The sequence below is a fragment of the Thermobia domestica genome, chromosome 4, assembly GCF_964235325.1.
Source record: "Thermobia domestica chromosome 4, izTheDome1.hap1.1, whole genome shotgun sequence".
Lineage (NCBI taxonomy): Eukaryota > Metazoa > Arthropoda > Insecta > Zygentoma > Lepismatidae > Thermobia > Thermobia domestica.
The window spans coordinates 26625135-26769313 of record NC_137457.1 but is presented as its reverse complement, the minus strand read 5'-3'; the positions used below and the strand labels follow the sequence as shown (position 1 = coordinate 26769313).

At 35.4% G+C, this 144179-nt stretch overlaps 1 protein-coding gene across 1 annotated transcript; it reads left to right on the top strand.

The window, feature by feature from the left end:
- Nucleotides 1-81023: 81023 nt before the first annotated feature.
- Nucleotides 81024-117815, top strand: LOC145683279 (uncharacterized). Its single transcript, XM_081754644.1, has 4 exons — nucleotides 81024-81178; nucleotides 98942-99002; nucleotides 109995-110054; nucleotides 117270-117815. Exons 1-4 carry the CDS (start codon nucleotides 81137-81139, stop codon nucleotides 117761-117763), a joined length of 657 nt encoding a protein of 218 aa, XP_081610770.1. The 5' UTR covers nucleotides 81024-81136; the 3' UTR covers nucleotides 117764-117815.
- Nucleotides 117816-144179: the final 26364 nt, after the last annotated feature.

The following is a 144179-nucleotide window of genomic DNA, read 5'->3' as shown; positions in this document are numbered from 1 at the left end:
TTATTAACTGCATCTTCAGTCGATTTTCCTTTCTTACATCCAAATTGGTTTTCGCTCATTCCTATTTCTTCCCTCAATTCATTTATTCTTGTTACGATTAGTTTATCTAATGTTTCCTATTGTGTTTATTAAATATATTGGTCTACATGATTTGGGGATAGTACGATCCTTATCATTTACTTTTTCGAAATAACCAAAGTTGATTCCTTCCATATTTCCGGTATTCTAAGCTATCCTAACAATTCTTAATAAGCCTAAATCATATGGGCGTTAGTAATACTTTTTAGATCGATTATTGCTTCCGTTCTTGTTTTGTTAACCCTAGAGTTTTTTTTCCTTTTTCAACTTTGATTTACGACTTTCAATCCGTAACATCTACAATCTAGTTTTCAGTACTTGTATTGTTCTTCTTTAATTTGTGTATTACATTTTTCTTCTCAATTCCTTTTGTATCTCATTACTTGTTAAAATATCATCTGGGAAGGTTCTTTTATTAACGATTCTACTGATTCTTTATAATTTTACGTCTGTGTAGCATCTTCTTTTTGTAACAGTGATATTACGGTTGGTGATTTTATCTTTTACATGTCACTTTTGTAGAAATTTTACCACGCATCAGTTATTATTTTGAAATTTACGTAACTTTCTTAACTTCATATTTTATATTTGTATACAGTTCCTGTTTAAACTCTTGTTTTGTACCTCTATATCCTTGGAGTTTCCGTTGTCTCTGCACTACATTAATTGCTCTTCGACATTATTTCCTTAAACGCTTGTATTTACTTTTAAGGTTTTGTAGACTTTCATTCCAGTGATGAATTTATGTTTCTATTTCTTTTTCTCTTGCGTGAATTTGTTTCTTTTGTGGCTGGTATACAGTTTGGCAGTTCATTTGCTCCTTCATTTACGCTGCAATCTTCTTCAGAACTCGATGGCAATTTTAATTTCTGTTTGACTGACAACCAATTTGTTTTGTTAATATTATTATTTATTCTTTTTTCTTGTATGATTCTCTCATGTTCAATTATGTTCTTTTTAGCTATCCGTTCCATAATCCTATTTGAAACCTTTAATCCATAATTTGCCCCTGTATTGTTTGCTATTGTTATATTTATATTTCCACTTCCCCCAGTTGAAGATAACATCTAAACAGACCGAAAAGATGTCTTCCCAAAAGAAACTTTTAGATGATTAATAAGTGCTCAGTGCTTCAATAGAACTTGGCCAAGGTATATTAGCTTTAGTCGTTATCTAATCCTCGAAGCATACCCAAAGTGTATATTTATCTCTTTCACTCTATTAAATTTCTTGTTCCACTTGCTGTTGATGAAAACTCTAAATATATTCGTCTTTAACAGATGTCAAATATCCCAAAGACTAACCTCACCATTTTTGCAACAGTTAAATGGCGAAGATTGTGAGTTTTGTAAGTAATAGCGAAACTTAAATATGAGTTAATCTTAGAATAAAATATAAAGTTAACACAAACTTGATGTTTCCTTTTGGATACATTTGAATGTGAATCAATATTCTGTGTTTCTTTAGCTACACACATTCTATCTTTCTTTACATGTAACTACTCACTGATTCTGTGGCAGGAACTTCTTATGAACATTTCTTGTATTAATGTGATTGTAAATAGATATTCAGTTTCAACTTACAAGCGCAAAATAATTGAACTGTGGATTCTAGAAACTAACCAAATGACATAAAATCATATTCTTCGCAGATCAGATACTTTTCTCTATAAACCGCTTATTGTTTTTGAATTGCTACTAAACAGTATGTTCCGTAGAAACTAAAAACTGAACTCTGTGCACTAAACCATTTAATTTGAACTATGTTAATCACTGAGTTAGGGTCTCTTGAGGTCCTGTCCATGGTTAGACACATTAATAAAATAAATTAAGATATTAATGGCCTGGTCCTCCGATCGAATTAATGATATTCAAATTCTTGAATATTGAACAAAATTATAGCATGTTTCTGCTATTCACTCTTAGGCTTGATGATAATGAGTTGTACTACTGTGAAAATTTGTGTTTGGTGTCCAGGGTGTGCCCATTGATCAGTTTGGTTCACAGCACCTTAAAGCATTTCTCTTCAATAGAGATAGTATAAGGACAGGATTTACTCTTTAAGGTGCTATCAAACCACTTATCTAGTTTGTATTCGAGGCAAATATACTCAACGAAAATATGGCCCAGGACGATGAGTATATAAAGCAAGTGTATTAACCATTCCACCAGTATTGTTCACTCTGGGCCGTACCTGTAGACCCATTCTAGTTTCTACCGGTGATCCATGACGTGACAGTTTGGTTACCAATACTCTGACAAAATTTTTGACAGCGTTGGACATTTTCTATTCGGAGTCAGAATATTGACTAGAATTTTTTAATCAATGTATTGCATATTGGAAGCATGCGTGGAGATTCCATGTGTTGTTCCGTAATAAACATTGACCTAATAGCGTGAATGATTCTCCAAATAATCACCACGCGTAACTTTTCAATTGTGTGATGTTTTATGGGTTATGCTCGTAGAAGAACAACTTGACTTCTATTCTTCTTTCATTAACGTTCTACTGCCCTTGAAGCATGAGTACCGCTCAAATTATATTGCATGATTTATTGCTTCGTTGTCAAAGCTTGAACTATTATTCAAACTATATTCATTCCAGATCTGCATAGTGTGAAGCATGAAGCATAATTTGATGTACATTACCACAAAAGTCGGAGCAGCATAACTCTTAGTATTCAGAAACGGTCACTGAGCATATTTACTTCATAAAAGCCGTTTCTCTGGATATTTACAAGAACATCTTTATGCTGCCCTGTCTTTCTAAACTTTCAAACTATTTTATGTGTAAGTATGGAAAATCTTTCAGAATACCTATGTCTGCACGTCCATTCTTTCGTCCCTCAGATCACAGATATCAGGGTAAAAAACAGACGCGGATCTAGTAGGTTAAAACTGGGGAAGGGGTAGCGAGAACCTAGATTTTGATAGGTGCATTATGAGATTAGTATAGGCTTCAAAAAAAATATATATAAATAATACACAGAGAAAAATTCGTTCTCCGGACAACGGTATATTGTACAAATATACAGTATCCTCTTGCTTACTATAGAAATCAGTACGGAGCATACGTTATTCATATGCTACATAGGCATTGCCCTTAGATGTTACAGCATGCCGTTGCAGGATATCTGACATCTAACAGTTTCCCGTATATCACATGCATATACTTGTGTTACCGTCGTCAGCTATATGTTACATACGTCCATTTGTATGAGACTTTTGACCGCCTACATTGTTTCATACGGAAAGTACATATAGATGGAACACTTCACACAGAAAGTATTATAAAACATGCGTTTTCAGTTATACGTCTGCTGTAAGTTAAGCCCAAAAACTACAGGAATTACGCATGTAAACTATCTTTTTAAGTACGGCACCTACCATTTTTTTCTCAGTGTAGCTTATTTTCCTCACTCAGAAAACTGAGGGCTAGGCCTTGGGCTAGATCCGCCACTTTTAAAAACGATAATAGTTAGCGAGAAACTGTCTTTTTCATTTTCAGTATCAATTCATTGTTCCTAGAACATGTCTTCTTCTTTATTTCTCTGCATAAACTAGAACTTGTATAACCGAAACCATTCCAGTATCAACGTTGATCACTATAGAGAAAAAAAGAACTTCAATAGATACTGACAGGTGATTTTCTGAAAGCGATTCAACGTTCCGAGAGCATATTCTTACCCTTATTCTTACACTAAACCTGGAAGTGATAGCAATTTACTAATACTTCCTTTCCACCACAAGGAAGTCTTCTTTCTTCTTTCACAATGCGTTGCCGTAAGTCATTCAGAATGTGTGCATGGTGTGGTATACTTTGCCAAGAAGTGATAGATTGAGAAATCTTGCAGGCCGTTCGATCATATTTCTTTTCCCAATCCATCGTTGTGAAAAGGTTTTGTGTTTAATGTAAGTATTGTCAAAAATTCAGTCTACAGTGTGGCGGGGCTTCGTCCTGTTGGAGCAAAACGTGATCAAAACTGCATGTGGAGACTGGATAGCAGGAATAATCTATTTACTAAGCATTGCCAATACCTTCTCACCTGTCACATTGCCGTTAGAGGAAAAAGGATTAATAAGTATGTTTCCTATCATCCTATTAAAACCTTCAGTTTCTGTGGATACTAGATATGATGTTTCATCATCCAATGCAGTTTATGTCAATTCACCTGACCGTTCAACGTAAATGTCTTTTCATCATAGAATACAATATCGCTTATGTTAATACTGGTGTCATCGATATTTTGCATCATTACTTTGCAAAATTCATTGCAGTGATGAAAATCATCTATCGTCTGCTCGTGGACTAAACGCACACGGTAAGGTTGAAACTTACTCCTACCTTCGCATTGAAATCCCCTAATAGAATTTTTATATGGTATCGCGGGAGTTGGTCAAATATCCATTCCACTTCTCCGTAAAAACTGTCTTTTATATCGTCATCCTTATCTTCAGTTGGGGCATGTACATTTAAAACAATAATATCACACCACCGTCCCTTAAGAGTAATAAAAGAAAGTCTGTCAGTAACAAATTCAACCCATTTAATTGCTGGTAATACTCGTTTGTGAACGAAAAACCCTGCTCCTAACTGGTGATTTGTATTTCCTTCCCCGTAAAAGAACGTAAAATTTAAGGGATTCACAGATCCATTTCCTTCCCACCTAAATTTCTGAACTCCTACTAGGTCCGTCCTGTATTTCTCTAACTCACTCGTTACGGGTTTTAACGCGCCTGTTCTATAAAGACTTCTAATATTCCATGTTCCAAATCTCATGTCCATTTTCTTTTGCTGAAGTCGCGCCAAGCTATCAGTCTTTGTCCGAGGCTTTTGTGAATATTTCTGAACAAGTGCATTTTTTTTACAGGATGAGGTTGTTAGCCTCACCCAAATTCCCAAGCTCAAGGACCACTCCTAGTCGTCTGTCCGCGACTGCTTATTCAGTATATTCGCAGCTAATCTCTATATCTAGAGGTCTCCTCCTCGATCGATAACTCAGTTTAAAAGAAATTATCATCTAACTACAGTTGGTCAACATTTATTACAATTATTAAGAATTTAAAGACATGCAATTGAACACACATGTAAATGTATCATTCTACATAGAATCTTAGATTACATCAATATGAATTTGATCTTAGGAGTAAGGTGACAGAAAGACAAATAATAATAACATAATTTAAATTTTGATAAAATAAAATGTACATTTTGTAAAAATCTAGTTACATCCTATAATATTTCGTATGAAAGAAAAAATACTTAAGATGATGGTTAAATGAGTCCATATCTCATATGAAAGGAAAGAAAAAAATACTTAAAAGATGATAAAAACGAGTCTCTTTTCGTACTTTCATACGGTCGTTCATATCACACGTTCGTAAGGCACCCTTTTGGTGTCCATGTACTTAACTTCACTTTATTTAAATCTACACACATGAGATCATATTTATAAATCGTGAACAACACATATTCAGTCTGTAGACGTATTTATTTATACATTTTTAACCCATTTTTCCAATTCTCGGGATTAAGAGTCTTCATCCCGGCGAAATTAAGTTACCGCTAATTTTACAGTAATTATGTGATATCTTCAAATAGATAAAAGATAATCGAAATGTGGAACAAGAGCGCCCTAGACAATATTATTTTACTTGAGAAACCGTTATCACGACTCACTTATCTCCTTTCGATTTCGAGCCATTTTGAAAATCGGCATTTATTTTCGCGTTTCTAAACAGCTGAAAACGGAAAGCCACTAGGTGACTTGTGATAATGGTACCTCACGCAAAATAATATTGTCTAGGGCGCTCTTGTTCCACATTTCGATTATCTTTTATCTATTTGAAGATATCACATAATTACTGTAAAATTAGCGGTATCTTAATTTCGCCGGGATGAAGACTCTTAAGGGAACAAAGTTTTTGTCACCAGTTTCACAGTGACTAGGTCACTCTTCTTGTCATTTCATTTATTATCTCGATCATTTACGAGCTTTAAATAACTATCGCTTTGTATCATATTACGTGCACACATTTATAGTTATATTCGCACTATGTATAGAAAAATGAGAATTTTCTAGGTTCAAAGAAATTTCTATTTTGTATCAAAACCACGATTACTGAGGTGGAACATTGTTAATGTTTGATGATTCGTATATGATGGATGAAATTGAAATGTAATTTCACTGCGGTATTCCAGCTTTATGGATATGAGGGTAAATTTAATGATAAGTTAGGGTTACGATGACCTGCCTTAATCCAATGCTACATGCAGATAGTATAATAAAAGACGATTTTGATATTTACATATGTTAATTAACCACGTTACAAAGCTTAAAGAAAGCATCTAATATGCGGCGGTATACTTTAATTTCACATTTTATGTTAGTCGAATTTTAGTCGAACCAAGACCCTTTACACATATTTATCTATATAAATCAACATTATGCATTTTACTTCAATGTCACATTTATATTCAACACGTATTATATCTCATCATACATATATTCAATTATCATTTTATCTTTCAAATCAATTACCCCGATTAATAAAACTCTAAGGTTGCAACACTTCAGATAAGAAAAATCAGATCATATAACGAAATTCGACTAAATAACAGCGCATAATGATAAAAATGTATATTCTCAAACAATTTTAAAAGAGTGGACAATTAAAGTGCAATTCACGCACTATATATAAGATTCTAAAAATGTCAGTAATACTTATGGGCAAAAACGTCTACACAAATGTCAGCTTTATGGTAATCAATGGAAACAAAAGTAGAAATAACGAATAGTACCACGGAGAATTTTAAATAGATAACGATAAAAGCAACGAAAACAAAAATTGAATCGTATACTTAACAATCGCTCGTTATTTGAGGTGGGTCAAGTTGAATGGAAAACGGTCCCTTGATATTTGATATAAAAATTCCTCCACGAATGGTGTATCTCAACATCTCAGTCGGAAATTCATGTCCAAATTATATATGCTAAATGGTTGATATTCGTCAAGTTGGAAACCTGGGGGGGGGGGGGGAAGGTTGAAAAATTAAAAAAAAAATCCTTAAGAAGAGAAATAGCGAGATAGATAGAGGAGAGAAAAGAAAATTAAAATGCACTAGTACACTAAATACTACAAAGATAAATGGTCAAATTTAGACGAAGACAAACCACAGCCAAATATATTTTCATATACCGACACAGGTGGCCTACTAAATATGTAGCATAAGATAAATATCTTCAAGCCCACGAGCTAGTCTCTGTCCTGTGCGAAATTTCCACAAAGACAGTGGCTTTATGGAGACTCCGGCCCTACCGGAAGGTCAGTGTGGTCTTTAATTTAGAATTTCTAAATAAAAAATATCCGACTCCTCAGAAACTGAGAAGAGTTACGAGCAAAGTATGGAAAACTGGAATGAAGTCAATAAATAGAAATATTCTAACAGGGATTTGCCAAAATAATAATAAAAAATGTACTAGTAAGTTGTTTGAAAAACTTACTAGTAGCTCCCAATCCGCAAGATTCGCTACATTTTGAGATGTCATTTAATTTCAATCACTACCTAGTTTAAAACTATGAAAAATGAAAACTGGGAAACTATTCGGAATCATTTGCTACATGACCACTATTGGCATTGTCAAACCAGATTAGTAGTTAGTATGTACGGTTATTATTAAATGTCGAGTCACAAAGTGAAAATACAATCCGTCATTTTCACACGACACACTATCCTCACACAAGATTCTGATGTAATGGCCACTGCACGAAACATTTATTATTATTATATAAATAAAATCAATACTTTGTGGCAAAAAATACAACTGGGCACATATATGCACGGGTGTCCTATTATTTATTCACATTCACTACAATATATATGTTATCATTATCTTTATTCGTTTATGTTTGTTCTCATTAAAAACATACACTCCTTTAAAGACACCTTATTCCATCATTTTGCCCTAGACTGTTCAAAGCAGTCTCATTATGTATATATATTAAAATCAACAAGCAACTACATGAACTATAATACACTGATCAATACGCGAGAATTTGTATGAATTAATACTAGATTCTTTCAGTACAAACCAAAGTATATTTACACTTCACGGCTTTATATTATTTGTATAGGCAATGAGAATTTAATATCATTAACTATTCTCTTAACAAAATGCGATTATATTTTTTAAAATCGACAACAGTGTGATTGTTCACAGAACGTAACGAAGAGAGAGAATTTGAAATTGCAGTCTGACGACAGAATAATGCCATATAGTCAAACTTTGGTTTAAGGATAAATATCAACTAAATAATGTTTCTTCAATTACAGAATTATATTAATGCCCCGGGAGGGACATATTGAAACTATTAAATAAGAGAAAGTTCCTTCCCTGAAGGGAAAGGAACCTCCATGGGAAACACTCAATCCATTTTCGTTGGTAGCTGAGATCAATTTAGATGTAAATTAGAGTCTCTTTGCTAACTTACACTGACATAATGAAAATTAATTCAACCAGAAAGAAACCTACACCTACCGCAATGAAAAAAATACATATACTACTACACATAGAACTATACGTGAACAGGCTATCGTACCCTAAATGAATTCGGAAGGGTAAAAGGGATTAAATCACTTTATCTTAATCTGGGGAGCTCACGACACCAGATTACCAAGGCACTATTGTTTCACTCCTGTCCACAGCAAATTTCTTGATGTAAACATTGGGTCCTTGATTTGAGATTCCGTATCTCACCGATTTTCTGACTGTTTTTGAGTGAAATTTTGCTCAGTTGTCACTCTCAGAAAATTCCCCACTATTTACACCTTAACAAACTTTTTACCTGCTTCTTCAATTCAAAATATAAATTTTCCGAGAGTAACAAATATGCGTTGTCTGGCTTCAAGCTCGTCCCAAGGTAGAATAACTGAAGACGCGCCATAATACTACGGCGTCAGAAATATACTTCCAATCAGAGCACAGAATTTTGTCGACGGAAAATACAAAGCGAATGAGAAATAGTAAAAACTGAACGAAACCGGATTCTGGGAGGATATGGGCATATCAGAACGACGAAGAGGGTTTAAAATATTCTAACTAATCTCAGATTGATAGATAATCTCAGAAATTTCTGTCCAGTTGCTGACCTATGTTTTTGTATCGCATTAAGATGTATAATTTGAATGATCATTCATTTGAAATGCCCATATACAGAGATTATAATGAAATATATAAATAAATTATTCCCCAAAATATAATTCTAACTAGATTATTCCGAAGCGCTCACATTATTTTTTGTTTGAGTAAAGAACAAATGAGTTTAGTTGAATTTCAGTGTATGGTCCCTTTCAGCAGCGAGGCTATGTGAGACGTGGACCTACTGATTAACGTGGAATCCAAAGCACATGAGCTCCCGCCGGGAATCGAACCCGGGTCTCCCGTGCCAAAGGCGCGTACGCTAACCGCTTAGCCATGGAGGAGCTCTAAGGAACAAATGAATTTAATACATAGACCGAAAATTATATGTTGGAAAATTTTACAGTATGCGGTAGATTCAAAAAGTATTGGGTCTCCCCAAACAAAAATTTCTTTACCTTGACTATAATGGTACATTACAGTTCTCCCCAGCCATTAACAAAATTTTGTTAGAATCACAAAGTTTTGCTAAGTATAATTAATATGCATCAATAGGTGTAACATTAGTATTAACTCATTCACATTTCCACACACTCACACACTTATTTAAGGACAATCTCATGCATTCATTTTGGATCTTAGCCAATAGTTCGGTTTTCGTTTCGGCAGTACAAGGGAATAGGTTGAAATTTTGGAAATTGTGAGTTCCCAGAGTTGCAAAATGAATAGGAGATGAATCAGACATAAAAACAATAATTAATTTTGTTAAAAGAATTTAGTTTGAACTGAGAAATTTAAACCAAGTAACATTATGAAGTTGCGCAGTCTTACATAATCTAAAGGGAGAAATTATTCAGGAGATGTGAGAAATTGTAAGAACACATGGACTTTCTCTTATTCCTTTTTCTTTCCTTTCTGTGAAATTTTTGTTGACCTTTTGAAAATATTATGTGAACCTAATGGAATCGATAGCCCAAATATCGCAATATTCCAAAAACTTTCGTCGTTTCTTCAAGTGTTCACTATTGACGGTGTTCCCGTCACAGGTTGGGAACCAATTTGAAGTCGTCCGATAGTTTGTCATGCACGACACTCTAGCGTTTATCATGGACGGTCCAATCTTTGCATCAGTCATTCCCGAATATTCAACAGGGACTCTGTACGTTACGTCAATTTTATTCGTCTCCCTCCATCCGCGGACCAACTGCACCTGCGACCGAGAATCCAGTATGATGCATTTTGTCTTCAACAGGTGACAACTTCTGTATCTTCTGTATCTGAATTTCGCATAACACAGACTGGCCATTTAGCTAGTTTGAGATATCGTGGTGTCATGATTAGGAGGTCGCGTAGGGACTAGCTGTTGCAAGGGATAGTGATTTGCCATATCCGTTGCATCAGCCAACTTCCGATTTTTTACTTTCCATACAGATTTTCTTTTGACCGTCTATCACTATTACGGATGTGTCACTACCTGGGAGAGACATAGTCTCACAAAAGTTGTCTATCGTCGTTTCCAACCTAATTAGAAACTGGATCCAGTTGGCTAAGAATTGAAGTCAATGGAGGGCTTTGTGAACAAGTTGTTGAAGCTTCATGTTCCATAGGCCATAGAGTTAGTTAGTTAGTAAAAATCTGACATAATCCTTTTCGAAATGTATAACTTTGTGCTAAGTTGGCAACAGCGTTAATATTGTGATATGATTAAAGTTAATTGATAAAGAGCAAATCATATTTTATTAATCTTGATATTAATATTTTGAAAATTTTCATATTTTAAATGGAAATAAAAAACTGAATTCCCAATCTGGTGTTGTTAGGTCGTTCACATGTGTAGAGTATTTAAGGAAGTCTCGTAACAACTCAAAATTATGTCTGGATAAAAATATTCTTTCAATAGGAAATATAACTTATGTTATGCAGCAATGTGTCAAGTCAATAACAAACACTTCCTACTTCGAGTCATGAGGAAATTCTTGAAAATGTAATTGTAAGCGAACAAAATGACTACCGAAACCTAGGAAGAAAAGGTAGGTGGACAAAAGAGTAGTGAACTCGAGAGAGTTTTGAAGTGACCATCACAGAAGAAGGTTCGACTTCTTAAATCTTTACCAATCAAAATCTTGGTGAGTACATACTGGTTACAAATTGATAACACACTTCTATTATTCGACTTTATTAAAAATTTCATTCACATCAAACTCTAACTTCTAATTTAATATGACAGTTATTATTGATTTTGTCATAAGGGCAAAGTACTAGTTTTTGGTAATTATCTGATCTGATATCTCTAGTTTTATTTATCCAATCAAAACTCTCTATCTTAACAAATTATTGCTCCACCTAAAATTAAATGGTTAAGTTTTGTCATGAGAATGCATTGTAAATTGCCCCCATGTCAACATGGTTATTATTACATGTCAGAGTAAGATCATGCCAGAGTTAGCGAAATTGTTGGGAACAGAATTGAAATCTATTCCAGTTAATTCACATTATTCTCTTATTTTGGCTGAGAAAACAAGCGACACAATTCAAATAGCATTCCGTCACTACATCAAATCAACTGGAAATAATTGGGACATCATGTTACCACAAATTGTGTTTGGATTAAATAATTTGAAGAATCAAACAACTAAATATTCAAGTTTCTTTCTGCTTCATGGTTTTGAATCAAAGATTGTTTTTGATCTTCAATTTAATACTCCAATTCAAGAGGAAGAAAATGTCGAACGGATGGAAACGATGCGACTCGCGAGAGATGATGGTTATCAGAATATGTATAAAAGTTACCTCAAGCAATTGGAGAAATTCGAAGACCTCAATGCGCAAACACAATATCACCGTGGACAAAAAGTGCTCATTCAAAATGTGTCAGGACATAAAGGAATGCCAGCTGCCTTTGATTTCCGTTATGACAAGCAAGGTGTGATATCATCACGGTTGCTCAGCTCAAACAAATATCTTGTTGTTTTTAAAAAATGCAAAAGGAGATGATGTCCAAGACGAGATATAAATACGTCAATTAAAGCCACTGCAATCTTCAACAGCAAATGAAAATGCGATCAAAGGACAAGAAGAGACAAACGTCATCCGTGGAAATATGCAACCAGTAAATCACAGCATAATTGTGCAAGAAGAAGTATATATTTAAATTATCAAAATAACTTAAATATCATAATTAGTGAATTTCATGAAAAAATATATTAGAATATTTTTCATTTCATCCCTTTTTCTCCTCTGTAAATACGGCTTAAATTAGGTTATATGTTGGTGTGTCCTACTTGTACTAAATAGTATTCAGTGTGAATGAGCGAGTATAAGGCACTCTCCTAAACCTCAACCAAACCTTAAGTTAAAAGCTGCTAAATCGAGCTGCAGAAATGTAGTTCAAACATTCATTTTGCGAAAATTGAATACGATTTAATACTCTTGTAACATTGTGTTGTTTCTTTTGTCTATCTGTGGGATATTATAGGACGTTGTTCGAATTGGAATTCCCTCCCATCCCCCCGCAAAATAAAAATTTTCGTTGGAGATATTAGCTGAAACTGATACATATATGTTATTTTTTCTGTATTAGTAAAGTACACAACCTATTATTTCCTTTTCTCCTTTTATTTCAAGCAACATGAACGAAATCAGTAGGAAATTGATCATAGCCTGATTTTTTTTTTTTTTTTTTTGCTAGTGTCGATACATACGCAAGTGTGCAGGATTTAACTAAACATTTTCAGTGAACATTGCAGAAATTCGCGTTGCTATTTATAAAATTGGACTTTCGCTTCAACATAATGACCAAATTGAAATTTGAAACAATACGAATTAACCATTGTTCTAATTCACATTTATTTGCGAAATCTTGGATTCAAAATGATACGACATTTTATGACCAACTAACGCATCTCATTTCATGTCATCTCATGTTCTGGGAAGAAAACAACACATTAGCATGTGAGTATAAGCAGAAATGTTCTTTATTTTTCTCAGCTTTTAAATCATGGCTTCTCGCCATATAATTATTACGAAACACAATAGTTAAAGCACGTAGTTAGCAATCTCAAGAATCACGATCAAATTCTCAGTACTGAAAATTTCAAAATTGAAGTCAGATTTTGAAAATCAAATATCTATACAACATGACACTATTTTGGTAATAGAATCGGCTCTTCATGAACTAAATAAGGACACGTTCGAAAAATATTGCAATCATCTGTCGTCTGATGCTTGGTTATTAGCTAAACAAGCTGACGAAGCTTCAAAAGATGAAATCTTACGTATTTTTAGAGATGTACTATCAAATAAATAAACTTTTCGATTTCTAAATTCTATTCATGCTAAAGAACTTATTGCTAACCATTCTTTATTCAAGTATAGCGTGTTTCAAAAAGACAGGTTTATTTTATGCTATTCGAAAACGATTCTTTTAGAGTATAATCCCAACATTCATACGCTATCTGTTTTATTAGACATTCCATTAATTCTCCCACAAAACATAAATCCTCTATACCAAGTAACCAATTTGGGATATTTATCACAAAATCGTATTGTTTCCTTCAAGCTTCCAGAAGACGTATACTTATACCAAAATTCTCTTCACTTAATACAAAAAGATCAGTGCCATTGGATTTCTTTCTTGTTTCTGTGCTGCACTAATCAAACGTCCATCTTACCTAAAGCGAAATGTTTGCCAAATTTATTGTTTCATAACTCTACAGAATCTTGTGAAATGCAAACTAAAGAGACAAATGCTAAGTTTATTTTTAAACATATTCCTTTAGGAATAATTCTCTCCACAAGTGTAAATGATCACCAAATTAAAAGTTACTCGGAAAACCTGTCTATAGCAGTGTTAATGTCAATCATGAAAATGCTTCATTTTTTGTGTACGAAGATTTTGAGTCCATAACAATAGCCGATCAAATTCTTGACTCACGACGTACTTTAAATTTAACTCACAAAATTCTAATGCCTAACATCACTTATCCTCCATTTTCTTTTCACATGGATACTTTTTCAAATAAATTGAAAACTTTAGCGCAGCAAATAGAAAATATAACTGTAAATGCCTACACTCAATCTTTACAAATTTCTAATGACTCAATGTCATTGCTTTTAATGATATCTATTACAAGTGCTGTACTGTTGCCTCTCATTATCACATTTTTATCTATAAAGTTATTTAAAATTAGTAGTAAGTTGTCGAATATAAATATGAAATTACATTCAAATAATGAAGAAACTTTAAATGATTTTAACCAAGTGCAAACACATAATGTATGAAATGTTATACGAAAAATATTATTGTAATATGATTATATAAACCTAGGTTATTCTACTGACGTAATCAAATAATAGTCATAACATGATTTGCAAAGCAAATCCAGACAGATTATTATTTTCTTTGAAAGAAAAGTTCCCGTTTTGAAAATCAATTCTTGCAAAGCGAGACAAAGACATCAAACTGGACAAAAAAAAGTACATCAAAAGGTATTCGCAAAGCGAATTTTTGGAAATGTGTGTACGCATATGAAACAAATATATGTTGTGTCTTATGTGATTATAAATCTATTTATTAAACTCCCATACTAAAATTATATAATATTTTCTTTTATTTTTCCTTTATAGGCAACTAATCAACATGAACTTCGCTATATCCTATATAATTATATTGGTTGTTATTTCTAACTTAATTTTCCTTATGTTAGCTATTTTTATTTATTTTCAATGCAAGCAATCTTCAGAAAATGTTATTCAACAGCCACAGCAGGAAATTAGTTCTATTCAAATCCCATCTTTACCTCAACTAGACCCTGTATATGAGGATATCTACTATGAAAATGAGCAAACTCAAAACATAACTAATTTTTTTTTCAGATAATATTTTCTGCGCATTCATGGTTTAAATTACATAGTTACTTATTCTAACTATACTTCGAATATTTCTCCTTAAGTCGAATTTGTGTCGTGTCAAAACATGTACTCTCAATACCCAAGAGTTTTTGTAATTACAAATCACCAACTATCGACTCTAAAGAATATATTCTAGATGGCTATGTCGACTACACTTATATGCTAATAAATAATCATTCTCTACAATCAAGATGATATTAACGACTTAATTCAACCAACATGCTTTCCATGGACATTTAAATTTCGCCAAGTGCCAACGGAAAAGGACACATCTGGATTCCTGCCATATCAACTGGAAATACGATTAACCAGGAAATACTCGCCTGAATCCCCACTAGTGTAAATTCTTCCCCCCACGTTTATATGTGAAAGTGAACAGTAATAAGTGATTATTTGTGTAATAATATTATTGTATTAATAGTGAAAATGTATAGATAATTATGTTAATATTGTGCTGATTTAGTGATATCAAAACCACACACACACACACACACACACACATATCTATATATATATATATATATATATATATATATATATATATATATATATATATATATATATATATATATAATTTTCCACTGCAGTACGGTTGTAAACTGTTAGTGCAAATTCACATAATACGAAATCAGTGTTTTAAAAAAACGAGCGAATTTTTTTATTTGTATAACGATATAAGGCATACTTACCAATATATCAGCGTATAGATCTTGAAACACATATAATTCATTCCATCACAAAACACAAACAATCTAAAACTGACCTATATTTATGTTTTGCTGTGTGGAGATTTTCTTTACCTGTGACACTGCAAGGACTTTATATTCTTGTGACCGTAATACTAACCTTGTAATATGCAAACGCAATCATAACGACTTCATTTTTATTTTAATATGCTTATCTTGGACTAAGCAGTGTTTTATCACTCATTCATTTCAGCTTGCTGCAAACTGATTTTATTTTAACGAAATGTTTTATACATATATTCAATTTGGTTTATAGTTTCGTGTTGCTTTGATTTCTTATATTTATATCGACATCGGAAATGCCGAATATCCAAGCGGGGAGGAATGTAATATGACTAAAGTTAATTGCTAAAGGGCAAATCACAGTTTATTAATCTTGATATTAATATTTTAAATGGAAATAAAAACTCAATTCCCAGTCTGGTGCTGTTAGGTCGTTCACATATGTAGAGCAATTAAGGAAGTCTCGTAACAACTCAAAATTATGTCTGGATGAAAACATTCTTTCAATAGGAAATATAACTTATGTTATGCAGCAATGGGTCAAGTCAATAACAAACACTTCCTACTTCGAGTCATGAGGAAATTCTTGAAAATGTAACTGTAAGCGGAAAAAAATGACGCTACCGAAACCTAGGAAGAAAAAGTAGGTGGACAAAAGAGTAGTGAACTCGAGAGAGTTTTGAAGTGACCATTACAGAAGAATGTTCGACCTCTCAAATCTTCACCGATCAAAATCTTGGTGAGTACATACTGGTTACAAATTGATAATAAACTTCTATTATCCGACTTTATTACCAATTTCATTCACATCAAAATCTAACTTCTAATTTAATATGATTTTGTCATAAGGGCAGAGCAAGAGTTTTGGGTAATTATCTGATCTGACATTTCCAGTTTTATTTATCAAATCAAAACTCTCTATCTTAACAAATTATTGCTCTACCTAAAACTAAATGGTTAAGTTTCGTCATGAGAATGTATTCTAAATTGCCCCCATGTTAACATGGTTATTATTACATAAGCTATGTGTGGATATAAATTGTGTATGTCGACGTCCGGATTTTGAACCAATAAGTTGGCATACGTTAATATTATGATATTTGCAGTACAGTGCCGGACTTACGTATAAACTAAACCAGCTATAACTTAGGGCCTCACTCTCTTGGGGTCCGCAAAACATAAAGGATAAAACTGGATTTGCATTTTCAAAATAGAAGGGAAACAGTAAGTATGATAAAATCTACATATAGCAACAGTGCTTCGTGTTGTGTAAGTTTTATGATGTAAGTAATGGGCCCCCTTCTACTAGCCTAATTTTTAAAATATCACCAGTTTCATCATTTCTCTATTTAGGACGCCTACATTCATTTGGACATATAAAGGGCCCCATTACCTTGAATAACTTAGGGTCTCACCAAATCTAAATCCAGCTCTGGCAGTGTATCCCACGCTCTGGCAGTGAACTTTCAAAATCCCACTCACTTTCATTAATTGGTTTAAAAATTACAAGTTCGTTACAAGATAAAGGCTCCACCCTGTACGCGTAGTGCATACAACTCGAGAGATATTGCTCGCTTGGAACATGTTCTCCGTGCTGTCCTAAATCATTCCCCTAACTTATATTTATAAAGTTCTAATTTTTAGTTATGTGACTTCTCTCAGGAACCGCCACTGATTCCATTCCTAGAAAACGCTGCTAAGAATGTTCTTGCTATACATAAAATAGTGAAGACTGACAAACTGACAAAGTCCCATAACGATCAATTTAAAAAGTAGAACGAATATTAGTTAGAAGATTTGTGGAGCGGGAAAAATTCTTTACTTACAGTTTAGTTTATCTTGAAAAATGCCAGCAACGAAATTAAGAATAAACATTCCAAAGATCAAACATAAATCGTCACAATTCGTGCCATAATAAAATCGTTGTAACTTTTTCAAATGCCATTGAGATTTTGTCATTGGCGTTTCACGATTTCTTTATGGCCCGATTCACATAATATAAACAATAAAATTTTCTTTCATTTCCTTTCCGAAATAGAAAAATAATAAATTACCACAAAACGTGATGCTACACGTACACGTTTCTTTACAAGAAAGAATACGATTTTTGAAATGCTATTTAAGTAATTGCTTTATTAATTACTAGTTGTTCCCTCACGTTTTCTGCTTGCTCTATAGCGTATGTTAAGATTCTACTTAAGTAAAAAACCTATTTTTCTTAGTTTAGCTACCAATCAACTTCCGGTCAGTATTTGATGTAGAAGGTAAAAACTGGAAGGGGCAGCCATAACCCATACTATGATAGATGTATTATAAGTTTACTATAAACTTTCAAAAATATATAAATAGTTGCTTAACTTATTATTGTCATTTAAAAAAACTGGGGCTAGGCCCCCCGGCCCTGGTCTAGATCCGCCACTGCTTGCGGTTACACAAATATTAATGTCTAAACCTAAATATCATTTCGACCAGGGTTAAAAATAAAAGGAAAAGCGGTAGGACGTCGTTCACCCAGTTCCAAAGAATATTTATGGCGTCCCTCCACTTCCTAAAATAAACACAATTGATAAAGATAGGCACGGGGATCGCGTGATGTCATTCATCCCCGTACCTTGTCAGGTACATTTTTACCCCTGGTTTCGACCTTTGTCTTAATAATAAACAGGAAAATATGTTTATGTTCACCACCATTGCTATTCATTTTCAAATAAATAAGGGGTCTCGGGTTCAAACCCTGCTCCCGCCAAGTGAACTTTGTGGTGGACAAACACCGTATGCGTGGGTTTTCTCGGGTTTCTCCCGTTTCCTCCCACTTTCTTCATTCCACCATTTCATTCATTACTCATTATCACCGTCTCCTTTAGCCTAACCGGCATAACCGTGGGACGTAAAACTCAAAATTTCATTTCATTTTCATTTTCAAATAAATAAATAAATAAATAAATAGAAACGATAGAATTTAATTTGAAATTAAAACGTCATAATAGTTTTAAATCTGCAAGTTGCTTGCAGTTCCGGCCTTCTATTAGCTACTAGCGACAATTATTAGCATTACTATTAATTAGTAGCAGCTAGCGTTACTTACCGACTCAAATGTTTCCCCCAGTGTAACCACCGCTAGTACTTTCGTACTAGACCTAGTAAGTTTTATAAAATTTTAGTGTTCTAGTACGTTCACTAACAAATCTAGTACTTTTGTCCTCTTCTTCTTTCCTCATAAATACATTTGGTAGACAAGAGGAATCTCATGAAAATTTGGCAATGTACGAAAATTTCATTGTCCCTGGTAACTTTTCTCTGACATTTTTTAACAGTGGTGTTTAGAAGAGCGGAAATTGAACGTAAATGTCTCCCCCAACTAATAAATGATCACAGTAAACAATATTTCATATTTGGTGGTCTGTTTAAACAGTACACTATTAAGAAATTAAAACTCGATTTTCCAATAAACCCATTTTATGATATCCGATGTTCTCTGTATTTGTCATACTTGTGTTACTTTAGTGGTTTTACTGTGAGTTCTAATACTACAATTAAGCAGAGATTCTGCCAGAGCTTTTAGTTTGGGGGTATGTGGTTTGCACATTTTGAATCGAATTTTGACTGTAAAAACTTTAATATTGGGGTTCTTTTAAAAAATATGGGGGTCACTACCCCACCCACAGGGGAGTATAAGCTGCCGGAAAACTTCTAATAAGTTATTAATGTCTTAAAATGTCATAAATAGGATGAAACGGGAGCAGATAAAATTTTAGTATTTTTCCCCCAAATTTTGTACTTTTTTTCTGCATAGGTTAGTACCAAATATTTTTGCTGGATGACCACAGTGATTTCCCCTTTACAATAAGGGTTAACACTTAATAATATATTGTTCTGTAAGATTGTCAAGTTAAGAAAGTACATTAAACTTGTACATTCCTATTGGTACTGGCATATTATTAGTAGATTTGCGAATGCGTAAAGAGATTCTATGAAAATGCGTTTTCCACGACTTCAAACTATTACAGTACCACAGTTACAAGAGAAAGAATATTATTAACTAAGCTAAGAATTTTCACTCATCACAACTAAGTTCCCAATGCGTCCTTCGCCTAGAAATGTGAACAGTTCATAGGATTTGTGAACTGAAAAGTCCCTCTATGGAATACTTTTCTGTTTAGAAATTCGAAGTTTAAAGACGAAGCAAGGCAAGAAATGAGAGTTTCAATTGTTATAATAAGAAAACCATATCTCCAAATCCCTTAAGATTAGATACATACAATTTGGTATTTTGATTTTTTTCATTTAAAATAATTAAAAACCCGTTTCAGCGTTTTTTGATTTCTTTTTTTTTTTTTTTTTTAGTTATAAGGGCAGAAAGAAGTGGGAAGGAAAAGAAGGGAGCTTCGCTTTATTTTTGTAGAGGGAGCATCGCTTTATTTTTGTAGAAGGAGCTTCGCTACGGGCTATAGTTTGAAGTACTCACCAACAACCTCCAACAAAAATTGTTGCACATGCCGAGTACGGTATGTGGCCGTAGCGAACCTCCCTCTTCAAAAATTGTTGCGTGAGTACCTTAGGATTTTGAAAACATGGATGTTTTGATAGGGCACATATCAATTCCTAAGTGAAGTCTTGACCCCACTACGGTAGGTCATATAGTATTGGAGCTATGGACCTTTAAAGTTCATTTTTTCGTGTTTTTGGCAACCTATAACTTTGAAAGGAAGCATTTGTGAGCCCAGGTTGGTCTATAGTTTTTGTCTTATTTTAGTGTTAAGAATCACATCCCAAACATTGTCGGTGTTGTTTAGAAACACAATGTATATATGTAAAATGGCATTGTTTTTTATGTTACTGAGCCTTTTCAAATGATTTTTTAACGTAGTATTTTTCTCGTAAGGGAATAGTAAGGGAAAGAGGGAATTCAAAATTTATTGCAAATATAGAGTATGTCAGTAGCCCTTCAAATTAATAAGAGTGAACTCGATACATAAACTCTTATTAAAAATAATTGGACTCATGTCTCCGAGTTTTTAATAATTTTTATTCTATAGGTGATGAGGTAAGGGTGCCGGAGATGTTCTTGGTGACATCCTACGACCCGTGGATCTATGTTGGACAACACCATGTTCATTGATTTCCTCCTTTTTCCTCCCACACTCACATCCCACCAATTACCCCACAATCATTACTTTCCACGAATTATCCACCTTATTCAGCTTTAAAAAGGACATAAAAGTGGGACGTTAAACTATCAATTTTACTTCAAAACTAGAAGAATAAATTTTTGTAGCAGTTAGCTGATAAAACTCCCACACAAAAAAGATAAAAGATCTGTGCAGTGAGCCCCAGGGTATGGATTTCAATGCATTTTGTTACACAGAATCCAACATTCGAAACCCCAGGATCATTGAGTGTCAATTTTTTATGGGCGAAAAATTTGAGCGAGTTTGAATAGGGATGACACACATGTTTCGCCCATAAAAAGAATTGACACTTAATCACCCTGAGGTTTCGAAACTTGGATCCTGTGTAACAAAATACATTAAAATCCATACCCTGGGCTCCGGCGCATAGAACATTTTTCTTTCTAGGGCTGTGAGACTTGTACCTCTGTGTTCAAAACCAATCAAGTTTTTCGCCCATAAAAAGAAATTGACATTTCCACTTGTCCTGGAGTTTCAAAATCTGGATTCTGTATAACAAAATACATTGAATGCATACCCAGGGGTCATCTGCACAGAACTTTTTTGTATGACTGTCTTATGTGGATCCTTCCTATCCAAAATCGCTCACGATTTTTGTCCATAAAAAAGAATCGACACGGTCAATCGTCCTGGAGTTTTGAAATTTGGATTTGTATAACAAAATACAGGGTGATTCAATAGTCCTTGGACACCTGCATGAGTTTGAAAATCGTCGGGAAAAGTAAAAACTGATGATGGGAACAGAGGTTTAATGAGGGGCCGCAACTTTCGGAGTGTACGTCATTCATGGCCGCCATCTTGAAATCTGTCATTTTGGATTCAAGTCAATTTTTTAAATGGAAAGATGGGTGTATTAAAAGTTATTAATGTTCAAAGGTGGGAAATTACCTTGATATTGAATGCTACAACACATGTTCTACGTGTTGTCCATCCCGTGCAATGCACAACTGTAGTCACCGCAACCACTCTGATTGCACACGGAGGAGAATGTCTCCTGAAATTTGGTCACAGGCTTGTTCGATGCGTTCCTCCAGGTGTCTCAAATCACGGATTGTCTCAGCATACACTATCTGCTTAAGATGTCCACATAGATAAAAATCAAGGGGCGTTAAGCCAGGGAATCTGGGCGGCCACTCCACGGGACCACGGCAACCAATCCACTTCCCTGGCAGTTGTTCATCCACCCATTCACGGACACCAAGTCCATAGTATGGAGGGGCTCAATCGTGCTGAAAATAAGATGGGAAAATGCCGTCAGCGTTCAGTGTGGCAGGGAACACAAGGTCCTGCAGTAGCATCAGATACTGTGGTACAGTTTAGGAGTTGTAAATGAAAAATGGCCCAATGATGCGGGTGTCCCATATGCCACACCACACCACCACCTTCGCTGGACTATGTTCTCGACTCGGGTCAACCCAGTTCGGATTTGCGTCACACCAGTATCGACAATTATGCTGATTAACCTTCCCATTCAAAGTGAAATACGCCTCGTCGCTGAACAGTATGCCCTTGGCAAACGTAGGATCCAGTTCGTGTTGTTCAGTAGCCCACATGCAGAACTCCAACCGGCGATCAGGGTCATCCTCGTTCAGTTTATGATGCATGTGCAGCTTGTAAGGATGCCACTGGTTGCCGTGCAATATCCGGACAACGGAGGATTGGGTTATTGCACATGCTATGGACACACGACGGGTACTTCGTTTAGGACTTTACAAACGACGTAACTACCGCCGTTGCAGTTTCCTCATTGGTGGCAGTGTTTGGTCGCCCACTACGTGCCCTATCTTGAACAGAGCCCATCTCCCAGAATGTGGTGATCACGTAAGCCAACGTGCTGTGGGATACCGGTTCTCTGTCTGGGTGCTGTCTGTTGTAGTCAGCTGCTATTGTTCGGTAGCTGCGTTCCCCTGATATAAGGATGATTTCGATCTTCTGTTCACGTGTCAGACCCATTTTATATCACCTGGAACAAAGAGAGAACTGGGTTAGTATCAAGGTAATTTCCCACCTTTGAACATTAATAACTTCTAAACTGTACAAGATAGGAAAAAAACAAAAACAAATTACATCACTAAATTCCTGAGCTCAAGCTAGTGTTGCTTGATGTGTTATACACCCATCTTGCCATTTAAAAAATTGACTTGAATCCAAAATGGCAGATTTCAAGATGGCGGTCATGAATGACATACACTCCGAAAGTTGAGGCCCCTCATTATGCAAAGAACTTTTATTTGTGTGTGTGTGTTTTTTTTAAATATTGTTTCAATTATTCTTGAAAATTACATTACTTTTCGCAAGACAAACTAATATTCTTACCGTAATGGAGCCTGATAAAAACAATTTTGTGTTTCTTTTGTCATCTTATTGTTACACACTGAATTTAAATAAAAGAAAACACAATCAGAATCGAGGTGGTTGTAAAAGCTGTTAATACAAATCACCTGGACTGCAATAAAAAAAAATATTGAAACAACAAACTAAAAGTGATTGTTAAAGAACAAAACTCGTTAGCTCTCAATGTTTTTATAATCAGACTAGGCGAGATTTTTTTTTCTCTTCGTTTGATAAGAAACATATGTCTTTCACTTTACGCTTATTGGAAGAATTTTCGTTTTATTTATTTATTTTTTCTTTCTTTTCTTGTCTGACTCATTTGTGTTACGGATACACAAGAACACGGTCTTCTGTTAGTTTACTATACAAATGAACGTGATATTGTTAAGGTAAGTTTTTTTTCTTTTTAACGTGTTTTTTTTAAATTGTGTTGGTTGTGTTTCCATTCATATCAAACAAACATGAAACAACTGAAGAATCGTCTTGTAACAGGGGCGTATAGTGTATATCCCCGCTGTTACCTGCGGTAACGTTAAAAATATGACAGTTTTCCGTTGTTTTCATAGTCTCTAAATTTCAACATCAACATGGGAAGATGTTTACATATTTTCCTTTTCTTTCTTTCTTTTTTTTTTTTTTAAAAAAAGTTCAGACAGCCTATGCCGCATTCACAATGTGAATGAACACAACATGCCAGCGCCAAATAGGAACATACTGTTGCTGATACCGCAGATTTCAGAGGTAACGTGAACCGCAATAGCGGTCATTCACTCCAGAAGTACCTTGCAGCGTGCCAGCCAAGGCCAAAAACATCCTGTTCGCTCGTATTTGGACTTTTCGGAATGGCCCTTATGTTACCGTTCGGCTGAGTGGATCAGGAAAAAATAGGAACGTTCTCTGTCAAAACAAGGAGAATCTAGAATATCATCAGCATGTTTATTCTACTCGCTCTCCTCTCGCTATAGATGATCGAGCTGGTAGTGATTCTACTATACTGTTTCGTTTGCTTTCCCATTCCAAGGATGGAAACGGCTGTAATTTCCAGATTCGTAAGGTTATATCATTGTCTTATCAGTATACAATTTCAGACAAATATAAGTAGCAGATTTTTCATAGTAATAGCATTGAACACCTGCTACTGTGAGACTGTATATTCCGAAGTGCATTATTTATATGTTAAAATATCGTTTTCGCATGACTTTGTATGTTAATGTGTTACCTTTAAATTTGAATAATATACCCACAGAGAACGAGAGAGAGTATATTCCATAGGCTATTCTAACAAACAAATTTAATATAGGTTTGCTTTGCTTTAAAAAAAAAGTTTCTTAATTGACTGTTAATTTGAGCTATGGGAATTTATTATTATTATTATTATTATTATTATTATTATTATTATTATTATTATTATTATTATTATTATTATTATTAGTAGTAGTAGTAGTAGTAGTAGTAGTAGTAGTAGTAGTAGTAGTAGTAGTAGTAGTACACAGGTTTTATTTCAGTTTAAATAGTAGAAAAAATTAGATGATTGTTGTCTCGTGCCTGAAAGAAATTGTCAGTGTCTGAAGTGTGTCATCAAATATACAGGAATGCCCATCGATGAAGCACATCGTGTTATATGTGAACTGTATCAAGAGGAAGGGAGAATAGTAATGATAATTAGAGTGAAGTAAAGATGTTTCCCGGCGCTCCTTCTAATTCTAATATTTATTAGTATTTAGGATTTATGCTAATCAAGTTGAAAATATTTTGTTTTTAATTTACTATAGAATACTTTCGATTCAGCAAATTTCCAGCTCTAGCCTCTAGCCTACTAGTTGAATTTGCACTTTGATGCAGTTTGATTTGTTGAAAAAGAACTGTGAAATTGTCTTCATCATACCGTAATTTGACTGTCCCAAATTGTTTGATTGTCTGACAAACTTTCAATACGGAAAACTTGTTGCTCAAACATACGATATAGCTTCCGTTATGGTTGATGAGGTAGGAAGCTGCAGCCTCGTGTTAAACTAAGATATACAGAAGTCGAATCTTTTCATTGAGCTGAGCGAAGCGAAGCTCTTATACTCGGGTTAGCCGTTTGGTTGTCCGCGAACTCCTCCTAGACCGTTTGGCCGATCTCAACAAACTTAGCACGCTGATAGAGTATGTCGTGCTGAGTGAGAACATAGGTCGAAATCAAAAATCCGATGTACCATCGAGGAATAATGACCGAAAAACGCTTCCTCCTAGACCGTTTGGCCGATCTCAACCAAACTTAGCACGCTGATAGAGTATGTCGTGCTGAGTGAGAACATAGGTCGAAATCACAAATCCGATGTACCATCGAGGAATAATGACCGAAAAACGCTTCCTCCTAGACCGTTTGGCCGATCTCAACCAAACTTAGCACGCTGATAGAGTATGTCGTGCTGAGTGAGAACATAGGTCGAAATCACAAATCCGATGTACCATCGAGGAATAATGACCGAAAAACGCTTGCATAGACTTAACATGGGGAAAAAGTTTTCACGCGATTTTTTTGTCAACAATTAAAAATGGCATTTATTATTGCATAATGGCCAGGAATGATTACGTAGTTTAAGCTCGCTCAGCTCATTTCATTGCAATCGGGTACATCCATTGCATTCCTAGTTGTTATGCCCATAGGCTTAATTTAGTGTTAGAAAAGTCCGTTGACTGTACAAAAGGGTGTAAGTTTTTTTAAAAAAAACTATGTCGTGACTTGCTTCTTTTTCTTGAAGTCTTCAAAAAGAATAAATGCTTTGGACTATGCAGTCACCAAAAGTATCTCAACAGCCTGACACACAAGATTTAACTATAGAAGTAGGATAAAAGATGTGCTGTATAGCTTTAAAGATGAACTGCTAGGACTCTTTAAATCCATAATGAAAACATCGACGAATGGGATTCTCAGACAAGAGTTCGTGTAGCAAAATTCTATCAAACCGTTCAAAGGTTTGACTTCAATTTATTACTTGAACTTTTTTATGTTATAGGATTAAGATAAGAAATCTTGTTCAATATCTTACAAAAGAAAATTCATGACGCAAGTTACTGCAGAAAGAATAGATATGACTTTGAAGAATATCTAAGATCATTGAGAGACGATTTCAATTATATTTAGTAGAAAATGGAAGAACCTGAAGACCCACACTTTTCAAAGAGATCAAGGTAAATGAAGTAGGATTTGACCCCCCTCCCATAAAAAATCGTTGCCAATACCTGTAGTTTGAAATGGTTCATGCGCTAAAAGAAAAAAAGTACTAGATTTTCTGATATTGAAAAACTAGAGATACTTGCAATATCAACAACCGGTAACAATTGTCAAAGTGTCATGACACACCACTGTCTTGTAAACTTGTATCTTGTTAATTGAAATATATAAATATATATATATATATATATATATATATATATATATATATATATATATATATATATATGTATATAACGACTTTCATGGACGGGATGAAACTGTTATGCATGAATCAAAAACCAAGTACCAAGCCGAGTCACAGTGACGACGTCCTATAATTCAGATGGACAACATTCATGAGTCCTAAACGGCACAATACCTAAACGGCATAAGACCTAAAAATATAGGTACTAGATCCTAAATTTTAGGCCTTGTGGTGTTTAGGTCTTATGCCGTTTAGGTCTTGTACCGCGAAATGATTTTTAGGTCTTGTGCCGTTTAGGACTTGTGCCGCGAAATGATTTTTAAATCTTGTGCTGTTTAGGTCTTGTGCCATTTAGGACTTGTGCCACGTCCCCATTCAAATTTGTTGCAAGCGAAGTAATGTGGTGATAAACTGGCTAAACTGTCAGATTTGATGTTGTATGATGCCAGGTCCAACTCTACCATAAATGTGCAACGCGTGCATTTGCACGGCGCGGCATCATTTGTCATAACTATATTATTTTAAACAAATCTTTCTTGTTGGAAAGAAACTTTATAATGATGGTGGTTAAATTTACTAAAGTAACCTTGTATTTAAATGCTGCATAAGCCATGTTTAGGCTGCATTAGTTTAAGGTTGAATGGACAGTGCTGAAGAAATGGTTAAATAAATACCGGCATGAATTGCTTGATGGTTGTCAAACACAAGAACTAAATTTTCGAACAGTAGCGAACAGTGTTTCCTTTAGAAAAAATGTTCCAGGAGGGCACACAGCATTTGGAGGGGCACATATTATTTTCACCTCTCTCAGTATGATTTATTATTAGATCATAGGCTGGGGACACTAAAGCTCGGGGATCAGTGGCCCCTAAAACATGCCTAGAAGAAACACTGGTAGCAAACACCTGTTTCATTTAGTTAATTATCATAGTTTTGATATGAAAACTATTCTTGTCTTTGTCACAAACAATTTCCTTATCACTGAAGGTGGAAACATTTTTCCTTTTAGTTTTTTATTGTATGTAGAAGGAAAATCACGAAATAAAGATAAAATAGGTAATTGCACTGGAATTTGAAACTGATATATTGAGATAGGAGATTGATATTGAATTCTATAAAAAGAATTTTCATCTTTCCTCTGCAGGTGTGTTTAGTTTATGTTTTACTAAAATAATAGATTATTATTTAAAGAAAAGAAAACAGACACAAGAGATTGTATTTGTAGTGTTTAGGCCTTTCTGAGTGCGAGTGTTCTTTCCCTCCTCCTCGTTATTCATGACGGGGTAGTATACTGAAAATCGTGGCTTTTAATGCTTATTCTTTCTGGAGAAAGGAGGGACGGCGAATGATGTCATTGCACGGGGCGAGAAATTTGCTTAGGGCCGGCCCTGCATAAATGTTCCAGTCGTGCTCCGGAGCTATATAATGTGCATTGTTCTGTTCTTCATAACCATTGTGATCAGTGGCGTATTTTGTTTCTTGAGGGGCTTTGCTAACTTTCGGGGGGTATTTGCCTGGAAATGTGAAAATTCTGTAAGATATTTAATTTACTTTACTATACTAAGTAAGATTTCGGGGGGGGGCTTAAGCCGGGAAGCCAGCCCCTAAATACGCCACTGATTGTGGTACATAAGGACGGCAAAAAGTTAAAACTCGTACTCAACAAGTTAAAATCTTCAACGCAGATGAGCCGGGCGCGATCTCTTCTGAGACGAACCTTGGTAGTCATTTTGGGGTCCCACTTGAATCAGTACTCCTCCCTCGCTCAACTTCAATCCACAAAACAAGCAAATCAAGTTAGAAAAATCTGAAATGACGGAGGAGAGCGAAGTTCGAAGAGCTGTTAGAGAGGGTTCTTAATTAATTTAAGTATACAACATATAGTAAAATGAAATGTCAATAGGAGATGGAATAATAAGATGTATATGGTTTATAGATTATGTGCTTATTGCAGAATCAGGAAGAAAAATGTTAGAAAATTTACGGAAGAACTGCCAATAATATGGGACGAAAACATAAATCATATACAAGAAATGAAATGTAATTTCTAGTTTTGTGTCTAGTAGCATAGACACTGAGAGAGAGAGAGAGAGAGAGATAATGGCCTTGGATTACATCGTTGATTTTGCATTATTGAAGACCTGGGTTCGAAACCCGTTACCACGCTGATTGATCTTTCCTCAGGAGTTGTATCTTCAAAATATATTCCATCTCCCTTCTACAAATCTAACTTAAGCTACCCCCTTAGTAAACTGTTGATACCCTTAGAATATCATTAAAACAGTTGAAAAATTCTTTCGATTTTCAGAAGTAAAGATCCTTGCCCGAGTTTCTAGCAAAATGTCCTAGTTCTGCTTATTTTCCTTTCCTTCATCTCTGACGACCCGATCTGTATCCTTACGTGAGTCTTGGTGACAGAAGTAAATATACACAAAATGCCTATGTAACTGAAATATTGTATATTTATGTATCAACAGAACCACGAAAGTAATGTCCCCAGGGCCGTTTTTAACCTCCCCGGCGTCCTAGGCACTTCAAATTATTACGCACCCCGTTCAGTTATTACCTTACCAGTTTTGGTTTGAGTGGAATTTTCTTTAATTCTCTTACTTTTTTCCCTTTCTTGGTTTTGGTCTTTGGAGAGTCTTTCATTGTGCACCACATATGGACCCGCCGTGTCCCTGACTGGTAACCGGCAGTCGTAAGGAAAGGATAATGGCATGGATTGGTAGTATATTATATATTATAATTGTTGTTTTCATTTTTTTTTTATTCTTTCATCATGTTGATCTTCAGTTTAGCATATTGAGTGACAAGCTAGTAGTTTTAAATAGACGGAGATTGAATTTATAGGTTTCTCTTAAATTATTATAATTAAAAAGTGCACAAGGAATCATTTCCACAGTCTCGACTTTTGTGTCCTAATAGAAAACACGTATTTTTCATAATATTAGTACAGTTAATAGTTGTTTCCACCCGCCCAATTATCCCCAGACAACTGTCCTTAAGTATTCTTATTTATCAATTAATAAAAGTCTCTATTTTCTATTAACTAAAGTAAAATTATACGTATCACATTGACATTAGCCGCCTAAATCTACAGCCCCTAGATCTACAGATCTACAGCCGATTAGCCTGTAGTTTGTTTGTAACCAGTTAGCTCAAGCGTAACGGAAATGTGGTTTTCTGCACCAGCGTATTTTAATTTTTTCTCTTCTGTCGCCCTCCAATTTTTTGCACCCTAGGCACGTGCCTAACGCGCCTAAGCGGACCTGAATGTCCCAAAATATGTTTAAACACGTCTTAGAAATTCTAGACTAATTATACACGTTGTTAAGATGTATTTCCTAGTGCTCAACTCAAAGGTTGATACTGCAGGCATTATCCATAATTGCTATTACTTTACAAGTGAGTTTCGTTGCACGGTCGACTTCGAAACTACGCGAATTCAATACTCGAATTCGAAGTTGTGTATCTACAACTAAAAGTTGCAATAGAGAAGTAAGATGAAAGGTAAAACTTGTTCCTCGAACGCTGAATCCATATCATAATGTCATTACTTTCTATCTGTTACTGTTTTGGCTCTATGGAGCTTAATATTAAAACCGGAAATACTAATTGACGTCTGTTCTTTCCTGTTGCACTAGCTAATGTGCTCTTTGAAATTAAAAATGGAAACTAATATTCTAATTTTATCGAAATCTTTATATTTATCTCATTTACGTGGATTTCTTAGTATTGTGGGGGCCGCGGTGGCTCAGTGGTAGAGAGTTTACCAGTGTTGCAGGGGGTTCCTGATTCGATACTCAGTAAAGTTAGCATGTGATGGTCAATATCATATCCGTGGGCTTTGTCGGATACTTTCATTTCCTGCTACATTCTCATTTCACTAGCTTTTCCATCCTTATTCACTTCCATAATCATCCTCTCCGTAATCAGCCTAATGGGCATAATCGTAGGACGTTAAACTGAAAAAAAATTAATTTCATTTTCCTTAGTTTTTTCCTTGTTAAATTGATCAGGTAAGCCAGAAAAGAAAAAAAATGAAATGAAATGAAATCTATGAGTTTTACGTCCCACCGTTATGCCGGTTAGGCTAAAGGAGAAGGTGATGATGAGTAATGAATGAAATGGTGGAATGAAGAAAGTACTAGGAAACGGGAGAACCCCGAGCAAACCCACGGACACGGTGTTTGTCCACCACAAAGTTCACTCGGCGGGGGCTGGGATCAAACCCGGGACCCCAAGCACCAGCGTTGAACGTTCTACCACAGAGCCACCGCGGCCCCAGCAATCCAGAAAAGAAAAGCGTTATATACCGGGGTTCGATTTGTTAATTTACCATTGGGGGGAGGGATAGGTGGATCACAATGTGTAGTGCATTTGCATATACATTAGGGGCAGTAGGGCTTCAAAGTTGTGAGATGGCCAAAAATGTTTTCTGGAGCCTCCTCTAATCAGAGTAATATTTTATGTTCAGATTCAAAATCTTGCTAAACAAAACATTCAATTAGCAAAAGTAACAAAACAATAACAGAAAATGTAGTAAAGATAGAGTAATACAAAAAGTACGTAAATACAACAAACTAAAGTTTTTTTTAATTAAAAACATTACTTACGTTTTAGTTGAAAAGGCGAGATACATGTGAACATTTTTCGACATTTTTTGCTTTCCCGGTAGGATTGTCTGTAGCACCGTGACACTTCAATTTTATCCATATTGTTGCATATTTTTCGGCATTAAAGAAACCCAAAGGTGGACCATTTATAGATACAAAAGGGGGAGCTTGCTAAGTGTTACAATCTGCATACGATTCCCCAGATCATTCAATGTTTGATTCATAACACTAAACCCACTTCACATTCTGCAGTTGATATCGGTATTACTTCCACAGATTTTTTAAGTTCCTGAACAGCTGGAGGCATGTAAGAAGAATTGTTCTTGTATATACAAACGAAATTCTTTGACTACGAAGGAAACACCATTCATTGACTGTTTCAACAATTTGGAGAATCGAGGGATGGCATCGTCTCCGAAGAACACTAGTTCATTTTGATCAACAGGCCAAGAAGCAGGTTTTAACACTGAAGGATCAACGAAAAAGTCTTTATTTGGAAAACGGGAGTTTATGTTATCTAAAAGGGATTGAAGAAATTTCAATCGAAAAGTGCCAAATTTTGTTTTATCATTAGCAGTAGGCTTAGTGATGGACACTCTTTGAATGTGTTTCTTTGCTCTAATTCATTAAGAGCATTTCTTGATCTCGAGGAATCAACAGTCTTTAACACTCAAATTGATTGATATACTAAATCGATTTCTCGTTGGGCTTCAATTACAGATGCACTTTTGTTCTGCAAATAGAGCGAAAGACCTTTCAAACTTTCAAGAACATCATAGATTAATATAAATTCCCTGATGAATAACCAGCTGGTTAGCTTCTTTACTAAACCCTCGAATTTCGACCTCTCACGCACCAGACGGGATGTATCTTTAGCTACATTTAGTCAAAAGACTGCACAATGGAATGTAACTTTTCCACAGTGACCGCACAGAATTGAATGAAGATGCAATCCAACGTACTCCAAACGGACGACCCAATTTCAGAATATTTGTTGACAGTTCGTCTGATAATAGTTTACGTAGTCTCTGGTTTCTTGGGCTATCAGAAAACACTGAATATAAAGCATCTATAATTGCTTGCATATGATACACATGGGAGACAGATTTAATCATATCTTGTACTGTAAGCTCAAGTTTATGATTCATACAGTGAACCACAATTAAGTCGTTGTTCAACAGCTCACGTAATCTTGTTGCAACTCCAAACTAACAATTCTGCATCACTGTCGCGCCATCTGTTGCTAAGCCAACAAGGTGATCCTTCGAACGTTTTCCATTATGCCATGGTTAGATAAAGTCTCCAACGAGCTTCCTAATATAGCTTCTGCTGTAGTGTTGTCAAGTTCGACAAATTAAAAAAAAATAGACGCAACATCTTCAAACACTAGACGAAAATAAATTATCATACAAGATTTATTATGTGTTGTCGTGCTCTCAACAATTAAAATATTAAATTTTCTCCTGACTCCCCAATAAACTAGACTTTTTTTCATCTCGGAAATAAACATTATCATATTTTTTGCACGCATGATCGGAGTATAACATATTTCGCACGGAAACCCCATTTAATCTATGAAGCTCAACCAAAGAAGAATGTGTCAAAAAAGACAGATTTTCTTTAGTAATCATATATGCAGTACGCATGAGTGCTGCTGCTGTTCTAATTTTTTCTTCATTTTGGAGTTGCCATAGACTCGTGCTTTTTTTTGTATAGATTCCTCAATGTCCTGTTTTTTTTCGATTATCCATTGTTTCTATGCACTTGAGATGGGAAATGCATCTTCCATGATCACCAATTTTGTCATTAAGTTTCTTGGGATTAGTTGCAGAAACACCATCTATAAACGCATTGTCGATACGTACGCATTCCATAATATCTACGTTAAGAGATCGAATTTCACTGCACACGAACAAATAACTAATTTCATTTTGTTTATTGCCAACCACGGTCTGCTCTTCTTCCAATTATTGAAAGCAGATAATTCAACACAACCACCGACATTTGCTCTACTCTAGTTTCCCGACTTTGTGAAAACGATACTATTAGCATCACATTTAGCACGTTTTTCTGCAGGTGGAACTTCTATATCGGTATTCACTTCATCTGAACGTTTTACCTTACCCGATGAAGTGCCTTCATTTGCTGTTGTATTTGACGGTCTCTGTGCCTGTTGCTTCATACTGGGAGCAGAAACTACCAGAATATTGATCGATATAAGTAAGTATTCGGTTTACACCGGTGTAAAATGCACTCCCCGCAAGAACGAACGCACAGCTACCATCAACTCAACACGAGAGAACACTAGAGGGCTCATCCACATCTAACTTGCTGCCAACAACTCTAAAGTCCTGGCCCTGCTTATTTCTTTTCTTTTTCTTTGAAGCCAAATTGAACCTATATAACTCTTCGATTGTTTGAAAATCCAAATTAATCGAAGAGATATATTGTTGTCAATTTAACGCAGGCCCCCTATGTGGCTACGACCGATAGAGGAAAGCATCTATGTTTTCCTGCACCCACCGAGCAATAAAACTTGATGTCCCCACAAGCGCGAATGTATAGTAAATTGAATTTTCTCTGTACTTGTAAGTTTCCGTGTAACGTGGGTTCCTGTCACCACGGCATGGCGCGTCCTCAGGTTGCGGATCGAGGAGAAGGCCTCTAGATATAGAGGTTAGCTGCGAATATACTGAATAAGCAGTCGCGGACAGACGACTAGGAGTGGTCCTTGAGCTTGGGGGTTTGGGTAAGGCTAACACCCTCATCCTGTAAAAAAAGGTACTTGTTCAGAAACATTCACAAAAGCCTCGGACAAGGACTGATAACTTGGCACGACATCAGCAAAAGAAAATGGACATGAGATTTGGAACATGGAATATTAGAAGTCTTTATAGGGCAGGCGCGTTAAAATCTGTAACGAATGAGTTAGAGAAATACAGGATGGACTTAGTAGGAGTTCAGGAAGTTAGGTGGGAAGGAAATGGATCTGAGAATTCCGGAAATTTTACGTTCTTTTACGGGGAAGGAAATAAAAATCACCAGTTAGGAACAGGGTTTTTCGTTCACAAACGAATATTACCAGCAATTAAACGGGTTGAATTTGTTACTGACAGACTTTCTTTTATTACTCTTAAGGGACGGTGGTGTGATATTATTGTTTTAAATGTACGTGCTCCAACTGAAGATAAGGGTGACGATATAAAAGATAGTTTTTACGAAGAAGTGGAACGGATATTTGTGTAACTCCCGCGATACCATATGAAGATTCTATTAGGGGATTTCAATGCGAAGGTAGGACGAGAGGATATTTTCAAACCGATTATAGGGAACGAAAGTTTGCATAAGGAAAGTAATGACAACGGTGTTCGACTCGTGAACTTCGCAACATCCAAAAACCTAATCGTGAAGAGTACAAAATTCCCACATCGCGACGTTCATAAATACACTTGGACATCACCAGACGGGAAAACACATAATCAAATTGATCACGTTTTAGTAGATAGAAGAAGACAATCTAGCATAATTGACGTCCGGTCGTTTAGAGGGGCTGATTGTGACACTGATCACTACCTGGTAGTAGCGATAATACGGGAGAGATTATCGTTGAATAAAGGTAATATTCAATGTCCGAAAACGGAGAGATTTAATTTAAAGAAATTAGAAGAGAGCCAGGTAAGAGAGGAATACCAGATTGAAGTTTCGAATAGATTCGCGGTTTTAGAAGACTCGGAATGTACTAGTGTTGAGGATACTTGGATTGAAATTAGAGATAGTATTAAAAATTCAGCAATAGAAAAATTGGGACACGCGGAAATACGTAGGAACAAACCATGGTTCGACCAAGAATGCATTAAACTAGCAGAGAAGAGAAAACAGGCAAAATTACGGTGGCTACAAAATCCGAATGAAACAACTACACAAAATTTCGCAGATATCAGGCGGGAAATTTCCAAAACTTTTAGAACAAAGAAACGGGATTTTTTGAAAGCTAAAATTAAGGAACTTGAAGATAATAGTAAAAATAAAAATATTCGGGACATGTATAAGGGGATCAGCGAATTTAAGAAAGGCTATCAACCTCGTGCTTATATATTAAAGAAATCTGACGGAACAGTTCTCACCGATACGGATAGCCTCTTAAATAGATGGAAAGATTTCTTTGACGATTTGCTGAACACGCAGCCAAAAACTAATGTGCGTGGAGAAAAGGAGATACACACCGCAGAACCGTATATTCCAGAACCCAATCGAATAGAAGTGGAAGCCCCTATAAAGAAATTGAAGAAACACAAATCTCCGGGTGTAGATGAAATTCCGGCTGAGTTAATTTTAGCTGGAGGCGAAAAATTGTGGAACAAGATACACAAACTCATACTCCTTATCTGGAACAAGGAAGAATTGCCACAAGAGTGGAAAGAATCAATCATTGTTCCAATTCACAAGAAAGGCGACAAAACTGACTGTAATAATTATCGAGGCATTTCTCTTCTGTCAACATCCTATAAAATCCTTTCAAATATTCTGTTAGCAAGATTGACCCCATACGCAGATGAAATTATTGGAGATTATCAGTGCGGATTTAGACGAAATCGATCAACTATCGACCAAATATTTACCATTCGCCAAATACTCGAAAAGAAGTGGGAATACAATACCCCGGTACATCAACTATTTATTGATTTTAGAAAGGCTTACGACTCGGTTAGGAGAGAAACATTATACAACGTTCTTACAGAACTTGGAATACCGAGAAAGCTAATTAGATTAATTAAGATATGTTTAAGTGAATCCCAAAGTAAAGTCCGGGTAGGAAAATTTTTGTCCACGAGCTTCCACGTCGAAAATGGCCTGAAACAAGGAGATGCGTTGTCGCCATTATTATTTAACTTTGTGCTGGAATACGCCATAAGGAAAATCAAAGATAGCAACCAGGGCCTAGAGTTGAACGGCATTCACCAGGTTATGGCATATGCTGATGATGTAAATTTAATAGGGGATGATAGGAGAACAGTAGAAATAAATGCAGAGATCTTATTAAACGCTTGCAGGGACATGGGTTTAGAAGTAAATGCAGAAAAAACTAAATACATGGAAGTGCGTCGGGACCGTAATACGGCAAATTGTGGAGGCGTTAAAATATTAAATAATGCTTTTGATAAAGTAGATACTTTCAAATATTTAGGATCAATATTAACAGACGAAAATCATATTCACGAAGAAATTAAATGTCGACTAAAAGCAGGGAATTCGTGTTACTATTCGGTTCAAAATCTCCTGTCGTCGCGAATTCTGTCGAGGAATTTGAAGCTTAAAATATATAAAACGATAATCATGCCTGTTGTTCTGTATGGTTGTGAAACATGGTCGCTTACTCTGAGGGAAGAAGATAGACTGAAAGTATTTGAGAACAGGATCCTGAGAAGAATATTCGGACCCAAGAGGAACGAGAATGGGGAATGGCGGAAGCTTCATAACGAGGAACTACATAGTTTATACGGTTTACCCAACATTGTTAGGGTCGTCAAGTCTAGGAGGCTTAGGTGGGCAGGTCATGTAGCTAGAATGGAAGAAAGTAGAAACGCTTTCAAAGTCTTGACTGGTAGACCCATAGGAAAACGACCATTAGGAAGACCTAGGCGCAGATGGGAGGACAATATTAAGATGGATCTCGCAGAGATAGGAATACAAAGTAGAAACTGGATGCAATTAGCTAAGGATAGAAGTCAGTGGAGAGCTTTTGTGAACGCGGCACTGAACCTCCGGGTTCCATAGGCCATAGAGTTAGTTAGTTAGTTTACTTGTAAGTTTCCCCATTGGCTTTATTCCTTCTCAACAACCACTCTATTCTATTTATTGATACTGTACTTTCCAGTGTTCTCCCGAGACCAAATTTTCCAGTTCTATTCCTTTATTAGCTATTTTAAGAGAAGACTACTGTAGATAGGCTGTAGGATCCAACATTTCAAACATATGTTGACCGCAAGAGCAATAAACATTTCTTCCTTCTGTAATGTGATGCATGGGTAAAGAGGTAAAAACTCTGGTCCACTTGCGCTTTTGCTAGTACCTGAATTGTTTCTTTCCTTGTCGGCGGAAGAAGAAACGCATTATTGGTTTATTGATGTCCGGTGCTACAAGTTTCAATGGTAAGCTTAAACATCAAATCTCCCGCTTCATCTTTGCTGACAAAGAGGAAGGGGACCTTGCAAATATACTACAGACCTTGAAACAACATGCATCTTTGGTTTTGTTTTCTTGCAAGATTCGCTTAAAACTCCCCAAAAGGGCATTTTATGCGGGTAGCTAGCACAAACAAATACAGCCTCATGTACGGGGAAGAAGAAAAGGGAAGTGAGATAGAAGAAGCGTCATCTAAACTTAGAAAACAGAAGATTCTAACAGTGTGATTTTAAATATTTTCCATGATAAAAGAACTATGCATAGAGAGGGTGAAACCACTATCCCTGGTTAGGACGACATTAGCTAAACCAGAAACCGGTATAATTTTTTCAGGCATCTCCACCTACAAATCGAACACTGTTATGTACACATATGTGAATTATGTTGTTCGCCTCTATTGTATAATTTCCGTGTTATGCAGAATTGTGCATGCAACGAATTGTAACAAACTCTAAGAACTTCTTAGTCCTTATACTGATGAACATATTTCTCTCAAACTGATTTTTTTTTCTTGCACAGGTCGAGATTTTGGATGTGAGGCATCACAGGGAGTACTTTTCCATGTTTTAGTATACCTCTTCCGTGCTATATAAAGTGAAGAATTCCTAGTTTCATTCAGTTCGGTCTCTAGTATAGCCACCCGTAGGTAGCAGACCAGCACCTCAACGTTTCACAGATAAACAGCCGAGTCCACAACGCTAACACTGAACTCAACTTCTATCGTATGAGAAGTAACACTCTCAGCAACCACTTATCCTAATTCTAAGTCTCACTGGACCATCTATCCCCGTACTGAATTCAGTGGACTTCGCGCCTATCTCATTCACCGTATACGAGGGAGGATCATTAACTAAGGTAACAAGGACAATTCTTCCGGAGTTTCGTCTGTTATAGAGGAATGAGTAGTGTGCAGTAATTTTAATACATGTAGTTGGCAACTGTGCAGAGTTTCAGCCACCTCCGGTGGTAGTTGTAGGTAAACGCAAATGGCGACTCGTTTGCAAAACTGGTCTCGTGAAGAAGTCCGCTTAGTTCCTCCTTTTCTACGGCCGTGGTTGAAATTCACTGGCTCAGTTCTTCCTTTTCTACGGCCGTGGCTGAAATTCACTGGCAGCTGGGAGAGGTTTACAGATAGACTGTACTGTCTCGTCAACATGTTGTAGAATAGTGTCAAAAGTTCGCATACAGCCCAGAAGACCACCACGCTGTTGAAGCAGCTTTGCTGGGACATCATCGACCACCCTCTCTACAGCACGGACCTCGCTCCAACCGACTTTCACCGGTTCCCGCACTTGAAGAAACATCTAGGAGACCGTCGCTTGGAAAAAGTGAAATTTTCGTGACAACACGCAAGGACAGGAATTTTACCAGGAGGGAATCTTCGAACTCAGCCCACAATGCGATAAGTGCCTCAACCAGCCAGTGAAGACTATGCCGAAAAATAACCTAATGTATGTACTATCTGTTGGCTCTGTTCGCTGTATAAAATAATATGTATACATTTCGCTGCAGGCTTTGTAACATTACTTTTTGATCACTCCCCGTACATAATTATTTCATAGCACTGACCCCAAAACGTTCTTTTGTTACTTCATCTGGTTTTTCATTGAAAAGGAGAAAGAAAGGCAGTATTTGGTTTAGAGCTTTAAAAAAAATAAGAGAATGGAATTGATTCGACTACAATACGAGTTGACCTTGTGTGAATTAAATCGTTGTTTTTTGCCATAAAAAAAATAATAAGATTCAACGCGTGAGATATGTAATGCCAACTCCTGTTTCTTTGTCGTAGTATAGATTCAGCAAGAAAGAAAAAAGAAAAAGAAAAGAAAAAAGAAAGAAAGAAAGAAAGAAAAGAAAAGAAAAAGAAAAACGAAAAATCCAAACCAGTTACTATATTGGATAATCTGCAGAATGACAATATTTATGTTTATTAATTATAATTTTATTTTTTTCATATTTGTTATTTCATGTCCACGTACAATAGTAAAATATATACATAATAATTTCCTTCGCTTCCGGAAATGCGAAACAAAAATTATAAATTGCAATGAAAAAAATAAATTGGATTCGGAAATTTCTATTAGAAGCAAAATTTTAATATATACCCATTGGCGAAATCCCGGAGGGATAAGGGGGGACATGCTCTCCATTGGGGACTGTCCTTTCCAATAATCCAATTTGAAAAGTGCATTTTTAAGGATAAGTATGATGACTTGAGTCCAACTGCAACAAAGGAAAGTGATACGAAATTGATTTCTCTTCGCTTTTCCATTAAAAAAAAAAAGAATCGTATTCTGTAGTATTTCAAACTGAACTTGCTCTGGTGCGTTTAGTAGTACTCACATCAATCTGTATTAATTCCGCGTCCGCTACTTGGAAGCAAATTGTAAAGGTAAATATATCCCTCCCCTCATGCTATAAAATTGACATACACATATTGTGAACCTCGTGTGCATGCCCTAATGTTTTTTGAGAACTTTTGCTAATCATTGTCGAGTACTGGAGGGTGCTTTCTCTTTCCTTTTTCCATGTGAAATATATACTAGTAAAAAGACATACTGATATGTACCACCACTTCATTTACATTGCCTGATATATAATATACAACAGATTCTTCTCAGAAATCGGATTTATTTACCGTAATGTAAGTCTCATCTACCCCTCTTGTTCCCAGAATAAGTCTCAAATCTGGTCACCTCCCATTGTTAAACAACTCTGCTCCCCTGATCCTCAACAGCATTTTTTCTCAACTTCATTAACATTTTGAACATCGCTTAAAAAAAGATAGTAGGAACGGTCTTGCCCGTCCCCCCAATGTCGAAGACAGATTTGCACCGACTTGCAAAACAACACTGACAAAGTTTGAGAGGTCATTTCTCACACCGAGATAAGATAAAATGTAGACCAACCTAAGGGTACGAATCTTTTCTTTCAGAGATATAAGCTGCCGAAAACATGAAAAAATAACTTTAAAGGTTCATAGCCTCAAAACTACGAATCAAGACTACTTAGGAACTAATATGTGTTCTATCCAAAGCATGCTTCAGAATCGTTCAATACTTCCGCAACAATTTTTATAGAGATACTTGGTGAGTACTTCAAATTATATGCCCGTAATCAAACCGCCTACATAAAAATTGTTGCGTGAGTACCTTAGGATTGTGAAACATGGATATTTGAATAGAGGGCACATACTAGTCCTTAAGTGAAGTCTTCACCCGACTACGGTACATTCTATAGTTTTGAAACTATGGACTTTCAAAGTTCAATTTTTCATGTTTTCAGTAGTCTATAACTCCGAAAGGAAGCATTTGTTCACCCAGGTTGGTCTATGCGTTGTATCTTATCTTGGTGTCAGGAATCACCTCCCAAACATTGTCGGTGTTGTTTTGAAACACACTATATATATACGGTAATTACAACGATTATATATGAAAAAAACAAAACAGTTTACCCCAATGAAATAGTTCTGAGTATGGATCTGGTATGGATTGGCCCACATGCAAGTGGGGCTCCCACCCTCTTGCCCCCCTCTAACGTCGTCACTGTTGTAAAGGGATGTAAAAGGACACAATTTCATCAATGTGTTCTCTTTACATTTGTGTGTGTTGACTCTAGGTTACAAGTATTTTTCCTCCAGTAAGATCGAAGGAACAAGAGAGAATAATGCAGAACGCAATGCTATAAATGTGAATATAAACAATAGGCTTGCCACAACAGCCAGTGATATGCATGGCAAGAAGTGATAAAAACATATTCAATGACGTGCATAATGACAGGAAGATAATTTCACAAATATGACTCTAGCTGGCGCTACTGTACACATTGTGTTGTATTTGTGCCAAGATTAATCATTGTAAGTTTTGTCATTTCTTTAATTGTATTTAAAATGTAGCACTGAATATACATGCAGTAAAATTGTGGTATTAGTAAACACTAGCCTATATTACAATTTAAATAACTCTCAGAAATAATTATAGCAGTTAAGACGCCTAAGCACTGCAAAATTAAAAATACCGCTAAGTTTACAGTAATTATGTAGTAGCTATCTTAAAATAGAAAAAAGATAATCGAAATGTAGAACAAGAGCGCGATACACAATATTATTTTGCTTGAGATACCATTATCACGAGTCAGCTAGTATTTTTCCATTTGCAGCCACTTATAAACGCGAAAATAAATGCCAATTTTCTAAATGGCTGGAAATTGAAAGCAGATAAGTGAGTCGTGATAACGGCATCTCATGTAAAATAATATTGTCTAACGAGCTCTTCTTCCACTTTTCGATTATCTTGTATCTATTTGAAGATATCACATAATTACTGTAAAATTAACGGTATTTTAATTTTGCCATGATGGGAACTCAAAGGTATATATGAAAATTGCACAATTCTTATAATACAAGTTCTAGTCGCACGAATACCAAAGGACATTTATTTTGATTTCTTTTTATTTTATTTTGCGCTAGTTAGCTGTAGTTGATTACGAGCAACTCTTCCTTTCACTCATGCCTTCATTCTAATTAAAATTAGCGATTGAATTTCCGTCTGTTTTCTCGTGCGCTTAAAATATTGACCGCCATGTTCGTACGCCATTTGTTGATTCAGGGAAAATTGTGTTGGTGTCTATGGGAAAACTCCTTAGAACAGGGTTCTTAATTTGTTGGTCGCAAGGATGAGCGGAAGAGATAAATATAATTAAAATCTACTATCGGAAAATATTTTTAAATATTATTTTGAATTTTTCTGATAGAATTTTTCTGATTTTGAATTTTTATACATACTGTTAAGAATAATAAAAAAGTAAGTCTACTAAACATTTTCAACAGGTGTAGAGCTGTTTAAAAATCAATTTAAATGAAAGAGGTACGATATGAAACTAATGAGAACTGCATACTGAAATACAAGAAAATACAAATGCAAGTAAACTTGCATATTGAAATACATGAGATATCTGACCATGGTATGATTTCACTAGTGCTTCAATGTCCGGTTCAATCTTCGTGACGCATGTTATCAAGTCATTTTCAACTGATAAGCAAGCAATTTCTTGTCTTTGTTTTAATGCTTACCATGGAAATTAAACCAAGGGACGATGTAGCAAATAGAATTATTACGTTTAAAACAGCATACAATAAACCAAGACATTTTTCTCTCCTCTTCAGCGAGAACTTGTCCAAGTCTTCGTTACAGAAAACCAGTTGCAAGGACTTGTAGGTTTTAATCCATTTACTTTAACGGAACTTACCCTATCTACTATATACAAGAAACGGATTCTACTATTATAGAAATAAATGGATATCTTGAGATCTCCGCAATAGGTATATTAACCCTTAAGCAGGCGCGTTGGGGTACAACGTACCTCACAGTTAACCTTTATAATGTGGGAGCATTGTTTCTTTAGGATTTCGCAAAATGTCATTGATTCGAAAGTTACAAGAAATTCAATGTAGGTGACATTTTTTTTTTTTTTCATTCGCTCAGCCGCGCTACTGTCAGCCGGTGCCTTGAGCATTCAAAACCGGCGAAGTATCATCATTGCGAATGATTTCTCTTTTGGGTTTATTTATTTCATAATTTTGAAGAACGAAAAGGAAGGGAAAATGACATGAAACTAAAACAATGGATTGGACAAAAATAAAAGATAAAACGAACAAAGAAACAAAAACAAAAATAACTAAACTTAATATTTGCTTAACTCTACTCTCATTTCTAGTCTTGTGAGATTTTTTTTTCTTTGTTTTATTGAGTTTGAGTTTGTTACGTCTGAGTTGTTTTGTATGTCGTATGTTTTGTGTTTTGGTGTTTACCTATTGGTCATCTTCTTTCTTCTTTTCTTCAGGTTTTCACTCTGTATGTTTGGTTTCTCTGGTTTCTGCCTGCATTTCTCTCCTGCGTGTTCTATTTCACATTTGAACTATTTACACTGGCTTTTCACCTGTATATTTTACCTCGTTTCACTATCCTGCATCAACACTACACTACACTCACTACAGATATTGACACTGACTGCTTTTGATGAAATCACTAACCTTCACCAACTAGTACTTACACTATGAAACACACACACTACACTTACTTTTATTTAAATTTTTACATTTTCAAAACGTTTAATTTTCTTATGCTTCTATATATGCGCTTCCTGTTACTTTTGCTTCGATGCTTTAGTGTTCTCAGTTGCGTATCAATGCCAGTTTCCACCCATTTGTGCTGGCTTGAGGTCCAGGGCCCACTCAGAGCACTTAGTGCAGGCCCTGGTCCGTTTTATCCTTCGGCCGGCACGCCCGGGATCGGCCGTCCTATTGGCGAGAGCTGCTCTATGTTTTCTCTCTGAGACACTATCCTCGCTTCACCTCTACTCATGCACTCACGCAACATTCACTCTTGCACCGGAGTTCCTTTCCAAACCGAGAGGCTGGAGGTGCAGCACGCATTCTGGTCCTCGGCGAAAGCACGGTAATCCAGTGCTTGGGTTCCAGGAGTCTTTCCTCCGGTCCGAGAACTTCTTCATACATTCTTCCACTTGCACTCATCCTTCTATTCTTCTTCTGTAAGTTTTTCGTCTTAGTTCGGAGTATTCATTTGTCAAATTTTCCAATTTTTTGCAGTCTTCCTCTACTTCTATTATTTCTTTCAGCGGTTTTTCTCTTATTTGAGTTCTTAGTTCTAAAATTTCTCTAATAATGGACACCACATGACATGATGCTCAGGAGTTCCTTCTTCTCCGCATTCACACATTGGGCTGGGTAGTAACTTGATTCTGTGGAGGTGTTGTTCGTATGGTCCATGGCCTGATAGATAATGAACCAATCCATATGTTGGATTTAAGTGATTTAGGATAGTCTGTCGACGATGCTAGGAAAGATTCTATGTAATCGTTGCGCTCCACTGTATTCCTGCCATTCTTTATCCCATAGTTGTATTATGTTGTCATTAATTTCTTTCTCATCTTTTAGATCCCTGTTAAAAATTTATCTTCTTTTCTTAACCAGTAATTAGTTGCCCTTTGCAATAACACATAGTTCATTGGTTGGATACCAAGGATTATACAGAGTGCGCTATGCGAAGTAGTGTTAAAAGCTCCAGACATTCTGATTAATAGGTTTCTTTGTGGTCTATTGATTTGATTTTTGTAGGTCTTACTTCTTAATAATCTATCAATCCAAACGCTGGATGCGTACGCCATGGTAGCTGACAAAATAGTTTCTTGGTATAGTCTTAGTATTTTTAATGGTAGCCTGTATCTGTTTCTTGCAATAGTGGTCAATTTATTCGCTACACTGTTTCCCCTTTTTACCATATATTTCAAATGTTCATCAAATTTTAGTCTATCGTCTAGCATTATGCCAAGGTATTTTATGCTTTGCGCTCGTTCTACTCCTACTCCATTTAATTTTATAGTTGGATTTCTTTGTAGTTTTGTGCCGAAAATTAGATATTTGGTTTTCTTTGATGATATCCTTAATTTACTCTCCATACTCCATTCTTCAAGTATTTCTGTTATCTTTTTAACTTTTTCTTCTAATTCCCTTCGGCTGTTTCCTGATGTTGTTATTACGACGTCATCGGCGAATGCCACTATTTTATCGACTTCTTGCTTTTTGTTTATTTTTTTCAAGCATGGTTGTAATTCTATGTCCCATAGTAGGGGTCCTAATATTGATCCTTGCGGGCATCCTTTCTCTGTTTTAATTAGTATGTCGCCCTCTTCATTGGGCATTATTATTTTTCTGTTTTCTAGATAGTTTCTTATCAAATTCAGTAAGTATTCTGGCATTTCCAGGTTTTTTTTTTTTTTACATTTTTAATCAAGAGTGGAAACCATATATTATCAAATGCTCCTTCGATGTCAATGAAGAGCGCTAATACATATTTCTTTTCGTATATCTTTTCTTTGATATCATCTAGAAGAGTAATTATGGCGTCTTCTGTTGATTTTCCTACTCTGAATCCAAATTGTAGTTTGTCTTCAGTTACGTTTCTGTATTTTTGAATTCTGTTTAATATTACTCTCTCAAAAATTTTTGATATATATTTTTAATAAGCATATAGGTCTATATGAATTTACTTCGGATGGATCCCTTTCTGGTCCTTTTCAGAGAATAATTAATTTTGATGCTTTCCACGGCTCTGGAATTTCTTGTTTCTTTATTAGTAGGTTGAAAAGCTTCGTTAGGTAGGGGACCCATAAATCTTTAGTCTTCTTGTATATTTCGTTTTTGATGCCATCTATGCCCGAAGATTTCTTGTTTTTAAGTTTTCTAAAGATCTTCTCTATTTCTTCGTTAGTGACTTTGTCCGATTCTGGTACAGTTCCTGTATGTTGTTCACCCATTTTGTTTCTTAGTACTGTGTTTCTTTCTGTGTCGTTATTGTTTTCATCTCTGGAAAAAAATTTGTTCGCTAAAACTTTTAGAGTTTCTTCTCTGTTTGGGGTGTATGATCCATCTAATTTCTTGACTGTATTTAATACTAATGGGTTTATTTTTTGTGTTATGAGTTTGTATGGAACACCCCATGGATCTATTTCAATATTTTTCTTGAGGTAAAGATCCCAACTTCTTTTCTTAGCCTCTAATATTTCTTCCTTATATTTATTCTTTGCGTTTCTATATTTTTCTAATCTTCTTTCCTTTAGTATTGGGTTATAAGTTGCTTGATAACTTTTCCGGGATGACGTTGCAAGTCTTTTTAATCTTTGTAGTTTAGGTGTCCAAAAGTCTTCGTATACTCTTCTTTCTTGACTTTCCGGAGTAGCCTCTTTTAAAGCTTTTTTTTATTGCTTGTTCAATTTCGTTGATTATTTCGGTCAAGTTTTCAACTTCATTTATTTGGGATAGATTTAATTTGTTCTTGAAAGTAATCCAATTTGTCTTAGCTATATTAATTTTTTTTGTTCTTTTGCATTTTTTTCAATTTTCATATCAAATAGTATTATTTCGTGGTTGCTGAGAGTGAGTTTATCTCCAATCTGCCAATTTTCAATCCTACTTGTTATTTCAAATGTTCCGCATGTCACATCAATATGAGAGCTGCCTCTATTCCCTACAAAAGTTGGTCTGTTTCTTATGTTTGAGATTACAATTTTGGATTTATCAATATCATCAAAATTTATAATTAATTGATGTGATATGTACACACGGAAAATAAAATATTTGATAGTTGACAGATTTTCTTTTGCCAATAACTCGGAAAAAATTAATTAATTTTGATTTTATTTATTTAGTCTTATTTTTACATGGCGAAGTTAAGGCTAATCATGCCTTGTCTCCCACTTGACAATGCAGTGATCATGATTAGTAATACAATAATAATAATAAAATATGTATAAAACATTAAGTTAAAGAACATATTAATGTTGATGGATGGTCGGAAACAAGAAATATTAAATCAGAAATAATTATGTAATTATAACGTCAAAAGAAAAACTATTGTCCAGGAACTATTGTATATAAAACAATTCTTCTCAGAGTATAAACACCTCATCCAGTTCCTTGCCAGGTGGTAAAGTGCCAAGGACCGACGAGACGTTACCACGTTGGATAGAAACGGATATGCGCGGTATTAGATAAGATGTGGAGCGAACTTCGCCGGAAACACAAGAAATGTGTCTTCCTACCTATCTAATGAATTCAAGACTTCTTGCACCCCAAGCACCACTGGTTTCAATAGCGATTGGAGTGAAAACAAACTTTTCGAGAAGGTTGTTGTATTTTCTTTGCTTTTCAGCTTCTCTGCGATTAGCAACAACTCCAGCGTTCATTACTGACAGAGGGAGACTTGAATGAGCGTATGTATCAGCGCATGTGAAGTCCCACAATAAACATTTACCTCTCATCCATGGAATCAGTGTCTCCCATCCGGTCGCTTTCCATCCGAACGACAGCAACCAGAAGGTTCCCGTATTGAAGGAAATCCAGCTGTGTTGAGGGCTCGTAGTATTATATCATTTACCGAGGAATGTCGGGCGAATCTACCAGCGCTCTTCATGCATGAAAGGCCATGCAGGCCACGTTGGTTAACCTCATCCCCACAAGCTGGACAGCGATGAGGCTCACAAACTGCTAAACCTAAACGTAAGGCTGCAGCAATTCGAAAGCTTTCATTTGACAAATAAAGGCCTAAAGGCGGAGACGGTATCGTCATCAACCATGCACCCGCTTCGGGAGACGAGGCAGCAAGAAGCCTGGCTTTATCTTCCGGAACAACAACAGATTGTAACAAATAATTATGTAATTGACATGCAATTGGTGTATACCAAGATGACTGATAACACTTTTTGCTAATCTCCGGAAGGCTTGTATCTGCTAAGCTTGCCTACATATTAGAGCCTTTTTGAACTGAACCATCTGGGTCCAAACAATAACCCTGTGGAAGAAGAGCTTCGATTAAGCGCAGAGATCCTTGGTATGACGCTAAGAATGTAGGAATCGCCATATCCACAGCTCGTCGAATACCAAGACCGCCCAAATCAACAGGTAAACATGCTTGTATCCAAGAGTTGTCATTTAAACAGCAGTTCAGAATTGATTCAAGGCCAGTTTTCAGGACAGTATCATATTTTTTTTTCTAAACAAAAAATAATAATTTTGATATTTTTGTTGTTATCCTTGGAATAGTTATAATTTGATAACTTGCCAAAATCGGTACTGCAATAGACTAATTTATTGTCTAGTTATAAGGAAAAGAAATTTTGTCAACTGAAGAATGCTTTCTTTCGTCACTATACTATAACATTAATGTGCATCTAAATAATGCTAAAATCGTACTGCATCAGAAAAGTTCCTCATAATATGTGAATGTAGATAAATTTCATTTAGTCGGCAATACCGAGTATAGAATTACTTATCATAGTTTATATATGATATACTATGACTGTATTGGTAGTTTAAAAATGATTCTGCATGTGATTGCTAACCTACACGAAAATAAACATATGGGGTATAATATATCCCACGCCCCTGCTCACGTTACGGGAATTAACGATTCTAGTTAAGGGCTAAAAATCCCACACAAGCTTATTACATGCCAGAAATTATAAGGGGGATCGCTGCCAAAAGGATGTGAGAAAATGGAGGTCGTGATTAGTGATGTGAGGTGGAAAATTTTCCGCAGAAAATTACAGTTCTAAAAAGAATATCAGTAATCAAGTTACAATTCCTCAGCAATCATAAAATTGGTTGAATTCATGTACAGAAATGTTAAAAAGTGAAAGATCGTTTAAAGAATCTGAAAATTTTCATGGCTCAGACAATTTTCAGTACTATGTAGGAACAAGTTAAACAATTTTTCTTGAATCGAAATATTTTCTGTCTTATATGGAAAAATTGAAGAACTTTTTATGAGTCAAAAAATTTTCATCATTTTGAAGCAAAAAGTAAAACAACTTTTTGTGAATCGGAAAGTTTTATTGCCCTGTAGAAACGAGTGTAAGGAATTTTCATACATCGGAAAATTTTCATCACGATGTAGAAACAAATGGAAAAAACTTTTCATAAGCCGGACAATTTAGGCTATTATATGGCCAGCATATTATGTATAGTGATGTTAGGTGGAAAATGTTCCACTACATTTAACAGCACATTCAGCTACAAAATTGAATTTCTATAGAGTAAAGTTAGTCAGCAACCAATTATAATTTTCCAATTAGCTTTCGGGAACCGGATAATTTTCTAATATTTCAAGTTGGGAAGTAAACTTTTACACAGTGTTTCTCTCTCTGTCTTCATATGCAAGCTCCTTTGTTGCTAAGCGGTTAGCATACGCACCTTTGGCATGGAAGACCTGGCTTCTATTCTCAGCGGGAGCTCGTGTAGTTCGGATTTCACGTTAATCAGTTTGTTCCGTCTTATATAGTGTCGCTGCTGAAAGGGACGTTAAACTCAAAATCAACTCAATTCAACTCCTCTCTCTCTCTCTCTCTCTCTATGTGTGTGTGTGTGTATGAAAAGTGCAGAGAACACATTGAGTTCGTAGAGTACAAATATCCCATTCTATTATTTAAAGTTTCAATTTATTAAAATTCATGAATATTTTCCGATTCATAAAAACATACTCCACTTATTCCTACATCGTTGTTTATCCGTAAAATTTATTGGTAATAAATATTGTCTTAAAAAGTTTCATGAAGTGAAAATATAACAATTCTTCATTTCAAGAATATTTCAAAAACTTCAATGCGTTCTTCCCTCAGAATCCACCTGTGATTTTACAATATTAGATTTCGTCAATTTAATACGCATAAGACGGTTTTCTCATAGCTTTATTACTTTTATAGATTTACATACTCCAACATTTATAAATAAGTAGATATAATATATAGTGCCTACTGTAAATTTTGTACTGCCCAAAATTCGAGTTTAAGTAACTCATGAAAGCAAATACTGACCATTTTCTGGAAATAAACATTTATTAATTCATATATTCATTCAGAAGAGAAAGTGAAATATAACTAATAAGGAAGCTAATATATATACTTGTTCTATCGAATCGTCATTATCTCTAATACATTTTTATACATAACTAGCAGCGTTCACCCCGCTTCGCTGGGGTCACCCCGGAACGCAATAAACTTTGTTACTTAGATAATTTTTACTTTTTCGCTTTCAAGTGATATGATAAAAACCATAGTAGATTGCAGTAAATGTTAACATTATATCGCCTGTCATTTATGTTAACCCGCCGAGTCACATGGTCATGCGGGTTGCATATAAATACGTTTATTTTTACCTATGATGAACTAATAACAAAGGATTTGTACGTATGGACACTTGAATGGTCAATTATCTCAAGACACTGGTAATTAAAAATTAAAGTGATATGATAAAAACCATTTAGGGTCCAAATCCTAACAACCCCCCAAAAATGAAAGAAATTGGTTCAGCCGTATTAGCGTGATGAGTTCACAAAGGATTTGTGCGTTCTCTTTTATATATTATACATAATACATAATAATGGTAGTTTTACAATACAAATATCTGCTCTAAGATGTTGATTATACAAAATTCCAATATTCAAATTATGACTTACGAGTGTTACACACAATAAAATCATTTTCTGAAGATTATGAAGATTATTTTCTGTTACAAAAATAATCTTCATAACGAACTTTTATGTAGTTATTTCACTATATAGGCAGGCCTACATGTGAAAAAGTAGTGGAAGTTTCTGTTTCTGAAATTGATAAATTCACAACGGTTTCTTTTCAATTTCTTGTTACATTTTAAATATTGGAACGGGATATTTGTTCTTTACGAACTCGATGTATGTTCCCTGCACTTTACACACACACACACACACACACACACACACACACACACAGAGAGAGAGAGAGAGAGAGAGAGAGAGAGAGAGAGAGAGAAGCACTGTATATTTTTACTTCCCAACTTGAAGTATTAGAAAATTTTCTGGTTTCCGAAAGATAATTGGAAAATAATAATTTGTTGCTGTCTAACTTTCCTCTACAGGAATTGAATTTTATAGCTGAATGTGCTGTTAAATATAGTGGAAAATTTTCCACCTAACATCACTATACATAATATCCAAAATTGTCGGAATTATGAAAAGTTTTTTCACTTGTTTCTACATCGTGATGAAAATTTTCCGATTCATGAAAATTCCTTTCATTTGTTTCTACAGAGTAATAAAATTTTCGATTCACAAAAAGTTTTATTTTTTGCTTCAAAATGATGAAAATTTTCCGACTCATAAAAAGTTCTTCAATTTTTCCATACAAGACAGAAAATATTTCGATTCATGAAAAATGTTTCATATGTTCTTACATAGTACTGGAAATTGTCTCAGCCATGAAAATTTTCAGATTCTTTAAACGATCTTTCAATTTGTAACATTTCTATACATGAATTCAATCAATTTTATGAATACTGAGGAATTGTTACTTGATCACTGATATTTGTTAAGAACAGAAAATTTTCCGGAAAAATATAGAAGAAAATTTTCTATCTCACATCAGGGCTAAACAACGATGTAGGAATAAGTGGAATATGTTTCTATGAATAGGAAAATTTTCCGTTTCAAAATTTTCCTGAAAATTTTCATCACTGTACAGGACAGACAATTTTTTCGATTCATGAAAAATTGTTTCACTTGTTCCTACATAGTACTGAAAATTGTCTGAGTCATGAAAATTTTCAGACTCTTTGAAGGATCTTTCAATTTTTAACATTTCTATACATGATTTCAATCAATTTCATGAATACTGAGGAATTGCTACTTGATCACTGATATTTGTTAAGAACGGAAAATTCTCCTGTAAAATATAGAAGAAAAATTTCCACCTCATATCATGGCTAAACAACGATGTAGGAATAAGTGGAATATGCTTTTATGAATCGGAAATTTTTCCGGAAAATTTTCATCACTGGTCGTGATTGGAATTAGGTTGAGAACACTGACTTTGAGAAAGATATGATGCAAGTTTTTCAAGTGTCTATGGCGTTGCTAATGAAACAAAGAATTAAAAGAGTAACAGTATTTAAGGTTTCTTTGAAAAGTAAACTATTTGTCTATTTGTTTATAATCAATTATTTGAATATAACCGAATATCAAAAAACAAGGTTATGGTGTACTAATTTTCAGGATTTTACAACAAAATATCTAACATATATCACTGTAGTATTATTCAGTAATAAAGCCAATGTATTCTATTTACTAAATCCCTTGAATATGTAACTAGTGTTACTTCCCTTACTGTTAGGAGTACATCTCAATCAATGTCTATGAGCATACGTGTTCATCCAAGTTTTCAAGTTCTTTTGAAAACTGTAATGTATGCTTTCAAGATCGCTTGAAAGCTGTAATGTGTGCTACGCATATAAGGACACGAAGACAGTAGTCATAGTAATTTTATTTAATGCCTTTACTTAAATGGGCATTATTTGTAGCCTGAGTTCATACACTAAGTAATGTCTTCATGTTTAGATCACCAACAGACCTTAAGAAGCGAAATTTATTCATTCTTAGGAGAAAATTGAACCTTATAGAAACACAAATATTTGATAATAAAATGTTAATTTCTTGTATGTAAGATCGTCGTAGATTGGATAGGAATGCTTTCAGGGGGAAACCCGAAGACATTTTACCGAGAAGAAAACATTTTCTCATGTAAAAATAATCTAAATTCTATGCTGAATTCAATACTTGGATGTCCAAATTCAAGATAATAATCATGTTCTTGAACTTTCTGAGAATCCTTCAGTGTTATTATCGAACTATTTAGCACACTAACAATATTGTATTTTTTTATATGGAAGAGAAAATAACAGTCTGAGATTCTATCCATTTACCAAATTTATTTTTATAAAATATTACAAAATGTCTTTGTATGCACTAATATTACAAAACAATTGTTTTTTCTTTTATAATAAGTAAGGTGAAGGAACCATAAACATAGTTTGTAACTATAGTCACTATTAGAAATAAGTAAACTTGCTTTGCCGAAATGCACATTGATCTTTCCTTCTACTAAACTTGACCAGACAGTTGCATATATAGTCATATATCCATATACCTGATTCACACACATTAAGATCTTCAGTAATAATACACTCGAGAAGGCAAACGGAAAGTTTCTACAAGATACTTTTAAAAATTGTTTATAAACAAGTGAAAAAATACGTAATAACAACATAAAAACAGTTAAAAGTTATTAGTTAGAATAACAAACATATGTGACATCTTCCTTATTCATCTTTTTTCTTCTTTTTTTAAAGATTTCAATTGACTACTTAATTGAAGGACAATTGTTTTATGTTGGTGAAAAACAAAGATACGTAGTATAAAATAACAAAGTAGAAAGATAAGTTTTGTTCAGAAAAAAACGTCCATAAGTGATTAGTTTAATTGTTCAACATTAAGAAGGAATGTTAGCTCTGAAATAACTTAAAATAACACATATTTTTATTTCTTCTTTTATTTAACGTTACCAAGCTTTTCACTTCATTGTTTCACATTTATCAGAAAGATAAAACTTAGTTACCAATTAATTACTGTATGTGTTCCCTCTCTTACATACTACATATACTACTTGTAATATGCTGTATATTTCTATGAACGTCACATATACCCCCAATAGTTACACAAATACTCCTAGCAGTCACCTACACTCTACTAGTATTATGCCTGCAAACATATGTCTGTGTCACACATATCTCTAATAGTCACATAAATACTCCTAAGAGTTATCCAAAGAGTACCTGTAATATGCCTGCAAACATCTATTAGTGTCACAAATATACCTAATATTCAGATGAATATTCCTAATAGTTACCCACGTAGTACTTGTATTATATCTGCAAACTGTATTACATCTGCAAACTTCTATCGGTGTCACATATATCCCTATTAGTCACACAGATATTCCTAGCAGTTACCATCAAATTACTTGTAATACGCCTGCAAACATTTAGCGATGTTACACATACTCCTAATAGTTACATTGATACTCCTAATAGTCACCCACGTAGTACTTGTAATATGCCTGCAAATATCTATCGGTGTCACACATACCGCTAATTCAAATAGATACTCTTAATAGCTACCCATGTAGTGCTTGTATTATGCCTACAAACTTCTATCGGTGTCACATATATCCCTAATAATCACAAGTTATTCCTTTAATTACTACCAAGCTACTTGTAATACACGTGCAAACATTTATAGATGTCACACATATCCCTAACAATAACATAGATACTCTTAGCAGTTACCATCAAACTACCTGTAATATGCCTGCAAACATTTATTGGTGTCATACATACCTCTAATAGTCAGAGCTCCTTCGTGGCTAAGGAGTAAGCGTACGCACCTCTGGCATGGGAGACTCTGGTTCGATTTCCGCGGGAGCTCATGTGGTTCGAATTCCACGTAAGTCAGTAGATCCCGTCTCATATAGCCTCACTGCTAAAAGGGATGTTAAACTCAAAATCAAGTCAACCTTCTAATAGTCACTCAGATACTCCTAACAGTTACCCACATTGTATTTGTATTATGTTTACAAATGTCTATAGCTGTCACACATACCCCTAATAGTCACATACACGTAGATACTCCTAACAGTTACGAACATAGTACTTGTAATATGCATATAAACTTCTATTGGTGTCACATATACCTCTAATAGTCACTAACATATTCCTAAGAGTTACCCCATAAAACAGGTAATATGACTGCAAACTTCTATGTGTGGATCGATGTCACACATACCCCTAACAGTCAGACGGACATTTGCAACAGTTACTCACATAGTGATTGTAATGTGCATATAATCTTTTTGCCGTGTGTGTGTGCGCAAGAGCGACGTTAAGTACTGTATATGTGTAAATGAGGATAGTGGAAAGACACTTCATATGGCAAAAAAAAAAAAAAAAAAAAACATGTATTGTGTGTGGTGCAGTTTTGCGATACTTCTTTGATACTTTGTATATTACCTCCACACAGCTCTAAATGGTAAAACGAACATTTATGTTTAGCAGTAATATACATATGTAAGGTAAGATCACTTACACGTATGAAAGGCAATATATTTTGATCACTTATACAATCCTAATGTATCTATTGAAGCTTTCCTGGTGACGTATTGTGAACAGGTCTTCTCGGGCTAGCAGCCAGGTAAATACTGATATATCTTGCGACGTTTCGATGTTTGACATCGTCCTCATCTTCGGGCGAATATGATACGGCAGAAACAGAAACAGAAAAATCATAAATAAGGACGCCTCTCAGGAAAGCCCGCGTCCTGGACAGTGAGTAAGGCATCAACCAACATTCTACATGCCTCTCCTTCATGCTGTTAGTAGCCTATAGCATCTATCGGTGGGGAGTGTGTGTACCGCGGCCTCTATCTTAGCGGAAGACATTTACACGCGAATCTGTTATTATGTGTAGATAGAAAGAAAGAAGGGTAAACCAGAAGATAGGAAAGCGCGAGAGAAGAGTTATTTTGTTTTGATAGAGGGACAAAAAACCTGGAAGCCAAAAAAAAAAACCCTTGTCGGTCGTGCTGCATGCATAGGCAATTTACATGGCAAAACCACACTGGAAGGGGTGGTGAAAATCCATGTAAATAAGTCTGTAATTGTGTGTTTATAATACAAGTTCTGTCGTTGACTAATATTTAATCTGTTGTCATGTCTGTGTTATCTGTAGTAGGGAAGTGTTTTGTTAGTGGGGACTTTGTTATTTTTTTTCATATGTCATGCAATTCTTCTGCTTCTTCCGTTGCCTCGCCTGGTCGTCTTGATTTGTTAATGAAAAGAAACTTATGTGGCTTTTGTATTAGTGGCTATTGTATATGACTATTACTCAGATTCGTCTATCTCTGCTAATTTTATACATATTTGTACATATATACAGATATTCTGTTACGTATACTCATGTGCTATATATATACATACTTAGGTATATATTGCCATGTGAAATCATGTTGGTTAAGTTTTGTTATATATATCTACTCATATTTTTATATATAAATATACTTAAACAATTGCTCATGCATATAGATTTTTATATTAAACATTTTTTCGTGTTTTTTATATTTTTTTATTTTTATTTATTTATTTTTCATTTTTTTAATTTTTAAGATTTTTTTCTTTTTCTTTTTTCTTTTTTTCCTTTTTTCTTTCTTTATTATATATATACATATATATTTATATTTTATAGACACACGCACATACATTCACACACACGCGCACACACATACATATACATATATATACACACAACCATACATACATACATATGCACAAACCTTCACATATACACACCTTTATACACATTTAACATAAACTTAAGGTCAATACATTTGTATCCTCTGAGTAATAGGAACTTTATTGGTTTAATATTAGGTGTAGTGTTCTCTTGTGTTTGGTGTAGGAGTTTATTGTGTAGGTGCCAAGTGTGTTTATTAAAGTGTTATCAATTTTATTTTTGCTGTTGTAAAAAGTTTTTGCTTGTGTCTTTATTATTTCAGTAATGGGCAAAATGTTCATTCTATATTGTAATGGTGTTAATCTAGTATACCTAGGAGAGTTTGAGATTAATTTTGTGATTTTATTTTGAAATATCTGCAATTTCTTCATGGAATATATACTTCATGTATGTGTGATTAGACTCTTCTGATTGGTAGTTGAAATGGCGGCTTCTGATTGGTGCTTGAAATGGCGGGATATGATTTGGTGTCCATAGCTCATAGCTCCTTTTGTACTTTTGTTCTTGTTGTCAGTGTCCTTTGTTCTGGTCCTTTTCAGGGTCATATTTATATATCTCATAGAGTATCCATTCTGGAGCATGAAGGTGCGAAGATCATTAAGTTCCTCTGTTAAACAATCTTTGTCGGAGATGGGGAATGCTCTATGTGCTAAGGTGTTGAGAACTCGATGATGTTGAGCTTTGTGATGGAAACTGTTTGCATTCACATATAAATCTATATGTGTTGGTTTCCTCTATACTCTATGGCCTAGTCTGCCATCCGATCTTCTGTATACCATGATGTCCAGAAATGGTAGACGGCTTCTTGTTCAACTTCCATTGTGAATTTAATATCCGGATGCTGGTTGTTGAGATGCTGAAGGAATTCCAGTAAGGAGTTGCGTCCATGTGGACAGATGGTAAACGTGTCATCAACATATCTATAGAAATGTGGGTGCAAGTGGTGCTTTCTTCAGTGCTTCATGTTCAAAGTGCTTTATATAAAAATTAGCTACTGCGCATGAGAGTGGAGAACTCAACGGCTTGGAGTTCTCAACACGTTAGCACACATACAGCATTCTCCATTTCCGACAAAGATTATTTAACAGAGGAACTTAATGACCTTCGCACCTTCATACCCCAGAAGGGATACTCTATGAGAAATATAAATATGGCCCTGAAAAGGATCAGAACAAAGGTCATTGACAACAAGAACAGAAGTACAGAAGAAGCTATGAATGAAGAACAGAAGAACATAATCTGCCTCCCATACATCGGATACACTTCTGGAAAATTCAGAAGACTATTCGCCAGGTACAACATTCGGACAATACACAAACCTCCAGTGAAAATAAAAAAGATACTACGACCAACCAAAGACGATCTGGGTCTCCGAACTCCTGGAGTTCACCGCATTTCATGTGAATGTGGTAAGTCATATATTGGACAAACAGGACGAACCTTTGCAGTCAGATGCAAAGCACACAACAATTACATCAGACTAAACCAACCAGAAAAATCCGGACTAGCTGAACATAGCATCAAACAGAAAAATAATATTTTATTCACAGATACCAAAATAATAGCATAATGCTCAAGAGTTTGGGACAGAAGGATAAAAGAAGCTGTTGCATTTACACAAGAAAAAATGAACCTTAACAGAAACACAGAATCCCAACTGAGTCAAACATGGACAACAATTATATCCCGAAATTTCAAGCACAATCAGAAGCCGCCATTTCAACTACCAATCAGAAGAGTCCAATCACACATTCATGAAGTATATATTCCATACACTCTATTGCCGTATCATATTCGTCTGAAGATAAGGACGTTGTCAATTCTCGAAACGTCGCAAGATATAACAGTATTTACCTATCTGCTAGACCGAGAAGACCTGTTCATTATACAATCCTATTGTGAAATCAAGCAATACATTTCTTCCGTAGATTTTACAAATGTATGCCTTGCAACGTTTATGTATATTTAGTTATAGGGCAACAAAACAATAGTCCGGTACCTTATAATAACAAAACTCTTGTGGCCAGACTTGTTTAAACTTGTTTTATTTATGCTGTTAAAGATATAATAAATGAGGAAACTATAGTTGATTGAAATGTACTACTAATTTCTGCGAAATGAATGATAAGTATTAAGAAATACAACATTTAAAAGTAACAAAAATAGTTTAATTAGTTGAAATAATTATCGTGGTAAGTTTCGGTGGATAGTAAAATAATTTTAAAAGAACTGGGACAGCAATATTTAATTACATGTGTGTACTACAACCTTGATTAAATGGGATAGCACCAAACAAGCTTTTTAAGTATCACTCTGCTTTGTGAATGAATGGATTTAATTTGTAATTTTCCCCTCAAAGAAAGTGACCTCGTATACTTATTCTGTACCGTTACGAGTTAATAAAACAGTAATTGCTATAGTGAATATGGGTTGACTTATATCAGAAAATCTATCTTAAAATTGTAAGTCTATTTTTACATTAAATAATTTTTCGTTACACAGAATAGTTTGAAGAATTAATCTCAAAATGTCACACTTGTTGATATTCCTTTTAAGCGTGAATTGATTCTGTATATTGTTCTGCAGGAGGAAATGATGCAGACTTTTGTAACCAATTATAACATTGTTCATATATACAGTAAAATTATGTTTTATTATCAGTCGATTTTGATTTTTTAATTGTCAACAATTTATATTACATGTTTCCCTACTTTTTCTTGACTTAGTGATGGGGTTTATCAGGAATTGTGTGACTTGATTATGGTGGATTGTTTTCAAATCTTATTCATACAAGAAAACATTTTGTTATAACCAAAGTAGCCGATTTACATGTAGGGTGTTTATGATTTATTTTCATTTTATTTACTTGTTTGTTATTGACTTTAATTATACTTTTGTTCCTCGTTATTTTACTCAAAGAATCAGTTATCTTTATTTTCATCAAATAAAAAAATTCGTAATCAATATGGCGTTGGTATACTAATATTTCCACACTGAGCTAATATTTACATTATAAGTTCAATGTGTTTGCTGTTGCACATGTTTTATGTACGAATATGTCACATTTATAATCTTAATGGAAACATAAAATTGAATTATAAAACAGCAGATTTAGGTCATTATGAACAGACTATAAACATAGTACCATATGCAATCCGTAACGTAAGGCGATATATCTTAATTCATTTCTTTTTAAAGTTTAACAAGTCACCGAAGTTAAGAAAGACTATGATGACATGATGGATGACAATAGTGAAATATTCATAGTTGGAGGAGAACCCCGAGAAAACCCACACACACGATGTTTATCCACCGCTTGGCAGAAGCTAGAATCGAACCACGAACCTCGCGTAGAAGAGATTAACGTTCTGCCACTGAGGCACTGTGGCCTTCTGATATATCTTATACGATGCAGTGCATATATATATATATATATATATATATATATATATATATATATATATATATATATATATATATATGCACTGTGGCCATCTTTCTAATCGATACATATTAGAAAGTGGTAGGTTATTTGCTTAAATTTTTCTTTTACGATGAGGTCTTATACCATTATACGATCGTATGACTTGTCATATTAGTCCATTCTCTATTGTAGGACATGGGTACACTAACGCATTTCTATTAAATTTCGAGAGAGGTATATAGGATCGCCCCTTAAAAAGAGAATTGTCAAAAAAATAGTGTTTTTTAAGACTCGAGTATGCATATTTGTAAATTTTGTAGTCCTAGTTATCCCATTCATGGGTAAAAAATTGTCAAAAATATACACAAAATCAATATGTATTGCCAGGTGCTAGTAATGTTGGGAATTTTGTTCTAATTTATCTCTGATGAAGCTTTTTTCCATTACATGGTCTTATGAGTTAGATATAGGTCAATTCTATTTGATAAATGGCAGTTACTTTGAGGCACTTCTGTTAAATTATGTGAGTGTCTGTGTATTGGCCCACCTTAAATTTGGTAATTATTAAAAGTTGGTAAAGGGTCTGTAGAACATAAATACATAAATACATTTCTTTTTTTCTGGATACAAATGCCTTGATGCCCCTCTTAAATTTTGGGAAACTTACATATGGTCCACCCTAAACTTTAGGACTTTTCAAAAGATAAAAATTTATAATTGCTTTCTATGAGTCAAGGTATATACATTTTGTGATTTGGATGGTTCAACCTGTGTCCTTCCATGGATAAAAAGGGCCAAAATTCAAATTTCAAAGTCTCTGATTTAATTTATCACCATAACACTTTGAACCTTAGGGACAACTCATAGCCTAAGATTATTAGTGCAATCTGATTGGTTGGTCCCTGACTCTGATTAACAATGTTGCATTTTGAAAGTTATGGATTGTAGTTTAACGCCATTGGTGGAATGTTATGTTCTGCTCAATCTGATAGGTTGATCACTGCTACAGGTTAGCTTCAAAGTTTGGACTTGAGATGGAAAATTAGGACACGAAACATGATAAACAATTATCAAAACCGATTGATATACACTAACATTTTTCACACTTTGAATCCTAGTTTTTTTCTGTCATGAGTCAAAAGTGGACTTAAAACCCGATAGGTAATTATTGTTATCTATTGATATGCAACGAGAATTTCATACTTGAAGTTTAGCTACAACTCATAGTCTAGGATAGAGGCATACACGGGCCGGAATTTTTAGCTCGGGTCCTGCCCTGAGTTTATAATGTGAGGCCCGACCCGAGTCCGAAATATGTTCCAGCCTTTAGGTCCGAGCCCGGGCCGAGCTCGTGTGATAATTAAATGAGACCGAAATAAGCCCGAATTACAGAAACATAATAATTAACGAAAAATTAAATGTTTATATACAAGTATTGGAGGTTTAATTTTGCAGTTTAAAAGCTTACATGATTTAGGGAGAATAACGAAATACAGGTTATGGTTTACACTTAATAACTACAGTATATGAATTCTCTAAAGAAAATGGTCATTTATATAAATTCCATCTCCTTTATCCTCGGTGCATAATCGTGGTACGCTAACCTAAATATTTTATTAATTTCATTTATATAAATTCTCATGAAATGAAACATGAATTCTCCACATATTAAAAAAAAGTCAATGTGTGCAAATTCTTATCAAATGGGTGTCTACTGAACTCACTCAGATAGTCTTGAAACCAGTCAATGTTGATTGCAGTGCAGAAAAAGAATAGAATCCACACTCTCGCTACTCAAATTACACTGGCAGATAGCTAAACATGTTTATTTCTATTACTTTTAGTTTTCCTCTCCTCTACATAGGTAGCTTTACTCAGAGTTTTAGTGTCGGCGTCTCAAGTTACAAATTCAGATGTGCTTTAGAAAGAACGGTCCGATAAATATCTTTGTGCTGCATATTTACAAAGTTAGGCCCGAGAAACATGGTTGTATATTTAGAAATTTACGGCCCGAGCCGGCCCGAGCCGGCCCGAACCCGAGGTGATCTATGTTTTGTAAACGCGGGCCGGGTCGATCCCAAACCCGTGAGTTCAGCCCAAGCCTGTACAGACCTCTAGTCTAGGGTCACTGGTGGAAAGTTATTCTTGGTGTAATCTGATTGGCTGATCATTTTGAATTCACTTCAAGTCACTTGCACCAAGAATAACTTTCCACTAATTGGTCAATTTATCACTAAAACGTTTCCGAATATGAAAAAATAATACACACGGAAAGGGCAAAATAATTATTCGATTGGGATAATGCGTACATATCTTGTATTGCAAGCAAGAACATGATCCCTACTTCTGACAACTGTTAAAGATACTTCCAAATAAGGAAGCTAGAAGAAACTGTCGACCATACGTTACTCGTATGCAACAGAAAACATCCACTGAGTGTTCACTGAATTTCGACTACCTACCTAATACTTGAATCCACCTTTTGCTCAGAGGGCGGCGTGGCATGGATTCTGGTAGTTGATGATATATTTTCACGGGGATCTGACTCAATATAGTTCTGATGACATTCCATAATGAGCCCAAGATGTTGGTGCAGCAATCATGGTGCTAAGAGCTCGTTCTGCAATATTCACTGAATTTTCTACAGGATTAAGTTCCGGTAACTTGGGGGCCAATTCATTCGCTGCAGCTCCGTAGAATGTTCATTAAACTAAGCAAGTAGAGTTAGAGTCCTGGATTGATTGCATCGTTCATTGTCGTCCTGGAAAGTGCTGCCTTCGTGTGGGTAGAAGTGTTGCACTGTAGAGTGTACGTGATTCTCTAACACTTGCAGGTACACAACGAATGTCTCGCTGTGCTGCATACACACCGGTCCCAGTCCATGCTAACAGAAGCATCCCCAAACCATACAGCCACCTTCATCTGTCTGTAAGTACGCACTTTTCCAACCATCCAAGCTCCAATTAGTGTGTTTCTGTACCCAAGCACGACCAAGTCAGCTGTGACGAGTTGTAAGGAGTGGGTGACGACTGTATCGTTTGCTGTGGAGCTGCATGCCTGGCAGTGTACGCAGTATAGTTGCGTGTGATACGGGTGTCGTGTATCCACCATTGTATTGGTCATTTCATTCCCGGACACTTATAGTTAGTTTGGTTGCCACAAGCTGTTCGACGCGACACTCGCCTCAAACTTTCGTACGTACCTGTAGTTCCGTCTCTTGGAGACGGTTTCCACATTTTCTCCCCACTCCTTGTACATTCTCATTACACAGCAACGGGCGCATCCGACATATATTGCTGTCTGGGTTATTGGCGCACCTATTGCTCGCGTGCTCACAGTCACGTCCGATTAAAATGCGTGTAAATCTTTCCCACCTTCCATTATACCAATGTGCTATCTGCAAACATGTAGCCTAGAGTGTGTTCTTTCTCGGCAATACTACAATACTCCCAATCGGAATGTTAATATAACTAGCTCAGCTGCTGGTCACATTTTCGTATGTATAGGGTGTTCGCAATTCATAAGCACTCAGTGTAGATGTTACTTCCTTTGAAGTGTTCTGTCAGTGTAGTTACAGAATAACAAGTAAAGTTACTTACCAAGGTAACATCTAAGTTGACAGCTCTCCTCGCTGATTGAGTGGTTAGAGCGTGCACCTTTGATGCATCTCGTAACGGGTTCAATTCCCAGTGAGAGTTCACAATAATAATTTTACAATCATCACTTTTATTAACCATCCACCTCCTTCAGTCTTAGAGGGATAACGTGGAACGCTAAACTAAAAAATATAAATAATTTTCATTTAATTTAACGTTCCAATCCCAGCTTCGTACCGAGAACAACTGTTATCCAGGACGACTAAGTACATATATTTTTGCAATAAGGAAAATATAACTAACTTGATCACTATTCAAGTCTAATGTTTTCACTTAATGACTATGATTCTATTTGTGAACACATCTAACATCGCCCACTATTACAATCTGAACTTAGAACCAGAAAAAAATTGTAGGTGGCGTACTTAAAAAGGTAGGTTGCATTCGTAATTTTTACATTAATTACAGCAAAATTTGAACCTATGTTTGAAATGTCACGTATACTTGCCCCCCTTGGATACCACAATATGGACGCCCTTGGGCATGATGTAACATCTAAGGGCAGTGCCTATATAGCATACGAATAACGTATTCTCCGTACTGATATCTGTAGTAAACAAGAGGATATCGTATATTTGTAGAATATACTGCTGTTCGGAGAACGGATTTTTCTCAGTGTATGACTTAACATGACTTAACAATAGAGCTTGTCCAATAGTGTATATATTGTATGTATTTCTAAATATTGTTTCTAATTACTTCTAAAAGTGCTATGTAAAAGGCACAAGCTATTACGAAGAAGAAGAAGAAGAAATATATGAATTAAATATTTGTATTATATAGCGATTATTCTTGTTTTTGTTGCTATGACAACTTGTTTAACTGGTTGATATGGTAATGTAGAAATATATAGAACGAAGAACCATATTGTTATAATTGGATGTATATTATTTTAATGTGGCAAAATAAGGTATATGTGGATATAATCTAAAAGTGCATAATTGTGGTGCAATTCATTTGTAATCACGTGGGCTTTATAAGTATAGTTATATCCCTTCAGGTGAGATGAGTAACTTGTTTGATATGTGTCATTGCATTGAATTACAAGGAAATGGTCAATCTTGCTTTCTAGTTCACTCGAATGTTAGAATATGACATGTCCTTATGTTCGCCCGAACTGGTTCAGGTCTATATTGTTTTAAAGGACATAGAAAATATAAAATTAGCTCGTTTTGTAAATACTAACGTGTAGATTGAACATTGAATCACACTGTCTGTATGTATATAAGGTGTGTTGAAAAAGCATCGAACCTTTGGTTGGTAAAACGACATTTATTGATTTGGAAATCCGAAACAGTGATCTTCTTGATAGTATTCTCACAAGCAACGTACAGAACAAGGCAGGATCAGATCCAACTCAAACTTCTCCCAGAGGACACATAATAGAAAATAAGAAAAAATGCCAAGTTGGAGCTGCCCCCAACACCAAAGATATGCTCTGCTACATAACGCACCACGCGACAATATGATATAAGATAAACATCGCTAGACACCCATTTATGTCGAAAACGGAAAGGATGGGCAGCACCAGAATGATATCAAGATATTTTATATGCTATAACACTGACTTGGCGGTCATCTTGAAAGCCGCGATCTTGGATATAGCGTAAGGTATTGAAATGAGAAACAGGGTGTATGATATATCAATGTAAGATAAAATGCAAAAGGAAGACCAATTATGTAACCGCGAAAAGCATATGTGTAATGGTATGAACGGGACGAAGTGTAGAAGACTCGAGCAAAACAAACGTGTATTCGAAGGACAGAATAATTGGACAAGACCCCACGAGAATGCTACGCGACAAGTAACTGCAACAGTGTCTGTGCATGAAAGTGCATGTGCCTTGACAGATTATACCTTTCGAGGATATTAGAATTCTGTTTAGAACAGTGAAAACCACAGTTGCAACCCGTTATATGAGCGCTCGTTTGGAGACTACATAAACTACAAAGGACTATCTCTTATGGAACAACAATTCGGCAAATATCTCCGGAGTGTAAGAGATATCATCTTCGATTGGTGATCAAAAGCACGACCTACCTTTGATTGAAGCCCACTCCTGGACAACGTTTTGTACATTTCTTGTTCTCGTTTCTTGCTGTTTCGTGTGAACAAGGGACATTTCTAGCCCCGTTTGTTTAAACAACGCTATCTGAAACAGTGTGTACCAAAGAGAAAACCCAGCCATGTTCTAGCTTACATTTCTTTACGAGTGTTTCGTTTCCTTTGCGTGGTTTACTACACTGTTTCGCAACTGTCCCAAACAGTCACGATATCAGGGAAAGGCAGCGTTTTGCATTGACTCGATGAATTCCATGAGTTGTTGCAGTCTCCCACTCAAGCACTCGTACCGCAGGTTGCAACTGTGGTTTTCACTGTTCCAAACGGAATCCTAATATCCTCGTAAGTCATAATCTGTCCAGGCGGATGCCCTTCCATGCACAGACTCTGTCGCGTGAAAATATCGTTGGGTCTTGCCCTATTATTCTGTCCTTCGATAACACGTTTGTTTTGCCCGAGTCTTCCACACTTCGTCCCATCCACACCATTACACATATGGTTTTAACGGTTTCATCATTTGTTTTCCTTTTGCATTTTACCTTATATTGATATATAACATACCCCGCTTCTGATTTCAATACTTTACGCTATATCCAAGATCGCGGCTTTCAAGATGACCGCCAAGTCAGTGTTATAACATATCAAATATCTTGATATCATTCTGGTGCTGCCCATCCTTTCCGTTTTCCACATAAATGGGTATCTAGCAATGTTTTCCTTATATTGTAGCGTGGTGCGTTATGTTGCGGAGTATATCTCCGGTGTTTCTGGATGGGGGCAGCTCTAATTTAGCATTTTTCTTCTTTTCTATTATGTGTCTCCTGGGCGAAGTTTGAGTTGGATCTGATGCTGCCTTGTTCTGTACGTTGCTTGTCAGTGGTAATGCACACACTACTTCCAGCGCTCTCTCCATCCGTGAAATCACTTGTAGAACGCAGTGTTTTGAACGATGAGCAACCGTACCGTCACATTCCGCATGATACCTTCTCTTGATTCAAATCGGGTCACTTTTATTGGCATCTTCAGCTTGGAAAATATTCAAAAGTCATACGGTGTCATGCCGGGTGAGTACGAAGTCTGGCGACACAGAGAAATGTTGCTTTGGGGGATGAAAGCAGCCTGAATCAAATTTCGCGGACACTCTCTTCATGTCAAAATTCTCGTTTGAAATTAACTGTACTGATCCCACTGAATGGTTTCCGTTCGAGCATCGCCAAGGTTTAGCAAAATTTGATGCAATATGGCTCCTATTTTCTGTCAACAACATAAATCCGACGATCGCTCACTACACGTCTTCACTCGTTGGCTGACAGCCAGAGACTGATTCTTTCTGTGGGCGGGAAAAAATTGCGACTGCGCATGAATGTCCCCTCGACACTGAAAAAGTTTTCATTGGTTTACGAGGGAAAAAAATAAGATTGGGTACTTACGTAAAGTGTTCCGATGCTCTACTGACACGTTGCTATTTACACACCAGTTCATCGTATATCTTTATTTGCTTTTAAAAAATGCAGAGGAATGGAAGTGTTAACAAGGAAGCATTGAGTAATAGAATTTTAAAGATTAAGAGTTGTGTTAACTTAAACAATAACATGGTTTTATTTAAGCAGATAACTTGACATAGAGGCGCTGTGAATAATTTTGTTGTAATCCTTTTACCAGTATATCATTTTATTCTCATTCTGAATATAAAGAAGACATAAAAACAGAACAATGATTGGCTAACGTAAACAGAATCGGTCAACCTCGTTAGTTCCTAATGGATTTATTTGCAACGGGAAAGAACTACATATCTTTCATACCGCCTTTACTTTTCATTGTGTCCAATTCTACAACAGTAGTGTAGGGCGGGAGGTATTCTGAAAATTTCCAAAGAAATTCATCCATAATTAACAAGTTTTAAATGAATGAAAAAATATTAGATTGTTTGAAAGCATAATACTTTATCTGACATCCAGTGCAACCACTCTGCAATAAGGGTCACAGGAGGGATGCTACGTGTACAAAACTAAGTACAACCGAAGTCAATGTCAATGATTAAATTCAACTCAAGATATCAAACAAATTAAACACTCTACTGTATATTAAAAAGAACCATGGTTGTAAGAAAGATTTTTTTTAATACAGGGTGATTCTTTGTAGGGTTTACAAGTTCAACCAGTTATAATCCTTTATTGAAACCACATACAGACTTGGTTTATATGATATTATACTGCAAAACACTTCAAGTTTGACTCACGTAGTGAGTGGTTGCGGAGTTGACCACAAGGGGCGCCACCGGTCAGTTGCTGGAAACGGAGACTTTTACTGGTGCGAAAGGGGCTAAATGCGTGATTTAGTTTGAAGAAACGAAGTCAACAACGAGTGTACAGCGTAAGTTTCGCATACAATGTGGTAAGGAACTATCCAGCAGATCAACAGTGTAGCAATGGCACCAGACATTTGTATTAATAGGTTGTTTTGAGCGACAGACAAACTCCAGGGTGCTCACACGTGACTGACGATGTGACGGAAGCAGTTAGAAAAAGTTTGTCCGCAGATCTTGAAAATCCAAACAACGTGCATAACAAGAAACTGGTATCCCTCAGACCACTGTTCGGTGTGTATTGCGCAGACGTTTGTCCATGAAGACAAACAGACTACCCTTGGTTTAGGCACTGATTGTGAGTGAAGCGGATAAGCATACCCGACATGAATTCTGTGTTACCATGTTGGATCGTATTAGTGGCGATGAGTCACTCCTGAACTCATTAGTGGCATGACTCAGGACAACCAGACTGAGGACAGTTGGAGGAGCGCATTGTTCGTGATTTATCATCTGCTTCATTATTTTCCGTAGATAAATGAGTTACAATATATAGTTGCAAATTATATATAATATGTACTATTGGTATCAAATATGGTACTCTACAAATTTCCTTATCCATACAGTAGCAAACTGCAATGTTGTCTACAAACAGTACAACAGGTTGTGGATAATAACATAAAATAGCAAAGGCAGCCAGAAACTCCATAACAAAGAGGGGGAGAGGACGAAGCCCTGTCACTGAAAAATAATATTACCTGATCATTTACTACGGCAAGAGATGTAGGAGAAGCATCAGAGTAGCATTTTACAAAGGTAACACATGGGACCCAAATAGGAGCTGGTTTGGAGTACACATTATGACAAATTGAATACATATAATTAAACAAGTTATAAATCAATACTGCATAAGCCACTGAATATGACAGCAAGGTAACTGGCCACCCCCGCACTATCTATCCCGCTAGAACTTGGCTCTGGAGCTGAGTAGTGATGGCCCTGGTGTCTACTCTTCAGACCATCACTACTCAGCTCCAAACCATGGCCCAAACACAACAGCAAATTCTTAACCAGCACCAACAACAATTTCAGGGAGCCTCCTTTGATGTCGACGCCGCTGTGCAATATTTACACTCACGTATGGACAAGAGATACTGCAGAAGTGCGACACATCTCTATCGCCTATCCTTTTATGGCCCAGTTTAGTGCTCTCGATAAAGAGTTCTTTATTGAATGTATTCGCCTTTAGTGCATAGCTCTCCAGTTCGATTGGCGCACCGAAGACGCCAACGCCAACAGCACTTCTATTCCCAGCCTTGTCGTTCAGCATCCTCCGCAGCACTTTCGGACCACGACGCAGACGACGGCCAAGAAAAAGAAGACTGCGGGTGGCGGCGATGCGACCAAACCCGAACCCAGCAAGTGATGTTATTGATTTCTGGAATCCTCGTCCAGGAGAGGGAGCACCGGCCAATCCGCTTGATGATTGCAACAAAATTTGCTGGGGGTACACCCCAATACTTTATTTTTACTTCCTCGTGAGGCCTCAAAGAGACTAGAGGAAATCCCAATAGGTTCAATGCGGTTATACAGCTGCAATATGTGTTGGATGTAGGTTAGATTGAGTTTAATATCAAAAAGGACGTTTCTGCTATAACATTTATTTTAACAAAAACTCTATATGAATTTAACAACAAGAGAAATAATAAACGATGATAACAATAATTATGAAAAACCCCTAAATCAAATATCATCAGAAACGTTCGTCTTTCGATGCAATCCTGTCCTTACATTTTAATGAACATCGGAGTATAATAATTAAGTCCCAACTTAATTTAGCAAGAATTAATTGTCCAAAAAGAGAATTTAATATCAATTTCTTAATTTCAATGAATACGCAAAACATTAGCCCATATCACCATAAATAATAAGGCATCCCCAATCAAACTAAGCATCCAAATCAACTACATCGGAAAGAAAAAAAAGGGGAAAAAATACAAAAATATAATAGAAGAAAGAATGATTAAAGATTACTCATTATCCCATGCCAATATGGACTATTACAATAATAACTTACGATACCATAATACTCCTGTTCTGGAAGACTACACCGAAAGGCACGGAATAGAACACTTTCCTTATTACATTTTAAAGCACAATTTTACAGTTCTATTCACTCGAAGTTCAGGCTTTCAAATGCACCTGACTCAAGGTTGAGTTCTCTCACATCGGTTCTGCGAGTTCCCAAATTTGCCACTAGATGTCACTATGTCTTTGATGCGTATAGAAAGAGTCTATCACTGCCTACCTCTAGCGACTAAACTGGTAACTACTTAATCCACTTTCTTATATCAATCTAAATGCTCACAATCTTAAAGTCCCTTTTTTTTCAATTCCGTTACAAAATTCCCCCACAAGGGTGTATAAATAATTTAACAGACAACAAGGTAATTGAAAAAAAATGATCTGTCTCTGTTGAAATCAGGCATGCCAAAATCGGAAGGATCAACTCACCATGTCCACTCACTTTCCAAAACAAAGATCTTACTTGAATATGGGCCCACTTAATTCCGGAATATTCAGAGTTCCATGGAGTTCTAATCCTTTCCATAACGAGGATGAAAATGTGACAGCCATCTCGAGGATCCAGAGTATTTACCAAATGCAACTGATGACGAAGAAAAGAAAGTCTCTACCATTTCTGACGATGTATTCTCAAGGACATGAACAGGCATGGACAAGTACACACATCCTGCAGGATTGAACAAAACAAACACAGTATACAAACATAATAAAAATGTCTCTAACATTTAACATGTTTATCTACATATTTACAATATTTAAGGTTATTACATGTGTTTCCGGCAAGCTATACTTTCATGAATAATATTTAATTACTTATGAATAGAAATTTTAAATGCAATTTTACAATTTACATTTAAATTCTTTCAATTTTACAGATTATGAAGCTCTAGGAGGATAGTACTTTTTATATGCATTACATTCCTTTTTATAACAATGTCAGGGTTCTCAATAGATTTTAACAAAACAGTGTTTTTGGTCGGATAGCAAAGTATCTGGAATGGGCCATCATAATTCTGACTTAGTTTCGGCATAATTTTCTGCTCGATCGAAGCTTTTAACATACGCTTCACTAAGACAGAATCACCCACAGCAAATGTCACCGGAATATGGCGTTTCTTATAGGCGGATTCTTTCCGACGCCAAGCTTTTTCAATATTTTGGGCTATCCTCTGACTCATCTCTTCCTTATCTTGTGCATTATCCAATACACCAAGATCTATGATCCATCTAACATCAAGAGGATTCCACATTATTCTCCCAAGATATAATTCACCAGGAGTTTTACGAGTTTCTGAATTCTCTGACGAGTTCAAAGTATATTGCACTTTGTAAATGTGATCAGCCCATTTAGTTTGGTTTTGATTTATGTACGCCTTCAATATCAACTTTATATTTTTATTTTGTCTTTCCGTGAAGTTACAAGAAGGCGAATAGGGAGCTGTACAAATATCTTGTATGCCCAAACTAAACAAATATTGGCGGAACTGATCAGATCTAAAGTAACTCGCATTATCGTGCAATAATCGAGCTGGATATCCGTACATATAAAATATCTTATCCAACTTGACACATATAATCTTAGAAGTTATCTTTCTAAGTGGTTCAATAATAACGAACCTTGAAAAGGCATCCGTGACAACTAGCAGATATTTATATCCATGACTAGGTAACCAAGGACCCATTACGTCAATATGCAAGCAAGCATTGGGTTTAGTTTCTTTTTTCGAAAAATACGTACCATAAAGAGGAATATTTCGATCTTTTATCCGCTGGCAGATATCACAGCGTTGAATAAATTGAGCAATATCTTGATACAAATTGCCCCAAGTAAAGCGGCTTGCAATTTTAGCGGTGGTCTTGGCCCGACCACCATGACCACCCCCGACGATTTGATCATGGAAGAATTTAATGATACTCTCTTTCATACTGTCAGGAATTACAGCCCGAAGTCCCCCATATACCTTGCCATTCGTCCTTTTTAACAAAATATTATTTTGGATAAGATATGGTTCTACTGTATGTTTATTTTCTATAGATTGGATTATACCTTTCAGCTTTGGATCCATCCTTTGCAGTTCTCCTAAAGGTTTATTAAAAAGAGGCAATTTCCAAAAATTTATAAAAGATAAATGAACATTTTGATCGTTAACAGTATTAATCTCAACAATATCATCGCCCGGAGGCTCGAAATCAACAAAACTATACATACGACTGATATAATCAGCCAAAAAGTTCTTTTTACTCCTAAGATGTATTATATTGAAATTATATTTACTTATCTTTTCTATCATAGACCCGTATTTCCTTTGTCTTTTATGATTTTTCAAAATCCATGTCAAGCTGGCATTGTCACAAAATACTGTAAATTTATTATGATGCCGATACATATCAAACTTGTCTAAACAGTAAATTAAAGATTTCATCTCAAGTTCGAAGATATTCTTCGACCAATCAGTTGTTGGTATTACCTTACTAGCAAACATCACCGGTCTTAATAACCCTTGATCATCATACTGACTAAGGACTCCACTATAACATCGACAAGATGAATCGACATGTACTATAAATGGACTTGAAAAATCCGGGACTTTCAAAATGACATGATTTATTATAGCTTCCTTGATTTGATCTAAGATTTCATCTTCCTCTTTACCCCACTTAAATGTATTTTTGGGACTCTTAAGTTCGTATAAAGGCCCTAACAGTTCTCCATAATCTTTCAAGAATCTCAAATAATATGAGAGAAAACCCAACAGTTTCGCTAATGCCCTACGATTTTTAGGCCTGGGAAGTTTTTTAATAACCTTCGCTCTTTCTTTGTCGATATACATATTTCCTTCAGAAAATTCATAACCAAGAAATTTTATTTTACGTTTGCACAAACGAGTTTTATGAGGGGAAATGGTTACACCATTCTCTCGAAGTCTTTGCAAAACTTTTTCCAGAATCTCGTTATGTTTTTCAATACTATCAGCATGAACTATTATGTCATCGACAAATATGTCTAAATATTCTCCTTCCAGGTCCCTAAACATTCTATGCATTAAGCTAGACAATACAAAGCCTGAGGTAACTAATCCCATTGGTATCTTGCGAAACTGAAGTAATCTAGTTGGGGTGGCAAAAGCTGTTATTGGTCGAGAGCTAGGATGAAGTTCTATTTGATAATAGCTAAATTTTACCTCAAAACAGCTAAAATAACGATGTCTCCCAATGTTAGCTATGATAGATTCTGCGTGGGGACTCGGAAATCCTGTCATTAACACACGCTTGTTGATTTCTGAGAAGTTGACTACTAACCTCGGCGATTTATCTTTATTTGAAATCATGAAACATGGAGAAATAAATGGCGAACTTTTAATCTCTTCAACAACCCCTTTTTCTATTAAAGAATCGATAAATTTATCCATATCTTTCAATTTATGTTTGGGAACAGGATAAGGCTGTGTAATACACGGTGTAGTATCAGTTAATATTATCTTATGTTGATAATCCTTTATCATACCTAAATCATCGGTGATGACATCTTTAAATTCATTAAACAATTTTTCAACATAAGGTATTAAATTTGGAGAAATGATATCAACAGAGAAATCAACATTACCTTTTCCATTTTCTTCCAACTCATTGGGAGAATTCTGGAATTCTGATCTGGTGGGATTGTCAACACTGACCCCAGCTGGAACTTCTTCCACAAACTGGACCTCTCTGGAAAAATCCCTCGACTCCATCTGCCTAGATGAAGAACGTCGTGGTATATGAACGTTTGTCTCAACATTGGTTCGGCTAGAACTCCCCCTTCTCCACCTAGATCTGGCCCGCCGACGCTGACCGGAAACCATCTCTCTGCTCTCACCCGATGTTATTTGGCCTTGGGACGATCGATTAGGACCACCACCATTGCTCTCCACACCTGAAGTTGAACGATCTATCTGCAAAATTGACTGTGAATAGTTACTAGTTAAAGGGGGTTTAAATGATTGATCAGGTAAATCAATGTCACTACGCATCACTGGAAATCGACGATCACTCATTTGGACTGATCCCTCAGGATGTTCTGACCTCTGTGTTATAGGCGACTGAGTATTAACACCACTACCGAACTCCGCCACTGACGGTTGACACCACAAACCATGACTGCTCATCTCCACTGAAGACTCATGACCACTACGTACCGCAGACGGACGCTGACCTCGATGAATAGTTGACTGTCGTCTAAAATTCCTGGATGGTACTACTTTTGTCTGATGAGAGACATCTAGATTACGCTCCGCCTCTGAAACTCCAAGATCTCTTGACGTCATGGATGGATGGTGACTACTCTGATGAACAGACGGGCATCTATTTCCCACATCACACGATGTTGTTGATGGACGGGATGAATTGATAACAAAAGTCCCTTGACGAAAACGCCCCGCTGATTCACGACGATTACCAATATTTCCAGCTGACCTCTGAAAACCTCTTCCTCTACACGCTGCCGCTGAGGAGCTACGCTGCATAGATATAGAACGCGATCCAGGTCTAATACCATTACTCTCATTTCCACTATACTCCAATCGTTGATCGTTTTCAACTTGACAACCTCGTCCAGTAGAAGATGAACAACCTACCTGGTCCGGGCATTGCATATCTGCACCAGGAAAGCAATGTATAGAGTTCTGAAGTGAAGCGGTCGTATTACATACTCTAGGACAACATCCGGTATTACTATTCTGTCTATTAACCCCACTACTACTTACACTAGAATGTTTTAATTTTGTAGGATAATCAACAAATACATCCGAATGATGAGAATCATGTTGATTAAATTCAGTCAATTTAACTTCTTTGTTGAGTTTCTCAAAAAATAAAGTTTTATTTCGAATGTCAATATGAGCAAAATTTTCGTTTAAAAACGAAATTCCCAATAATAATTTCAAACTAGGGTGATCAATAATTCCGAACCAAGCACTAAAACAAGAATTGTTCACGAAAAATCTTAGTTCAACCATTTCTTCGATGTTTACAGACTCATTGTCCAAAACAGTTACTGAATACTTTACAGGTTTAACTTTAGGTCGACATTTCATACTTATTTCCTCAAAAACTGTTCGTTCACATAAATTCAGAGTTGAGCCTGTATCAATAACAGCCGGGTAAGGCGTTCGACAGATGGAAACCATCATTTGTAAAAGATGATATTGTTTCTCATTTTCATTGTTCAAATACATAGAGTCTCCCCGAATGTTACTACCTTTATACGGACATCGATTCCAAGCATGATTACTACTACCACATACATTGCAGACCAATCCTGCCCCAAAATTTCTAACGCGATTTTGTTTCGTAAGGTTACGTACTACTGTATTCGAAATATATTGATTTTTTACTTTTTTCTGATAATCCAAGGCATATCGCCTATTCATCTCATAACTTTCCGCAAATTCTAAAAATTCATGAACAGTATTAGGCAAACCAGTTAACAATAATAAATCCCGAATCTCAGGTTTGATTAAGTTTGAGACCGTATGACAGAATTCTACATCTGACATTTCTATATTCAATAGTTGCAACACTGATATTTTTTCACGAAGAAAATTTTGAAGGGATTCATGCTCTTTCATAACTCTAAACATCTTACTATTATAAAATTCCGTACGAACTAAAGGTGAGATAAATTTTTCCAAAATACATTCAGAAATATACTTCCAATCAGTCGTTATATTAAGTAAACGCTGCATCTCTTCAAACATTTGATTCTTACATTTACTTAAACTAGCTACTAAAACTGCTTCGGAAGGTGCAACCTTCATTTCGATCATTTTGTTTACCTTCAACAAGAACTGACATAAAAGAATACCACTATTTTCATTCACAAGAGGTAGTTCGCTAATTTGCATCTCAATAGATTTATAAATGCTTTCTGAGAATATTTTTGTGAAATTACATGTGATAGGTGGTTTATTCAACCCACGGTAAGGACGTACTTGTGGCACCGCACAGCCAGCGAAGTCCAACAAATCAGAAACATCCCGATTCTGGGGGGCCCCCCTGGCTCCTGCGGTGGACACATCGTCAATTTGCACCAGAGAACCAACGGGAACCTCGTTACCCCCTGGTGGATTACACACAGGAGACCAACCTGTGAACTCTCTTCCAAAACGAGCAGCAAAATTCATGATTCTGATTTTTTTTAATATAATTTCTAATTGATAGGCCGAAAATGGTCATAAACTTCCCCCGTACAACACACTAAATTTATTAATTCTATAACACAGTAGAACCATTTACATATACTACGTATATCGGAACAAATATTCCTTACAACAGATTTTCTCAAAGCCAAATATTCGTATTATTTCCAATGCTGAAACGATTTTTGTTTGTTCTTTTTTTTCTCAGCAAGTAAGGGAATGAAACATACACGTACTCTTTTCTTTCAACCGACCACATACAAATAAATATAATGGGACATCGAACCAAGTACCACAAATCAGGACTCGAACCGTAATGCACTAACCACTCCTACCTTCTGGGATCGAACCAGCGCTATCTTGATCCGAACCAATATTCAAATATTTTACCGGGACACAAACCAACACAAATAATAATATCGGGACACGATCCAACACAGCAATAACCGGCATTTGAAAGCCTGAACCTTGCAACAAAATTTGCTGGGGGTACACCCCAATACTTTATTTTTACTTCCTCGTGAGGCCTCAAAGAGACTAGAGGAAATCCCAATAGGTTCAATGCGGTTATACAGCTGCAATATGTGTTGGATGTAGGTTAGATTGAGTTTAATATCAAAAAGGACGTTTCTGCTATAACATTTATTTTAACAAAAACTCTATATGAATTTAACAACAAGAGAAATAATAAACGATGATAACAATAATTATGAAAAACCCCTAAATCAAATATCATCAGAAACGTTCGTCTTTCGATGCAATCCTGTCCTTACATTTTAATGAACATCGGAGTATAATAATTAAGTCCCAACTTAATTTAGCAAGAATTAATTGTCCAAAAAGAGAATTTAATATCAATTTCTTAATTTCAATGAATACGCAAAACATTAGCCCATATCACCATAAATAATAAGGCATCCCCAATCAAACTAAGCATCCAAATCAACTACATCGGAAAGAAAAAAAAGGGGAAAAAATACAAAAATATAATAGAAGAAAGAATGATTAAAGATTACTCATTATCCCATGCCAATATGGACTATTACAATAATAACTTACGATACCATAATACTCCTGTTCTGGAAGACTACACCGAAAGGCACGGAATAGAACACTTTCCTTATTACATTTTAAAGCACAATTTTACAGTTCTATTCACTCGAAGTTCAGGCTTTCAAATGCACCTGACTCAAGGTTGAGTTCTCTCACATCGGTTCTGCGAGTTCCCAAATTTGCCACTAGATGTCACTATGTCTTTGATGCGTATAGAAAGAGTCTATCACTGCCTACCTCTAGCGACTAAACTGGTAACTACTTAATCCACTTTCTTATATCAATCTAAATGCTCACAATCTTAAAGTCCTTTTTTTTTCAATTCCGTTACATGATCTACCTGATCAACCCTGGGAAATCCATGACCCTTTGGCAGATCTTATTGTCCAGCTTGACCTGCAACTTGAAGACGTCCGATGGCCACCAGAAGACCCTCGAGTTTATATCTCTATACAGCCCAGGAAAGGAAAATTGACACCCACCGTGATCTGCGTATTCGCGAGCTCTGGTGGGTTCTCCCAGATGATTGGGACTTTTGGCGAGAACTTATTGAAATACTTAGTGGAGTGCCTCCTAATCCCTGTGACGACGACCAAGGCTCTTCTCCCGAAGAGGACTAATCTTAGGACAACCAGACTGACACCTCCTTTATAAGTGAAGAAGACACAGACCCGCTCGAGAGTGAAAGTATGTTGCTAACATATAATCCCATTCGTGTGATACCTAGTGACATATTCTTTGACGTTCCTGAAACTTTTTGTTGTGTACCTGAAGTTACGCATCAACCTCCTCTCCAGGGACCCAAGCAGTTTTGTCGTACCTCTCCTCACTATTTACCAGTTTTCGAAGCACTTGAAGATGCTGGTATTATTAAAGAATCCATTCTGGTCTGTAATACTGTTAAAATTCTTTGCATTTCTAAAGGCGCAGGTGTTCGTGTTATTTATGATTGCAGTCAGTGGACAAAAGTTTACAAATCTGTTTCCCATATTAGCTTGCCTTAAGTAACTGACATTGCCTCTTTAGCGACACCCGATGATTACATGCTTAAGATTGATTTAGCCCAAGGCTTTTATCATGTAAGTCTTTCTTTATATACTCGTTCCTTGTTTGGTATAAAATGTTGCGATAAGTTGTATCGTTTTGTTCGCCTACCCATGGGATGGGCTCTTAGCCCCTTAATAATGCAACGTTTTGTAACGCTGGAATTATAAAAACATGTTGGACATTTAGTGAGATTCCTAGTGTGCAATGACAATATCCTGCTACTAGGCTCTGTTCCTGATCTTAACGCAGCTTTAGTTATTTTAGCAAAAACCACTTGGGCTATTAATGTGGAAAAATCTGTGTTGGCGCCAGTCAAGACTTTGACCTTTTTAGGATTTCAAGTGAATTTTAATACCAAGTCACTCACTATTGACGGCAAATATCTTAAAATTGTTTCTTCCTGTCCATGATCTCTTTTAGTGAAATCTAAGCGTGCTAGACAAGTTCTAGCGGGATACATTGTGGTAGTCAGCGCCACCACATCGTCCCAGGCTTCTGACACGTCTCTGGATGGTTCCCAGTTTTCTCGCCAGGTGGCAACGCAGGATCCGGGCAAGGGGGCTGTATACATCAGAGTGAGGAGAGCCTTCTTCTTCACGTGGGACCCGAGAAGAGAACATCAACAGTGGCAGCAGTGGAAGGGTCGGAACCCGTACAAAAGGGGCACCGGAGACCAGGCTCTGGAAGATGAAGTGCATGGAGTGAAACCAAGTGCGACGAGAATTATAGACTCAGATATTTTTTGTGAAGTTCAATGGACAGCTGGATGTCATGATAAGTATCCTATCTACCTTAGTATACCTGCACAGTCTGTATCCGATACTCATAAATATTTTTATAAAATATATAGGAAATATTTAAACCTTGATTCTCATTTAAAAAAATAATATTGGATACCACCTCACCACTCCACGCACCATCTGCGCAACTAAGGAATATTCACCCTTACATTTGCTCGAGCGTAAATGCGACGGTGACAACATAGTGTGGGTGTCGCCAGTTACCTCGTTGTCATATTCAGTGGCTTATGCAGTATTGATTCGTAAGTTGTTTAATTATGTGTATTCAATTTATCATAATGTGTACTCCAAACCAGCTCCTAATTGGGGTCCATGTGTTACCTTTGTAAAATGCTATTCTGACGCTACTCCTACATCTCTTGCCGTAGTAAGTGATCAGGGTAATTTTATATTTTTAGTGGACAGAACTTTGTCCTCTTCCCATCTTTGTTATGGAGTTTCTGGCGGCAGCCTTTGCCATTTTATATTATCCACAACCTGGTGAACTTTTTGTAGACAACGTTGCAGTTTGCTACTGTATGCGTGAGAAAATTTGTAGAGTACCATATTTGATACCAATAGCACACAATTTGCAATACAATTTGCAACTATATATTGTAACTCATGTATCTACGCAAAAATAGTAAAGCAGGTGAGGAATCACGTGCGATGCGCTTGATCCTCCAACGGCCCTCAGCCAATCAGGAGCCACCACCTGGTGACCAGGGATATAAAACCTGGGAACCAGGTGGGGGAAGCTCAGTTCACGAGGTTAGAGGGTAGTTGGCGGAGCGAGTTCTGCGCGCGTGGGGATCTCGATTGATGTAAGCACTAAAGTACATACTTATATTTCTGTTCACAACATTTGAGGCTGCTCGTTATAAAAATCTATTGTCGTCTCGTTATCGAGGAGGTGGGAGATGCGAGCATTGTACTCTCTATTGAGCAACACTAAAAATATTTCACATTACTACTTACATTTCTCATGGCTTTCGCTTTCCAACCTAAGCAATCCATGATTTCTGAACAAGTTAAAACGAGGTTAACGAGCGAGCCATTTATTAAACTCTACTCGACTCGAGAAAATTACCTTGAACTGGACTCGAATTCTAGTTGGGTCGAGTTTTAGCTCGAGTCGTGGCCATCCGTAGTTCCAGTGAACGCTGCTTCGCGACTTGTACAGAAGGCGAAACAGAGGTTTACGAAATTTCGTGTCCTTCCCCTCCGAGATTTCGGAGGCAACTGAGGAAACACTCTCTTTGTACTTGACTCACACCACCATCTAATAGAGAAAATAGAGCGATTTGCAACTTATAGTTGCTTCACAATAAAGTGCATAATGTTACTTTCGGGAGATACCTTGTTTATATATTCTTGTTTGTAATTTCCTAACAGAGACACGCACTTTTTACGCATGGGCTATTTATAAACAATTATAAGACGTAAACGGTATTTTGAACAAGAAATTATAGAAATTTTAAAAATATATTATAAACTTTTCTTGCTCAACGATATAAAATGTAATTAAAAAATCTTATTTTTATAATTTATTTTAGAGAACTATCTAAAAGTTATTAACATATCCAGTGTAGTAAGTTCGAAATCAATACATAAATATGTCAACATACGTGTGAACATAATTATAAAATAGAAATATCTTTTTTAATTTATTATCAATAAAAACAAAATTTCACAACAATATAGCAAGGTCTTTTGTATACGTTTATGGTTTTCTTGCATATTTGTTGTTTGTTGTCATAAAATTTTTAAAAATATATAAAAATACCATTAAGAAATTTATTAGAATTTTATTTTTATTTTCTCTTCAGTTGAGCGTAAGTTTATTTATTTTTTTTAAATCAATAGATAAAATGACATTTATCATTTAATTAAAAGAAAGAATGGAAGTAAGTTTGACTAGCAATACAAAAACATTTTATTAAAATAACTTAAATTTTTCAGTTAGTATTACTATAAATGTTACAAAGAATGTGATGGCATCGTATTTTAAATTTGTTAATTATTGCAATTACAAATTAAATATTAGTATGAGATATATAAAAAATATTTTATTACGAATAGCATTGTTTACCGCAGGTGAAATTGAAAACAATGATGTCGTCGCCTCAATCTTCTAATGCTTGTGCCATCACACCGACAAGGATTGAACCTTGGATCAATGAGTTATCAATACAAGAGTTCAACAATAGCAGACGATGAGGATAATTTTATGTGTGCTTGTATCGCTAATAAGTCAGGTTAGTATTGACTTTATTTTTTTTTATACAGTTAATACTTACGAAGCCAAAAATATTGTAATAAAACAGTTGAAATCTAACACAGATGAATGTTTTCACAATTATTATCACTTTAGAATGTTATTTCAACACCAAGGATCCAGTGTTGTAATTCACACAGGCCAGTATTCCCAGCATGACTACTACTTTAGCTTGTTATCTCAACACCAAGGATCCAGTGTTGTGATTCCCAAAGGCCAGTATTCCCAGCATGACTACTACCTTAGCTTATTTCAACACCAAGGATCCAGTGTTGTAATTCACACAGGCCAGTATTTCCAGAATTAATATCACTTTAGCATGCTATTTCCACCCTTATGGTCCGATTTCGCATATAAACAGACCTAGTGTTACTAGTTTGAAACAGAACTGGTGTTGAGTATGTGAGAATAGCAAAGCAGGGGTACAACTGACTAGGGGAATGAACGAAGGAACAAGGAAATTGGAATCGAGTAACTTTGATTTTTCTATATATCTTATAAAGCCTTTCAACGTACAACTTGGGGGTCGCGGTGGCTCAGTGGTAGAGCGTTCATCTCCGATGCTTGGGGTCCCTGGTTCAATCTCAGCTCGCGCCGTGTGGACTTTGTGGTGCACAAACACCGTGCTCGTGGGTTTTCTCGGGGTTCTTCCGTTTCCTCCCACTTTCTTCATTCCACCATTTTACTCATCTCTCATCATCACTTTGTCCTTTAACTTAACCGGCATAACCGTAGGACATAAAACTTAAAGATTTCATTTCATTTTTTCAACGTACAACTTATATTCCCGTCACACAGCACCACTCATTCTACTCCAGTTTAGCCAGCTTGATTATTTTATATATATGGTTTCGGTATCTAAAAATCCATCCTGGTCAAGGTACGATCCAAGATACTTAAATTTTAAGGTTAACAGTAACTGTAGCTGTAGGAAACCTCCGTCTTCTTTATTGAGTCCCATATGCTCTGTCTTTGTTCTACGATCCGATAATATTTAAATTTCGAGGTAAACAATATAATTTCTCTTTGCAGGCGTACGACGCTCCCCTCTTTTGTTGATCGCCGTAAGTCCTATGTTCGTTCCATGATCCAAGATATTTAAATTTCGAGATAAATAATAGCCTACCTCTTTGTAGCCATAGAAAGCTTCCGTCTTCCTTCTTGAGTGCCACATATTCTGTTTCTGTGCTACTTATCTTCAAATCTCTCTCTCTCTCCTCTAACACCCTTCTTCATTTTCTACTGTCTTTTCTGCCTTATCTTTGGGCGTACTGAATATAACAGCATACTCCATGGTGTTCTACTTCAGTGTTTCTTCCAGACATGTTTTTGGCGAGCACTGCTTCCCGGAGATCTGAGAGTGCTCCCCGGGACGAAACCAAAATAATAGTCTATAGTATAATAATAAAATAGTACCAGAAGTCCCCCTCCCCCGAATTCTACGTGTGCTCCCCCGGAACACTTTTTTCTGAAACAAGGACTGCTGTACTTTATACCTTCTTCGCCAGCACAATCCATTACAAAATTGGACAAATATGGGCTGACAGCTGTTCCCTGAGAAGACCAACTTCCACAAAGAAACCTTCTGTCATACCCACACTACTTTTTACTTAGGTCTATGCTCCCTCCTGCATATTCCGTACCATCATTATTATGCTTCAGAAACATCATCCTGTTTCATGAATCGCCATAGCTTTTGTCTGGACTTCGCCATAAGCCTTCTTCAAATCTATAAGAACGGGGTGTAACTCTGCTTGCATTTCCCTATATCTCATGATCTTTCTCTAAGTTCTGAAAATTCAATCCCTCCGTTATCAAACACTGATTATTTTCACTTTTCAACGATAATCTCTCTCTTGTAATCCTGCTACCTAATAGTATCAACCTCAGTTTCTTTACACGACCGACTATCAACTACACTAGCCAGTAAAACGTGATCAGTTTGATTGTGTGTTGACCCATGTGGTAAGATCCAAGTGTATTTAATGATGCTCCAATGTGAGAATTTTGTTCTCTTCATGATAAAGTTTTCGGATATTGCAAAGTTCGCGAGTTAAGCCTATTATCGTGACTTTTATTCCTCACGTGTCTAATATGTTTGAAACTTCCCTCACGTCACACCTTTACATTCAAAACCTTTAATAGAACTTTCAGATACTATCGCGTAGATGATAAAATACAAGTTATACTTCTTCGTAAAGAGTGTTATTTATATCGTGATCCTTATCTTCTATTGGGGCATGTACACCCAGCCACAAAAGTATCTCCCACACTAAGTGCTCTAATTCCCTTACTTGGGATCCAGGTAATTTGCAGTTGTGAGAACTCCTAGACAGATGCAACCCAACTTACACGTAACTTTTCTTGGCACTGATAGCAGTTGGTAGACCTGATCCAGGTGTTTATGCAGCTAAAATTGTAAAGTAGGTGACTAACGAAACACTTCTCCATTCTAAGATGAATATCCATGGTTCAGATCGTGTTTTCCAAAGAACACCATATATTTATCTTAATATTGCTGTGTATGTAATGTATTATTTCTTTATATACTGTATGTTTAGATAAATAAAAATACTGACCACGCATGAGAAAAATGAAATCTTTAAGTTTTACGTCCCACGGTTATGCCGGTTAGGCTAAAGGAGACGGTGATTATGAGAGATGAGTGAAGTGGTGGAATGAAGAAAGTGGGAGGAAACGGGAGAACCACGAGAAAACCCACGAGCACGGTGTTTGTCCCCCACAAAGTCCACACTGCGCGAGCTGGGATCGAACCAGCGACCCCAAACACCGGAGGTGAACGCTCTACCACTGAGCCACCGCGCTCTCCTGACCACGCATGAATCAGAAAATGCTTGAAAGTAGCTGAACATATCAAATCTAGAACAACTGCTGGAAATAAGTAAGTAAATGATTGCCTTCATTGAGAGACCTTCCCCAATTCTCCTCATTCCAACATTTTTTCTTTCTCGAGGGGCGATCTTTCTGTCATGAGTATGTATTGAAATTGAAACATTTGAAAAAGTTTCCTGCGGGGCTTGTAACCCGTTCCTCCTCCTCCTCCTATTCTTATTCTTATTCTTATTCTTATTCTTCTTTTTCTTCTTCTTCTTCTTCTTCTTATTATTATTATTATTACTTTCACTATGGATACGTATAGTAAAACGGCAAGCTTATTTTATTAAAAAAATTGTTATGAAATTTTAAAAATTCTTAGGCAAGGTTTGAACCCACGCCAAAAACTATTTTCATCACTAGAACGTTGCCCTAGAACACTTTTTTAAAAAGTTAACTGACTCACCGAACGTGCCTCAGAAACTTGAACTACTTATTACTAATTTTACTTGCTTTTCTCATTTTAACTTGCTTTTCCAATGACCTAGAACGACAGGGACACGAACACAGAAACATCGAGGACAGTTAAAATCACAAAGGCTCTCCCACCGGGAATCGAACCCTGGACCCCGTACACTGAGAGGCGCACGTGCTAGCCACTAGACCAGCGGAGAGGGCACTAAAACACTCTGCCACGAGAGCCGACAGCAGTTGGCCATAATTTCCGCTACATGTAGGTCATGACCGTAGATGTCCTATCTGTATCGGCCAGTAAGATCAGAGAATATCTGAAATACTTGGAATCTCCCGCATACCAAGATCTGCAGGGTCGTTAGTTACGCCTCTAGACCCGTTCCATACACGACAAATTAATTAAGGGGACAATATTGACAAATCTGACAATAATATACGAATATATATATATATTATTTCTAGTGAAACCTAATAGTAGACATTTTTTTACTGAAATGGGCCTACGACTCATTATTATTTTATTTATATTTAGTGTGTTGTCCTGTTTATGTAATGTAGTGAACCTGTTTGATGCTTCACTTCATTTTAGTATCGTATATGGAGTAAGACACTTCTGTCTTAAAATGGGAACTGCCGGGAACTTCCCTGCGTGCGCAGTGGCCCCCACAAGTTACGGCCGTCGTCTCATTTTTTCTTAATTGGAAGGTATTATTTATGTAATTGATTTTTTAATTCTGTTATTCCTTTATTATTATTATTATTATTATTATTATTATTATTATTATTATTATTATTATTAGTAGTAGTAGTAGTAGTAGTAGTAGTAGTAGTAGTAGTATTAGTATTATTATTATTGCAAAGTCGAGACTTGGCTACATATTTTATATTTTATAATTTTCAGATTGGGTAAGATTTTGTTGAATAATCAACACACTCCAATTTAGGGGGTTTGGAGGAGGGAAATATTATCCTGTTGTTTTTCATGTATTTACTTCCACGCTACACCAAGCCCGGATACTACATTTCACCTTTCTATATCTACGGGAAGTACCCTAAAAGAGGTTGTGACGATCATAAGAGAATAAGTCAATAAGTGACGAGATCAATGAACTTTGAGTATTAACACATTTAAAGTATCAGGTTGTCAGAAAACTCATGACGTATTTCGGTAAAATATGACAAATGATGGTTTGTTGATATACTAGAGTTATTCGGATCATGCAATAGTTTGTCATAAATAGCTAAGATGTTGAGCCCTTTTGTGTAGTAATATTGCTCTTTGTTTGATTTGGTTTTACAGATTTTATCAGAGATGGAGAGGGTCAATGAAAACTTGACCAACCACTCACCGCTAGCCACTCTGATCCATGATCCACCACCCACCTTGGCCCACTCTGATCTACTACCCACCATGACCCACTCCGACCACCACCAACCATGAACCACTGAACCACCAAAACACATCTTCATCAACTCAGACACCTGACACATGATCAACGTCCTCTTTTCTACCGACTAAAGAGTTTCTAATTGTAATAAAACCAGAGTTTATACTTGAAATTATACCCCATGACGTACACGTCGCCAACACCTAGTGGCCCACTTGCGGGTAAACGTCGATCGTCAATATCGAAAGGATTCGAAGGATTGCCGCTAGTGTCCCACTGCCGGCAGAGTTTCGCCAAGTCAAAACAGATATCTTGCGTCGGGGTGTTGAAGTTACCACGGCGTAGCAGCGAGGACATCGTTTTGGTCTGGGCTCCTTCGATTCGTCGCGAAGGGACCAACACAAATTATCGCTAGTCATGTGCATGTGGTTATTGTTATATATTGTTTCTTCCTGACGAATTGTTCCTAAAGTGAGCTCCGACGGTCAAAAATAACCTCTGCCTCAACATCATAAATTGAAAAATCTTGAGTGCGATAATTGTATGAATTTAGATTGCAACTGTCGTCGATCATTAGAAAGTGAGTATGGGAAAACTATGAAATAAAGTAAATAGACACGTGTCACTTTGTTATAAAATTACAGGGCGAACGCATTTTATCTTATCCCAAATAGTTATCGTCTCATATATATGGTTAAAAGAGCACTCTAATTGACCAAATTAAAAAGAACTATCCCTTTACAAGCGACGTCTCGTTCATTGGTCCCGTGGCGAAGTCGAAAGAACACCCGACCAGTAATCATAAGGTTGGCGGTTCGAGCCCCTCCGGGGTAACTTTTGGTACATTTTTAGTGTTTTTAGACACCTTAATGTAAACAAATCACATATTTGACGATTTAACATATTTTTGGGGAATAAGTTTGTGGTTCATTGGAGTTTTGTCGCGTCAGTAGATGCTATCTACAATGCAGTGAGCAGAGAGGGTCGGTGGCTCAGAGTGCGTTATAGTGAGTGGTGGGTCACAGTAGGTCACGATGGATGATAGGCCTTAGTGGGTCAGATGCTGTTGACTCACTGACCCACTCAAAAAACTCGATCATTTTGACCCACTCCAACTCTGGATTTGACACCACACAGAAAATGAAAGACCAAAAATTACATGTTCAACCTATTTTATTGTTTTACTTCAGGCAAGGAAAGAACGCGCGAACACTGTTAGTGATTTTTACTGTCTTCAATTTTTCTGTGTTTTGTCCCTACTCTTAAAGAATTAGTGAAAAAACTGTAAAAGTAAGTAAAACTCGTCAAAAAAGGAAACAAGGTACTCAGGAAGGTTCGTTAAATTAATTAACTTCAAAAAATAATCCAGTGCCCTTAAACACGAGATTCAAATCAAAATAAGTGAGGTCCCGAGGCGAGAGCATAAGGCAGCACCTCCGTACCTATGAGTTATCAATTTAAAGTTGACTTTTCTGGACTATTCTTCCTGCATAATACTTTACTACTTTATCATCGAAGTTTCAGCATTATTACACTGGAATCGTAAAAGTGTGTAATTACTGAATTCACTGCAGTTCCATTTTTCTTCTCTCAGAACAGTGATGTCTTAGAGTAGTGCCTTAAGCGTTAGTTTCATAATGTTGGCGACGCGAGTTCGATTCCGGCTGTGGAATTCAGGATTTTTTTTACAATCTACAAAATTCATACTTCTGATATATACTAACATGCAAAATATTAAATTTCTCTGGGTCTGAAAGTAGTGACAACTTCCTTTACATGTGAAATGCCAACAACACAAAATTACGTCATCCTTAACAACCTTGTAACTGTCTGGCAAGTAACTTGTTTAGACAAGAATTGATGAACACAACACGTCCTTATTGCTGTAGTATGGGCCAAAAATGAGTTCAAAGGAATTGTTCCTAGCTGTGCACAACTTGCAAATAGTGATTGAACATACAATGAGGATCGCTAGTCACGAGAATGATCCTATCTAAGATGTTACCTCACCTTTCTACTTAGAAGGAGGGCGAAACAAAATGCATTACTGTTATCAGCTAACAAATCTTTATATTCCATTTCATGCTGTCATAAAATGATAATTCTATCTGTAAATCCATAAACGTAATAATATTATTGCGTTCATGTTTAAACCTAAGAAACATCTGAAATACTCTATATCTTTTCTGTTGCTATGAATACCTTCGACTATGTTACTTTTTTCTTTCCATTATAATAATAATAATAATAATAATAATAATAATAATAATAATAATAATAATAATAATAATAATAATAATAAAGGAATAACATAATTACAATACCAATTTCTTAAACATTATCTTCCCATTCAGAAAAGTTTCTAATTACCACGACGGAATTTGAACCCAAGTAGCTGCAATGGGAGTTTCCTGCTTTCTTATATTTTTTAAACAAGTGACCCCTACCGGAGTATTGTTCGGTTCCGAGTTCCAAATATTAATAATATTTATTGAATTTCATACCACCTCCTTAAATATATAAATACCTTTTTCTGGTCCACTATAATATTTTTTTATTCAAATAAAACAGCTATGCTTTGATCGTATTAAAAAAATTCCATAGGAGGCCTCTAGCTTCGGTATGTACAATTTTACAGTTTTTTCATACAATATTTACCCCTCCTTCTCATCTTCCTTCTTATTATTTTACTCCTCCTCTTCCTCCTTAACCATCTAGTACTATTGCACTGTGTACAAATCATTTTAGACATTTACAACAGAAGAATCACTTGCAATTAGTTTTTTTACAATCGTAAACATTGTAACCATAAGCCATTGAAACATAGTTCTATCAATGCTAGATTGTTTTTTCAATTGTAAAAAACACTTTGTATTTTTAATCACTTTGAATTCTAATCACAACAATGTTTTCAACTAAAAACTTTTTAAAATCTTTTTCTAAGAATATTTTTATCAGTTGTTTAATAAAATCATCATTATTAATCGCATGTTCATAAATATTGAAAAATTGTTGTAGCTTGTTAAATGTTTTTCAATGCGTCTTCTGAAATTCTCGCAAAACTTCATCCTGTATTTCAATATCGGTGATAATGCTTATTACAGCAAAATTATCTTTATGAATAATAATAATTTCATGATTGATAACTTGTTTATATCCTTTTGAACATCCATTGCACAGTAATAAGCTTCTTCTCTTAGGCTGCCAGAAATGGAACGTGTTTATTAAACATTGAATGGGTATATCATTTTCATGACAATGAAAAATGAGTACATTTTGACCGTACATTTTCTTATCTTTTATTCACCAAAACGTCCAAAAAGCAGAAGCAGAAACAGTTTTTAACGCTTATTTTTTCTTTTCTTTTTATTTTTTATTTGCATGTATATACACGAAAAGAAAGAAGAAATTTCCTCAGCGACTAGAACTAAAATGGAGGAATGACTAGAAACGAGGAATGAGGAAACGATTAATGACTAGAATACATACTAATTTCTTCCTTTTAACGGCGGTATTTATATAGTTTTAACTGACCTCATCACAACATTGAGCAAGTTTCAGCTGGTCCTTTATATTAAACGACCACTTAAAAACAGTTTTTTTTTTCAACAGGTCCCTGCATCCATTAGATTTATTTCTTTTTATTCGCGGGTTTAAAATGTAATCTTACGTTTTCTTTTATGAATTTACTTTTTTCTAAAATCTGCACTACTGCACCATTTTAAAAAAGCAATACTGTTCCTTGATGATATGAATTTCACCACTATAACAACGTTATACCACATTGCCAAACCTCATAGGATAAAATCATTTGCAATTTTTATATACTTCAAAACACTTTAACAATGAGTATTCCTTGGCATATGATACAACATATATGCCGAGCATCGTATCGATGTGAAATACCAAATAATTCGTACGATCGCATACATTTTAATACTTTCGGAACCTTTTATCAGTTCACGCTTTTTAAATATTTTCGGACATTTTTTTTACAACGATTGTTATTATAAATAACACGAAAGAATACAAAAGTTCATTTTTTTAATAAAAAGGAAATAAACCGAAAGCAGAGCTTGTACAAGCGAATCAGCAAAATTGAAAGCGATCCGTAAAAAGGAGGGAAATAATTTTAATGAAAACGAAAGATTAAACAGATACGAACTATTACAAAAGCTATGCTTCCTATGGAAGCGTGCAAAAACATTAAGAGAGAAGACAAATAAAAGTTTTTTATTAAAAAATAATGATCACTCATTTTGTACTTTTCTCTTTTGTAGTTTCCGTTTTATTACATTTTATCTAACTAACTCTATGGTTTATGGAAGCTGGAGGTTCAATGCCACGTTCACAAAACCTCTCCACTAACTTTTATCCTTAGCCAACTGGATCCGGTTTCTACTTTGTATTCCTATGTCTGCAAAATTCATCTTAATATTGTCGTCTGACATAGGTCATCCTAATGGTCTATTTCCTCTTTTACCGGTTAAAATTTTGAAAGAGTTTCTACTTTTTCCATTCTAGCTACATGACCTGCTTACCTAACCCTCCTACAGTTGATGATCCTAACAATGCTAGCTATATAATTTCCGCCATTTCCGTTCGTCTTGGGACTGATTATTCGTTTCAGATTCAAAGTAAGAACACTCATACAAACAGGACACATGATTATCGTTTTTTTATATATTTTAAGCTTCAAATGTTTGAAAATTTTAGACAACAAGAGATTGTAAACTGAATAATAACATGAATTCCATGCTTTTAGTCAACATCTAATTTTTCGTGAACCATTCTTAACTGTTCTTAACAGTCATTTTCTTACTTTGAGCATATCTAATTCAGGTTTTGATTATCACACATTTTAAGAAATATAATAATAATGTTTACTGGTATATCATAGTTGAACTTCGTGCTTTTACTGTATATATACATACCACTCGTAGGTTCACAAGTATTTATGCCTTTGCTAAAACCATTTTTGTTTTCAGGTTCAATTCATTTACACTTGATAAATTTGCAAATATTGTCTAACCTTTATTCACAAATTATTTTCTCATTAGATCAGCATATCTAATATATGCTTAAATGGAATCCATCCGAAATTAATTACCGGTAAGGACACTTTGTGAAAAACCAAAAATTGTAAAACGTATTTTTAGACCAACCATTCCAAGTAAGATTTCTCCCGGGTTTTTATCTGTTACACCATGTAAATGTGGGTGTGCTAAGTTCCAGAGAGGTTCCTTCCTTCCTTTTCCTCCCCCCTAAGTTCCCTTTTCGTTTTTCCTGGATTGTATACTCGCCAAGAGACGGTCCAAACATGGCCAACGTTCAAACAATCAAAATCCGAAATAATCTTAGATGACAAAAAACTCAAATTCCTAACAAAAATATCTTAGTAAACTCTGTTAAATTATTAAGTTTACCACCTACCTCATAATTCCTTACCTGTACGAGAATTTGTTAATTTTTACGGATAAGGTCTGTTTTTCTGAACAAAGAACATCTATTTATTGAAATATCTTTATATGTATAAGTATATATGTATATAGATAATGGGCAATACATTTCCAATGTGTAGGTCTTTGACTCGATCCTCAACACACAGTCATTGTTCCTTTATTTTATTTATTTATTTATTCTCTATACTAGTTAAAAAGTTAAAATTTGCAGTTCAAGTATAACTTCTCTGTGAGAGCTTTTTCAAGCCTTTTAGCTAGCCGACACGCGATAGCTTTAGCTATATTACATACAATATGCAATAATCATAACTTTTGTAGTGCTTACCCAACAACAATATACTTTTTACCTACAACACCGTGTTTTAAAACGAACGTTTAAAGTTAGAAAGTACACAAATTTTGAAATTGTTCCTAATAGTTTTTCAAAAGAATTGTTCAAAAAATCTATCAACATGTTAGGTATTGGTCATTATTACTTGTATATTTTATGGATCAGTTCAGTAGCAATTTTAACTACTTCGTTTTTCTAGTTATTCTCCTAAGTGCACATATCATTTACGAAGTTGTAAATGAATCATTTCTTGCAGTTTGCTGGCTCGATTCATCAAAAGCTCATTTTATGTATTGTATCGTTTTGTTATACGAAGTCGTTATTATTATTTATTAGATCGGTTTCTGTGAAACCTCAGAACAATTGCCGATTGTGAATGAATAAAATTTAAAAATTGTGAGATATCAAATTGTTGCTGAGAAAAATTCAAATTTGTGGGTGCATTGAGTCAGTGATACCTTTATGTATCTGTTTTGAATTTTATTCATTTTGTCAGCATCATCCGTCTTTCTTTCTATCGCTCTCTCTCTGTCTGTCTTTCTTTCTTTCTTTCTTAGCTCAAAGAGTATATTCAATTTGACTATCGAACAAAGCTGTATAGTACTGCTCTCACGGTGCATGGGGTCCATTGTTTGATTCCAGCTCGCGCCAAGTGAACGTTGGTTTGGACAAACATCTTGTTTCTGGGCTCCATCAGGGTTCCTCCCAGTTTCTATTTTCCAGCAACTTTTCCATTATTATTTATCTTAAAATTGAACTCTTTTTAGTGATGTGACATAAAATAGCATAGTCATCATAACCATGTGACATAAAACTTACAGATTTCATTTTCATATTTTCGAATTTTGGGTAATACCTTCTCAGTTGTTTTGTCGTTGTTAGATATCCAACATGGTATATACATAAATAAATAAGTAAATAAATAAAATAAGACTGTTTTCTGCTTTTCGTGCTTGCAATCCCAAAGTTGAAGGAACTTAGAAGTCATACACGTTGTAACTTACTTTTTTCTTTTTCACCAATATTACGACTTCGAAGACTGTTCATGTATGTGTTTCAAATCGGTTGCTTAAGTATAGTACACTTTTGGTGTGTGGTATCCCGGGTTTGATCTCTGTTGAAAAATATGTATTTCTATTCGATTAAAAATAGTACACCTTTGATGCGTAAAGTCGTTGGTTCGATCATCAGTAAAGTAAAGTGAAGTAAGTTGTGGTGTACACCATTGTGTGTCTCACTTTCTTCATTCAACCATTTCATTTATCTTAAAGGGAGTGTTAGCACAAAGTACTTTGGTATAAGATAGCCTAACAAGCATAACCCTGATACGTAAAACTAAAATATTTTAACTGTGTACCTTCGAAGCTAGCTGTATGCTGGAGCTCTGGTAAAGTTGCTTACTTACCTCTGGTGATTGGACTCCTTGGTTCGAACCCCGACTAAGTAAGTTTGTGGTGAAAAACACCGTGCTCATTTCTTTTATCGGGTACTCCCGTTTCCTCCCACTTTCTCATTCTACCAATTTAATAATCATTCACTTGCCTTTATAGTTGTCTCCCTTAGCCTAAAGAGCATAATCGGGGATCGTTAAACTAAAAGATTTCCTTTCATTTATGTAATTAAAAAAAATATTGAATATCATGCCGCAAAAGCTCATGAAGTTCCCTCATAATTCTGTAGGACTTTTGCTGTGAAAGGCTTGGAATTAATTCCAAGTAGGAGCTTATGTTGTTTGGATTATTCCTTACGAGCAATGTTATTGTGAGAATTTAGAAGAAAATAGCCTCGTTGATAAAATTATTACGTGCATTCTTGTGATTATATACAAAACATGTATCCTTGGTGTTAAAAGGAGCAACAAGTTCAATTCCAGGTAGTGATTCGTGTGGTTTGAATCCAACATCGACCTGTAGGAAGCCGTCACGTATAACCTTGATACTAAACGGAATAATAAACTCGAAATTTATCCGTCCATTAAAAATAGTTACAATGATTTCCAGTATGACTTTACACCCTATAAAAGAAAACTTTATGTCTCATGTATAGATCAAATTTTCATCACATAATATTCACAAATACTGATAAAATACCTCAACAATGTTAAGTAATAAAGCTGAATAATGATATTACGTTAGGTTTTAAAAGAGGTATAAAATTCAAAGAAAGAAAAACACATATTTACCATTGCCCAACACCAAAAGCAATACACATTACTTTTACAAACTCTTTACAAGTACTTTTGAATTTTCTCTTTTAGTTTCTCTCTCGGGTTTTCTATTTCTTCCAGTCTTTCCCCCTTTTCCATCGTTTTTTCCAGCACTTCGTCCTGTGCATCACTTAATAACAGTAAATTGTCATCAATATTTCCCCTCCGCCAACATTTCTACTGCTACTATTTCCCCTGGATGCAGTTTATCTTTTTAAACAATATTACCCCCTCCCCCATTTGCACTGTTACTTCTCCTTCTGATTGCACTATTTGCACCTTTTCTATTTCTCATTCCTTCTTTAATCACTGATCCTGCTTCTGCTATCAGTTTTACCACTGGGGGAAGCGTTTACGCTTAATTTTTTCTATTTCTACTTCCTCTCTTCCTTTTTCTCCCCCAGTAACATTTAATAATAAGTCGTCCATTTTATTGAACCACTCGAAGTGGTTAAACGATGAGGAGTCGGAGGAGCATAATGCTGATGCATGTGAATGCGACTCCATCTTTCGAACATAAAGAAATAAAAGTGTTATTAGTACAACATATTTTTCTAGAATAACATAAAAAATTATAATTACTTTTTGATCTAAACAATATACACCTAATACTAACAGAATTACCACACTAACATATATTAACATTAACCTTCTATAAACCATTGTTATTTTCTAAATTATCTTTTTACCTTTAAAGAGAGTTGTTTAATTTTTTGATAAGACCTGCATAAGAAACTTTCCGTAGTGTGCGAGACCATGGTTTCGTTCTGTGTGAAAGTTCATATGGTTTCGATTCTTAACCAATCGGCACGAACAATATACAATATTCGTCACCAAAATTCAATTATAGAAACCAAAGTTTTATGTTGTGCAATTTTGATATGAAGCCGTGAGTATAACTTATTTATTCTCTTTGTAATATCTGGCAGCATACACTATTATTATATTGAGTAATATTTAATTTACCCTTAATATTTATAACTTGTTTGAGCGAGGTCGCAAAATGTACCTTGCAATATATATATATATATATATATATATATATATACAGGATGGTAAGTAACTATTTGAACAAATTTCAAGACCTGATTCCTGACACCGAAACCAGCTAGAAAGTCCTTTGGAACTTTGGTCCGTAAGGGATATCTTCGTCCATAGAAGGTGCCGAAAGCGTGGGAAAATGAACTTCAGAGGGCTGTAATTCAAAAACAACGCAACGCAGACAGTGCAGTTTAGAACATGACACTCAAAGTCATACCTGCTCGATTGAAAAATGGATTAAACAAAGGAACGTAGGGATTCTCTATAACCTGGCAAGTAATCGATATGTTCCTTTGGGGAATCCGTCGCAAACATCTTGCGGAGGTTTGTGAGACTGCTTGCGAGCATTACAAATAATAATAATAATAATAATAATAATAATAATAATAATAATAATAATAATAATAATAATAATAATTTCGCCCAATATGCGGTGCATTTTTAATATTTCAGACTATTTAAACAAATATGCTGCCAGATATTACAAAGAGAATAAATAAGTTATGCTCACGGCTTCATAACAAAATTGTACACCATAAAACTTTGGTTTCTATAATTGGATTTTGGTGACGGAAAAAGCCATTTAACCTGCCCAAGCCATTTTGCAGTTTGGAGTGAACTGGCGGGCCCTATCATGGCTGCCAAATGAGGTTGAAAGTGAGTCTTACACCCATTGGTCAGAATTAGCATGTGATAGGAAAGTATTGTCTCCCCTAGGACAGCGGACCAATCAGTGGATTGAGGTCCCTAAACAAAAGATGAAAACGCGGGTGAAAGTCATCTTGTAGAAAATCACAAAACAAAAGTCTTTTACTCATAGCTACACACTTTCTAGAATTATCGGGATTTTGACGTCGAAGGTCTGCTACTGAGAGCCAGATGTCCTGTTTACTAATCGATGCAGTGTGAAAAATATCATTAGGATAAAATTAAAATTTGTCTCAGAACCCAATACTAAAGCTGGTTGTAGTAAATCTCTACCTTCCAGTTGAAATTGAGAATAAGAACAAAGATCTAACTTATTCTTGTGATGTTGAAACCCCATCAAGAACTCTTTTCTTGTTATGTCTTTCGGTTTTTGATATGTAAAGATTCATGCAGGAGGGGATAGTTGATTTTCTAATGTTTGGGTACAATACCTCGCGGCCAGAACCTCGTGGCGACAACCTCGCATGGCCGAAACCTCGCGGTCTTGATCTCTGGACACAGAATCTCGCCTGGACTAAACTACGCGGGTCGTAATCTCGCCTAGGAAGAAATGTCGTCAGTATAAAACGTCGTCACTACGATTTCTTTGATGTAGAATGCTCTATATATTACTATATGTACATATTTGGTAATAACACATAATTGCATTAAAATAATGACAAGAAAAATTCTAATGCTTGTTTTCAAAAATCTATCCTATAAGAAATGAAGATGACTATGTTTGTGATATCATATCTCTTGAGCCACCAGACCGATCTCAAAGACATTTTCAACATAGATGAGGTTCGAGCCTCGGATGTATTTTATTATTTCCTTTTGACTGCACTTGTAAGAGTATAGGGAGATATTTAAAATAGATGAAACCTAATAACTCTTGAACCACGACACCAATCTCGATCTAATTTGCCATACAGATGAGGTTAGAGCCTGGCATGGTTTTTATAATTTCATTTTGACGGGAAGGGGAGACATATAGAAATACATAAAAATGAAAGTGGCTGAGTTTGTGACTTAATAACTCCTGAACCACTCGACTGGTATCGATCAAACTTTCAACATATATGGGGTTTAAGCCTTGGATGGTTTTTTATTTCACTTTGACGGTGACCTTAGGAAATTATAATAAAATCGAATAATATTTATGAAAGTATGAAATAATATCTGAGTTTTTACTTCCCTCGATTATGTCTTGTAGGTTAAAGAAGACGTAGATGATCAGGATGAAGGAAACGATGGAATGAAGAAAGTAGGAGGAAACGGAATACCCCGGGAAAGCCCACCCTCACGATAGTTTGTATATTCTTTTCTTCTTCTTCTTCTTTTATTATTATTATTATTATTATTATTATTATTATTATTATTATTATTATTATTATTATTATTATTATTATTATTATTATTATTATTATTATTTGTAATATGGAATTGGATATTAAGAAACTCATTGGGTAAACTTTAACAGAAGGTTTCATTCCGCAAGGTTTTGGCCAAGCGAGATTTTGGTCCGCGAGGTTTTTGAACGGTGAGGTTTTAACCAGGCGAGATTGTGGACGGCGAGGTTTCCGCCACACGAGATTTTCGGCGTGCGAGGTTTTGGCCCGGTGAGATTTTGTCCCACGAGGTTTCGGGCGGCGAGGTTTTGGCGAGGCCACCACTGTACTCTGCAGCGCTTGTTCATTGTCCATGGCTTATGGACAATAAATCAACCATCGAGTCCCGGTTCCAACTCGCATCACTCTCAGATGCTCCACCGAAACTCTGTGGCTACAGTGTCCAACGACTTTTTCCGGTGTACTTTCACTACGCTTCTGACTCGTAACCGACCTCTATGACACAACTTATCATGAAACCCTATTTCACACAGTATCACACATATGATCTGGAATTTGCCGAAAATCATATCCTGAATGACCGAATCAGGGTTTGCTTATGATCATACCTATTTCATCTGCATTTAACTCTTCCTCTCCTCTCATTTTGACTGCAAAAGTTTGTACGGCGTTCCGAAAATCGCTCATTTTCCTTTCGCCACCATACGTGATGCATTTGTGACGTCTCACCAAGTGTACTTGTCTTTCGGGTGGAAGGGAGAGTTCTGGTCATTAATGGTAATGTCGTGCAAATTTACATTCAAATAATTCACTGTCTTTGCTGAAAGTCATAAGTAGCTTATTAATGATACAATGAGTTGATAAGAGTAAGATCTCTTAATGAAAGATGTAAAACAAGCACTGAATAATAGGTTTTAAATATTGTAAAACTTCTTGGGAGGTAGGGTTAGATTAATAAAAAGAGAGTTCGGAAGCGACTCCCACAACCGGTTTATTTATAAAATTATCTGTAACAACAGTATTTACAGAAAATACTATAAAATACTTTCTTTAATTTGTAAGGTAGAAATCAGGTAGTTCTTGACCGTGAGGTTGCGTAGAGGATCTCTACAGAGCCCCGAAGCAGGTTAAGCAGAGTGGAGTATGAAACCCCAATGCTCCGAAGCAAGCAGTGAGGGGTGATAAGAGTCAGAGAGCCCCGCAGAAGGCTAAGCGATTGATGTTGGTATCCTGACAAAGCCTCACAGCAGGCTAAACCAGGGAGAAAGGAATAGCCTAAGGTCCGGCAGCAGACTAAAGGCTTTGAAGTAGGGTTATACTAGTGCCCAAACAACCAAGAGGAGAGACGACCAGAAACTGGTAACGGTCCGGTGGTTGCTGTCCAATATATAGGCGTCCCAGAGGGCGATGGCGCTGATACTGTCCCTTCGTCATGTGACTTGTAGGAGAAGCTGGAGGTCTGCCGTCTTCTACTCGTAGTAATCGCACGTGGTGTGTAGTACGACAGACATAAATTCATGTTTACATCCGTAGTGATGTTTACAAACAGGAGCATATGACATTGTTTTGTTTACAATGTTCACATAACTACAAACTTTTAATTTATCATTCAGTAGGTGTAGTATTTAAAATGCGTTCTTAATACTGAGTGTGTCATGGATATGAGTTTGATTGCCAACTTTAGACTCGTATTTTAAAGCATACAAAAATTGTTTTTGGTATATTGCTCCACCTACAACTTTTGACAATCTACTTTCCTTGAACGTCAGCTATATCTCTCTTTCCTGTTTGATTCCCAACTACTACTACTAAGCATATCAAATTATAACATAACTAGGGTAACACAGTGCCATTGCGTTGAATTAAGACAATCATTTCTTATTGTAAAGTAAACATATTTCTTTTAATGTCATACTAAGAATATCTTCATTGATATGTATTAAAATTTTACACCTGTTTTCTTCCAGACAGACAACAACTTAGGAGGACATCAATATTATCCGTACAGCATCAGGGCAAGAAAACCGTGTAAGTTTATTTCGCTTTGACATAGTGGTTATTAATCTGTTTATTAATACCTCCAAAACATGCTGACATTAACCTGATGTTTGCTTAAAAATACATGTGTAAAATCTTAGTTATACCTACTGCTACAGTCGACACACTATCGAAATTCCACTTTTTCTATTAAATAGAATCGACTTGTTGTTGGGAGCAAACTCTGCTTCCACCTTAACGCCTTCGTTTTGTCATTATCCGGCTGATGTCGGGCAATAAAATAAGTTGTCGTTTTATCTTCCCATTCTCTCTTCATTTACTTATATCTAGGAAATGATCCTTTCCCATGTGTCACTGCGGCCTATAGTTTGCATCATCTTTCATAAAGAATACATCTCGATGTCTTACACGAAATTTGAATACCTCGAATGGACATCTTAATGACTACCATCACTCCCTTTCCTTCCCGTCTAGGTCAAACATTTAAAAAAGCTTAGTAGGTCTTTAATTATTTAAAATTCTTCATTCTCATCTCAACCACAGGTTGGTGGGATACATGGAAATTTTAAAATTTTTCTCTCCTTTGGGAGAGCTGTTTTAAACTTTGATAAGGTCTCTTCTTCGTAACTGCATCCATATATTCTATCCTTCCTCTTTCTCTTCCTGGTTTTCCTTTCTGCCTTTCCCTCTATCAACACGGTGATCCAATCGGAGTGCTGAATAAGATGGCCAAGCATGCTGTTTCTTCTTTTTCATATTATATTTATGATCTCTGGTCCTTCATTAGCTTCCTTTAGTACAGGAATGCAAATAAGCAACAAAATTTTACTCGCCCAATTAGCAAACTACTAGCTCACATCCCATAATAGAAATTATTTAGTACCTTCGGTATGATATTAAATACTCGCCCACAACCGATGAACCACTCGCCCCGGGCAAATGGGCGAGTGATTATTGACATCCCTGCTTTAGTACATCATTCCTTTTCCTTTCAATCCATATGTGCAGCATTCTGCGCCAACACCACATTTCAAATGCTTCAAGCTTAACAAATCGTTTTCGCACTTGCAACGACACATGTCTTGATGTATTAAAAGTCTAGGTTTCGAATTTCATGACTCTAAACTTCGAAATACGTATAATAATCGTTATCCAATTTCTGCCTGTCTTCCAGTTGATTTTCTAAACATTCTTCCGTGCTGATGATATTTCATTAAACAAATCAATAGGATTAATGGCGTGTGGTACTGCTAAGGAACAAGTGTGTTGTCCGAATTAGTGTTGTCCATGAGGCGAGAGTTTATTTTATCTCGTCTCCAAAGCGAGAAAAGAATCGAGACGAGAAATACCTTTCTAAATTCGAGATGAGTTGGGAAATTTCTTGAATCTATTGCAACACTGCAACTAAACTTTAGATCTTAAACACTGATTTAATGCTATATGGTTTATTGTATAGAAATATTATATCTTTCACAACCTGGCACCTTCACCACGTAAAATTATTTTCATAAAGTAATAGGCAAAACAGTTTAACACACAGAATTCGGTTTCCTCTCACAACCTTTTATTATAAGTCTTGTTATATACAAATATAAAACTCAAAGTCACTCTAATTGTGGTCTGAAGATCAATGCAAAATTCTCTATGTAGTTTGTCTGGGTAAATAGGTGTTCCAAGGCCCAGAAAACCAAGGGAAAGATACAACAGAGCTAGGCAAGCTAAGTGGTAATTGGTTAGAACTCTCGGTGCTCCAGGCAAGCAAAAATTGCTTAAGGTCCCTTCAGAACTCCAGGCAAGCTAAGAGGATAAGAAAATCAAAAGTTCTAGGCAAGCTATGTGGTTGCGGTTAGGATTTTCTAGTACTCCAGGCAAGCAAAGAGAGTGGTTGAGTTTTCACAGAACTTCAGGCAAGCTAAGTAGACAAGAAATATCAGAACTGCAGGCAAGTTAAGAGGCTTAGACAGGTTAGATCTCTTAGAGCTCTATGTAAGCTAAGAGATGACCAGCCAAAACTGCTTTATCTCACAGTTTGTTGTACAGTATACTCTCTTCTGCCCAACGGTGGAGCTAGTGTTCTCCTTTTATCACATAACCTGATAATTATGAAGATTCCTTTTTTCTGCTTGCTTGTAGTAAGAGATCACGTGGTTTTGTTTACAAATAAGCATATGTTGGTGTTTACAAATACAGACCACTTGAAGGATATTACAATATAAATTGATAAATAGATTGTACGAAAACAGTGAACCACGTTTATGAATGTTTAAAGATAGGCAAATTGTCCGTACAATATACTTTCATAATAAATAACATTCTTATATCACACTCTTTCATAGAACTCTCGTGACGCAAAAGGATTCTGATAATTTGGAGATGGAAATAAGAAAAAAAATCAGGATATAAATTTCGTAGCTAAATTTCCAAAGCGGGACGAGAAAAGCTTTTCGGAAAAGAATACTTCAAGAATTGAGACGACATAATGAAACTTTTTTCACGTCTCATCTCGTCTCATAGAATTACCTCATCGTCTCATCACGTCTCATCTCGTCTCATAGAATTACCTCATCGTCTCATCACGTCTCATCTCGTCTCATAGAATTACCTCATCGTCTCATCACGTCTCATCTCGTCTCATAGAATTACCTCATCGTCTCATCACGTGTCATCTCGTCTCATAGAATTACCTCATCGTCTCATCACGTCTCATCTCGTCTCATAGAATTACCTCATCGTCTCATCACGTGTCATCTCGTCCCATAGAATTACCTCATCGTCTCATCACGTCTCATCTCGTCTCATAGAATTACCTCATCGTCCCATCACGTGTCATCTCGTCTCATAGAATTACCTCATCGTCTCATCACGTCTCATCTCATCTTATAGAATTACCTCATCGTCTCATCACGTCTCATCTCGTCTCATAGAATTACCTCATCGTCTCATCACGTGTCATCTCGTCTCATAGAATTACCTCATCGTCTCATCACGTCTCATCTCGTCTCATAGAATAACATTATCACTGACAGTGTTACAAGATTTTGAAAGCTCGATTTGAGTTCCAAACATCAGGATAGCTTGTAGATAAAGAATTCACAGGGTATTATTATTATTATTATTATTAATAATAATAATAATAATAATAATGCCAATAATACGTAAAACTAATGTTGCTGAAGTAATAGGTAAACTTCAACCATTAGCATCTTCAGGATCTGGCGGTTTTCCTAATTATATCATTGAGGCATACTAGAAAGAAATAGCTCCAGTGTTTTCAAATATATACCTAGATACAATGCCTCATTAAGAATTGTGTCGTTTCCATCTAAATAGAAATATCTATATAGTACCAGTTTACAAGAAAAGCGATACATTAAATCCAAGCATCTACAGGCTGATAACCATATCGAATATATTCTCTAAAATTTATGAAACTATGATTCAGAGAAACAGTTTTTTTAATGTAAAAAATATATTGCAAGTATCACAGCACAGATTTTACAAAGGAAAATCCATCGTAACCAGCCTACATGAAAAAAACAGATTTTGGCTACAATGTCATGAAAAGTAGATCACGAACTAATGTTATATACATTGACATGAGTAAAGCCTTTGATTTAGTTGATCATAGATTACTCTTGAAAAACTGTCAAACATATGTGTAACTCCCTTGTATCTAAAATTTTTTGAAAACTATTTGACTGGTAGAAAGTACCAAATTAATATTAGAAATGGCTTGTCACATTCATCCACTATTGGTGACGAGTTCCTCAAGGTTCTCCTCTGGGTCCATTACTTTTCTCAATTTTTATTAATGACTTCCTAACAGTTTTAAATCATTCCAATATTTTACTTTATAATGGTGACATTAAGCTTTCTGAAGTAATGAACAATTTTGAGGACAATATTAAGTTACAAGAAGGCTTAAGGAGAATCATTACATGATGTAAAGATAATGGTATGAACATCAATTTAAAAGCTAAGTGTATGACCTACAATAACAAATCCAACTACTATGTGAGTCAATACAAAATGCAAAATACTACAATACGAAAAGTTCACACAATGAAGGATTTAGGTGTAAAATTAAATAAATCATTACGCTTTAGTAACCATGTACAGAATATACGCGATGAAGCAAGGAAAACAATTGGGTATCTGTTTAACCCGTAAATACTCGTGCCCTTTTATTATGACAGCAGTACTCGTGTGGGATCCAAGAGACCCCCAAATTGATATTGTTGTTTTACAATAAAAAATATTTTTAAATAATTAATACAATGTAGCAAAACTCTAGACATGTTTTTAAAAGTATTTGCTGCAATTAGATTTTTGTACCCGTTTCGATGTATTTTGTTATATTTTTCATCAGGACGTCTGGCTATCAACACGAAATTTACCTGTTTGGGAGGTCTGTGTACACCCCACGCGAGTACTTACTTAAGGATTAATCAATAACATGATTTGTATCAGTCTTAAGAACTCATATAAATGACTGGCAAGATCAAAACTGGAGTGTGCATTGATGATTTGGAACAGTCTAACAAAGACTTTTGTGAACAAAAATAAGTTGGTCCAAAAGTGTTTTATTAGAATACTTTGTTTTAAGTTGGAACTCTATTATTATTCTAATACGTTTGCATACATGAAATCATATTTTAAATTTGAACTACTGGCTGACAGCAGAAAAGTTATTGCATTTATATAAAAGATATTTGACAAACGATCTAACTGAAGCTATATTTTTAAAAGTATAGATTTTAAAGTTGTAGTATATCGTACAATTCCTAAAATTTTATTGTAATCACATAATAGGAAACATATTTATCTCGTCTATTATTCTCTATTTGTCTAGCTATCATAATTGAGGCCTATTCCGGAATAAGGACACATAGGCCTATGTGCCCTTTTTCCGGAAATCACTTAAGACGAACCACCATGTTATACTGTAGGCGCTGTGAAAATTTCATCTCGATGTCTTTATTTTCTGCAGCGTGGCAATATTGTTTTTGTAAACATTTGCACCGCTATTTTGGCACACAGCTGATATTCAGACTCTAGCAGCTTTTATTGCTGTGCTCCTTGCAATATTATTAACCTACAAGTCTGGAAATAGCTTAAAATGGAGACTAAAGGTAAACCTGCGTATAAGAAGAGGCGTGTACTTTATAATAAAACAAATTTAAAACTTGAAGAATAATTAAAAAAAAAAAAAAAAAACACGATTTCGTGGTGAAAAACACATCAACTCGAATAAGAATGAAATATCGGCTAAACTGGTCTCCTTGGTTACTCAGTGTTGTAAAAACAAGTGCTATGAGATATTTTCCGTTCAAATTTAGTGCATTTTGTATGATTTCTTTTATAGTTCTTTTATAGAAAAGTCTCTTCGAGAGTTGTTGCTTACTTCGTGCATAAGTAAGTGGAAACAACAAAATTTGCTCGTGAGAAGAAAAAAACACGGCTCTATACATGGCTGTATTGTGTTAAGGATGGTGGAATAGCTACTATGATAGGATAGAAATTGAGAGATATTGACTTAAGCCGGTCCTTTTTGTTGGAGTGAGCGAACAGATACAGAAAGATGTTCGGTTCTTAATGAAGTTCTTGTCAGCTAAAGGCAGCGACTAGATATAATTTATATTGAATGAGTACGAATAGAACTCATATTAATAACTTATATTTGTTTTATTTAGAATAAAGATATTATTGTGATGCATTAATAGTGTGCTATTTCTTCAATCAACAAGGATTTTCGAAAAAAGGGCACATAACATTTAATACAAATATGTTTATAAATAATAAATAGTACATTTTTTCATTTAATACAAGCTATGTATTAATCAAGTAGATCTTTTATATTTAAAAAAAAAACTTGTAATAGGTATTTGCAAACTTATGTTATTGTTATGTACTCTGATAAAATCTTTAAGGCTCTTTTCCTCGATTCACGAAAACGGTCTATGTGCCCTTCTTCCGGAATAGGCCTCAATTGTATATCTTAGAATGTGATTTTACTTTAGAATTTATAATAGTTGTTTTCATGTCTATTTTTAGTCTTTGACGTCTCTGTGGTTTAGAAATTGACATAGGTTACACTGTCAGAGTTTATCTTTCCTTTTTATTAAGTTATGTTAGTCTCAATCCATCTCTTTTTCAATAATATTTATGTATATGATAAAGTGCTGCATTTCTGCTATCAGCACGAAAATAAAGATATGTATTATTAACTATTTTGCCTATCGTCAGGTTTTGGGACTAATTCTTAGATTAAGGACTGATAATGTTACTTCCCCATTTCTCATCTTCACCGTTATCCTTTCAGACTCAATATTTATTTTAATATAATCAATCAGTTGTGTTTTGTTTCGTTGCACATTTTCCTTTCCATTGTTAAGAAGAAGGTAATTTCTTTCCGAGGTATCTAGAATCCAATTTGCCTTCCTACGAAGAATTCTGATTGAAAAGTCCTCTTCTCTCCTATTCATTTTAAAATATTTTCATTTGTTACTTTCTCTGTCAACTTTATATTTTTCTATCTTCCTCCAACACCACATTTGAAAGTTCTCCAAATATTTTTTTTCAAACTTCCGTAATTGTGCAAGTCTTCGACCCATACAATGATATATTCCGTCTATACCACTTGACTAGCTTCCTTCTTAGTCCAATATTGATTCAATATAAAAGTCCAATATAAGAGTGATCTGTTTTTATTAAATACCTCTTTGGCTACAGCAATTTGTGGTCTGGTCTCTGTGCAGCAAGTGTCTCTCGTCAAAATACTTCCAAATATTTAAAATGGTCAACCTCTCCAAGTTTTCTTTGTTCTTTTCTTAAATGCAAAAGGTTTGATTCATGCTTGATTCATATTTATTTTTACCCAATATGCTTCTTTGTATTCCTTGCCTTTGCTATATTTATTCTGTGAAATTTTCTGATTTGCTAATTTTTACAAAATAATGCAAACTATAATTATTATAAGCTCAATATAGAGCTTATCTCTTTGGATACCAATCAAAACAAATTATACCTTAAGTATTGGCGAAAATACAGCATGTTTGACTACTCCATTTCTTTGAAATCCGTAGTCGCTAACTCTCTCGCCTTCGGTGCGAGCGGTCCCGGGTTCGATTCCCGGTGGGGGCACTTGGTCGAAAAAGTGTAACAGCTTTTTCGGGCCAACTGCCTTGAATGATGTTTTCCTGGGTTTTCCTCATTTACGCCAGGCAAATGCCGGGGTGGTACCTAACTTATAGGTCCAAGGCCGCTTCCTTCCTTCCCCAATTCTTTCTTCCTTCCCTTTCCCAGGATAGTGTGCTCGCCGAGGGACGTCATTCTCAAACGTGACGGGCTAAATGGCCTTAGATGCCGACAGCCCAATCCTAAATCCTAAATTCTTTGGAATCCAAAGGAAACAATTATTCTTGAAGTACTAGCAAAAATATGTCATGTTTGATCCTCCACTTCTTTGAAACTCTCCGGAACCAAATGATGCCTTAAGTATTAGTGGAAATACCTAATTTTGACTTATCCGCTTCTTTGCAATCCAACGGAAACAATGATATTTAAAATAGTGACAAAAGTACGTCATGCTTGACCTATCCACTTCTTTGAAACTCACCGGAAACAAGTGATATTACAAGACTAGAGAAAATACATCATGCTTGACTGCTTCATTTCTTTAGTACGAACTGTAAACGAATTATTTCAGAAGTATCTCGAAAATATATAACACTTGACTCATTTATTCACAGCTGATGAGAAATCATGGCGGACTACATAATAACTACGCTTATCATTAACACAAACTTCAATTTATTTCATAAGACGAAGATGCCTAAAATGTACACTGACAATCTCTCTGCACCAAATAGTATTATCTTAAATTGAGGCATTGAAGAAATTGGCAAGGAGCCTCTTTGTTTCATAGAAGGATGATTCACGACGTATCGTAAGTTCCTATGAACAAACTTAACTCCACAAGCAGAGATACATACGTATTACTCGTATACACAATGGTAAGGAACTGGTATACTTCTGAGAGCCACCATATGTGTCCATCCACTTGTTTCAATGACACCAAGGCTTGTCGATGACAGTATAGGACAAAGTCATCCTGAAGTCAAATGAAGTCCTTGTATACAAGAAAACATGATTATGTTAAAATAGCTAAATTTTAACACAAGCCAGTGAACCTACCATCAGTGGCACTTTAGAGTGTTTCAATATCAAGGGGCAGCCGGTGTTGCGAGTAATCTAGTTGCAATTACAGACCTGGTGTTATCGATTTGTCACTGACACGATGTCAAAACAACACCGCAGCAGTGTTACAGTGACACTAAACCCACAAATCAAATCAAATCGAATCAACAACATCAGTGGCGTATTAGACCCCTACTAAAAAAAAACACTTCATCATGTCGAATTGTTAATTTAATGATTACCATTCTAATACTTTACTCCAAAGTGCGATGGAGTTGAAATAGCGCTAGGTATTTGTCAAAATTTAACGTAAGTAGAGTAATACAGAGCCATTGTCTTGAATTAACTCTTTCACTTTTTTTATTTTGTGTGAATAGCGCATATATACCTTAAAACTAAAGAGCATTTTTCCCCTTTCCTCCTATGTGACGTCTCTGGTAACAGGTCATACCTTCCGATACTTTCAGGACGCACAATGGCTCAGTGATAGAATCCTCATCTATGGTGCGAGGAGTCCTTATTCGATTCCCGACCTATGAGTTTGTGGTGAACAACATACAGTGGCGAATCTAGCCGGGGCCGGGGACCTAGATCCCCCAGTGTTTAGCGAAAAAATAATTTCAACTATTATTTATGAAGTGAAATCTTTGAGTTTTACGTCCCCCACTTATGCCGGTTAGGCTAAAGGAGACGGTGGTGATGAGAAATGAATGAAATGAAATAAAATGAAATCTTTGAGTTTTACGTCCCACGATTATGCCGGTTAGGCTAAAGGAGACGGTGATGATGAGAGAGATGAGTGAAATGGTGGAATGAAGAAAGTAGGAGGAAACGGGAGAAACCTGAGGAAACCCACGCAAGTGGTTGTTGTTTTCGAGTTGTTTTCGAGTTTAACGTCCCGTTCAGCAGCGAGGCTATATGAGACATGGTCCTACTGATTAACGTGGAATCCGAACCACATGAGCTCCCGCCGAGAATCGAACCCGGGTCTCTCACGCCAAAGGCGCGTACGCTAACTGCTTAGCCACGAAGGAGCTCCCACGCACGTGGTGTTTGTGCAAACCGAGCTTCACTTGGTGCGAGCTGGGATCGAACCGATGACCACAAGCACCAGAGGTGAATGCTCTAGCACTGAGCCACCGCGGCCCCGACTATTATATATATATATTTGAAAGTTTATAGTAATTTCATGATATACCTGCCATAGTCCGGATTCGCCCCCCAGTTTTCACCTTCTTGGATGCGCCTCTGAGAACGTCGTGCCTGTGGGATTTTGCCGGGATTCTCTTGCTTTCCTCGAACATTCTCATATCACTAAATCATTTCATAAACACTTATGTCTTATTTAACCTACAAGTCATAAACGTAGAACACAAAAATACAAATTTCATTTTCTTACAATGTCCTTTTCAATGAGCTCTATAAGTACAGTAAAACCTGTCTTCAACGGACCCTTTATTAAAGGGAAAACTGTTTTAAACGGAAATATTTCACGGTCCCATGAATTTTGGAGAACAAAACGTGCAAAAAGTCCCTTCATTTAGCGGAAACTGTGTTACGCGGACTACGGAAAGAAAAATAAACACTTAACGGAAAATTCTGAGTTCCGGACTACAGCGTTTAGATGTTTAGACATTTTGTGAGACATATACATTATACTGTCTGCGATAAAATGTTCGTTCTTTTGATAAATATTTCTGGACAGTGTTTACCTTCCCCAACCACTACTCATATTCACCCCCACAAATTGTCCTTAATCCCCGCAACTTAATCAACAATCATATATACGGAATGTCGGAAAGAAGAAAAGAAGATAGAGGAAGAAGAGGAATACGATACCGAGTTCGAAGAAGAGTGTAGAATAAATACATATCAAGATACTCTCAGAAGTTTAAAGGAACTGCAAAAATTTGTCTTACTGAAAAATGATTCTGATTCACTTAGTATAATGTCTCAGGTTAAAGTGTATGCGGAAAGTCAAGCAGCCAAGCAGCAATGTACACAGAAAACCCTGCTTGGCTATAAGAAAAATAAAGCAAACGTGTGCATAGTATTTTATTCATTTTAATTTTTTGTGTATTTATTCGTAGAAGAAAGAAGCACTGTAATCGAACAATGTACGTACAGCAATATATTTTCTCAGTATGCCCCTTTATAAGCATGTATCTTTTTTTTAAAAAAAAAAAAAGGAAAGGTCTACCTCTACTAAGCGGAAACCTGACTTTAACGGACATTTTTGCAAGTCCCGCTCGATTCCGCTAAAGACAGGTTTCACTGTATTATTGCACAAATACGTTCCTTAGCAACTATACTTTTTTTGTTCTGGTGAAAAATTAAATAAGAAACAAACAACCTTGACACTTATAACGATTACAGTTAAGCAAAGTAAGAACAAAAATAAAACGAGACTTAATTCTTCAGTTCTTCGCTCAACCAAGAACATATATAATATTTTATTGTATACATTATTGAAAATAAATGCAATTTCTTTTTATGTAAACGTACTAAGCATAAATTGTCTTCTGATATTTATTTTACTTCCAGCATGCTTCCAACTCATCACATGATTTATATTAATAATAATCTCTAGATGAGGTTTTCTCACAACACTTTCCAAGAGGTTTGCCTGCTGTACAAAGCATAATAAAGATATTTATCTTTTAGAAAATATATTTACAACTGAAGAACAATACAAACACAAGTGTTTGATGCAATAAAGGAACAATCGTAATGATTTTGATATTAAAAATTGTAGCACGGTGAGAAATAAGGAAACAATTACGCAACACGGTGTAATGCTCGTAATTATTTTTATGTTTGCAGTTCAGTGGCCGATATTTTCTCAAAGAAGCAGACTATTAACACCAAACAGATATGATACAGGTAAGAACATATTTTTTTTATTATAATCATGATTTAAATTATTGTGTTTACTTTAATATTTTGTTTATGCCTTTGTTTACTATACAACTATACACTTCAATAGTACTTTTATAGCTTAAATAAAAAATACAATCTGACCAAAGCAAAAACACTCATTACGCCTATTACTAATATGAGTCATGATTTTGTCAATGTACAGGGTGTTGCAAGAATCTAATCTCTATCTAATCTAATCTAATTCATTAATATCTCTCTCTTTCTCTCTCTCTCTCTCTCTCTCTCTCTCTCGATATATATATATATATATATATATATATATATATATATATTCTCTTCTTATTTACTGTTTTTCTTTCTAACTAACAAAGGTTATGTTCTATGGAATACGTAGTTTCAATGCTGCGTTCACGAAAGCTCTCCATTGACTTCTGCCTTTTGCTAACTGAATCCACTTTTTCTACTTTGTATTCCTATTTCAGCGAGAGCTATCCTAATGTTGTCCTCCCATCTGCGCCTAGGTCGTCTTAATGGTCGTTTTCCAGTTAAGAGTCTTCATCCCGGTGAAATTAAAATACCGCTAATTTTACAGTAATTATGTAATATCTTCAAATAGATAAAATATAATCGAAATGTGGAACAAGAGCGCCCTAGACAATATTATTTTACATGAGAAACCGTTATCACGACTCACTTATCAGCTTTCGATTTCGAGCCATTTTGATAATCGGCATTTATTTTCGCGTTTCTAAACAGCTGAAAACGGAAAACCACTAGGTGACTTGTGATAACGGTATCTCACGCAAAATAATATTGTCTAGGGCGCTCTTGTTTCATATTTCAATTATCATTTATCTATTTGAAGATATTACATAATTACTGTAAAATTAGCGGTATTTTAATTTCGCCGGGATGAAGACTCTTAACATTTTGAAATCGTTCCTAGTTTCTTTCATTCTAGCTATCTGACCTGCCCACGTGAGACTCGCAGACTTAATGACCGTAAAAATGTTTGGTAAGCTGTATAAATTATGCAGTTCCTCGTTGTGAAGTTTTCTCCATTCCTCATTCCCGTTCCTCTTGGGTGCGAACATTTCCCATACTATTTTAATCTGGAATGCAAACAAGTTCCCTAGTCGTGTTATCCTGATTGGTGTCAAATCGATTCCCATTTAAGTTTGATTTCAATGTAGGGAACAGACAAAAGTCACAAGGAGCTAGATCCAGCGGGTAGGGAGATGATTGACGACAGGAAATCGTGCCCCTTTCCGTGACAAGCAAATGGCACTGACCAGATGCCTATTTGTCCAATTCTTTACGAAAAACAGAATCTCGTAAGATTTCGACATAATTGTGTACACCTCCTGGTTGGTAGTTTGGCCAAGTGGAACCAAATATCTTGATCCCTACTATTTCAAAAAAATACACAATCAATGGCATTTTCATTATGGACCCAACTTGTCTGCTCTTTTTAGGGTCTCAGGGATCCATATTATTTGCATTGGGAGTTCATTACCTTGATTTCCGGTTCGTGACTCATCCTGTGTCTACTTACCAGCAATGACGAATCGTTGACGGCTGTTTCCTCCAGTTCTCTGCTGATGGTGAATCATGTGTCCGTCTGGTCCTCGGTGAGAATACTTGGGCGTATTTTGCCCATACATGCTGCTTCCCTATGTCTTAATGTAAGATTTGGTGACATGATTTGATTGAAATGATTCATTCCCGTAATTTTATGGACAGTTAGTCGACGATCGAACCTCACAAGTGAACTGAGGAGACAACTTGTTCCTCATTCCGACTTATGGATGGGGGAAGAGGACGAGGATCATCGTTCACAGCTCTATCAGCTTCAAGACAACGTTACGTGACTCATTGTTGGTTGCATCCCGTAGCGTCATTCCAGGTTTTGCCAGAGAAGCAAGATTGTCCACCAACATAGAGCTCCACATTTTTATTAGTATACTTTTTTTTTTTTAAGCATGAGGGTCTCCAACTCAGGAGAGCGCATTTGCCAACCTTGCAGTCCCAAATGATGCCTCTTGCTGCATCACCAAATGCTTGTTGCAACATTTTTTACCTCTCTGTGTCCAGTTTCCCACGTATGAAACAAACTTTGATACACATTCGCGTTGAATTCGTTCCTTTCAAACACTCATTCCACATCCCGAAACGTATCATACAACATAGCACACAGTCACGTTTCTATTACAGCCTTGTTACTTCTGTAACAGCAAATTTTTTGTCCAAAGCCATTAAATTCCTGACTAGATGCAAAATTTCCCGCCAACTGAAGTAGATATTTTCTATAGCCATTGAAACATAGCACGACTCGCGATTTTTTATGCCTGGCAAGACGCGAAAACATCAGATGGCAGATGGCTATTTTCCCACTTGTTTCGGAAACTACAATTCCTCGAGGTAAAAGATATAGCAGAGTGAATTTGCATTGCTGGAAATCAGGTGAATGATAATACTGCACGCCATCGTGGTATGTTGCCACGTGTACTTGTAGTGAGAATACTGAGCTCAATTAGCACTATCTGGCATCAGGTGAATGATAATACTGCACGCCATCGTGGTATGTTGCCACGTGTACTTGTAGTGAGAATACTGAGCTCAATTAACACTATCTGGCAAGGGTGAATGATAATAACTGCACGCCATCGTGGTATGTTGCTACGTGTATTTGTAGTGAGAATACTGAGCTCGATTAGCGCTAAGTGGCATCAGGTGAATGATAATACTGCACGCCAACGTGGTATGTTGCCACGTGTACTTGTAGTGAGAATACTGAGCTCAATTAGCACTATCTGGCATCAGGTGAATGATAATACTGCACGCCATCGTGGTATGTTGCCACGTGTACTTGTAGTGAGAATACTGAGCTCAATTAGCACTATCTGGCATCAGGTGAATGATAATGCTTCAGGTCTTCGTGATATGCTGTCACGTGTACATGCAAAGAGAATTATAAACTCTATTAGCACTGTCTGGAAAGACATGAATGATAATGCTTGCTGTACGTTATCGTGATATGTTGCCACACACATCTGTAGTGAGAATTATTAACTACACTTCATACTTTTTCAGAAAAGAAATAATCTAGAAATTAACTGAACAATGTTTGTAATCATCTTTCAGCCTCAATTTCACAGCATTTCTAGACCCTAAACAAGATAACTGTATATGACGTGATTTGCTTTAGCACAAATATTATTAATTTGAAAACAAAAATGCTTTAATTTTTTGTCATTAAGAGACGTACTTTGAGGCCTTCTTATTCCTCCTATGATTTGATATGCAAGTTAACTATGTTGTTTTAATTCCTATGTAATGTATTATTAAGTAACCAGATCTAGTGGTATATTTAATCACATACAGTTCAATGTGATTATTTTATTTTATTTATTTATACATGTTTATTTTATTATTATTACTATGTAATACTATAATATATGTAGTCATTGCTAATATATTATTTAATTGAGTATGCATTTATAGCATTTTAAATAGTTCTATTTAAGCTTTGCTTTATTTCTTTTAGCTTTCTCTTGAAATCTAGAGTTTTCTTAAATTGTACTAAGAATCTCTGCAGCTTCTGAGAGATGCAACGTCTACAATTTTTTTATATAGCAACACGGGAAACAAGAATTCTTTGTTCAACTATAATTTTACAAAGGTGTCCACACAAAACCTCTCTGATTAAATATTAATTGCATGGAAACTATTAGTGCCAGAGAATAACGGTTTTCGGTATCTTGAAGACTAACTTAAACAGTTTTTTGTTGTTGATTATTAATTGTTGCTATTTGTTGCAGTGTTCAGTACCAAAGTTAATATAAATTTTTGTTATTTGTTGAAGGCGTTCATGAACAAAGATGTCAACAGCACAAGAGAAAGCGCAATGTGTGGTGTGGTTGGCTGACATCAAATCATCAATTACAGTGCAAAGGAACTTCAGAACAAAGTACCAACGGGACCCACCAGATGTCAAGACCATTAAAACATGGTTTGAGAAGTTTTTAACCAAAGGAAGTGTCAACCGACAGCCTGGCTCGGGCAGAGCACGAACGTCTGTGGAAACTGTGGATGAGGTCAGGGAGGCCTTCACTAGAAGTCCAACAAAGTTAGTTCGCAGAGCGTCACATCTCACCTTCAACGGTCCATAAGGTGCTCCATAAAACATTGCGTCTGTATCCACACACAAATACGCTAGCAATATCAACGACAAGGAAGACCACACCTAGAAGGCATGGGCTTGAGCCCGAAATTTCTTACAGAAAAACTACCGCCAAGAAAATGCCTACCTGCCTGGCATATAAGGTGCAAATCATTCAGGCGCTACAGTTCGATGACCTACCAAAACGAACCAGGTTTGTAATGGAATTCTGGATAGGATCGTTGATGATCCAGATTACTTGGGGAGGGTGATTTTCGGTGTTGAGGCAACTTTCCACACACCAGGCAAGGTGAATCGTCACAATGTGCGCATTTCGGATTCCGAAACCCCTTACGTTGTTCGTGAATATGTCAGAGATAGCGAGAAAATGAATGTGTGGTGTGCATTGGGACGCGACAAAATTATCGGACCATTTTTTTTTTTTCATGGAACACCAAAACACCAATAACTGGTCTCGTATATCTGGACATCCTTGAACACTGCTTTTCCACAGCTACTCCCTTTGCAACCAAACGTGATATTCCAACAGGATGGTGCCCCATCGCACTGTTGTTTAGATGTTCGTAGATCTTTAGACCGAACGTTTTGGATTGGAGGCGATGGGCCCACCGCGACTTTCCCACATAACCCCTGATGATTTCTTCCTAAGGGGCTATGTCAAAGATAGAGTCTACGCCACACCAGTACGTGATATTCCTGTCCTTTGTCGCAAAATTGAAGAAGACATCAACTCGATCACACCGCACATGCTGCACACCACATGGCGTCAGATTGAATATCGACTGGACATTCTGAGAGCTACTAACAGCGCCCATATAGAAGTGCATATAAATAGACAAAATGTGTTTGAGTTGCTCTTCAATATTCCGCAAAACCGTTATTCTCTAGCACTAATAGTTTTCATGCAATTAATATTTGTAATCAGGGAAGTTTCATATGGACACCCTGTATCTTTTTTATTTTCTACGTATTTTCTAGTTTATTACTGTATACATTGAACAGCCATATGAACTTAAAACCTTATACACACATTTATTTTTGTGTGTATTAGTAAGATTTGTGCTGCCTCTGAACGCTCCAAAAAGGAAATCATTTCACTTGCTCCTTTTGTGCATGATAGGCAATATCTTAATTACACACGCTTTGCAGATTTTTACAGATATTGAGGCAAATTCACAGATATTAGCTATCCGTTCTACTAACTTTGCCGCTTTTTACAGCTCTTGCTTTCTTTTTCGTTTGTAAATTTGAACAAACGGGAACTTCCAGGAACGCCGACTTGTAGTAAAAAGGTAATACAACACAAGAAAGCATTAAGACTTCTGCTCAGATACCGATTTTGTGAAGCTCACTTATATTTTTTCCCCACTAAGATTTCAATTTTCTCGTGAGATGTTCCTATTGATCTACTGTTCAGAGTTTCTTGGATAAGGATAGATGGAGAATACAAAATAAAGTAATCTTCTGAGGTTTAAATTAGGGATGGGCAAAACCGGTTTTATAAAAACCAAAAACTGGTTTCTAGAAAAATCCGAAAACCGACATTTCGGTTTTCTCCAAAACCGGTTCAGTTTTTCGTCGAAACCGGTTTCGGTTTTCTTTAAAACCGATTCGGTTTTCACCGAAATTGTTTCGGTAATTTTTTAAAAAACACACAAAACTATTTCTTTCGAAACGGAATCGTTTTTTGGAGAACAATTCAACACTATTATGGTCAGAAATAAAACCAATTTTTGAAAATCCTGAACCGGTTTTGAAGAAAACCGAAACTGGATCCGGTGAAACACCGAACCGATTTGAGAGAAAATGTAACTGGTTTTGAAGAAAACCTAAACCGGTTTCGGCGAAAACCGTTTCTTTAATTTTCACAAGCCGGGTTTGATTTAAATAACAAGCGAAAAACCACTTTTGTGTCCACCACTAGTTTAGTTTAATGCTCTGAATAAGTAGGTAGGTATGATTTATTTCCAGATTCTGAGAAGCGAGTTTCCAGACCTTTTTAATGCCAGATTGTAACACTCTTTTGGACAAAAGCGAGTTCTTTCTTATTCTACTACTGCTTGATATGTTTTAAGCAACAAGTAGTTTTAAGTCTTTAATCTGGCCCCAGGTCCAGGGCTGAAAATCCTTAGATACTTTCGTCTACCAAATCTTACCTAAATCACTTTTGAATTGTTAACTAGAATCTTCAAGAAAGCTTCTACCATCCCGAAAGCCGACGGAACTTGCTTAGAAAATGAACTTGATATTCTTATATTAATAAAGCAAAACTTTTCGTGAGATATCTCTCAAGTAACCAGCGGGTAGGAGCCGGTTTGTGTGTTTCAGAAACTCAAATAGAAGAAAACTCTTGTGTTTTTAGTTTACTTTGGGTAGACTTTTCTCATTTAAATTGTATTTCCTAAGTTATTACGAGCAGCATTCAGAAACTCAAATAGAAGAAAACTCTTGTGTTTTTAGAGTTTACTTGGGCAGACTTTTCTCATTTAAGTTATTTCCAAAGTTAATACGAGCAGCATTCAGAAACTCAAATAGAAGAAAACTCTTGTGTTTTTAGAGTTTACTTTGGCCAGACTTTTCTCATTTAAGTTGTATTTCCAAAGTTAGTACGAGCAGCATTCAGAAACTTAAATAGAAGAAAACTCTTGTGTTTTTAGAGTTTACTTTGGGCAGACTTTTCTCATTTTAGTTGTATTTCCAAAGTTATTGCAAGCAGTATTCAGAAGCTCAAATAGAAGAAAACTCCTGTGTTTTTAGAGTTCACTTTGGGCAGACTTTTCTCATTTAAGTTGTATTTCCAAAGTTAGTACGAGCAGCATTCAGAATCTCAAATAGAAGAAAAATCTTGTTTTTTTAGAGTTTACTTTAGGCAGACTTTTCTCATTTAAGTTGTGTTTCCAAAGTTAGTACAAGCAGCATTCAGAATCTCAAATAGAAGAAAAATTTTGTTTGTTTGAGAAAATGGAAATGGATATATTATTGAGTTAGAAAGTAACAGTTCATGAATATGATTTTCTTTTCTTGTTTTTTTCTAGTTAATTATCCTGTTTTTCGCCTAAAACAAAGAAGGGAGGTATACCCTTTTGGATACCCAGAACAATATCAAGAACAAATTATGAACGACGGAAGTGTGAGTGGAGATTACAACAACAATGACATCTCCAACGAGGAACGGATCTATTTTGACACCGCGCAGGCAGATGGTGTTCAAGAAATTGTGAGAGTTGTATTGGACGTTGTCCATAAGGCATTGGATGACTTGGACGATAGTAACGATGAAGACGATCAGGAGGAGAGACCAATTGAAAATAACATCAATGTGGTTATTAACGATGGTACCATTCAAAGTAGATCTCTCTCAACGGATACAATGACACCAGTGAACACAACAATAGAAGATAACTCATTAAGCGATCAAACGCCCGGGAAAAGGAAGTCTTCTTTGAAGGTTGTTACTGACCTAATTTCCAAAGTACTCACAGAGACACTGAAAAATTCGAGCATTTTGGACGATGATGAAGAAAAATGAATAATAATAAGCAAGTGCTTCTTGTAACTAAATGTTGCCAAGTGTCTTTCGATGTTATTTATTTTGTTTGTGTTTAATGGTATTGTTAATACTACTTGTGTGTATGTATATATATATGTTTGCTATTTAAAATTAAAAACACTATAATGTTAACTTATTGGTATCAAACGAAGTGTCTTCTGCAAGAGGAAAATTGTGCCACAAACTATGAATTTTTCCGTTGCATGACAACTATATGGTGAAATTTTTCTAAGCAAGAAAACTTAGCTGTCCACCGCGAGCACCTCTAACAATTTGATGGTTGACCGGCAGATCACGGTTGATAGTTAGCCATCCTCGACGGTTTGATATATTTATGATGCCGCCCTTATTTCCTGATTTTTTGAAAGTGAAACTCGGAAAACTTTGCCATTAATCTTCAAATAAACACCAAGAGACAGTTCGCAGTGGGTACTACTACTAGTAAAAATGGAATTAAGGTTCTTAGAAATATGGGGTAAACACCTCGTATGTTCAAAACAACCAAAACTAATTAATTACCATCTCTTGTATGTGTATTTATTAATCCTGTTTCTAGTAAACTAGATTAGATACTAGTTTAGCTATAGTTGTTTTAATAGACAAAGAACCAAAATGTAACTAGATACTTTAGAAATCTCATATTGGCAATACTTATTTCTTAAAAACAAAGTCTTAATTTACTGTGGGTTTTCAGTAAAGATGTGTAATATTTCAATAGATAATGGTTTAGCTTATAGTGTCCTTGTTTCCAAACTATATGCCTAAGTATGTTGAGAATCGATCAGCCAGCTCTTGATTACCTTCTAGTTACTTGCTTGTCTTGTCCACTTTTCTCAGTGCATTTTCCATGCTACAGGAATATACTTTTACTCAAACCTCATTCCACAAACTTCCAGAATCATTACACATGCTACTAGAGAGCCTGATCGTATGAAGCATTCCTTTGAACATGAAGAGGATCTAGTTAATCACCACGAGAGGGATTTGATGTTTGACATTTCCCCACAGCAGATTTTAAGCTTGCTATGACTTTGAAAAATTGTTAGTTGTGTTTCTCCTAGATTATATTCAATATTACAAAAGGAAGTACCTTATTCAACTTTGTTGAATGTTTATGACGTTCCTATGTTAATTAAAGTGATTTTATGACTATTTTAGTGTGATGTATGTGCTACGAAGAAACCAATAACAAAAGACTTGACTCAAAATAGGAAGAAGAATATTGAGGTTATTTTAAAGTATTTTAAATAGAATCTGGGAAATAGTAAGGAAATGTAGTGCTTCTCTCTACAGCATAGGGAGAATGCAAAGGAAGTGGGCATAAGTGGACCAATATCGCACAACTGCAAAGAACTGAGGAAGACAACACCAAAGGAAGAAAAATGCTCAAGAATATTGCATTAAGTAACATCAAGGCTGTTGCTAACAGCAATAGTTATTTGCTGAATAAGGAGAGATATAAATTCAATACAAAAACAGTTCGGGGACGACTACATGGCTTCGACTTTCGCTATTCTCGTTCAATAAAAATCAAACGTAACACTATGAACTAAAGTAGTAGAGGCCTCGTTATATGTAGTCGAGTCAGCAAACGTTTTCGGATTGCCCACGATCAATAACCTAGGGATATTTAGAACCACTCCTCTAAATATTGGTAGGGGCCTGATTTTGAGGGTCAAAGGTCAAAGTCAAAGTTTGACAGGACTAGGTCTGTGGTCCGGGGGTGTATAGGACCACGTAGGGTACTTTGACCCACATCAGATTCGTCTCGTTCCCTTTCATGAGTAATTACCGAAAGTACTAATTTCGAAGGTTTTTGGTCTCTTTGATGATGGTTTGGCAATTTTCAAAATTTAAAGTGTGCCTATAGATTCTCTCCAGGATGAAGCAGTTCTCCTATCCTAGACCACTATACTGCTTTATAACGTATTAAGCCCTCATCAATGAGGTCAGAAACCTCCGAAATGAAAACTTCTGGTAACATATATACCCAAGAAAGGTATACCCAAGGTACGCCCCTGCACCACGGTCCTAGTTCTGTCAAACTTTGACCTCAAAAATTAGATATGTCTACCAAAATTTAGAGAGGTGGTCCTAGGTATCCCTAGATCATTGACCCTGGACCATCCAAATTCTTTTGCTGACTCGACTAGATATAAGGATTCCTTTACTAGTAAAAGTTCGTCTTGCGCCATAGGTCACAAAGCTTCGACTGCAATGGTTATCAAAGCTGTGTTACTTGTATTCATGAGTGAAGGAATAAATAGATTTCATTCAAATACAACGTCACTTTTTTATTGTATAATTTATCAGAAACGTCATGAATGACAGAGTTTCTTATTTATCGTACTTCTAATGCTTTCTTGTAGGTTTGCTTCTCACATGAATCGATGGAAAGTAATGCAAGATGGGAAGAAATTGTGTTGCGACAATCTGAATCGCAATTACTTTCGAACTTAATCAAAGAAACTGTTAAAGTCACTGGTAAAATAGTTGTATGGAGCGTGGTATCATTCAAACCTACAGAGCGACTGTGTTTTGTTAATGATATCATGGGGAAAAAACAATGTCAACATGTATTAGATATTTGTCTAATTCCTCAGATAAGGAATAATATCTAGAAAATGATGGGATTTTATGTGTAATGGAGTTGGCTTACTTAAAATATTATGAATCATCTGCAGCAGCATGGAGCCAAAGTACAGGATTGGTCAGGGAACAGTCCATAATGTAATCCGATTGAAGAATGTAGTATGAGACGAAGAGTAAGGTCACACAAGTTCCATTTTGCGTTAGTATTTGCCAACTAAAAGAGCTTTTACAACGCGTACGGTAAAATGGCGAGGCTATTCCAGAGGTGGTCGCTCGGAACATCCAAAACATGTCATGATATTTTCAGGGTGTTGTTGAGGCAAAAGGTGCTGTAATAAACTTTTAACCACGCCATGTGATGCAACAATGACTATGCTGAATGTAAGCATTTGAAATGTGGTGATAACGTTGTAAATACTGAGGAATAAAATTATAAATTAAAATAATGTTTGGACATTCCGAATTCATTATTCGTTATCCACCCACTGTTATTTGTGTACAAGCCGAATTTGATTCCATTTACTTTTGCAAATAAATTGTTGGTAAAATTGATAGTGTCCTGATTAAGTATATAAACGTTTGGTTAGTTTTGCGTGTAATTTATAACTAAATAGTCCATAATAGTTTTGAAGTACGAGACAAGTTTGATTAGATTTTAGAATAAATATGAACTGATTGTAAGACGCTGTTCAATAAAAGAAAAAGAAAGAAAGATGTTTGGTTAATTTTAAGGATAACTATGAATGCCAGAAAGAGTACAAAACAATTTGCTTGGGCTTACTAAAAAAAGGTTTAAATGGTAGCAAAAATGTATAAGAAAAACAGTATGATTTTACGCAAGATATTATTGAAACAAATGTAAAAAGAAAGGTTTGTTAGGTTCAGTGGGGGATCTGGACCAGGACCTAGGCCCCCAAGTTTTTGAGTAACTAAAATAATTGAAGCTATTATTTATATATTTTTGAAAGTTTATAGTGAACTCATGATATAACCAGTGGCGGCTCGTGAGTATATGATATGGTAGTGCCAAAACGTACACAATAAATAATCGCATATCCGTAAAACTAAAGTACATGTAAAGGCACAAATAACATTATTTTATTACAGTCACACACACACACACACACATATATATATATATATATATATACAGAGAAAGAGAGAGAGAGAGAGTTATTTAGAATGAAGTTGTTTGTGCCTACAGTTAACTTATTATAAACATAAAGCAGATTTTGTCCAGCTTGCGACCCCTCTTCCCCAAACAACACACGGAAAACAAAATAAAGGATTGGTTGCATCACAACCACAAATTCGAACTGTTTTTCAAATATATGTTCATGTTAAATTGATGCAATCTTTCCTTATTGCGGATCACTTGCTTAACACATAATTTTAAATTAGGTATTTGCTTTCCTAAATTTCCTGCTTCCAAATGAAATGAAATGAAATGAAATTTTGAGTTTTACGTCCCACGGTTATGCCGGTTAGGCTAAAGGAGACGGTGATAATGAGTAATGAATGAAAAATGGTGGAATGAAGAAAGTGGGAGGAAACGGGAGAACCCCGAGAAAACCCACGCACACGGTTTCCTGCTTCCAGTTAGTTTGTCGTCATATGATAGGGATGAAAACGGATATTTCACTAAATTACTTGCCGCATTCATCGTAATGTATTGTTCTGGTTTCACGGAAAGTAGTTACAAATATAGAAAAAGAAGAAAACAGCACTACACTTTGGTGACGGATCCAGGGGGGAAGATGGGGGGATCGCCCCCCAGAAGAATAAACCTTCTTATTTTATACATATAAATAAAATCCATCCCAGAGTTTGAAGCTGTTATAAGTAGCTCTAAGTAGCAGTACGACAACCCACCGCCCCCCCCAGAAGTCGGTTCTGGATCCGCCCCTGCTACACTTAAATACTCAGCATCAAAACTTCGCAAAAATATATAATTGACAAGTTACATACACACACCACATTCAACACCACAAACACTCAGGCGCACAATGTGTTTATGTTTCAATTAGGGGGGATCATACCTGGGTTGACAACACAATAACGAAATAAACTCCAAATCGATTTTTGGGAGGGTCAAATCTAGATGGTACATATTGATATGTAATAAGTAACTAGTTTGGAAACACTGCAATAGTAACAATTGAATCAGGAGTCACGTGTTAGAATTCCAGGCGACTTTACTCCGAAACAAAGCCCTCTTTCCTAGAGCATCAAAACATGACGAAACAAATCTCCCGCTTCGAGCCACCTTCGATTGTGGCACAAAACGCTAGTTATTTCTCCGTACTTTCCTCCTGCTCTCCAACTAACGAGCATGCGCACAAACCATTTTTAGAACAGTCGGGAGAGCACGGGAGAACTTGGCACGAAGAAAGTAGAGATAGGCCTATGTACTGCTAGCGTGCGAGTAATTCTGAGCGCATTCAATCACTGAGCGCGACTCAAACCAGCTTCTCGTGAGCAGTGATGACGTTGCAAATAAAGTATTGTGTATAAAATTAAAAAGTTTGTTATTTAGTAAGATGCAAATATTATTTATATTATTTTTTGTATTATTTGTGGTAGTGCCACGGCACATTGGCTCCCCTTCAGCGGCCGCCGCTGGATATAACTATTATAGTCTGAGGTCTAGCTTGCCCCCCAGTTTTTACTTTCTACATCCATCCCTGCTTGCTAGGTTTAAGAATAAGTATGTGATAAATAATACACTGATCAAGATTTTTTGTAAAACCAAGATTAAAGACGTAGGAACAAAATGTACCAAGAAAGTTTGGTTGAATTTAGAGTAAAAATATGTTTCACTATGTATTATTCGGAACACAAACTAAGTTTGGGTCGAAAATAAACATTAATGACCATATGAATTTGTATATTTTTGAAAAAATAAACAAGGTTGGTTAGGTTAAGAATAAATATATTAGACTATGTACTGTTCTGAAAGAAAACAAAGCAGTTTATGTTCAAATAAACCTGAATAAGCATGTGATTTTGTACAGAAAGAGTACCAAGCAAGTTTGGTTAGGTTGAGAACAAATATTTTTGACTATGCATTGTTCTGAAAGAAATCAAAGCAGTTTATGTCTAAAATAAACATGAATTAGCATGTGGTATTGTACAGAAAGAGTATGAAGTAAGTTTAGTTAAGTTGAGAACAAATATACTTGATTATGTACTGTTCAAGAACAAAACAAAACAAGTTTATGTCTAAAATAAACATGAATAAGCATGTAATATTGTACAGAAAGAGTATGAAGCAAGTTTGGTTAGATTGAGAACAAATGTATTTGACTATACACTGTTCAGGGAGAATAAAAGGAAGTTTATGTCGGAAATGAATATGAGTGAACATGTGATTTTGTACAGAAAGAGCACGGAGGAAGTTTGGTTAGGTTCAGGACAAATATACTTGATTCATACTTTTAAGGAAGAAAATGAAACAAGTTTGTGTCGAGTACGAAGCAAGTTTGGTTAGGTTGAGAACGTTCTACCCAACTATGCGCTGTTGAGGAAGAATAGAAAGCAAGTTTATGTCGAAAATAAATGTGAATAATTATGTCAATTTGAACACAAAGAGTAAGAAACAAGTTAGGTTAAGTTGCGAAAAAATAAGTAAGTAATTTTTACTGAAATACTGTTAAGTTAAAGATCAAAAGAAGTTTGGTTTGATAGAAGACAGACAAACAATTCGAAATGTACTACACAAATTTGATTAGATCTCCATTAAACTTGATTAACAGAATGACAAATTATGTAACAGGAAAAAATTCAGCCTTTTGTTACATTTAAGCTTGTAAAGCCTCGCTTCTGAGAGGACAGTAAACTTAAACTCTTGCACTTAAGATAACTCCCGAGAGCAAGTAATCAATCATACCCTTAGAAAATTAAAGAACAAATCAAATTATTCCTCTTTAATAAAAGGTGTCTATTTAAAAAAGCAACTTTTGAAATAACCGCAATGTCTGCTCAGTAAGTTGGTAGTAATGAACATTACCCAATTTTTCTCAGAACATTACCCAATTTCTCACTCGTAACAGAAAATAGATAATGACTATGGCACTATTTAGCTCTCCGTGACCACTAACCTCAAAGACTACAGATGAAAATCGTATAACAGTCAGTGCTGCCAACTTACTAGAACATAAATGGTGGTCATTTCAAAAATTTCTATCTTTATGGAACGTCCTTTATTCTAATTATAAATTAATGTTAAATATAAAGACTCATCCAGCTGCACAGATAATAGACCTACCAGTTAGAGATGGTAACTGAGCAAACTGCTAATGTTGGGCCTACACTATAATTTGTTAACTTTAGCGGGCAGTCACTAACAAACCAATGTCATCATAGCCCTTTCGGAAGAAGCAAAATTTCGATTAGAAGTGGAGTTTGAAACTGTCGGATAAATAAAGGCAAACTATTGGTTGTACAACATATTCATTAAACTAAGTTGGAGCAAGGTATTTTATCCAACCTTACCGAGCATGAGCTTATTAACTGTCCTGCTGTTGTAAAGTGTGTCAATGTGGACATATTTGTGTAACTAGGTTTTAAGGCAATACGTTCTGTATCATATACACTGACATTAAAACTGGAATACAGTATTCTCAATATAGTACAACATGATTAGAAAAAAAAGGTGAAATCGATTTATCACCGGTACAAACATAACACACGAAGCCTAGTTTAACTTTGAATTTCTTTCATGCGTACAGTCTAGTTTGATATTTCTATACTTTTAACACCGAGGATTGTTGTACACCGTATTAAGAACGCATTGTCATCTTAACCCTGAAACCACTTATCTTGCAGTTACTAAAGTTTCTAAATGAAAAAGACAATTATTAGAGAAATTCCATGATGATGGAATATTTGTTGGAACAATAATGTGACAGGAAACGGACGTACCCGAGAAACCCAGTAAACGATGTTGTCCACTACAAACTTACTTGATCGGAGATCGAACCAGGTACCCCACGTACTACAAGTAAGCATTCTACCACTGAGCAACTAGTCCCCCCCCCCCGCCTGTAAAGTTTAAAATTGTGATTACTCGTCTGAATATCAGTAAAGGGAACAATGGCTTCAAGCATTTGCATGAATGGTTATATTATTGTTCTTAGTTGCAATATGATTATGAAATTTTAAGTGAACATCTTTTGGCTACAATGCGATGTCACTCAATATAGCCTCCATCTGTTGTGACGCATTTCATCCAATGTTCTTTCCATGCCTTGAATGCACTTTGGTAATATTCAGGTGGCTGACTTTACACCATTGTTTTATACAAGAAATGGGAGCCTTGTCACTGTCGAATGCTTTTCCTCGCAGGTAGGTCTTCAGGCAACCAACCAGGAAGAAATCCGAAGGAGCCAAATCCGGACTATAGATAGACTGAGGGATGACTTCTCATCGTATTTTCATGATTTTCTGCTGTATTATAATGATTGTGTGAGGTTCGGTATTGTCGTGATGGAATTTGATTACCTTACCTTGCAGCTCCAGTCTCTTGGTCTGAAAAGCACGTCGTACCTTATCCAGTGACAAAAAATAACACTGCTTGTTAATTGTGGACTTTTAATATTCCAGGAGGTCTATGAAAATTACACCGAATTGATAGTAGAAAATAGCCAGAATTTCCTGGCCTGATCTTGAATGTCAAGGGTTTCTTAACCACTGCAACCAACGTTGGATACTGGAGCGGTCTAACGTATGATCCCCATAAACTGGCAGCAACTTCCCGTGGCTGTTGTGGTTGATTCATCACCGGTTTCGAACAGGAATTCTATTACCAAACATTGTAATATCCTAATTTCTACTTCAGTGTGGTTTACCTATGAACAACAGGTAACAATAATTGTTACTGTTTTGAAGCCAAAGGATGAAACTATGTTCACCTAAAACTTCATCATCACGTTCCACTATACTCATCTGTACAAGACTTATTGAACACCCTTTGAACAATAAAGAAAGCTAATAATGGACGTAGCTAAAATGGTAATATCTAAAGCGAGTATATTTCGCGAATGTGGAATAGCAGAAGTATAAATAAGAGTGGACAAATTATGAAGAAATCTATTCTTGTGTCTTTGGTCGTAAGTGATGTTAGACTGCAAAGTATATAAGGTTGAGTCGTTAAGGATACTGTGGACGCGTCATTAGTCCTAAAACGGCACAAAATCTAATCTGTACTGAATCTAAACGACACTAGTCCTACCCGGCACAAGATCATGTAACACTAGTACTACGACACTAGTCCTACCCACACGAAAAAAGTGACTTTATTATATAGACTTTAAAAAAAACAACTAAAAGTAGGCTTTTCTAGAACTAAAATGTTTGATAGTTTTTTTTAAAAAACAAAAATGTAAATTCCCCCTTTTTATTTTTACAATAGATACTATGGTTAGAGAATATTTGTCATGTACGATAGTGGTATAATTCAATACTCAATCATATACACAAGAAGAATTCGGAAGTTTCGGAAGTATTTTGAAGGCAATTCTTTTCCGTTTTTGTTTATGTAATTATTCAAGTATAATGTTGAGAAAATGAAGGTATATTTTTAATAATATCGTTTTTAAGTAAAGCGTTAAGGTGTTTTTGATTCGAGACTGATTTGTGCATTTGTAATCATTATAAAAAGAATTTGTTTTCTCTTTAATGCTACTTTTTTTTTGTTTGTTTGTTGTAGTCATGAGAAAATAGAGGTAGACCACATATCTTTAGCACATGTCTTCGATTTGTAATTAACTCAAGTATGGAGAAAGTCATTTTATTATTTGTTCGTACAAACACGTAAGCATGTACTATAAAATTCAAGGAAATGGTTGCATCGCTTTTTATTCCAGATTACAGTTCAACTCCCTTAGAGTGAATTTGAAAATGGAATGAAATCTTTCTGTTCAACGTCCCACGATTATTCCTTTTATAATAAGGAAAACGGATGATTAAGGCAAATGAATGATGATGGAATAATTGGTGGAATGTGAATGCTGGAGGAAACATGAATACTCCGAGAAAACCTACGGACACGATGTAGCCCACCACAAACTTACGTGGGCGGAGATCGAACCAGAGACCCTACACACGAGAGGTCAGCGCTCTGGTGCTGAGTCACCGTGTCCCCCTACATCATATTGTGTCAAATTCAATTTTTTAAAAAAATAAAATTATCGTAACTCTATCCTTGGCTTCGGATTGGATATTGTAACAGAAACACTAACCAAAGCATAAAAGCACACTGTATTCAAAACTATTATGTGTTATAGTTTCGGATACCTACGACATCCTTCATCAGACTACTATATACACATCAGATAGTGTGTGTTATATGCCTGATGAAGGATGTGGTAGATATCCGAAACTATAACACATAATAGTTTTAAATACAGTGTGCTTATAAGCTTTGGTTAGTATTTCTTTTGTTATAAAATTCTCGTGAATCATTTTTCTTAAATCGTGGACATAGGATAAATTTATCTTTTCGTTCTTCGCAAATTTCAACCACAAGGGAAAAGGAATGATTGGATAAATTGTGGCAAATTTGAATGTTCTTTACGAAGGTTTAATGAAAAATCGTTTTATTATCATAACAACCATATGAATGTACTTGCAACACTTTCTTTTATTCATTTTATAGTCTTGTTCTCAAAATCCAAACGATAGGCGTGTTTACAAACGTTTGAGGAAGGCAGATACTAAGAGTAACTAAAATTGCTTACCTTTGTAGAGTTGGACAGATAGAATACCGATCGAATCAAATGGTAGAAGCTAGCTTAGGCTTCCTTCAATAAATCTGAAGAAATATATTTGGGGTAGTAATCATTTCAACGGAACTAAGAAATTACTCTCTATGTTGTAAATTCAATAAACGTCAAAGTGAGCAATTATTAATTACTGCTTAAATAAATACTATCATCTTAACTGCAACTTAACTAACTATAGGAGTTGCACGCTGAAGTGAGATATTACTTTTACTGAACCCAAAATATGGCAAAAGGAATGGGAAAGGATGCTATCAAAATGCCAACCTTCACTTCATTTTAAAATCAATCGCATTAGGTTTTTCCGATAAGAAGTGGTGATTTTATCCTGTCATACTTCCTAAAGTAACAGGTAATACTTTCACTTGAGCTTTAAAAATCCATGGAATGAATGCAAGGACAAATTCAACGATCTGGGATTAAACTCCTGATAGTTGATAATGGAATAAATTTTGGACGAATTAACAGTAATATAATTATAAGGTAAATGATTTCAAGTTGTAACACCTCAAATTTTTTCTCAGAACCGTAATCGATAGTAACGTGCTGTTTGTTTTAAAATATGCTTCTTGTACTAAACCGTTGCATTACTTTTAGTATAAGAAGAATAAATGTAGGGGGCGCGGCGGCTCAGTGGTAGAGCGTTCACCTCCTGTACTTGGCATCCCAGCTCGCACCGTGTGGACTTTGTGGTGGACAAACACCATGCTCGTGGGTTTTCTTGGGGTTCTCCCGTTTTCTCCCAGTTTCTTCATTCCACAGTTTCATTTATTTCTCATGATCACCGTCTCCTTTAGCCTAGCCGGCATAATCGTGGGACGTAAAACTCAAAGATTTCATTTTAATTAATTTCAAGAATAATATGTAAAATTATATTTGAAATACTGTTGAAGACTTGGTAGATTAAGAAATGTCACACCGAGAATCAACTATGTACGTATTCGAACTCGAACAATGCACCTTAATAATTCTATAAAATGCTGTAGAGCTAACATTTCGGTTACTCCCGTGTTATCGCGTATGTCCAAGTGAGACTATACTTTGATTTGTTTGGATTACCAGATCTATCCAAATGACACTTGGTTCGAAAAGCGATTCCCGACTTCGGTGACGTCAATAAAAGTTGTGACCAAAGTGATCCAAGTTACAGCACTACCAAATAATTTACCAAGAAATAAGAGTTGATTAATTTGATTAGAATTTCAGTTTAGCGTCTCTTTCAGAAGCAAAGGTATATAAGACTTGACCCATAGGTTAATATGGAATCTGAGCTATATGATCTCCCGCCGGGGATCGAACTCGTGTCTTCCACTAAGAAATAAGAGTGTACGATATCAATAGCAAAGAAACATTTGCAAGATGATCAATCTAAACATAATGGGTCTTATGCAGAGTAGTTTTAACGTATAATTAGCATCATACTAAAGGCCTGACTACTACAGGAAACATGTGTTAGTCGAACTCTTTAGTATGTCACTGATCACGCGTCTGAATGATTTTGCGTAAGGCAAAATATTATGTATTCTCAATTGAATTTTCACTTTTATCAAAAGTATTTTTTAAGTTCGGAGCTAATGGTAAATTATTACATGAACGATTTGCAGTACTGAAAAGGTGTTGAGGAAAATACTCAACTAAATCTGAGAAAATTGAGAAAAAGGAATCCGAAACGGTGTCAAACATTTTCCATGCAAAAGTGTGATGCCACTGTTTTTGTAAGCTATTGAAAATGATATAAAAGTTTTGAATTTAACGTCCCATGATTGTATCTTTTAGGCTAAGGGAGACAATGATTAAAGCAAATGAATAATAATGGAAAAATTGGTGGAATGAAAAGAGGGAGGAAACGGGAGTGCCCAAGAAAACCCATGGACACGGTGTTGTCCACCACAAACTTACTTGGTCAGGGATCGAACCAGGGTACTCACGCAGCAGAGATAAACGCTTTACCACTTTAGTATTTATTATACTGTCACAATTATTACATGGGAAAATTACATAGATACGAAATAGGAGTAACCTAGGACCGACAACTGGTAAGAAATGGCTGGGTGTAGTTTTCACTGAACCGACTCGTCTGAAGGTTGATGATGGCAATGCATCACAAGGAAAAGGTTAAGAATCACAACTCATTGCCTCCTTGGCCTTCCCGACAATGGAGCAGAGCCACTTGCAAAAAGCCACAGCTAGATGTTCTTTCTAAATGTTCTAATGTTGTTTCCGACTTAAAAATATTTGCGGCGTTCCTTTTGTAAACCACTGAGCCACCGTGCCAGCTTTGTAAGCTATTGAGAAACTAATGGTTGGACAGGAACAAAAGTCTTTTGAGAAATGAAACTGAACAATGTTTCAGCGTTCAGCCTTAAATGGCTACTGGGGTGCCATATTTTAGTCAACGTAAAAAAAATCTTAACAGACAAAACTTACAATTTGGTTGTTGATAGAATGGAAAATGTTGTTTATATATCGTTCTCCACATTAAACATAACTCGTTTTTGATAGCAATAAATTATTTGCACACACAAGACAGCACCAATATTATTAATCTCTACACTGTAAATCAAAAAGGTTTAACTTTATACAAAAAAGGTGGCAGCATTTAGGTTGCACCTCAAAGTGGAAGTGAAGGGTGTAAAGTTTCCACCGGATGATTTGTTACACTCCAAAGGTGTACATCAGGGCGGCGATTAGAGGGCAAGAGGGGACAGTTGCCCCCCACTTTTTGAAGTGACTTCTTAGAGTATATAGTTTCATTTTGAGATGTAAAGTTTTTGAATGTATTACTGGTTCATAATAGATAATAATGGTGTCATATAATATTTGCCGCTGCGTGAGTACGTATTGGTTGTCTTCCTGTGGAGTTAAGAAAGCTACAGGAAATGCGTTTTAATTGCAATTCAAAGCAATTAATAAGCAATTGCGTATATCTTTAAAGGCCGTAGCACATACAGTAGTGTAGTATTTGCTGTCTTTCATTTTCTAACAGTAATAACATACATTTAATGGCATGTGTGGAATTAAAAATATAAGTTCTTCATTAATCCCCAGTTTCAATATAACTTCTATATAACAAACCTCATTATTCATTACTATGATTAATATTATCCTTTTTTTGATTTGTTTTGTAAATTTGATATTAAATAATCTGGTCGCACAATTTTCCAGGCAGGACTTTAAGATGTTCATGAGCAAGGAATCAAATCTCTTCTTATCTTTCGTTGTTTAAGAGTACAAAGGGCTAGTACCTACTTGCGTTGCTCTTGTCAATTTACTTAATAAAATATGAAATACGATATACGGTATTTGAACTGAAAAAGATAGTATCCTATTAGTTATATAACCATTGACGCGCCTACTCACTTCGGACGCATCCCCTACAGACCCATTAGCTTCGCCCTATTCTGACTCGGTTAGATAGCATTCCTGCTTTTTATGGTCACCTAGCACCGGTTGCTTTGTGCTTTTGCACGATCTTATGACATGCATACGGAAACCGGATTTATACGCAAATCGTAAAAGAATTGTAATATTTCAACAATTATCTCTGGTGGCCCCCTTAAATGTTAACTATGCTAAATTAGATATTTTCATGTCGCTCAGCGCAATTTTTTTAGGAGACAATAAGAAGGAAATTAGTGAAAGAGTTATAATTTTTCAACAATTATTTCGAGTGGAGCGTCAAAAGTAAACTTGAACACTGCATAATACATGATAAAAACTCACTTACGTACGTGCTACGTTGTTCGGTAATTTCCATGCATACTGTATGTTATTATCCACAATACTTCTGCATTACTGCAGGAATAGTGAACCATTCCTGCATTCAATAATAACTATATAATTTATGGCAGGGACGGCGTTAAGGGTGGGCGGGGGTGGGCAACCGCCCACCCCATGGATGGCCTCGCCCACCCCAACAGAAGTAGAATAACGGAGGTGACCAGTGCCGGATTTAGGTTTGATGGGGCCCTAAGCTATTGAAGATAATGGGACCCTTTGTATTTCTAGCTTTCTTTTTCAGCGACAAAATTTCACCTTCTTTGTCTGAATATATGCTATATGGTAATTTATGGACCTAATACATATCTAAATACATTTTCGTATATATTTCGTTATCTTAACTTACTGTTTTGAAGATATTACAAAAAAACTGTAAAATTTGTAAAATTAACAGTGGTTTAATTTGGTCCCAATAAAGCCCCTTGCCGATCTCCTCTCTTTTCTTTTTGCACCAACTATGATCAACGCTTCACGTCATGCTCCTACAATATGTGGAGGCCGCATCATTTCTCATTTCATGTTGTTTCTATTCAGTTGTGTAAAGTTTGAAACGTTTCCAGGGATCCGATGTAAGTAAATACGCCTGAATAGCATCCAAGGTTGGTAATTACTGCCTGAAGCTCAACTAATCATGTGAGATTTTTCCAGGTCAGGTTACTAGAGTAACTCAAAATGGAATGCAACCCTCGAAGATTACACAAGGTGTAATACGACACAAGTTCGCTGGAAGTAGAGACGAACCTAGAAGGTTAAAACTGAAGGAGGGGCAACTAAAACCCAGATTATGGTAGATATATCGTGAGTTTACTATAAATTTTCAAAAATATGTAAGTAATGGCTTCAATTATTTTTGTCACTCAAAAAACTGAGGGCTTAGACCTCTCCGGCACCTGGTTAGATACGTCTCTGGCTGAAAATCATAAAAATATCGTTGAACAACCTAACTGTTGCAATAAAATTATTATAAGACCTATAAATGTACGTAGTATCTTTTTTATGCGACGTGAAAAGATGTTGGTACTTTGCCTTGCTATGTAGTAACTAGTGCCGATAATCTAATGCATTCAGCCTGCTGCATACTAACTTACACAAGGTAAATTCGAGCAGTTCTGAACGTAACAATAGATAAAATACTGTTAATATATACAAACGAACGACTCATATGCCTAGAACGAATGGATGAAATCACTATGATTCGTGCTCCTATTCTTTCCTTTAGTCATAGGGGCGGATCCATTCTGAATGTTTGTAGGGGGGCAGTTGTTCGAAGTCAATAGGTTTTATTTTACGTTTATAATACAAAGGTGAAAACTCTTAGGATAGGTTTCTGGGGGGCGATCGCCCCCTGGATCCGCCCCTGTGATCCATTATTGCACTCTATAGATCACTATATGAGCTCCTCCGTGGCTAAGCGGTTAGCGTACGCACCGTTGGCGTGGGAGACCTGGGTTCGATTCCCGGCGGGAGCTCATGTGGTTCGGATTCCACGTTAATCAGTAGGTCCCGTCTCATATAGCCAGAGTTGGCGTGGGTCAATGAAAACTTGACCCACGACCCACTGACCCACCACCCACCGTGACCCACGACCCAGTGACCCACAGTAGGTAGGTTTCCGAATCTGACCGCCCTGAGGCGATATTATATTAATCGTGGCCTTTTATTGTGTATTACGGGCTTTTTAGCGCCGCGGTGTTGCCAAATTATGCCCTAAAAGGGTTGAAATTCCCTATATTTTGTATATTTATAGTGTAAATCATGCAACATTGTAAGATATAATTTAATTAAATTTTGATATCAATTTAATTAACCCTTTAATTAAACTCTTATCAAATTGATTACCCCCTTTAATCAAACAGCTATTAATTTATTCAATTAAAGATGATTACGTAGAATTAATGTAATCGCGTATGATGATATACGTACCGTTATTACCTTATAGTGGTGTTTAATTACGAACGGGTTTAATGTATTATTGAAGTAATGACTGCAATTATTTTGGATTGATAACGCTTGGCAGATGGTGCCGCTGGCGCCATTACTGTCTGGTTATGCCGTGACTTCCCTTTATACTTTTTTGCCCGTCCACTTTGTATATTACCGACTGCCCGACAGCCGCACTGTATTGAACGTTAGCTTTCCGCTGGCGCCATTACTGTTGCGAGTTTTAGCACGCCCTTTTTGTATATTTGCCGTGGACGCTAATGGTATTTTCCATTTATAGATATTGGCACACTTTGTATATTTATCCAATATTTTAACTTAAGTAAGAAGAGAAAGTTTACTTACCTTTGATGACACGCCCGCTATTTTGCTGTTTATTTTCTGGTTGCGGTCGGTGGTTCATTGATGTTGACCATTTTCCTTATGACGTAGAAGAACTTGTTGCGCGAACCGAAAGCAACCAAATATTGCGATACCGCCATTGTATTTTCGGTTTTAGGTATATTTATAACCTCGGTTGACTATTTGATTCAGGCTATTTTTGAATTTAATAAAATAATAATTAATTGGCTGAATATATAAATTTGATATTGTAATTTTATGAAAAACATAATTATTGTGCACTTATGTATTGAAGAATTTTTAAAAAAGTAAGAGAAACTATACATTATTGGAGTGGCGATATTTTTTATGGCGCTTACACGTACACTGTCTGAAACTAGCTATGTTTACAAGCTAACGTTGTATGTTGGTACTTTTATGTTGCTTTTTTCCGGAAGCATGGCTTATATGACATTGATTGCAGGTATAGCATTTGATTGTAGGATATTTGTTGTACCTTGCAAGTCAGAACTATGTTCTTTTACACATTTGGATTGATAATACAGTTTTAATTGGATTTTTTTGGCTATTACTATTTATTATTATTATTATTATTATTATTATTATTATTATTATTATTATTATTATTATTATTATTATTATTATTATTATTTGAAGTATCAAAATAAGTATTATCTTACGTAAATAGAATTGTCACTTGGGTTCTGAATTAATATTCCGTTATGTTAGGATATATATGACTGGAAGAAAGTTAGTTTTGTATGTTGCAGGAAATTATTATAAGCATGGGATTACGTTTTAGTATATGAAATTGGATATAGAAATAACATGTAGATACGATTGTTTTATTGTATGCACCTATTATTTAAATATGAAATTGCACGTTATAATTATTTGATATGTGTAATACAGTTATTATTTTGTTACTAATTGCGGAGGCCATATGATTTTAGTTTACTTTTGGATTGTGATATTCAGATTTTAATGTTTAGTTTGTATATCCTATCAGTTATGTATTCGGTAAGATTGAACAAACAATTTGAAAATGCGTAGAAGTCTTGTTTACCAGCCTAATTTTGTGCTGTTTAGATTTATATTACATATGCATAAGAATAGACATTTCATACATAGGTTGAAACTGAAATTGTATTTTAGATATTTTGGAGGGTGGATTTTAAGGATAACCATTTTTTGTTTTGTTAGATACTTATTTTTTATTTAGGGTGCTGCATTTTTATTTACAATATTAATGCATAGACATTCAAGATATAAGACCCGAATTTAATAATTTTATTACTAATTTAATACAGCTTGTATTCAAAATAATGGTGAGATTATGGATTGTTAAGTCAAGCGTGAATTTACTAATTAAACTATACTTACTACGTATGGCAATAATTTTACTAGAACTTGCAATGGTTTTAAGCTGTTTTGTTTGCATGAAATTAATATTAGCGGTTTGATTTACATTGGAGTTATTTGAATTATGCTTTGAGATTAGATTTTTTTCTTTATAATGGGAAACTTTATAGTTGAATTTACTTAGAAATCCTGTTGCAGCGTTTGAATGGTATATACGTTTATAGCATGATAGTTATTGTTTTTGTAGGTGAAATGCATATTTGTTTACTGAATGAAGATATGATTACAGAAATATTTGATTTTGATAGTATTATCAGAAATTGAACTAAACATTTTACGCTCCAGAGGTTACAATCAAACACTAAATAATTTTAAGTTTATTGTCATACGATTATGCATGTTAAGATAACTTGTATTAGAACACATTGTGGTGACTTTCCCTTTTAAGATGAATGAAACGATGGAATGAGAATGTAGGAGGAAACGGTAGAACTATGAGAAAATTTTATATGTATGATGTTTGTCCATTACAAACATACAGGGTCCAGAATTGAACCAAGAGTACTGATGATACTAACTACGAAGTGTGTTCACTATAAGTAAGAATAGAGGGTATTCCATTGTTTGAAGCGAATTTAATGGGAAATTGTTGAGGGGTAAAAGTTATTTACTTTATGTGATAGATAGTGTTGCAGAACTATTTATATATTATGTGGACTTACAACGAATACAGTATTGGGACTATTGATTTAGGCAAAGATTATAGTTGATGCCTTTATAGGGAGTTTTTTTTTTTTAGTTTAAGCTTGCTGAGGACTGTATTATTATACTTTGAAGGAAATATACTATGGATATTTAATCTTGTACTTACAAGTGGGCTTGATTCACAAGCCTTTTGGTTAACACTTGGATGTAGTAGATGGTTATTTATTTTTTATGCTGCACAACAATATTTTAATGTATATGGTTTTATTTGACTCAATTTATGTACATTTAAATTACTGACAGAATTATTATAGGTAAAAATTGTTTTTTATTGAAATTTTATGTTAATTGTTTTGATTGTTTACCCTAAAAATATTGAGTTGAGTTGACTTTGAGTTTTACGTCCCGTTTAGCAGCGAGGCTATATGAGACGTGGACCTACTGATTAACGTGGAATTTGAACCACATGAGCTACTGCCGGGAATTGAATCCGGGTTTCCCACGCCAAAGGCGCGTACGCTAACCACTTAGTCACGAAGGAGCTTCCTAAAAATATTTTCTATGGAGTATATGTGAATTTGATTATATCTAAGACTAGAATATATTGTTATTGACAGAGTATTTGACATAGGTTTAATTGAAGTGGGGAATCAAAGATTCACAAATTGTCATGTGATGCATATATGGCACATTGATATTTAGTATAGTGTAGTGTATATATATTTAAATTTACAATGCACGATAATATTAGAATTTGACATAACTTGTATTGTGATACCCTACAGAACCAACATGTGAAGATTTGATTGATTGATTACACTTTATATTTTGCTGAACTAGGTTTTTACGAGATTAGTTTTGTATAGAGATACAGATTAACTACACGCTATTACTGCATGATGATGAAAATGATTGATACTTTATTGTTTGGATATTAGATATATGGGTTAATGGTTTTTAGAAAAGAATTCACGGAAACTTGTGTCCATTAAGATTTTGGAATTTCAGATTGCAAGATAGAACTTTGTTTGATGTTATTTGGTTTATTTATGGATGTTGATTTAAATTTGTTGAATTATAATTACACTATTCAAACTTGAAACTTGTTTACTGTATTATATTTATGTGACATTACCAGAAATAACTACAAATTAGTTTGTTATATTACATTAGGCCATATTAGAAACTATTTATCAGAATTGGTAACTATATTTGAAATAAGATTGAAGACAAAGGACTATGCTTGAATTTGGCGATAATTAATATTTACTTATTATACTGATTAGAACTTTAATTATGTGTTATGGTACCACCACTAATTTAATACTTTACTGTTCACATATTGCATACATTTTAGGATAAATTAGTTTTTTATGACTATTTGTAGATATTACAGTAAGATTAGAATTTATTTTATATTGAAATATGACACAATATTAAGTATGAACTATCGATAACTAATACTAACTATGGTTTACTAGGAACACAAGTTCACACTATACTTTGTAGGTTTGAAATTACTAGTCTTTTAAGAAGTAGATGGTTATTATGTTTTAAGAGCAAGGACAATTGATTTGTACAATAGTGACAGCTATTATACTGGATTGGAGATACTCTATTTATATAACTTTAATTTATTAGTATTGCAATTAGCAGATAGAAGTACATTATTTATAAATATTGATGATAACGACTCTTTTAATTATCTATAAATGGTATGTTTATTATTGTTATTTAGATTTGTTTAACTGGAATCAACTAAAGTAACAGTTTTAACTATGACCAATATTATGATCCATTGCAGAATGTTTTTGAGTTGATATCAGTGAAAATGTACAGTAGAGACTTATTATATCCTTGGAATTGTAGTTTTTACTAAGAAATACTATGATTATGAATTATTATGATTTGAGAGATATATTGATATGTATTGCTTTAATAATAAGAATTAATTGATTTAGAATATTAAGATTGACAGATGATTCCTGGAATATAGTTATTTATTTATTTATTTTAGATACAAAGCGCCACAGCTAAATGACAAGTATTATCCTCTTGAACTACTAAGCACATAATTGACAGATTGCCACATAGTACTTTATAACATAAATGCATAGCAATTACATGTAATGCTAACTGAAGAGTGTACTATCGACATTTACTTAATAGATAGCCAGGCCACCACAAATAGTGACAACTATTGTTTTGTTTAAAGCTATTTAAATATAATTGACAGATGGATATGTTTTGCTTTTATAATAAGATATATTTGGTTAACATTTATGGAGACACTTTTGTTTTTGGTATTAGTCACTTATTTAGATATGAGGCAGCGCAACTAACGACAGCTATTATTTTATTTGAAGTATTAAATACGCGAATGTTACCGTGATTTGTTTTTTTTTTGTCATAAGATGTATTTACTTTACATTAAAGTTGAATATTTTGATTATTACAATAATGAAATCTATATATGTTAGATAGAGGGAAATACAACTAGCGACATCTATTAACTTATTTGCCAGTTTGAATGCTAGTTTGATTTGTTTTCTTTTCATTATAAGATATATTAGGTTTACATTTAAGGATTGATATTTGATTAGTATGATATCAAGACTACTCCTGTTAGATAGAAGGTAACACAACTAGCGACATCTGTTGACTTATTTGAGTTATTAACTGCATGAATGTCAGATTGAATTGTTTTACTTCAAATATTCATTTATTAAACCATAAATATTTTTTAAAATGATTGTATAGTAACAAGGTATATTGACGCTAAATACGACTCAGTATACGACATTACCATGTACTACTTCGTATTTAAATTATTAGATTTTGAATGACAGACTAGGACGTTTTGCTGTTATACTAAAGACTAATTATTTTGAATATTTATTCATTCAATTAATAAATACTAATGGATATGCATTATATTTTCTTTTACATAACTTTATATTTCAATCATTTTGCTGCTTATATTAACTTGTTATTGTAGACAGTTTCTTTTGTTAAAGAAATTTGATAAGATAAATATAATTGTATAAAAACAGTTAAATTGAAATTATATATTTATAGCCTACATATTGAATAAGTACTGGTTTGATTTACGAGTTGATGATGAAGAGTTGAACAAACACACTGTGAATTTTATATTTGTATATCGGTAAGCATAACATTAAGGATAACTTTCTATGAATATGGAATAATTTTCTTGTACTGAAGAACACTGTATCCTTATTGAACAGAAATTTTTCAAATACATGAAGTTTAAAGAATCATAAGAAATATTTACAAGTAATTGATAAAAACTAAAACGATGAGACCTGACATTATGATGTGGAGATATATCAGGAGAATATGATGGATAAGAAAATAGCAATTTTTACTTATGAAGACTCTTTATGTATTTTTTTGTTTAATAGTGACATTAAATATTTTTATTTCAGATTGATTACAGACAAAAACTATATACTATTTTCACTACTGATGAATTACATGATAATTTAATTGTATTATAGATTATGACACTTACAGTATTAAGTGCTTTGAAGGTTTGAAATCCTCCCAAGACAATGTTTATGAATAGATGAATGTTATGTCCATTTATAAATGTTATAATTAGGGGATCATCACATTGTGGGATTTGTTCATAGTTTTAGCACATACAAAGAATAATTTAATTATTAGTAACTATAAGCGCTTGTTCATCTTAGGTGACAGTTTGACACTATATTGACTTTAACAATTGCATAGAATTGTTTTCATTATAATAATCCCTTTATTTTCTGCAAGATATGTTTTATGTTACGTTTGTTGATTTTATCTCTTCAGTATAGTGACAAATGTTTTAACTGTATTATGATATTTGAATGAAAATGATAAAATGATAACGACCAATTTGTTTATTATTAGAGGTTCATTTTGCCGAAGAGTATGAAGGATATGAGGGTGTAAAGATGGATTGATTGTGTCGGTTGGATGTCTATAGAAATATTTGCGAGTGAGTGGTGTGAAGATGTCTTGAAGGAAATCAACAAAAGCATCAACTTTGGAGTAGTCTCTCTATATAGGTAAGGCGTCATTTGATAGTTGATATGTTGTTTTACTATGTTTTTTCGCAAAGAGCATTGAAATGTTTTCAATACTTGTTAGGACGAGTGACGTTAGAGAGTATTATAGATTTTAATTCAACACCATAGCTTGTAACCACAGATGTAATTTTGACCATTCTTTAAAGTTGTTGGTGATGATGGAATGATTTTGGTTTTTTTTTTTTTTTTTTTTTTTTTGTACGTTGATAGTTACGTTAAAATTGTCGAGAGCGAGTGATAAATGTGAGATATTTTATTGGAAATGTTGGTCGATAAGGCGTTGATGTAGTTACTGGTATGTAAAGTGTATTAGCTTCTTGGATTGAAGATGTATTGGTATAAAAGTCATGATATAGTGCGTCCATTGATGTACGGTTGTAATGGGTCTACTGCTGCTGATAAAGGTGTTTTGTATTGTTTACAGTTGAATTTGTTAACGGATGCTAGTTCTTTGAAATTCTGTAGATTGAGTCGTATGATGAGTACTAAGTTGTAATTTGATCGGAAGAGGCTCACTTCCTATTGGATCGAGAACATTAATTTGGATTTGTGAAATGTGATTAGCGAAGTAATGACAATATTAGGTATGCTTTGTGATACAGGCCTAGGGGGTTTGAAAGACTTTGATTGATACCAGGTATGTAAGTTATGACAAAGGTTTGAAAGGTAGATTTGTCTCTTTCTGATTTGCTGTGTATGTTGAACTTGGCCATAATTATGAATTTCTTATAATTATCGGAAATGTGTTGCACGATTACAGTAGGTAGCAGGTTTACAGGTTTGATATAAACTGTACCAACGATTATAGTTATATTACGGAAATATAAAATAATGGTGAGATATTCAGGAAGATCTGGCAGCATACAAAAGTGGTGGCGTGATGAAATACGTGGAGAAAATTCCACAACTGTTCATCCATTTGTGGAGGAAGTGAGAAAGGTTTTGTTAAGGATAAACACTACAGCTCTTTTTTTCACTAACAGCACTTCGAATAAAGCTTTATTCTGATGAATGGATCTAATATTGAGAAATATAAAGACTATATCCATGATTAGTAGGTTAGACAGTAGTTTCCAAAGGTACTGTAAGAAAATAGATATTTTAACCATAATAAGTAGTATGAAATGTAACATGGAATATTGTTGCTGCGTGGGTGATTTGTTTTAAGGCATGTGAATGATGAATTGGTTGAATATTTTGAAGAGTATGCGTTAGAAAGACCACAATATATTGCGTACTGTTATAGAAGCGTCCAGTGATTGTAGAACGTTTGCAGAATAGTTGTATATACGTAGTGGTAGCACCACCTACTTAGGGTGAACTTTGGTATGGACGGATTTGCCTTTACACTTGTAACTATATGTCGGGTGTTGTTTATGGCAAGTGTAACAATTTGGGGGTGTAGATAGGGATTTGAATGACTGAAGTGATTACCAGATCAATAGCTGCAGACAGAAGTATTTGGGCATATTGCGGTAGAGTGTTGATTATATGTACAACATTTTTTCGCATTGAAGTGTTAGGGTGTTGGTGACCGTGAAAGTTTAACTTTGTTTTTGTTATAAATGTATGCCCCAATAGTTAGAAGAGAATCATTAGTGGTTTGAGAAGGTGTTAGTACTTGAATAATGTACGTGGGACATATGACATTTCTAATTCGTATAACCTTTAGGAGTGTGTATTCTTTGTAGGTAAGTTTCTTCTGATTTTTTTATCGGTATAAGGATCAACACCTCGATTCATCACGGAAAGGAGAGGAGGACGACGAGGTGATGGTATTTGCTTGCCTTGAGATGCATTGTGGTTAGTAAGTTTAACATTTTTGTTGAAGGTTTCTATATGTACTTTGTTTTTATAGTGCTGACCAAGTTTGCATTTTCTGTTTTGAAAATAAAGCCGTTCCTAGTTTTGACTATTTCTTTGAGTGACGCACGAGGAAGGTACATGTACAGTCTTGTTTCTCAGTTGAGAAACGTGAATTGAAACGGGTCAACACAAACGATTACATTGATTGAGATAAAGTTTGAGGTAAAGTTGGAGCCACAGTAGAATTTTTTCCATGTCCATAGTGTTGTCCACTATATTTGGTGTAGCGTGTGCTTTCTTTGCAGCTGGTGAGAACTGCAAGCGGTTAGAATAAGTTTACATGATTGAAGAGCGGGAAGCCATAGACATAACAGAGCTTCTGGTACGACCAGATAGGGTTTGTGATTGCACCTGCATTTTTCCACTTTAGTGGAGCAACCAAGAAGTTTACGTTAATTATTGATAGTTAGTAAGGTTACAATTGATAGTTTGATACATTTTGATAGTTTATACTTGGGAGTTGGCATCAAGAAAGATATGGTAGAGAATTTTTATTATCGATAGATGCACCCTATTATAATTAACAATAAACATTGATATGTTATGAAATATGGAGAGTTTAATTGACACGTTAATGTGTTTTAGGTTCTGATAAGAACTATTTGATTTATAATATCATAGAACAATATTTGATTGGTATATCAGTGTTATTCATATGCAATAGATGCAGCATATCGTATCTAGTATCAATAATTATATTATTTGAAATATGATAAGCACACATGATAGTTGCTAATTTAACTTCTAAAATAAGATATGGTTTATGAATTCTTGTGAATTAATAATAAAAAAATGAAATGAAATCTTTGAGTTTTACGTCCCACGGTTATGCCGGTTAGGCTAAAGGAGACGGTGATGATGACTAATGAATGAAAAAGGTGGAATGAAGAATGTGGGAGGAAACGGAAGAACTCCGAGAAAACCCACGCGCACGGTGAATGTCCACCACAAAGTGCTTGTGGATTTGATTACTACAGAACCGTTATGTATCAGCATTAAATATGAAGTATCATACCAATTGACAAATATTAACATATTTGAAATTTTAACACCGTGATTGTCAGACTGAAATGTTTAGTTTCACAAAAGTTACGTACATTACAATATTAAATCAAGAGTAAACAATATTATACAAATTTTAAACAAACAAGAAATGTAAAACTGAAAAAAGTGCAGAACGAAAAATACAACATGATAAACAAAAAATACAACATGAAAAACAAAAAAGTGCAGAACCGAAATAAAATACTGGAAACTAAATTCATTGCAAAACCTGCATTCTGAATATTGTTTCCAGTATTTTATTTCGATTCTGCACTTTTTTGTTTTTCATGTTGTATTTTTTGTTTATCATGTTGTATTTTTCGTTCTGCACTTTTTTCAGTTTTACATTTCTTGTTTGTTTAAAATTTGTATAATATTGTTTACTCTTGATTTAATATTGTAATGTACGTAACTTTTGTGAAACTAAACATTTCAGTCTGACAATCACGGTGTTAAAATTTCAAATATGTTAATATTTGTCAATTGGTATGATACTTCATATTTAATGCTGATACATAACGGTTCTGTAGTAATCAAATCCACAAGCACTTTGTGGTGGACATTCACCGTGCGCGTGGGTTTTCTCGGAGTTCTTCCGTTTCCTCCCACATTCTTCATTCCACCTTTTTCATTCATTAGTCATCATCACCGTCTCCTTTAGCCTAACCGGCATAACCGTGGGACGTAAAACTCAAAGATTTCATTTCATTTTTTTATTATTAATTCACAAGAATTCATAAACCATATCTTATTTTAGAAGTTAAATTAGCAACTATCATGTGTGCTTATCATATTTCAAATAATATAATTATTGATACTAGATACGATATGCTGCATCTATTGCATATGAATAACACTGATATACCAATCAAATATTGTTCTATGATA

Excerpts from the sequence above, each read along its gene's own strand:
- LOC145683279 (XM_081754644.1), top strand. The coding sequence starts at position 81,137 with ATGAGGATAATTTTATGTGTGCTTGTATCGCTAATAAGTCAG. Across the intron at positions 99,003-109,994 it reads CATCAGGGCAAGAAAACCGT|TTCAGTGGCCGATATTTTCT; the intron begins GTAAGTTTATTT and ends TTATGTTTGCAG. Across the intron at positions 110,055-117,269 it reads ACCAAACAGATATGATACAG|TTAATTATCCTGTTTTTCGC; the intron begins GTAAGAACATAT and ends GTTTTTTTCTAG.